At 43.1% G+C, this 144,179-nt stretch overlaps 3 protein-coding genes and 1 pseudogene across 6 annotated transcripts; 3 read left to right on the top strand and 1 right to left on the bottom strand.

Annotated features, from left to right (window-relative positions):
• The first annotated feature begins 26,579 nt into the window (after window positions 1-26,579).
• Window positions 26,580-59,010, top strand: LOC147891750 (uncharacterized). The gene is made up of 3 exons (XM_087388643.1): window positions 26,580-28,823; window positions 32,747-33,786; window positions 58,576-59,010. The coding sequence occupies exons 1-3, from the start codon at window positions 27,171-27,173 to the stop codon at window positions 58,712-58,714; spliced, it is 2,832 nt and encodes a 943-aa protein (XP_087244769.1). The 5' UTR covers window positions 26,580-27,170; the 3' UTR covers window positions 58,715-59,010.
• A 745-nt stretch (window positions 59,011-59,755) lies between these two features.
• On the top strand, window positions 59,756-79,570 carry LOC147891749 (uncharacterized; annotated as a pseudogene).
• Window positions 77,563-104,103, top strand: LOC147891748 (splicing factor U2af small subunit B-like). 4 transcript variants are annotated; one of them, XM_087388067.1, is made up of 7 exons: window positions 77,563-77,876; window positions 78,266-78,495; window positions 80,985-81,325; window positions 96,772-96,858; window positions 97,046-97,127; window positions 103,212-103,280; window positions 103,394-104,103. In XM_087388067.1, the coding sequence occupies exons 3-7, from the start codon at window positions 81,086-81,088 to the stop codon at window positions 103,741-103,743; spliced, it is 828 nt and encodes a 275-aa protein (XP_087244193.1). In that variant the 5' UTR covers window positions 77,563-77,876; window positions 78,266-78,495; window positions 80,985-81,085; the 3' UTR covers window positions 103,744-104,103. The 4 variants fall into 4 exon arrangements, with proteins under 4 accessions (XP_087244193.1, XP_087244192.1, XP_087244189.1 ...); XM_087388066.1 differs by having other exon boundaries at window positions 78,266-78,336; window positions 103,154-103,280; window positions 103,394-104,100; XM_087388063.1 differs by having other exon boundaries at window positions 103,154-103,280; window positions 103,394-104,100.
• An 11,866-nt stretch (window positions 104,104-115,969) lies between these two features.
• Window positions 115,970-121,144, bottom strand: LOC147891747 (pentatricopeptide repeat-containing protein DOT4, chloroplastic-like). The gene is made up of 3 exons (XM_087388817.1): window positions 121,047-121,144; window positions 118,338-118,557; window positions 115,970-118,099 (listed from the first exon to the last, which is right to left on the bottom strand). The coding sequence occupies exons 2-3, from the start codon at window positions 118,421-118,423 to the stop codon at window positions 116,668-116,670; spliced, it is 1,518 nt and encodes a 505-aa protein (XP_087244943.1). The 5' UTR covers window positions 118,424-118,557; window positions 121,047-121,144; the 3' UTR covers window positions 115,970-116,667.
• Window positions 121,145-144,179: the final 23,035 nt, after the last annotated feature.

The raw sequence follows: 144,179 nt of genomic DNA, 5'->3' as shown, positions 1-144,179 counted from the left end.
TTTATGAAGTACATACTTCAAAATCAATAGAATGATGTGGCAATAAACTATGGTGTTCAAGAGAACAACAAGGACATCATGGTCTTGATGAAAATATTATTACAAGTACTACTTAGCTCACTTAGGTCCATAATAAAACAATAATATGTATATTGAGAGAAAAATCTTACTCAATTTTTGTGATTGTAGAGAAAAGATTGCAATATAAATTTTAAAACAAGTAGATTCACATGGTTAACATGTTTTAAGAAGTAGTTTTCATTCACATGGCACATAGCCAGGGTGATAATCGTGCTATTAGCTAGAATTTAAAATTTCAAATCAAGCATGATATAGTAATTTATACCAATCTTTGGTGCTATATTTTAAAATAATAATAATAATGTCGAGTATATTATTATTTTAAAGTAATAATAATGTTTCCTTTTCAATATATGTACAAGACTTTAGTTTCACTTTTTAAAACCCTTTTTTGAAAATCACATGATAAAAACTCCATGTAGTTTAATCAAACCACCGATATCTAATAAAACTATAGGGGCTTACTGAGATTTCAGCTTTCACTTGTGATTATGGGATTTGAATCCTACTTTTTTAAAATAACTAGGGGAAATAAAGAAATGTTATAGAAGCTTACCTTGGATATTGTGATTAACATTTGCTCTTGTTCATTGGGATCTCCAGGAATGGAAACTTGATCGTCAGCCCACCCATCACCCAGAACCCATGTCTGGCTCGTATGAATGTATCCATCGCACTTCAAAAGGGCACACCATGTTTGATAGCTATTATCCTACATTACTCTCATATCCAGTATCATTACCTATATAGATGTTGAACTGAAGCATGGATCTTAAGATACCTTTTAATTAAAGAATATGGTATGTTTTCCACGTAGGTCATGTCTCAATTACATTACACACACCGTATATCCTTGGAATAAGCGTGGTAAATTATCCCCAAAATCCGGTTCATCAACCTATATAATAGAAGTCCGGTTCATGATAATCATCAGCCTACATAATAGAAATCCGTTTCATCATAACGCTTTTGCTTATTTTTGGGCTGATTCCAATAAAGATCGTTAGAGAAAATGCTGACCACCCATCCAACCTCAAACGTAATTGGATATTTTTGGCCTGTTTCTAATGAAAATCGATAGAGAAATTAACGCTCTCCACCCATCCAACCTCAAACGTTGCCTCATTGGAAGATCGTTGGGATTCGCCACCACCCACACTTGCGAAAAGCTAGCGTCGGTCGGATTAGCGAATGGTTTGTTGATGCTTATAGTTACTTGTAAGCCGTTGAATGAGTTCTGATCTGTTGATGAGTAGATAGCATGCTGCACAAGACGACCACTTCTTGGAGGTTTGACTTTGCAACGGATCGTGTAATATGAGGCTAGTCAGCTGAAGGATTTCTGTCTCTTGAATTGTTGTATGATAACAACGAACATTTGTTACGTACCGTGTAATACTTTCCGTCCGATTTAATTGCAAGCTAGGATTTGTAGAACCATGCGTTACGTACCGTGTGATATCTTCCGTCTGATTCAGGAGCCTTACGACCTCCAAATATGCGCCGCTGGGTTTTCCGAATTGAAATATCTTTTAGACCGCGTATTACTGGTATCGTTCCCATTGGACAACCATTCGGAAGATTTGTCTGGAATCGTTGGCGTATTCGACGGGAGCGATTACCGCCGTAAGCACCGGGAAACAGATTTTTCAAAGACGGCGGATAAACCTGAAAGAAAAGCGCGGTTGTAAGAATTGTGTGCACAGATCTCGGAACTCGGCTTCCATATCAAAAGACTGAAAGTATCCCGCACCAAGCTATCGTGTAGTCACCAAGACAAAAATTCGCACAGAGCTATGTGTATTTCAAGCTACAAATAATCAAATCCTCGATAGCGTCAACGTCCAAGTAAGAGATTACCACATCCGTTTGTTTTCTATAAGCTAAGCCTTTCTGATCTTCGATGCGAGTACAATCCACGATCGTGCCGTCCGACAGCTGCATGAGGAATGAATTAGATTTTAGAGTAACGCACGAAGACATGTGAAGAGAGAAATACCAGCCTGGGTGAGTATCGTGTACAGTGTGAGACTCGACGGGAACGTAGTCAAGATGCTCTTGAGTCTTTATGCTGCTCCCCAAAGACGAGCCATGAATACCATGTATGGGCTTCAAGGTTTCCGCAACAGATGCCAAGACCAAGAGCCAAACTCCCACGAATATGTTACACAAAATTTCCAAATGGACTCATTACACTTGCAGGTGAAAAAGGTACATAGATAGAAAGGCTCACAGTGTGATGGTATCCTATATTGATTGAATGATGGAGGAAGCTGCATATCTTTTGCCATGTAAACATGTTGCATTTTTGCGAGCCATCCTTTCTTCCCAAACTTGAACTTCAAGATGTGCCCCTTCCACTCATGCAAGATGTCACCTCTCTTGCTCTTGGGAAGCTTATGTGGACCTTTGGCCAATCCTTTCATCACTATCCAATCATTTAAGATCTAGATGCAAGGGATCCACTCATCCAATGCATTTCTGGTGTTGTGGAAGGCACAAGAGGTCACAGCATTGTGTGGTCTTGTAGCCTTGCTCCTCACCATGCTTGCAGAGGTTGCAACAGCAAGAATGGGACTCCTGCACAAGGCAATGCAGCTCCAATAGAGGCACAAAAGAGGGAGAAGGAGAGTGACAAAGCAACAGCAACAGAGGCATAGGAGAGTGAGAAGGAGAGGGACAGAGCAACTCCAATAGAGGCACAAAAGAGCGAGAAGTAGAGGGACAGAGCAATAGCAATAGAGGCATAGGAGAGAGAGAGGGAGAAGGAGAGGGATAGAGCAGCTCCAATAGAGGCACAGGAGAGGGAGAGGGGAGAGAGAGAGAGAAAGAGAGAGAGAGAGAGAGAGAGAGAGAGAGAGAGGAGCTGCAATAAGCAGACCAGAGCAGGAGGGAGCAAAGAAGGAGGGGGAAGAGGAAAAATGCGTGGGATTTGGTTCAAATGGAGTGATTTGGCAGGCTGGACCAAAATAGTGGGGGGTAGAGGCCCTAGAAAGAGGGAGGGGAGAAGGAAATTTCACCAAAAGGGCCCTACCATCCCATTGAAGGCAGTTTTGGGCTCATGAAGGGGAGGTGCACTTGGTAGGAGGGTTAAACATGGGTTAAGAGGGGGGGGATGATTCAGGTGGTCCCTAGTGTAAGGGGAGCAACCAATAGCGACTCTCTACAGGCCTGCCCACCCTCCACCTCAACATACCATTGCCCCACACCTTCTAACACTCTCATTGATACACCTCAAATCCCTCTCTAATCGCTTGAAATTAGGAAACACTAATCGGAGGCTCTTTTGAGACCCCATTTCTCCCCTAATGCCATTTGCTTTTGATTTCCTAAATGTTTTGTGTTATTTTGAAGGTGAGAGCCACTTTCGATTATCTTATGATTTTGAAAGTAGTATCTTTCATCTTTTGTCAATCAAGTATGCCTATAGACCATCCATTGTATTTGATCTGGAGTAGGATAAAGATTTGATATTGAGCTTTTCATTTATTACTGCTTGGAGGTTCCTCATCCTAAACACTTTCTTGTCATTTTGGGCTGACTTTCTAATCATGTAGGTGTGCTTGATATGCAAAATAAAATGTGGATCTAATGTTTCTTTCTCTGTTATAAGCTTATGTCTTACTTGACTTGCTCCTCATGTATTCATGTACTCATCCTAAACACTTTCTTATCAGTCTGGGCTGACTTGCTAATCATGTAGGTGTGCTTGATATACAAAAGAAAATGTGGATCTAATGTTTCTTTCTCTCTTATAAGCTTACATCTTGCTTGACTTACTCGACATGTATTCAACACTAGCTTCACTTTCACAAGCTGGTCCATCCTATGGAAGAAAAGGACTTGTCGAATATTTTTTGTTGTTAATATGCGAACATGTTTTCTTTCAATGTTTCTTTTCTATTTAGCTTTGATATCATTACTTCTTGGATGCGTTACTTCACATATGTGAAGGCACTTCTCAGATGTTTCCTTATCATGTTCAAGGCACTCATTTGTTTCCAAGCTGAGCTCATATGTTCTCTTTCATCACACTCAGTTGTATCTCCAAGTACATGCAGGTTTGTACAAGTGCCTGGATACAATCCAATGGACTAAATGCACATTGCATACCTATAGGATGAGTACATCTACTTTCTTTTTCATACTCATCTATATTTACGAGTGCATGCAAGGTCTTGCTAGACTAGTGGTTTGTTCCTTCTTTGTCAATTAACTTATTGATGACTTATGTTATGTATTTACTTATTGGTTCACCTTATATCTTCCAGCAAGGCATACTTTTATTTCTCCCTTTTATTCTGCCCTTTATGTGGTAAGGTATACTTATATGTCTTTCACAATGGACACATATGACTGACTTATTGAGTACTTGTTTGGCCATGGCATTTATGGATTACTTATTGCGTACTCGTTTGGACGTGGCAAGGTTCAACATCTTTTAGGTGACAATATTTATGAACACATATGACTAACTACTTGAGTACTCATCTGGATGTGGCATATGGCTAACTACTTGAGTACTCATTTGCATGTGGCACATGGATTAGTACAGAGTCCTCGTTTGGATGTAGTTCACATATTTATCTAGCTTTCATGATGATCATATATGGATTAATTATTGAGTACTCATTTGGACATGGTCATATTGCATACTCATTTGAGTGTGGCAAGATTCAACATCTTTTAGATGAACACATATGTATTACTTACTGAGTACTCATTTGGACTTGATCCATACTTATATGGATTTCACAATGAACACATATGGATTACTTATTGAGTACTCATTTGGATGTGACACATACTTATATGGCTTTCAGGATGAACACATATGGATTACTTATTGAGTACTCTTTTCGACATGGCACCTATGGATTACTTATTGTGTACACTAGCTTGCCTCTTGTCATACATGTGTGGCTTATGCTCGTTGTATTTATGGTTGTTTGGTACTTCTGGCTATCTAGTTGTTCGGTACTTCCAAATGCCCAAGTGTTCGATACTTCCAGATGCCCAAGTGTTCGGTACTTTCGGATGCTCAGATGCTCGTTGTGTTTTTGGATTATTGGTTCTTAATTTGTAGGAGCTTTATGGGCCTTCCTATTGTGTTGCTGTGTCTTTCTTACACTACGCAAGCGACATTTCAGCCCTGGATTTGTGGACATCTCAAATCGCCCCTGCATACACATCTTTGGAGTGGCCAAGCAATTTTCTCATACATTCATACTTGGTACAACAAAAAATGACACTTGAATATTTATTGTGTTCGTATACATCACATGAAACCAATCATTTTAGGTGGATGAATGTGCAAAACATGAAGGCATGATTATAAAGATTTGAGGAGGTTCGACCAAATTGAACTTGGAGATGACAAGCTCTCCTATTCAAATGAAGAGCTCAAACATCGAACTTGAAGATCTCAAGTCTTGATTATGCATCATCACTATATCAAACAAGTTTACATTTCTAGGCAGAGTTGTCTATTTTCCACACATACTTTGCACTATACTATGGAAAAGTGCTTGACTTATGCCTTTGTACTATACACATGTAATTTGCACCGTATCATCCAACTACACTGTATCATTCAAACTAGCCTATGGCCATTGTTTGTATATATATTTTCATGTAGATATATATATAGTGGCTTAGGTTTTTCCCTTTTACTCCCTAAGGGTTTTTTCATCCGTAGCTAGAGGGCCTAGTTTGAGTGGGGGTGTTAGAGCTATATATAGCTCACCCTAACTTAGCTTAGTCCTTAACTATATATATGCCTATGATCTATGAATAGAATCATTTTCTTGGGAGCAACTCTTGTGGTTGTCTCTCTCCTCTTTCTCTTCCTCTCAACACAATTCTTATGTCCACACTACAAGGCATAGGCCATTTTTCGATGAAAATACCGATGCTTTTTACATTAAATTTTTTTTTTTCGCAGGCGCAAACATCGCTATAAAAGTCGCTAAAAGCGTCGGAAAAGAACCGTCACTATAAATTGTCGCTATATAGCAACGATCATAAACGTCGCTATATAGTGACACTGTTAATCGTCACTATATAGTGACACTGGTAAACGTCACTATATAGTGACGATTAACAGAACTAAAAAAAAGGATTAGTGGGGCTAACCAGGGCTTCCTATGGCCCTGTTTAGCCCCTCTAATCCTTTTTTTTTTTTTGTAATTACAAAACAAAGATTTTTTATAACAAAATTTTTCTTGCAAAAAGGGTGATACAAAATCGCTCAAATGAAATGATCGAGCAATAAAAGCATATACATGTCGAACATATACAACATTGTTTATTACAAAATTACCCTTTCGAAAGGGTGATACAAAATTGCTCAAACGAGCAAATATACAAAATGACATAGAGGGCGAAGAAAATGCAAACTGCTACTACCACTACTACTACTACTCATCCGAATCCACTCGTCCTCGTCTTGTTGGCCTGTTCCTTGGTCCTCGTGAGCTGTGCCTTCTCCCTGATCCTCGTTACATGCATCTAATCCTTGGCACTGATGATCGCTCGCCTCCGATGATGGGACGCTTGAGCTTTGACCCTAAGAGTGAACCGTATAAATCGAAAATCAGATTGGAATTTAAAGAATAAATCAATTTAAAAAGTGAGATTACAAGTAGGAGTAGACTTATACCATGCGAGCAGCCACCTTAGCCCAATCAACCGTCGCTCCCATTACCTCTTGCTCAATAAACCACGGCTTTGTTCCTATCCAAAATGCGCATCGCGTCTCTGCATCTATAGGAAGATGACCCATCGCAGCTTGCTGTGGATCCAACTTACAAGAGTTAGAGTTAGCTAAAGTGCATGTAATATGTAGTAAAACAAATAGAACAATACATTAAATGAGAAGAAGTAGACTTACCACGGTTGCCTCGAATGCCAACCGTCCGCCTGCTCCCTATTCTGCTTCTTGAAGAACTTCCAATCAGCTTTGTCTGCCCAGCTGGGTTTAGCCAACCCCTTTGTGATGGAAGTACGCAAGGTTGATCTACGATGCTTCAAGACCAAACCCATGCACTCTCACATATAATCCTCATTAAACTCCCAATTTGACGGATTAGGGTATTTTTGTTTTAATTTATCAATGACCGCTTGCTTCTTTTGGTCATCTTGATACCGCCAATCGGTAGCAATGCTGCTCTGACAATGATGGCTCATCAACCGCCTCATGGTGGCCATCACTGCTTTACCCTTTCTATCTTCTATTATCTCTCCGACAGTTGTGATTTGATAGAAGAGATCCCCTAATGAGTAAGGACTGATGGTAGCAGAGTCAGAAGGAGTGGAGTGAGAAGTAGCAATGGGAGTAGGAGAGGGCAAGGGACCTGACTGATACTATGTCTTCGGACCAAGTGGAGACCTGTAGGAACGTGAGTATGTTGACTCGTCTACATCTCCCAAGTCAGCACAACATAAGCTGCCCTTCCTACTCTTCCTTCCCTTACAAGAGGCATGCACAGATGATGACTCCTCAGTCGAAGGGGCACGAGGGGACGGCTGGGTAGTACGTCCAACCATCGGTGTAGGAGAGGGAATTGCTGAGGTCCTCTGAGATAGCAGAGAGAAGAATCTCGCTGCGTCCTCATCGCTCATCTGCACTACAAACTTATCGGGACTCCCGACAAAGCCATGCGCAGCTGGCAAAGGAGTTCCCCGAGGGGTAGTCGCAGTGCTATGTGGAAGAGGAGTCGGACCAGGGTAGTCATAGTGCTGTAAAGAATAAGGGAGAGAGATAGGAGACTCAAGTTCAACTTTCTTCACAACACACAAAAGAGAGAGGACACAAGGTTGGAGGGTGAAGCCTTTCTTCACTTTTGCACACAACAACAACACAATAGAAGAGGGAAATACCCTATATGTCAAACCCTAGAATACGTGGTTCATATGTGAACCCAAACCAAAAACATACATGGTAGTCTAACTACACCACGAGTACAACTAACATAGGCGGTGACATAAATGATAGTCATCCAGGAGATATATCGGGGGTAGAGCTTGATATCTCAACACTCCCCCTCAAGCTCAAATCCATCTCACGTACACCAAGTAAGCTCCTAAATCTGTGAAGCTTCTCGGTACCCAATGCCTTCGTAAAAATATCAGCCACCTGCTCCTCAGTGCTGACATAGACAAGATCAATCTCACCAGCTAGAACCTTCTCTCTCACAAAGTGATAATGCACCTCAATGTGCTTCGTTCTAGCATGATAAACTGGGTTATTAGCAAGCATGATGCTGCTAATGTTGTCACAATGAATGACAACTGCTGCATGAATTGACTGTCCCATATCTGCAAGTAGCTTCCGTAACCAAGCTACCTCACATGCAGCCATTGCTGCACCCCTGTACTCAGCCTCTGTGCTCGACAAGGCAACTGTTGGCTGCTTCTTGCTGCTCCAACTGATGGCACCACTCCCAAGGGAAAACATAAAACCACTAGTAGATCTCCTGTTTGAGACACTACCAGCCCAGTCAGCATCTGTGTATCCATGTACCTGTAATGCACACCCAGCTTCATAAAACAGTCCATAATGCAATGTGGACTTCACATACCGCAGTATGCGCCTAGCCGCATCCAAATGTGGCTTCCTCGGTGCCTGCATAAACTGACTCACCTGCCCCACAGCATAGCTCAAATCTGGTCTGGTTATAGTCATGTAAATCAAGCTACCTACTATGCACCTGTACATAGTAATATCTTCAAGAAGCTCACCTGTCTCTGCATTGAGCTTCACATTCTGCTCCAATGGAACAGAGATAGGCTTACGGCCTATCATCCCATATTTGGACAGCATGTCCAAACCGTATTGCCTTTGCAACAACCATATCCCACTCGGGGATCTAATAACCTCAATGCCCAAGAAGTAACGCAGCTCTCCCAAATCCTTCATCTCAAATTTCTGCTTCAACAGCAGCTTCACTTCATTAATGTCTGCATCACTATCACCTGTAATAATCAAGTCATCAACATAGATGACTACAAGCACAATCCCTCTGTTTGTCCTTTTCACATAAAGTGAAAAATCTGAATTGGAAATCTGAAATCCAATAGTGACAAGATATTGCCCTATCTTGTCTGACCATGCCCTCGGCGCCTGTTTTAAGCCATACAAGGCTTTGCGCAACCTGCATACAAAATCGGGGTGTGAATTATCCTCATAACCTTCTGGCTGCATCATATAAACCTCTTCCTGCAAATCACCATGCAAGAAGGCATTTTTCACATCCATCTGATGCAAAGACCATCCCTTTGCAGCAGCCATAGCAATTACTGCTCTCACAGTTGCCATCCTTGCAACTGGGCTGAAAGTTTCCTCATAGTCAATTCCATATGTCTGCGCAAAACCTTTGGCAACCAATCTTGCCTTGTACCTGCTAACAGACCCATCAGCATTGTGCTTTACTTTGTAAACCCACTTGCAGCCAATAGCCTTTTTATCATGAGGCAAAGTCATCAAATCCCAAGTGTGGTTTGCATCCAAGGCAGCCATCTCTTCATCCATAGCTGCTTCCCAATTTTTATGCCCTGCTGCATCCTCAAAACATGTGGGCTCTGGCTCCTCTAGAACCTTGACCATATAAGCATAGTGATGTGCTGTATACCCATCATATCTCAGCCTGTCAACTGGATACTTAATACGAGTGGACCTCCGTACAACTGGATCAGTTGCAGGAGTCTTTAAATCATGCCTGCTTTTCCTTGCACCAGGTGTAACAACAGAAGGAATCCCAAGTTCCTCATCAAGGCTCATTTTAGAGCCGCTTGACTCTCCATCAACATGAGAGCTACCAGCAGACACATACACTGGAGCATGGTCTACTTTTTCTTTTCCCTTATGTGATATCTGCACAACACTATCAGGGCTGCCATGTGACAATTCACTAGATCTCAATCTCCCTGTCCATGCATTAGATCCACTAGTAGAGGACTCTCTGGGTCCACTCAAGGCTTGAGATTGCTGCTCTGCATTTATTGCAGCATTCCCATTTCCTGCATCTGCATCTCCTACCATAACAGTTGGTGCATACCAGCTGCTCATTTCATCAAAAACAACATCTCTGCTCACTTGCATTTTGCGAGTGGAAGGGTTATAACAGCGATACCCTTTCTGGTGCAGAGCATATCCAATAAAGATGCATTTTTCTGCCTTTGGATCCAGCTTTGTTCTCTTCTCATCATGAACATGAACATAAGCTATGCAACCAAATACCTTCAAGTGAGAAATATCTGGTTTTTGGCCTGTATACATTTCTTCAGGCGTCATGCCATGGACAGCTGCAGTGGGGGTTCTATTCATAATATAAACAGCAGTTGCTACTGCTTCAGCCCAAAAATAATCAGGCATGTTTTTCTCATTTAGGATCGCCCGTCCTACTTCTGCAATATGCCTGTTCTTCCTTTCTGCAACCCCATTCTGCTGAGGCGTAGACCTGCATGAGTACTTCCTTTGAATTCCCTGTTCTTTCAGATATTCACAAAATTCTTCTAAAAAGTACTCTCCCCCTCCATCAGATCTTAGCACTTTAATATGCACACCTTTCTCTTTTTCAACCATGGCCTTAAAAGCCTTGAAATGGCTGAACACTTCACTTTTGTGCTTCATAAAATAAATCCACACCTTCCTAGTGTAGTCATCAATAAACGTCACATAATAATGGCATCCACCAATAGAAGCAGCTTTGGTTGTCCAAACATCTGAATGGATCACTTCCAAAGGTCTTCTACTCACCTTAGCATTTTTGGGAAATGCATGTTTGGCCTGCTTACCCATTTGGCATGCTTCACATACCTTTTGCATTCCCTCAACTCTGAATTTAGGCAAACCTGCAACAATGTTTTTCGTTTGCATAGATTTCAGCCTTTGTATATTCACGTGCCCAATGCGCTTGTGCCATATCTCAATATCTGCAATGACACCTCTCCCATGCGCAAACATAGCAGCTTTCACCTCAGGCATATCAACATCCAAGGTGAACATTCTGCCATTTTTGTTGCCTTTCGCAACCAAGCGGCACTTATTTTTCAAGTCCTCAACAAAGCATCCATCAGGATTAAATCTAACCTGCAGACCTTGCTCAACCATCTGGCCAACTGAAACCAGGTTCTTAGTGATTTTTGGAACATGAAGTACATCTGCCAAGTACTTCGTTTTGCCATCCTGCATAGCCAATGGCACTTTACCAACCTGCGTAATTGGGTGCACAGTATCATCACCTGTTTCAACATAACCTGGCTTATCCAAATTTCTAACATCATGAAACCACTCACCATGACTGGTCATGTGGTTAGAGGCACCTGAATCAACATACCAAACATCATTACAAGCTGTAGCATCTCCTGACATGGAGTTAACCATATGCTGCATCACAAAAAGGTGCTCATTTCTGTCGTCACCATGCCCACTTGATGATGCATAGTTGCTTTGCTGCAACTTCCCACTTTTGATGTCATTCTGCTTTTTATAGCATGTATTCTCCTTGTGTCCAGGCTTTCCACAATAATAGCATTCTGTGCTGCTATTTACTTGCTGGTTCCTTTGCCATGAACCACGGCCTCTTTGGCTCCCCCTGCCTATAGAACTACCACGTCCTCCTCCATAGGACTGGTTTTCCTGTTGTTGCTGTTGGTTCTGATTTCCTGCACGGCCACCAAAACAGCCTCTTCCTCTACCCCTGCCTCTACCTGTATTCGAGTAGAAAGTAGTCTCTTGAGAAGTTGAGGTGGCTGAACCACCATTCCTTTGCTCTTCACTCAGCAAGAGAGCAATAAGTTCCTGAAAATCAGGAAATGTTTCACGGACTCCAATGGATGTCCGAAACTGTACATAATCTTTCCCAAGACCATTCAAGGTCACGGACACTAAGTCCTCATCATCAACAAGTGCTCCAATGGAGGCAAGAGAATCTGCAAGGCCTTTCACCTTCAAGGAATACTCATTTATATTCAGATTTTTCCTTTGCACATTGTGCAACTCCTGCTTTAGCTGCATTTTTCGTGCTTTGGTATTTGTGCTATACAGCTTCACCAATGTATCCCATGCCTCCTTAGGCATCTCTACATCCTGTATATGTACAATCATAGAATCTGAAATGCTAACAGACAGCCAATACAGGCATTTTCTGGCTTTTTCATGCCATTCTTTAAAGGCCTTCAATTCAGCAGGAGTGGGAGCAGCACCCAAAACTGGTTCTGCAGTTTCACCACTGATGTACTCCCAAACTCCCTTTCCCATAAGGAAGTTTGTCATCCTGAACTTCCATGCTTGGAAGTTATTCTTGTCAAGCTTCTCACTGACAATGGTAGACAGATTCTCAGACATTTTACAAATCACGAATTGCAATAGCAACTTGTAAACACAGCAAATGCCTCACAAGGGCAAATAGCAAAACTTCTGCAAAAAGCCTCACAGGGGCAGATCTGCAACACTAACGAAAGTGGTATTTCACCACACAGTCACTTCCTAGTTACGATTTTGCATCAACAAGCAACAGGCATGAATCTGCAACTCCCAATATCTCTGCACACAGGCATACGATGCAATTTCTGTGGCACCTTTCCACCGACTAGCCGCGCAGTGGTCGCACAGCGAAAAACAGGGCCTTTTTCTGAGTGCCTACGAAGAACTTCCACCTTCAAAACGGGCCTCGAAACGGCCTCTAATCAAAAAAATAAAGTCAGCTGGGGCTTTGCCCTCTCCCGCAGCATATACTGCGCTCTCGCCACACCGCGAAGGGCCTCTCAATCTGAAACAGTGCACTCCTACACTTCTGGCTGTGCTACCTGCAGAGATTTGCTCCCAAACTCGAAATAGGAAAGCAACACTAGTCCTCTTACCAGGACACCACAAACTTGGCTTGCTTTCTTGAGCTCCTTACCACGAACAAGGCTCTGATACCATGTAAAGAATAAGGGAGAGAGATAGGAGACTCAAGTTCAGCTTTCTTCACAACACACAAAAGAGAGAGGACACAAGGTTGGAGGGTGAAGCCTTTCTTCACTTTTGCACACAACAACAACACAATAGAAGAGGGAAATACCCTATATGTCAAACCCTAGAATACGTGGTTCATATGTGAACCCAAACCAAAAACATACGTGGTAGTCTAACTACACCACGAGTACAACTAACATAGGTGGTGACATAAATGATAGTCATCCAGGAGATATATCGGGGGTAGAGCTTGATATCTCAACAAATGCTAGGTCCGAGAGGAGTCAGACCAGGGGTAGTCCTCGGTGTAGTCGCCTGAGAGGAATCAAAGTCCTCTGGAGCATATAGATCGTGAGCTCTCCTCCTGCAAGGCTGTTCGTACTCATCGGATAAGCGACGTGATCCCATGTCTAACATAGACACAAACACGAAAACAAAAAACAAAAAAATAAACATAAGCATAGGCATAGGCAAAGAGGGAGAGAAGAAGAAGAAGAGGAAGAGGAAGAGGAATCTGAAGAAGAGGGAGAGAAGAGGGAAAAGAGAAAGTCGAGGAGAAGAGCAAGAAGAGGGAAAGGAAAGAGGGAAAAAGAGGAAGAAGAGGGAAAAGAGGCAGTGGACGAGAAGAGGAAGAAGAGGGAAAGGAAAGAGAGAAGAAGAGGCAGAGAAGAGGGAAAGATGAGGGAGAGAAGAGGGAAATGAGAAAGTGGAGGAGAAGAGGAAGAAGAGGGAAAGGAAAGAGGAAAAGAAAAGGAAGAAGAGGAAAAAGAGGAAGTGGACGAGAAGAGGAAGAAGAGGGAAAGGAAGAGGAAGAAGAGGGAGAGAAGGAGGACGAAGAGGAAAGAGGAATTTGAAGAAGAGGAAGAGAAGAGGGAAATGAGAAAGAAGAGGGAAAGAAGAGGAAGAAGAGGGAAAAGAGAAAGTGGACAAGAAGAGGAAGAAGAGGGAAAGGAAAGAGAGAAGATGAGGGAGAGAAGAGGAAGAAGAGAGAAAGAAGACGGAAAGGAGAGGGAGAGAAGTGGAAGAAGAGGGAAAAGAGGAATGGACGAGAAGGGGGAAAGAGAGAAGATGAGGGAAAGGAAAGAGGGAAAGGAAAGAGAGAAAGGAAAGAGAGAAGAAGAGGGAGAGAAGAGGGAAAGAAGAGAGAGAGAAGAGGGAGAGAAGAGGGAAATGAGAAAGTGGAGGAAAGAGGAAGAAGAGGGAAAGAAGCGAAAGAAGAGGGAAAAGAGGAAGTGGACGAGAAGAGGAAGAAGAGGGAAAGGAAAGAGGGAAAGGAAGAGGAAGAAGAGGGAGAAGAGGGAGAGAAGGAGGACGAAGAGGAAAGAGGAATCTAAAGAAGAGGGAGAGAAGATGGAAATGAGAAAGAAGAGGGAAAGGAAAGAGAAAAGAAGAGGAAGAAGAGGGAAAAGAGAAAGTGGACGAGAAGAGGAAGAAGAGGGAAAGGAAAGAGGGAAAGAAGAGGAAAATGAGAAAGTGGAGGAGAAGAGGAAAATGAGAAAGAGGGAGAGAAGAGGGAAAAAAGAGGGAGAGAAGATGGAAATGAGAAAGAAAAGGGAGAGAAGAAGAGGGAGAGAAGAGGAAAATGAGAAAGTGAAGGAGAAGAGGAAGAAGAGGGAAAGGAAAGAGGGAAAGAAGAGGAAGAAGAGGGAAAGGAAGAGAAAGAAGAGGGAGAGAAGGAGGATGAAGAGGAAAGAGGAATCTGAAGAAGAGAGAGAGAAGAGGGAAATGAGAAAGAAGAGGGAAAGGAAAGAGGGAAAGAAGAGGAAGAAGAGGGAAAAGAGAAAGTGGATGAGAAGAGGAAGAAGAGGGAAAGAAAAGAGGGTAAGAAAAGAGAGAAGATGAGGGAGAGAAGAGAAAGAAGAGAGAAAGAAAAGGGAAAGGAGAGGGAGAGAAGAGGAAGAAGAGGGAAAAGAGGAAGTGGACGAGAAGGGGGAAAGAGAGAAGATGAGGGAAAGGAAAGAGGGAAAGGAAAGAGAGAAAGGAAAGAGAGAAGAAGAGGGAGAGAAGAGGGAAATGAGAAAGTGAGGAGAAGAGGAAGAAGAGGGAAAGGAAAGACGGAAAGAAGAGGAAGAAGAGGGAAAAGAGGAAGTGGACGAGAAGAGGAAGAAGAGGGAAATAAAGGAAAGAGGGAAAGGAAGAGGAAGAAGAGGGAGAGAAGGAGGACGAAGAGGAAAGAGGAATCTGAAGAAGAGGGAGAGAAGAGGGAAATGAGAAAGAAGAGGGAAAGGAAAGAGGGAAAGAAGAGGAAGAAGAGGGAAAAGAGGAAGTGGACGAGAAGAGAAAGAAGAGGGAAAGGAAAGAGAGAAGATGAGGGAGAGAAGAGGAAGAAGAGGGAAAAGAGGAAGTGGGAGAGAAAAGAGGGGGAAAAGAGGAGAAGAGACAGGAAAAGGAAAAGGAAAAGAGGGAAAAGAGAGATTGGAAAAGCATAAGCATGAGCATAAGAAAAGGAGCAAGAGTCATTAGTATATATCACAGAGTTTCTTGCATCCACAGATCCCGATATGCCGCAAGCTCGGAATAACAAGGATGATGATCGCATCGTTGGCGAGGTTTCCCAAGGAAAAGGGATTGAAAGAAAGATGAGCGAAGAGCAAATGGAAAAATTCAATAAGTTTTGTATCCTCAATAGCCCTGAGATGCAAAAGTGGATTGAGAGATATGAAGTGGCCAAAGCAGAAAGAATAAATGCAACGACGAGATTCAGAGTAATGTACAGGCGATCACAACCATATCCACAGGATCTAGCTCTTCTCCCTACTCACAAGTCACTTGATTGGCTACAACTGGCTCTACATAAAGCCAAACGTGATGGAGAGACAATAAACGAGCGTGAGTGAGAGTTATCATCTGGATGTATGGTGCGTGTAAGTTTCTTACCTCTTGACGTAATTAAGTAATTATTTGTGGCAATATACGCTATAAAATAGACGCATCTTCATTGATGCTCTTTTACAGTATAAAAAGTACAGTGCATTATGGTCATATGGATAACATTTTCACGTGGAATGCATCAATTCAAAGAGAGTCACGTATGATTGTGGAGTCATGGCTAACTTCACACAAGATAGCCGAGCAAGTGCTTCGGATACCAATCTTCTCTCCACACAGTTGGATTATTGTGGAACATACGTGACATTTATGAAGTTGATTTCAGATGATTTAGTATTTTCATTCTTAATGTAAAATGGTTTAGAACTATTTACAATGGTCCCCATGCAACAGTGAGAAAAGATAGTAGCAGTTTCTTTGCAATAGACTCCACCAAACATTGGACCGATGAAAGTGATACTTTTATTCTTCCCGAGCACTGTGACGAGGTGCATACTAATGATTTAATTAATCGAAGCTTTCGTTTTTAAAGATCCATTGATACATGTACTTGAGCATAATTTCATATATATAATTGACAACATTTGGCACCCATCTTTAATATAGCGAAGAAGATGTAGATCATCATATGAGCCAAGAGGAAGATGCGCATAATGACATCGCATGGGAGGAAGATGGAGATCACGATATTGAGGAAGAAGACAACAATCATCAAGAATCACTGCACTTTATTGAAGAAGATGATCAAATACTTTTAGGTGAATGTACGATGCTAGAGTACGATGATAATATAGGAGATCAACTCAGTATAGAGTTGGAGATAGACTTGTTTGACACCTTACACTTGGCTCAAGATGAAATAGTTGATGTAAATGCTCTTAATTGATTTTTTTATCTCAAACTTGGACATGAATATATGAGCTTCAAAGGCTTGATGTACATGCTCTCATATTTTTATTCTCTATGAGATCAAACATGTATGAAAATTTAAAATAATTTGTCATTGGAAAAAACTAACTTTTAAGGCCTATATGGAAAAAAAAACCTCTCTGGAAAACATCGCTTTAAAATAGCATATTAGTGTCGCTATATAGCGACACTTAAAAGTCGCTATATAGCGACACCTAAAAGTCGCTATATAGCGACTTTTACAAAAGTCGCTATATAGCGACGCTTTTCGAAACCCGCTTTTCATACCAACGATTAATGCCACGCGAGCGCTAAACGTTAGTACGTAAACGTCGCAATAGGATCCATGTGTAATAGTGCCATCTCTCTCCTATTTCTCTTCCTCTCGACAAAAATGTTCGAGGTTGAAGGATAAAACTAGAAGAGATGGATATTGTTATACAAGACCACCCTTATTAATCACATAGTAACATTTATCCCAAAAAATATGCTTCATATTTTCATAGCACGTGAGCAAGACAAGCAATTAAGGACGTGCCTTACCAATTTTTCCTAGGACACAATCATAGTTGTGATAGATTTTTATGAAAATTACTTTTTTTGAGAACAAGATGAGATACAAAGAGGCACATTGATATAACAAGCAAGTAGCAATCTTGGTGCATGTCCCCTATCTACCATTTGCCGAGTTCTATGACTAATATCCATCTTCCAATAAACTCTATGGAGCTCAACAAAGTGTAGTGCACATAACATTTCTACATTTTGGATGATAGAGGACATGACACATTATTTGTCTAGCATGCTTTTCTATTACACTAGGATTGGTTTATCAAAGATGCTCCCCAAGTAAAGGAAATACTAAAACAACATTAGGTGTGGTCAAATGGTGCAATCTCTTAATTTAAATAAAAAAGTGGTGGATTCTACTTTGTTGCAAGGTTTAGATCCTTCATTGGTCTAAACATGCTATGGAATTTCTTTGGATCTGCCAGCCATGGAAAGGGGGAACATGATGGATGTGGCGCCATGATTAAGTGATCTATTGATTTACATCACTTAACATGCCCTCAAGATAAGTTTTGCATGATGCCCAAATGTAGAAATATGGCTTGCATATAACCTGTCCATGAGGGCAAAGTAGACATACGATAAATAGAGCCTCAACAACATCTTAATGCACAGAGTGTTCCACAAGGTGAAGATGGATGAAGTAGAGAGGAGAAAGAGATATGACTGTGATAGGATTAAAGAAACACAAAATTTGCACAATATGTGGGGCTTTTCAGACAACACCTTGTCCCAAAGCATGACAACCTTTCTACTTTTATAGTGTATGCATCATGGAAGATTATGAGAAACTCGTGTGAAGACATTGCAACTGTGGAACAATGGAAGCTATTACAAACATATCCTATACATGATGACTATGTCAAAGAGACAGATAGTGGACCGCAATATGGGGGGGAATTCAATGACCTCACTAATACATTTAGAGCTCCATCTAAGGAGAACAAGGAAGATGGACCATACTTAGGGCCTTAGCACATGGATGGGGCTAGCATGGGTTTAGGGTGGGAATATTTTTGTCATCATTACTCCCATCCTACACCAAGTGGTCTAGGATGGATTTAGAATGGGAGTAGCCACTTTTTCTACCATCCTAGACCATGCCCTTTAGACCCTAGCAACCAGAATGGGTTCCCCTTTTTTAGGGATTCAAAAACATGGAAGGATGACATGTGTCCTTGTCCCCACAAGGTCCCCACCTCTTAAACACATGAAATGATGCCATGTGTCCTCTTCCTCCTAAACCCATCCCTAGTTCTTTTTTTGTTAGCACATGGTGGGATGGGAATAGGATAGAAATATACATGGGACCACTTGGGACGACCTTTTCCCATTCCCATCCTATTTCTTCCCATGTGCTAAGCCCCTTATTGTTACAATGTACCAAACCCAAACATAAGGTGATGGAAGCATTTTCTTGGAGATCCCAAGCCCCTTATTGTTACAATGTACCAAACCCAAACATAAGGTGATGGAAGCATTTTCTTGGAGATCCCAGTGAACAAGAAGAGAGACTATTGACGGATTGCTATAATTCAAGCTAGGACAAGCTAGCGCTATAGGATTTGTAGAACCATTTGTTACGTACCGTGTGATAGTTTCCGTCTGATTCAGGAGCCTTGAAACGTCCAATTATGCGCTGGGTTTTGCAAATTGAAATATCATTTAGACCGCATATTACCGGCATCGTTCCCATTGGACAACCATTCGCCTGGAAGCGTTGGCGTGATTGACGGGAGCGATTACCGCCATAAGCACTAAGAAATTGGTGATCTTTCAACAACGGCGGATAAACCTAATAAACAATTAAAGCGTGGTTGTAAGACTCAAGGTATCTTGGACTAAGCTCTCGTGCAGTCCAAGCTATAAATCCTTGACAGTGTCAACGTCTACGTAAGAGATTACCACGCTCGTTTGCTTTCTATGAGCTAAGCTTTTCTGATCTTCAATGCGAGTACAGTCCACGATCGTGCCGTCCGACAGCTGCATGACGAAGAAGTGTGGAAAGAGCATTACCGGCCTGGGTAAGTATCGTGTACAGTGTGAGACTCGACAGGAACGTAGTCAAGATCATGATATTGACTCCTTATACTGTTCCCCAAGGAGGAGGCATGAATAACGTAGATGGGCTTCAAGATATTCGCACCAGACGCCAGGACCAAGAGCAAAACACCCACGAATATCTTCATCAACCTGACAGTATCTCTCCATCTGACGGCAGACGGTATATTCAGTATCTCTCCAGCTGATGGCACACGATATATGTAGGGCGGAGAAGGCCGATCGAACTTCGAAGTCGCATGACGTGGAGGCTTACTCGAGGTGTGGATTTGGAAGGAAGCGGCATTGCTATGATCGATCTAGCTGTCGACAACCGTTTAGATGTCCCAAACCTGTGGCTGTCGACCGCCTCGATGGACCCTTCCTTGGACGGCCAATCCCAGATCTCTGTGATAATTTACAGATTTAAAAGAACAACACAATGGAAAGCATACAATTAAACCAGGACGAGGGGGGATCTCAATGTTCAATTTGCAGACTTATATAATTGATTGGTGCAGTCAAACCAAGACGAGGACCAGAGACACGGAGCTCTGTGCAGAACCGTTCTTGTTACTAGCACTCCAGCCATAGGAGGGAGTTAAACTGCAAAGTGTCTTATATGATTGTGTTCGTTTGCAAATAAAAACGCACCTAGGAGGGTAAAAGTGGCTTATTGTGTTGTCTTCTTGTGTTGGTCAAGACACAAGTTGGAGCCTTGTTGTATGAATGCAATCCCTTGAGTCTGACACAGTGTTCACAGAAAACCTGCAAACTATATACAATGAACCTGCAACATTTTCATTTTCACCCGTAAAAAACATTTTCTCAATTTTATAAAATCTACAAAATTTTAGGCAATTTAGTTATATTTTAGCTTTAAAATCGGCAAATTCTCGGGAAAAACGTTCAAATTTTGACACCCCAAGTTTTGTGATTTGTTGAGAAAAATGTTTTCTATGAACACTCGTCTGGCATGAGCTCTTTTTTTGTATAATACAAATCAAGAACTCTTTCATCTCCTGTCTTGTTTGTGCTAAATTCTCTTTAGTGTTTCATTTTTTAGCTTTTCAATTTGTCTTATGACTCGTGAGATGCCATATTCATGAGCAGCTGGGGCTACTTAGAGATCACTCACACTTGTCTTTGTCCACCATGGACAAATGAGTCCAACTGCCAGGAGCCTCGATAACGCATGGTCTCGAAGTTTTTAATCACCATGTCATCATCTATCATTGACAAAAGTCGCCCTGCTAGCACTTATTCAGCATTCACATTGGCACACAAGGTTTGCCTAGTCAGCGTCTATCATGGCACACCCTCGGCACACATGGAAATGTCACATCATAGTTCCCTGATAGTGAAGTCCAGTCTAGATGCAGATGATATGGGTGCAAACGAATCGCATGCGTAGTTGGTTCTTCATCTCCCCAAAGACAGCAAACAAATGACTAGTTCTATTGTTGCTCCTATTGCTACTGCACCTTCCTCGTCATTTCGCTTTTTGTCTGCATCGCGTCTTCTAGCTGTTAATATACAACAAGACAAAGCAACTATAGACACGTGAAATAGCAGGCGCGTCTATAGGCGCAGATAGAATTAGTAAAAATATGGACGCGTCTATTAGGGCATCCAATGGTGCAGTTATTAACACATCTAGTAGCATGTCTACACTGTGTTTATAAACATGCAGCAGAGAGTAAAATTTTACTGCAGGTTGATAAATGTGCATCATTGCTTTCCAAACATCGCCCATGATTACCAAAGCACATAATTTTAAAAAAATATCAATGCTATGCATGTGTCACACAAGATAATATGCTTTTTGGCAAACACACATATATAAAAATTAAGTGAGGTGAGGAGAATGAGACAATATATAAAATAATTTTGCCAATATCAAATATTGGGCTACGGTCTCATCCTCAATGAGATCAACGCTTGCCAAAGTATCTACTTCAATATCCAAACCAATATGGACTAGATCTACAAATACATTCAGCCCACTACTACTTGTGCTACTGTGCTCATCGAAATCCGCATCACCAATGGTAGGCTTGTCCTTGAATGGGTAACAGCCCGAATATCTCTATCTCCTATCTCATGACCATCCTCCTCTCTTGTGTCACGATCATCATCACCTTCATGGCCATGATCATCCTCCATATGCTCCATATTAGTAAATGTACTATACATCACTTTGGAACATGGCGTATTCAAAGAAAGCCGAGCACGAGTAGCATCCTTGTCATTCTACTGAATCCCAAGCCAAAGGCCAGTCTTTGCATGGTCTTTAGAACAAAGTCCCAGCTAACTCTATCATATTTCTTTTCAAGATCAAGATTAGGCATCATAAATTTTCATTTTTTTTCACTACATATTTGAAAACCAACAACACGTGAGCACATCAACTTGAATGTTTCTTCCTTACACGAAGCGATACTGCTTGGCATGACTTATTCTTCCAAGGATAAATTTAACTCTATTGGGCATTGTTTTTGCTATCACTTTGAAAGCATAGTTAAGCATAGTCAAAGGACACCAATGACTTGGGACCACCCTATTCTCACTCTTTGGGGTTATTTTGACCTCTCTACATTTAACTTGCACGGGAGCTTACCTCTTTGATAGCGATGATTGACAAGGCTTGTCAAGTCGGAGCCACATACCTTCTAGAAATGCTAGAAGAATTCTATTTGAAATCCATCTATATCAGGATCCTTTCGTTCGCCACCATCAGTGATACTGTGTATTTCAATTCTTCCTTTGAGAAGGGTCTCTGAACTTGAATTGCTTCATGTGGAAAAACTGATCTCGAGAGATTAGAGAAGAAGGATGTTATTGCATAACCATGCCGGTTAGCAGCAGTGACTTTGAGGGGTGTGTGAGGGTAGGTTAGCCTGCAAAGATTGGCGGTTCAGTCCTCCAAGCGATTGAGTCTTCAACGGTCTCTTCTCTAACCGTCAGACGGTTCTTGTATGCATGCTATTACTAGCATTCCGACGTTGTTCTTTACAAGGTTGTTGTGAGAGCTCTTGCTCTGGAATACAGAGATCCTCAGTGCTATGCCTCTATTCGAATTCTGTGTATTCCTTTTTCATAGATGTTGCGCATATCGTTTTATCTATGTTTCTCGTAGTGTTTGTGTGCTCATTTAGTTTCACCGCCACGACGTGGGTGTGGGTCAAGACGCTAGGTATTGAGTGCATCTTCATCTCCAATAGCAGTTTCAGCTGCTTCTCGCAATCTCTTCGGTCAAGGAGGGCCATCAAGAGGAGGAGCACCAAACGTTGGAGGCACCATGTTGGCGGGCCAAGTCAAGTATGCCAAGTTTGCGGGGGGGAAATCGGATGACCCAGATGCTCATGTCTGACAGTTTGAGAAGGTGTATGAGGTTACCGCCGCCCTTGGTACCACTCTGACAGGAGGCAGTTTTTGAGTCAACTTTAGTGGGCACGGCTGCACGGTGGCATTGTTATATATAAGAATTGTGGTCGAACTTGGTGTTGATCAGCCATATAGATAAGAGATTCAATGAGTTGCCGATAGTTTAGTAAGCAAATATCTGGCTTTGTGATAGTTTAGCGATAGTCAGATATATAAGAGATTCAACGAGTTGTCGATAGTACCTGTCATTGACTATATGCTTTTTTGTAAGTTTCAAACTCTGTTCCATGGGAGTGGCTAGAATCTTGCAATCTACCATATGAAACTTCTTCAGGAGACTATCCGCATATTTCTATTGGCTCATGAAGGTGATGTTGTCTCTCTAGAATTCAATACCAAGACAATAGTGCATAAGTCCAAGATCTTTCATGTCAAACTCTCCAGAGATAAGTCTTATTCTAGCTTGCTAATGAAGCTATCATTGTTTCGTGTCACAATCAGATCATCTACATACAAAAGTGCAATAGTGAGGTCTTCCCCTTGAACTTTGTAGAAGAGAGTATGATCTACATTGGACTGTTTGTTATGGCCTTCTTTCCTGGTGGAAGGTTGCATAATTCCCAAGTGTTGTTTTTATACAAAGCTTCCATACTTCATTCATAGCAGTTTGCCATTCTAGCTTGACAACTGTGTCTTTGAAGTACACTTGCTCTTTTGTGCCATGATGGTAGTCATAAGAGCATAATTTGTAGTTTGCTTTGCCTTTCGGAGCATATATCAATTTGGCTAGTGGTCTACTTTCTGTGGTAGACCAGAGATGAATCCTCAACATGCATCCCATCTACGAACCAGAAGATAGAACTTCCTATCAATGTTGTTCCACTCCTTGGAAATTACCTCATCAAAATATTTCTAACCCAAAAGAAATATTTAACTTAAAGGGGATTAAACCTTTAGATGTCTCATTGATAGTTTGCTAACTCAAACTTGATTAGTATTGGGAAGTGATCAGAGGAATAGACATCCGTCAACATAGCTCCCTCAACTATTGGCTTTAGCCACCAACCTTGTTCAGCGAAATAGATGTGATCCAATCGAGCTGCTCTCCAAGTCTCATCCGTATGACAATTGTGCCAGGTGAACCTTCTTAAGCCATTAACTATTGAAAGGAGACCCAATTGACCATAGAGCAAACAAGTTGACCAAGCCATTAACCAACTGAAAGGAGACCCAGTTGACCAACAAGTTTTTCCAAGCAATGAGCTCATGTCCCGCCATCTCAAGGCCTTCATGAGATTGGTCAATTGCATCCTCTATTCCAGTCGCCTAGAGATAGTGCATGCTTGCCTTCTAGCTTCTGTTTGAGTTTATGCCACAGTGTAGCCCGTTGAGCACGAGTATTTGGGGCATACACACAAACAACAAAGAACTACTCCATTTGGAATTTCAAGTTAAACAAGAGGAATTCTCCTAGTTCATCGCACCAAGCGTCACAAACACTCAAGTTATGCTTAACCAAAACTGCAATTCCCCTTTATCAGACTATGGGCAGTTAATTAAGGCATGCCTACTTCTTTTAATGATATGTTTAACTACCGATTGCTTCCATTTGGCGCAGATACCTCTCACATTCCATGACATCATAGTTAACTGTAGGACCCCTCCACTACTTTTATTCATAAGAATCCATGAGATCTTGATCCACATCTTCCGCAAATGGTGCGAATATGTTAATAAATGATTTCCCTTTTTGTACTTTTGCCTTGACCAGCTTGAGTGTCTCCCTCTTTTTGCTAACTGAAGTTCTATGCATGCTTGCCACATTATCATTCGCTCTACTCTTCTCTTCCTCGCTCCAACTACCCTCATTTGCTGCTCTCCATCAACCTTCTCTGAATTGTTGTCATCAGGTTTTGGCATTCCCCGTCCCACCTCATGGATAGAACTCGACCCCCCTTGTCTGAGGCGGAGTTACCACTATTTGCCTGCTAAGGCAAAGGATCTTCGTTGATCTTATCACTAGCAGCCTTCATTACCACCTGCAAGGCGGCAACAATGGGAGACTGAGAATCACACCCTTTATCAACTAAGACACCCCGAACCTACTGCATGGCATCATCCACCGAATGCGCAACACTGTTTCTTGCAGGGCAATCCCTCGCAAAGTGTCCACTACACTTGTAATAGTAACATGCATCCACAAAACTTCCAAAATGCATCTCAACGAAGAAAGTCCACCCATTTGTCAAACCAAATCCAGACCCTCAACCGCCTCTTTTCTCTTATACTAGAGTATATATACCCTCAGTGAAGACCCTTTAGTTTGATGTGGGGGACTCTATAGCACCCTTCCTAAAATAGGCATGACCTTCTCAATTTCCCCCAATATTATGGAAAAGTTGAATATATTCATTCTTTCCAATTTAATCTAGTGTACAGTAAGTTTCATGTGTGTGCTCCTAGCTGTGCCCTCTCTCCTCTCTTCTCTCCTACCTTGTCACCTATCCCCCCTCTCCCATCCTAAATCCTCCCCCTTCTCCCATTTCCCCCTCTTTTCTCAATCCCTTTTCTTTCCACAACAAATAAATCTACGCTATTCCTCTCCCTCTCCCTTTCCCTATTTCAACCCCTATCTCCCTTTCCCTCTGTCCCCCTTTTACTCTTTGTCTCACGTTTTCCCGCTTTGTCACACCATTTCCCATTCTCCATCTCCAAGTTTCGGCTTGAAACGACTCCTCCCCTGAGTTTACTACCAAGATCATCTTTATCGAGCCATAAACTAGGAATTGAACCACTCTATGTTTCATCTAGAACGCATGACCTTGGAGCTATCAACTCACCCCTAAGCATCAAAGGTCATAGATGTCGACCTCCATGTCCCATACTACGGAAGCCCATTTACCTTGCTTGCTAGGCACAACCATACCTCTAATAGGAATCATTGTCTATGCATTGATTAGTGTCACTCACACTAAGCCCCCGATGCCAATATATAGACATAGTCCATGGCTATAATTAGCATACAAGCCCCATTCCCTTTTGGACCACCAACTAGCTATAACGATCTATTAGCGAACGATGTAACATTCTTCTACCCTTCAATTATTTACATCCTTAAGAGATAAAATAGCGAAGCTTTTCTAATGGTTTAGAAAATGAAGGCAATGTTTGATGTTTCAAGATGCCTTTGTGAACTCAAACTTTTGCCTTGTTAAATAATGAAAATGTTGAAGCTAAAAATATATGTCAAACGTGAAAATAAAATAGCAATCTAGGAATCTCAATGTCCATATTTGCTTATGAGGATACAGAAGTAGTTTAAATAGTGTCAACGAGTGTCAAATTGTAACTTGTAGCCTTGATCAATCATTCAGACCATCATCTTCCTAAGCATCGTATTGCAGCTAATGGGTTGCTTTCCTGCTAGAAGAATCCAATAAATGGGCTGCTCAAAAAAATTTTATGCATGTTCGAGCGAGTAGGGCATGTTTAAAGGCTCTGCCCATGACACTCTGAGTGTCCCAATTTTTCAAAGAGCCGCAACAATGGGCACTCTTCGGGCGTGGCGACTAGCGGTCTGGGTGAAGACGCTAAGTGAGACTGGGGAGCGAGGTGAGCCCTAATGTTGAGGTTGAGGTTAGTGGGGTAAATTGTAAAGTAATCCCATGGTGAAATTAACTTGGAGTGTTGATGAATCATAATTTTTCCAAAGCTTAAGTGAGCTTGTTCATTATTTCTTCTTTGCTTATCTCTGCAGTTTCTGTTCTAGGTACAATTTCTTCTCTTCCCCATTCTTGTTCTCAGCTCATTCCCTCGCATTTCGCATTTGCAAATGCCAAGATTGTTCCCTTTTCACCTTACCAATTCAGAGCTCTTGCTTCCCATTTTTGCTCCATCGCTCTTCAAAAGAAGAGCCCTGCATTCGTTCACCTTCTCATTGTTGCAAATGCTTCTTTCCGACTGATTTTTCCCGTGCTTTTGCCTCTTACATTCTTTGCGATTGTTTGAATGCCTGCCGTGTTTGATCCAGGACAGTTCCGCCTGCCCTTTTAGAGTCGCAAGATAACGAGCAATGCGTGAATGGATGGGCTCCGTTTCTGGCATTTCCAGATTCCTATGTTTCTCCTTCGGTCTTTTTCCAGTCAAAAATGGCTTCTCTTGCGCGCAATCTAATTCTTCTGATCAGTGCGGCTACATTACTCGATCGTGTGCGTAAAAAAGACGGACATTGCCAGAGAAAAAAAAACTTTGCGTTGCTTTGATAACACAGTAGCAAGAAAAAGCATCGGGGCCTTGATTTGTTAGCCTCGAGAATTGATTTTCTTTAGAACATTACTGTCTGTAGCTCTTGTGAGAGGATCTGGGCGACGCAGCAGGGGAAAGGAATAAAAGAATGTGCATACTTTGTGTGATATCAAGGTGGTCACGGCGCACTGTGAACATGTTACCATGGCTCATCGTTCCCTTCATCATTATATGGGCTCTTTCCCAGCTGCTGCCACCAGGCTTTCGATTGGAAGTGACTTCTCCCAGACTTGCTTGTCTGGGTGTACTTTTGAGTAGCCTGGGGTGGTATGAAGTACTCATGCCCCGGCTCTCTTCTTGGCGAGCACGAAGAAGTGCTCTATTGAGGGAGAGAAAGCGGATTGAGGCACAAGAAGCTGCTAAGTGGCGAAAGGAAGCCACTCGCAGGTGTCGTAACTGCTTAACAGCTTACAAGATTCAGACTCCAGGGGGTGGGCGATTTATGTGCACGTACTGTGGTCATGTTTCAAAAAGGCCAGTTTTAGAAGTGCCAGGAGTATACCCTCAACCGACTGGTTCAGGAATGACAGGGACGTCTTTTGCTGGAGCATATTCTGGTGCTCAACTGGTAAATGGAGCAGCGGTGCAATATTTAAAAAGTGCAGGACAGGGAAGTAGAGAGGTAGGCAGTTGGCTATTTGCATCTGAGAGGGGATGCACCTGGTTGGGTAGTTCATGGCCTTTTGGTGCAGGATGTCTGTATGCTAGGGAAGTTGGGCTGCGTGGAGCTAGGTCCTCATTTGGGGAAAGCACTACTGGAGGGGACAAATGCAATCCAGAGCAGTCTTCCTCAGGATTCCTCCTATTCGTTTTGAGAATATTGTTATTTGTAAGGTGGCTTTGGAGAAAGTTTTTGGTAATAGGGCAGCCAAAGAAAGATGGCTCCGCTGAGGGTTCCAGGGGTTCTCTAAAGAGCGGAGACGATTTGGACTGCTTCCATGGCAGTCGAATTGATAGAGCCCGAAGGAGGGCCAAGGAGAAAAGGCAAATCAGGTTAGAGAAAGAGCTTCTTGAGGCAGAGGAAAGGAAGCAGAGAGAAGAAGTGGCTCGTTTGGTGGAAGAAAGGAGAAGGCAGAGAGAGGAAAAAATGGAAGTAGAAAAGGAGAGTGAAAGGGAAGCGGCTGCAGGGAGGGACAGGGAGATAAGAAGAAACAAGGAAACAGAGAGACGGCGAAAAGTCACAAAACACGCGAAAGACACAACCAAAGAGCCAGAAGATGCTGTGATAAAAAACAAGGCTAGCTTGGATTTTAATGGCACGAATGCTAGTCCAAAGGGGCCTCCAATTAAGGCCGTAGAATTTGGAAGGCCGGTAAGGGTCTCCAGAGGCAGTATGCATGACCGAGCATCAAGATACAGGGGTGCAGCTGATAATTTCTTCAGGTCAGGGTTACAAAACTACATTGGGTTTTCAAAGAAAGGACCTCTGTCAACGTCCAAAATGGGAACAGGGCATATGAATGATGGTTGGAAGGGGAACATGATAGAAGGTTCGCATGCTAGAAGCAAATATACCAAGTCAGCTACACCCGTGGATCAAAGTGGCTTGAATTTAAATGCAAAGTCAGATGGAGTGACCCAGTTGTCAGATTCTGCCTGGAAAACGACTAATGCCTGGTTCAGAAAAAGTGAAGCATTGACAGGGGACAGTCCAACAATGAAGACAGGAACGTTAATTAAAGAGGATGGATTCAATTTGCTTGGAAACAAGGAGATGGTTGTCAAGCCACCACTGCCACCTGTAAGTATTGCCGTCTTTTATTTGAATTAATTGAAGGAAAATCTTTCTACATGGAAACTATCGTTGGTGGTTTTGTTCCTCAACAAAACTTATAATTCAAGCTGCCCACCCCTGCAGTTATCCATGTTCCATTACTATCTACGGCAGTGTTCATGAGTAGTTATACTTCCTTGTTTGCTGTTCAAATTCCCTCCAAATTAGTATGTTTTGCCATAACGAACTCAAGGTGTCATTGGGTGTTCACCTCAGATCATGTTGCATCTTGAGCTCATTTGTCCACCTTGTTCTTTTGAAGGTCACTCTGCTAATACCATAACCTCTCTTACAAGGCCCGGCAAAGCTTGAACCGCCCGGCAAAGCTTGAACCATGTTTTGCCATTCTTTCAGCTGGAGAGCAGGTTTTTTTTTTCCCAGCTGGAGAGCAGTATTGAGATGGATAAGAACTTAAGGCATCGTTGGGTGTTCACCTCACATCATGTTGCATCTTGAGCTCATTTTTTCCACTTGTTCTTTTGATGGTCTCTCCAAGGCTGCATGGCTGCTTGACCTGTATTGTGCCACTCTTTCAGCTAGAGAGCTGTATGAGATGGATGTATGCTTTAATTATGATTTGTTCCAAATGAAGTCTTTGTCGATGTCAACCAAAGTGCCAAGCCCACATCAAGTATTTATGGTATGCATGTATGCATGCATACTCAAAAGGGAGTTTTATGGGCTTTGAAAAGTTATGAGACCAGAGACCATGAGATGCAGCACTTGAAAGCTAGTTGGGAATTGATTTTGCGAAAGGCAGTTCAACATAATAACATGTCATGTGAAGTAAAAGCTGAGTTGAGCTCAAATATCTGATGAGTCCATACTGCTGTGGTCACCTCCCCATCTGTAAACCCCCATATGAGGAGAGCATGGGGGAGGGGGACCTAGGGCATGTGCCCAAAAGAAAAGGTAAGGGAGGGGGCTGCCACATGGGCAGCACATGGGCTGTCATGTGGGCAGCAAAGCAGCCTGGCAGAGATGCTTCAACTTGTCTGTACGGGCTGGAACAGGCCCCGAATAGAGGTGCACAGGTGGTGCTGACATCAGCAAGCGTACGGAGTAGGGAACAAGGCTGTGCAGGCCTGGGACAAGTGGCGCTGACATCAGCAACTGTGCGGAGCAGGGTACAAGGCTGTGCGAGGCTGGATGAGGCCTGTTGGAGCAGCAAAGGAGGCTGCTATGAGGTAGGGACCTGCCTTTATATAGGCTGGGCCCTTACCTTGATTGGAGGGTGAAGGCCCTAGAAGAGTGGGCCAAAAGGCCCCGGTTTGTGAGCCCCAATAGGGCTGGACCGGCCACAGACTGGTTGGTCAGTCTGGTCCGCCAGAATGGGGCAGGCTGGTCGGTTTTTGACAGCCCCCTTGGGGGCCTATAAAAGGAGAGGCCTCAGGCCTCATTTCACATCCAACTATCCAGCAAGAAAAGGAACAGACAGGAGCAGCCAGAAGCCACTCCCTTGGGCCTCACACTGGGGGTGAAGGAGAGTGGAAGGTGTGCTGCAGACTGAGTTCCCTAGATGCTGGACCTTGGCTGTCTTCTAGGGCAGCAAGGCAGCAAGGTGTTGTGATCATTATATCTTCTGGAGCAGCAAACCTGCAGCAGACAGGAGCAGCAGTTAAGGCATTCTTGGACTACTCCCAGGAGGTGAAGAAGGCCTACAGAGAGCTGCAGACTGAGCTAGCAAGGTGCTGCCCACCTGGGCTGATTCACAAGCAGTAAGGTGGAGAAGAACACTCTAGACAGAGAGTCTACATTTGCTCGAGGTGGAGCACACGGGCTCAGAGATCTAGAAGTGCTTGACATTTAGTAGAACCTTTTGGTATTGTATCCTGTCCTACTTTGTGGACGGACGGAAATATAAAGTGTTGCTTCTATATTTGTCTCTGAGCATTGTCTATTTACTGGCTTGCACATCTATGCACATAAGTTAAGAAGTTTGTGATTCCACACCCCACACGCACACTATGTGAGTTTTTGGGCATTACTATCAGTCTTCCGCTGTGCGTACCCTTTGTTGGGTAATTTCTAAGACAGAGCCTAAAGACAGAGCTTAAGAAGCTCCCTTCCATTCCTGTCACATTTCGTGACATGGTAACAGAGCCCATCGGGCTGTGGGAGTGTGAGTTTACACCATGCTTATGCTGAGTGAGCGAGCAGTGGATGCAGTTCATAGATCTGCAGATTTTCCAGCACAGAAGAAGGAGAAGAAGCTTCTAAGGCAAAGAGTGAAGTTCCAAGCTTTTCAAGAATGCAAATGTGTGCAATGCATGCAAAATTTGAATGCCAACTGACCCTCCAATGGGGGAAGAGCACCCGCGTGAGAGTACTTGTTTCTCCTTTCGACCTACATGCAAGTTGGGAGAGAGAGTGCAAGGTGGTAGAGAGAATGCTATGTGAGATTCACAATGAAGGGTGATACCCTATCATTAATGTCCCTTGAGATCACTCAAGTTCCATCTTCCCATTTACACCTACCCTTAGCCTATGAACCAACCTTTTTGTATATTAGTGGCCCTTTTAATTGGCCATATCTTTCTCATTTTGATCCGGTATTGAGTTTAGTTTGTTGGAGCCGATCAAGCAACGTTTAAGGGAGACTTTTGAGGCTCATATTCTTTGGAGATTCGTAAGATAATTATTGATAATTACATGATGTCCAAGTGTTATTTTGTACTGTTTGGCAAGAGATTCTTTATGCTAATGATAAGAGGCAACGATCAGGAATATGTGATTGATGATTTGGGCAAAGGGAAAATAATATGAAGCTAATGTACAAGATCTTCCAAGACATTGAAGAACGACGGTTTGAAAGAAAGGTATGAATGGTAGACTTTTATCTAATTTTGAAGAAAATTTAAGTCAACAAACACAATTAGTTCCAAATGAAAAGAGAAGCAATGCATAAATGTTGTGAGAGTCAATGCAATAAAGCAAAACAAGATGCAAAATACTTGAATCGAAAGCACATACACAATGGTGAAAAAGAGGACAAGAAAAAAATGTGAGTGTGGATTATGCATGCAATTTTGAAGTGAGTTAGAAAGTCATTTCAATGGGAAAAAGCATCAACACTAAAGTATGTTTCTAGTATGCTCAAACATTTTATTGTGGATAAGTGTAAGGAAGTTTTGGCCCCTGCATAAGAGTAAAGCTTATAGTAAATGGTGGTTCAGAATCATTTGATTCCATAGTTTACAGGAATGCCCTTAACAAACTTATTCATTTGATGATTACAAGAACAAAAAATGATAATGTAATAAGTGAGATGAGTAGGTTTTGTTCAGATCCAAAGACATCAGGACATTTTTCAGGAACATAAAAGGTACAAGCTATGGTATGCTTTGTGTTTTAGATCCTACAGGGATACCTTATGGCTATTGTGATTTGGATTGGATAGGAGATGTGGACGATTGGAAGTTCACTGTAGGATTCTGTTTGACACTCGGTTCAGAATTTCATAGAAGACGAGACTGGTTATGTAATGAGTGAGATGAGTAGGTTTTGTTCAGATCCTAAGACAACACAGTGGCAAGTCATTAAGGCACAAGTTATGGTATGCTTTGTGGTTTAGATGCTACAGGGATTCTTTTTATGGTTATTGTGATTTGGATTGCATAGGAGATGTGGATGATCATAGGATTCTGTTTTACATTCGGTTCAGAATGTCATAGAAGAGGAGACTGAAGGATCTCTCAACAGGGGTAATATTGCTTGAATCTGATGGTATGCTGCATTGATAGTTTTGCTTTTACAGCATGGATAATTGTGTGTGTGTGTGTGTGTGTAGGTAGAGATATAGATAGATAGATAGAGAGAGAGAGAGAGACAGAGAGAGACAGAGAGAGAGAGAGAGAGAGAGAGAGACTGATTTTTCGTGGTATTTGCAGGTGGGGTCCACAGCAGTTCAGCCTCCAATAGCACCTCCATCACCTCACATAGATTCTTTGCGTCAACTTTTTTCTAGCCCATCAATTTTTTCGCCCATGGATTTAACTGTGGACTTTCAGAAACAGCATGAACAGAAACTACAAACTACTGACACAAGGAATTCTTTTCTACCTGGGCACTCATCTTTTGATGCATCTAGATGTGTGACTTTTCAGCCTTCAGAATCCTTTTTGCCTCTTTCCATGCCTGCTTCTATGCAAATGTCCTTACCTGCTCAAGATTCTTTGTTTTCTCCTGTGCAATTAACTCCGAGCAGCCCTCATAATAGAATGGGTTTCACTTGCATGGACATACCCCAGGCTTCACTGCCACTGGGACCTGCATCTGACTTATTGATAAGCTCTCCTGCTGAATCAGTGACTTTTGCAGCTACTAGCACTGCATCTAATCCTGTTTCTCCTAGTTCTGTGTCCATCGATCCAACAATAATAGATGCCTTGATAATATCCCCAAATGCGAAGCCAATGAATACTGATGGGATTGACTTGCAGTCAGATAAGGACCATTTACTGCAACAGGACATTCCTTCTATGTTGTTGGAAGATGCCAATGTTGCCATGGATGGTACTTGGGATAGTACACAACTGCATGACATGAAGCTTTTAGAGTCTTCCACCTGGATGTCAAATGATAATTACCTAGTGCAGGAAGCCTTACAGCTACCTTGTCTGAGCACGGTACAACTGCTCTTTGATGCAGAGACCCAGGTGCCACACAGAAAATTTTCACTGCGGGAACAGGCGGTTCCAATGATCAACACAGATGAAGTATCATGTGCAGCACAAGTTTCTAACCAGAAGAGTTTCTGGTCTGATATTTCAGCATTCAATGCAACTATGCGCATTTGGGATGATTCGGACATGCATCAGAAAATGCCACCAGAGTTTGTTGACTGCATCACGCAGGAAATCATGGAAGATCCTGTCATCACAGCTGATGGGCATTCTTATGAGCGGTCTGCCATTGAAAAGTGGCTGAAGTAAGATCATTACATGGTTTGCAGTTTTCTGTTTTTCTAGATTGCAATGAAAGAAAACTTTTGGCTGTGTTCTGAGGTGTCTTTGTTAATTTTCATGTGATGGGCATTGCTGCTTTGTAGATCTGATGGATTTGATGCTTACACTTGCAACCTTGTGAAAATCTCTTTACATTCAGAGACTTTTTGTTTGGTGTGGAATCCCATGGTTCCAGTGAGATTGCACTTGTTTTAGATTCATATAATATGTTTGTAGTCTTCTGTATCTGCTTTTTTTTTTCTGCCTGCATGATTAATTATTGAAACAACCTACTTTAATGGACATGTAAGAGTGCCTTATTCTCTCAGGTTAGCAATCCTATCAATTTTACCTCTCCGTGTTTTATTCGAAAGAAGCAATAAAGATTGTTAACTTTGTTTTGAAGTCTTTATGTTTATGGCCATTGAAAGCGATAAAAAAAGAAGACTTGGGGAGCTTCAAAGCCCACTCTCTTTCTATTCTGGGTTTGTGTGCTCTTGGATTTCAAATTCTTCAATTTAATATATTCTTCTCTCTCATCAGAGAAGATTGCTTGCTGCAGCCAACTCCCATGTAGCCAAAACAGATAGATTGAGATCACACAATGCCATTCCATAAACCAACTCACTCCCTGTGCATCCATGTATGGAAAGACACACAAGATCTAGAGGGAGAATGCTGAGACATACAGCCAAGAAAAGGCATATTGATTTAGAGAACCAAGTACCAAAACTCTCAACATATGTACCAGCACCTACAGCACAATGTCTGTGCAAAGGCACCAAAGCCGGCTCCATTTTCTGTCCCTTCTGAGGCATACTTCTCCTTACTGCCACGTGCCTTCCTGTGGGCTTCAGTAGCTACAAGGGGAGTCCACCTGCTCACCCTCCTTGCTCCACAGTATGGCTCTTCTAATGCACTCTAGATCTGCTTCTCTGTGAGCTCCTGGAAGGTCAAAAGCCTGGCAGACTGGCTGCCTGAACTAGCTAAGAAACTGTTGAAAATGGAAGCGAGAGAATGCGAGGCATCCCACAGACTGGCTGTAAACAAAGGCATCAAAAGCTTCACTGGTATCGTGAATGGACAGCTTAAGTCCCACTTCCATACAAGTAGAGATAGGCTTGAAATTCTGAAATTTGAACCGTTCCAGGAGCTTGCCAATATGCTTTGACTGCAACAGCCCAATACCTCTATCATCCTATATAAACTGGATACCCAAATAGTAGTGAAGCAACCCCAAATCTGACATCTCAAACATTTGCTGTAATTCAGCCTTGAAATCTGCAATTTTTGCAGCACTAGCACCAGTGAGCAGCATGTCATCGACTTGGAAAAAAATGATGAGCAAATCCCCCCCTTCCTGACATAGAGGGTGGTCTCATGTGGACTATTCTGCATTCCTTGGCTGGTCAGAAAGGCATCTATCTTTGCAACCAAGGTCGAGGAGCTTTCAAGCCATACAAGGCCTTTCTCAATTTGCATACTTCGTTGCCAGGTTCCACAAATCTAATGGGCTGAGAAACATAGGCCTCCTCTTGAAGGTCCTCATTCAAGAATGCAGTTTTAATGTCCAGCTGATGGATCTTCCATCCATTAAATTGTTAGAAACATGGTAGAGAGAGAGAGAGAGAGAGAGAGAGAGAGAGAGAAGGTTAGGGTGTGAGGAAATGATGCTCAAATGAAGACATGACAAAGGCTTTCATTCATCCATCAAGTATGACAAGTATGACAAGACAAGTGAAGTACAAGCCTTATGTAGGCTACTCACTCACACTCTAGCACCTAGTGCATATGGGATAAGTCCCATGATGACATGTGGCACTCACACAAGACTCACACATAAACTAGTACTAGATCACCTAGTACTACATACTAACACACTCTTTGACTATGATATCTCCAACACCCCCTTCAGAGCAAAGAGGTGTGAGACCCAACACGCAAGAGTAGATCGATCCCCTCTCGGATCTTGCTTCTTTAGCATCAGCTATACAACTTGGATATGGATGAGGGAGATTCGGTACAAGACCACTTGACAAAGGTCAAGGTGGTGAGGGATCAACTAGCATCAATTGATCAAAAGGTGGGCGGGGCTTTGGAAGCCTGGATCTACATGGATCTGCCACGAAGGGACCTGCAACAGTACGGAGCTTTGGAGCTGTGTGTACAGAGCAGTGGCGTGGGATCAAAGGGCTGGAATAGCATTGAACAGGAGGCGGAACTGCAGGCAGCAGATAAGCAGGCTGGAGGCCCTGCGTGGCAGGCTGTCTAGCAGAGTATATGGGCAGGCTCGGGGCCTGCATCAGGCCTGACAGACGGTGCAGACAGGGACAAAGGCAGCAGCCCAAAAGGGCCTGGCAAAGGCCTTTATATAGGGCTGGTTGGACCAGCCAACCCAGTCGGCCAGGATGAGGCTGGCTGGTCGGTTTATGACAGCCCCTTGGGGGCCTATAAAAGGAGGGCCTCCAGGCCCTCATTCATTATCACTTGGAGCAGCACTTCAGGGAGCAGAAGGAGCAACAGACCAGCCACTTGTGGGCCTCTATCCAGGAGAAGACAAGTGGGCTGTAGAGCCGCAGACCTAGCTCAGGTGCTGCCCACCTAGGCTGGCTTCCGGACAGCAAGGTGGAAGGGATCGGGACAAAGAGGCTACATACGCTCGAGGTGGAGCATGCGGGCTCACTGTTCTAGAGATATCTGGCAGATAGGAGAAGTACCTTGTGGTAAGATCATAGGACAACGCTTTGGTGGGACTTTGGATCTCTCTCTTTTGTATTGTGTCCATAGCTTTGGATGGAAATTTATTCTTTTGATGGTTTCTATATCTGGCTCAATCATTGTCTATTTACTAGTCTGCACATCTATGTGAAGCACATAAGTTTAAGAAGTTTGTGATTCCCCATGACACACATGAGCTCTTGGGCTATTCTATCAGTCTTTTGTTGTGCGTACCCTCTATTGGTCGATTTCTAGGACTGACGAGTAGGCATCGCGGGTGAGGCGTGGTTGAGCGGTGAGGCACGGCTCTACATCGGATTTGCTCACACCTTAGCTCTGCATTGTATTAGCTACGCAATTCGCAGCTTGTTGGCCAAACACCCAATCGCTCAGACAGGTGGTCGTGTGATACCTTGGTTGGTTGCATTTCTCCTGTGTAAGGAGAGGCTTAGATAGCCTACGCACCCCGGGTGTCCCTCAGAACTAAGATGGGTCGGGGAACCAATCGCCGAGAACACACAGCGCCATCGGCATTCCGCCCCTCTCCTTTCAGACGTGTCCATCAGACGCTGAGGCCCAGGTGGAAGAACTCAAGGCCGAGATCAAAAACCTTGAGTCCCAGCTGGAAAAACACGATGCCAAGGTGGAAGCGTTGAAGGTGGACGAGGGTTGCACAACAAAATAGAGCGTTGAGAGTCCAAATGCAACCAGAGATGAGATGACTATGTGGAACCATCCTGGCGGCACGACAGTTGATTTCGTTGTTCGTCGTCAAGGCGCCCAATCTTCACTCAATTGCCAGTCATAGCTCAACTAACAACAAACGCTCATATGTTTGATCTGCCCTCTTCCAACATAAACTTTGAAAAGCCCATGAATTAATCTGCAAATCGAATTAATCTGAGAGTAGCTTTAAGAATCCAATAGCTGTCAACGTTAGGTTTTCTTAGTCGGAGCTGAAGGCAAGGGATCGGATGAAAGATGAAAGCGAGGGAAGCAAAGGCCAGGGTCAGAGCTTTGATACCAATGCAATGAAGGGAGCTAGGTAGGTTGGAGAAGGGGAATAGAATTGACAAGGGAAAGAGAGAGGAAGAGGGAGGTGGAGTGAGAAGTGAGGGAAGGGGAAAGGGAGAGGAGGAGATAGTAGAGAGAGAAGGGTGAGGGAAGAGAAAGATAGAGAGAGATTGGGGAAGAGAGTGTAGGCAGCACGTAGGAGGAGGGAGGTGGGAGTAGATAGGATTAGATGTCACATCAAAAGGTATATTGGCGGAGGCCATGCAATTATCGCCAATTTAAGGAGGGAATGTCACATGTACCCCTGCACGTGGGTGCAAGGTTACAACTAGCTTCATCTCTAAAGTGCAGATAGTTCCTATGATATGATATTTTGTCATATGCCCCCATTGTGATCTTTTTTCTAGGGACAGTCAGGCACAAGCTACGTAGGTTAGTCTCTCAGCCTTAGGCCAAGTCAGAAGTTAAGTCCTTGTTCACTAGTACCTGCTGGAGAACAGTAGGTTAGTGTTTCCATCTTAGGGTTTTAGCTAGGTCTAGGTCTCAGCCTAGGTTAGGAGCCCACAAGGGCCCCCAAAGGGTTGAACCAAGGAGCTCCCATCAAGGGAAAATGGGCTGGGGAAGGGCTGACTTTATATGCTGCCCTATTCCCCTCCTGAGGCAGCAAAGGAGGTGGGGATGTGAGCCCAACCAGCCAGCCCACCAGCCGACTGGCTGGTCAGCTCATTTATGGCTGGTTGGCTCAGCTGCTACCCTCATTTTTTATCCAGCTCCCCAGCATTTCAGCATCAATTCTCCAGCCTGGTGCAGCCCTTCCAAACATCCCCTGCAAGACAGCCCTCAGATCAGCAGTCCCTAAGTGTGATCCAAGAAGGTGTCCACGCAGCACCATAGCCGGCTCGGAGTAGAGGTTTGGGGTTCCTGTTTGAGCATATTTCTTTTACCATTTTCATCTCTTTTTACAGTTCTTTCACAGCTCTCTTTAGCTCCATCTCTCTTAGCTTTCATATAGATCCCTCAAGCTCCATATTCAGATTTTGCAGCTCCGCTGCATGCCTGAGGACAGCACAAGCCTCTTCAATAGCCTTGCACAGTGGTCCACATCTTTCGTGTGGGCAGCGTTGGTCTTGGTTGAGATTGGGTTGCTTCTCAGGCATTCGTGGTCAGCTCTCAGTGTCGAAGGGTCATCTTCAGAGTCGCATCCCGCACTCTCTGAAGGAGTGTCATTTGTATCTTTTGTAGTTCTCCAAGTATAAAGCAAATTCTTCCCTATTTGGAAAAGGGGACTGAAGTGGTGCATATGCATACGCCTCGCACAAAGGTTTAATGAAGGTCATGATGTGCATTACACCATCATTAACGGTTGCATGCTACAATAATACAAACAAGATTGAGTGTCTTGCAAACTCCAAACACAGACTATGTTGTTGCAACAATGCAGTTTTAGGATCACGCGAAGGTGAGCCCCACAAGCTTATGCACCAAGGTGACACACGTCTTGATCTCCTAGGTACGCCACACAGTCGTAGAGAAAGAACACCAAGCAACAACTGTTGTATAGAAGCTCCGAGATCATTAGCTAGGCTCCGGCGAGGACCACCAATCGTCCACTGTCCACACGACTCCCATGAGGTGCCATAGACTGCATGGCTCTACTAGAAACTTGGAGGAAAAAGAGAAGACGCCTTTGGAACCCTTGATCATCATCATCATCATCATCATCAAGTCATCAAGGTGGATGAGACAACGGAAGCATGAAGTCGGTGATAGAGTGCTGTCGACTGCTCGTGGGTGTGGTTCTATGTCGTCTCCTGGTCATAGCTCTGTGCTTAACAAGGGCTACAGTGAGCCTTGTCGGTCAAGCCTCGACCTTGAACAGAGAGGGGATATCCCCAAGTGTAATCTGTGCGTCAACCCTCTGTCTGAGATGAATTGTCGCTGGCTCTGGATCTCGATCATGTCGAGGCCTCGTAGTATGGAGGCCCACATGCTCTGGCTGGAAGAACTCCATGATCGAGCTCTGAGAAGAGTCTACCAAGGAGGAGGTCTACTCCTGTCTTTGTGATCAAAGTAGATGCTCATGGTGCTTGACTGCCTCATGGATGAAAGCCGCCAAGCATCTCTGGTCTGGATAGGAGAGAATTCGGGACAACACCCAGAACTGTCTCTGAAGAGGCAGTAGAAGCGTCCTCGGATCTCATAGTATACTGGGTAGCTGAAAATGAAATGCTCCTCTGACTCAACCTCCCGTATGTCACATAATGTGCATATGTGCCTCTTCTGGGATAGACCATCTGCCCTGCCACTCTTAATATGCGCAATCTATGTGAAGAGACCCAAAACTACTCAATAGAGATCCTCAGTGAGTGGGGTAAGTGGATCTATGTATATCCTAGTGGGTCAGTGAAACCCTCCTCTGTGATATGTAAACAATGATCCCTGTAGAAGCTGAGCTTCATTGGAAGCTCGCTCGGTCCCAACCAGGTCCGCAATGTGTATAGCTATAAAAGATCCTTGCGGATGACTTGGTTGACCTCGTGTGACAGGAGTGGAGAAAATGGTGCATCAATGCTATACTGGAAGGAGGGAATCTATCTATGTGGAGCCCTAGTTGCTCAAACCATCTCTCTATGCATGCATACCAGCATCTCTGGTCACCTATTGCTGATAGCGCCATAGAAGAGGACAATGCTAGCCATGGTAATCTGTTGCGCCCAGAAGTGCAATCCCTGTACCCGTGACCCGGTATAGGTAGGTGATAACTTGAAATACTGCATCCAGTTGTAGTGGGGATGACCCAAACTCAGTCTGAATGTAGTGGGGATGACCCAAACTCAGTCTGAATGATGGTGAGGGATGAACGGCTTACCACAGATCATCCGCGATAGCCTGAGAACCTTTAGCCGCTCCACACGAGCCCACTCTATATCTAACAGATCCGCCCCCAACAAGGGCTTCCGTACATACCCGTTGGATGGACTAAGGAGTCAAACAACAATCCCTTGGTCTGTGGATCCTAAAAGTGTGATTGGAAGCATTGCCTCTCTAATTTGGCCAATGAAGCGTATCCCTTGCTCAAGCAGGCCAGCATTGCGGGTCTCAGTGTGAAGATAGGTCCAAAGAAGACAACCCCAAGGTATGTATATGACAAAACAATCTCAACAAGCGACCTGTCAAACGTGAACTACTCCCGGTGCAAAACGGCTCCAGATATATTGAAGATCACGACCTTGATTTTACCAAGATTGACCTTCAAATCATGGGACTCACAAAAGGACTGTAGTGCACCAAGGTGTCTCTGGAGGCCCTCTGCTGATGAAGACAAAAGGGCCACCTCATCTGCATATAGCAAGATCCGGATCATCATGCCAGGAAGAGAGCATCCATCCCACCCCAGTGTCTGCATAACTATCTCAAGCTCGTTAATGTAGAGGCCAAATAGGGTGGGTGATAAAGAACACCCTTGTTTGACCCCAATAGTGCTTATGATCTCATCTGTCCACCCAGACCTTGACCGGATTCTGCTTGAGACTATATAATTATCCATAATGGTCTTGACAGATGGCCCGCTTGAGGTGGTTTCACATGCTTTCCACATGGGGGGGGCTCCAGTGTTGTTGATTACATCATGGGATCCCCTGTCTTCACATCTCGCATTACAGACTTCACTATAGCACCTCTCCCCCCAGGGGCTGATCATACATACCTTTTCTTTAGCATCTCCACCTCCCTTCGCACAGCACCATCCACCCCACTCAGTGCTTACTCCACCTACCATGATATACGCTTTGATCGGGATCACTCACCTTCTTACTCTCGCCGTCTGTACATACTTCTCGCTTATATTGACTTCATACCCCTTTTAGAGGATCGTGCTGCCCTTGTCACCCGCTCACTACACGAGGTTGCCACTCACGCTTTCTCCCAAACCACCCGCTCCACCTGCCCACCGCCCCCTAGAACCGTACCCTGCAATAGTTGGTACGATGATGAGTGTAAGGCTTTATGCCGTCAACTCAGATTCGAAATCAAAAACAGTCTTCCGAGCGCACCAGATACGCTATGCGAATATCGTAGACTGGTACGGAGGAAGAAACTAGACTTCGTTCGTCAGAACGAGGAGGAGCTACTGAACATTTTGTTTAATAACAACTCTAAGGACTTCTGGCGGAGAATTTTAGAAGGATGGTCCCCTCCACCACTCATTGACACTCAGATCTGGTTTGATTATGCACGCACACGTTATGACATCCCAAATCAGCCAGTCCCTAACCTCTCACACATGCCTCGTCCCACATCCTGCACCCTCTTCATTAGAGGAGGGGTAAAGGATGCCGTAATGAAACTTCATAATGGCCGAGCGAAGGATCATGAGGGGCTATGCACTGAGTTCATTGCATATGGGATTAACCTCCTAGCCCCGATCTTAGCAAAGCTTTTTAATGAAGCTGTTTGTTTGGGATTTCCACACACTTGGACCATTAACACATTTGACACGGTTCCGAGGTTAGCAGACTTGCAGAGTGTCAAGGACTTAGAGCAGTAGGACAGGCCGGATTCTGACGTGATCATGGGACCATGGACCACATTCTCACGCTCAAATGTATCATCGAGGAGGCGAGGTCACAGAAGCAAAGGGTTTATTGTTGCTTTGTAGATTTTCGCAAGGCATTTGACATGGTTCCGAGAGCCCGCCTCATACGGTGCCTACAAGACTTGGGTTATGACCAGGAGATCACTTGGGCTGTCATGGCACTTTATGAGAGAGTTTTAGGCAGAGTTCGGGCAGGATCCGGATGGATAGACGAGATCATGAGCACCATGAGGGTCAAACAAGGGTGTCCTTTGTCGCCTACCTTGTTTGGCCTCTACATTGACGAGCTTGAGACAATCTCTTCTCAAAGACTTCACATCGAGAGCGGCAAAGCCGAGCGACTACCCAGGGAGAGGCGCATATGCACACTCTGTGACATGCAGGAGGTTGAGACAGAGGAGCATTTCATCTTCAGGTGTCCTGTGTACTATGAGATCCGAGGGCGTTTCCACTGGGATAGTTATGGGATTTTGGCATGTTTCTTCTCCTACCCAGACCAACGGTGTTTGGCAGGTTTCATTCATGAGGCACTTAGTATAAAGAAAATACTTGGAGACAAATAAAACAATACTGAAGACAATCAATGGCTGAAGAAGATATATATATCACAAACGGAACTTAGTACAAGTGAAGAGAAGCTCTGGAGGAAACAAACTTCAGTCCTGACAACTGTAGTGGACTTCTGCACTAGCTCCACAAGTTGGAACTGAACCAAATCTGAGACAGCAAACTGATGAAGGGGTTGCTGCAGATTTGGAATAGAAAGAACGGAATATGGAGCGGAAGTTGGAGGTAGATCTGGAGCAGAAGTTGAGGGCAGATCTTGGAGCAGAAGTTGGAGCTGATCTGATGCAGAAAGGAGAGCAGAACTGAAGCAGAAAGGAAGGCTGTTCTGGAGCAGAAAAGAGGGCAGATCTGGAGCTGAAAAGGGGACAGATCTGGAGCAGAAAGGAGGACAGATCTGAGCAGAAAGGAGGGGCAGATCTGGGGCAGAAAAGAGGGCAGATCTGGAGCTGAAAAAGGGGACAGATCTGGAGCAGAAAGGAGGACAGATCTGAGCAGAAAGGAGGGGCAGATCTGGGGCAGAAAAAGGGCAGCAGAGGAGGCAGAAGTTGAGGCAGCAGAGGAGGCAGCTAGGAGGCAGAAGTGGCTCAAGGTGTGCAGGAACCTCTGGAGCTGGAGAAGAGATGATATGTGAATACCTAGCCCCCCCCCCTTTAAATAGGAAGGGGCAGAAAAGTCGGTCAACCAGCAGGTTGACCGACCTGGTCAGATTTGACCGACCAGGTCAATCTGGTCGGCCAGATCTGGTCAGACCAGAAAAAAAACATTTTTTAAATAATTTTTTATTTTGTTTCTCCTCTGCACCGGGGCTTTTGACATTGCTTTGGTTGTGGTTTTTGCCTCCGATTCGAGGTTTCTTTGACAGGATTTGGAGAGGCACCAGTGGTGTTTGTACCTGTTTATCTGGTCCTGGAGAATTGGAGATTGCCTGGCTTAACACCCCCTCTCAATGTCCAATGCAGACAGGAGAAGCAAAGAGGTGTTCCATGAGTGATCTATCATCTTCATCAGCCTTTTTTTTTTTTTTTGGGGGGGGTTTTCATTTAGATGGAGATGCCTACAGAGTAGGTTTTCATCTTCACTAAATGCCCAGATGATGGTACAAAAAAGAAAGACTTGAAGGAGTGCCCTCGCAGGGGATTTGTTCACTTCCTTAAGTACACAAAGAGAAAAAAAAAACTGTTAAAGAGGAGGTAAACCAATCCCCAACCGTGGGCAGAGATGCTCAAGAGTAGGGCGATTAACCGGCTTGGTAAGAATATCAGCATGATTATCGGCAGCTGGAACATATATCAACCGAATAGTACCTAATTCCACTTGCTCGCGAGTAAAATGAAAGTGAACACCGACATGTTTGGTGCGGTTGGAAAAAATGGGATTGCCTGCGAGAGCAATGGCACTTTTGTTGTCGACGTAGAGGATCGTGGGTTCAGTACAGGGAAAGTGCAATTCTGCCAAAAACTGTCGGAGATATATGGCCTCTGTGGTACAATCATACAAGGCCCAGTATTCAGCCTCAGTAGAAGAACCAGCAACAGTCTCTTGTTTACGGCTAGACCAAGAAACAGGTGCCGAGCCAAACGAGAAAATATAGCCGCCATGAGAACGACGATTGTCCGGGTCACCAGCCCAGTCGGAATCAGTGTATCCCTGTAGGGTTAGTCTTGGTCTGAAATGTAAACCATAAGAGTAAGTACCACGAATGAACCGCAAGATACGAATACATGCATGCCAATGAGTGAGCTTTGGTTCATTAAAATACTGACTGAGAATAGAGACGGAGTAAGCAAGATCAAGACGAGTGTGAAGGAGCCAGAGGAGTTTGCCAACAACTTGGCCAGAGGAGTTTGCCAACAACTTGGCGAGAGAGATGTTCATCAAAGGGAGGAGACTCCAAGTCTTTTGAGAGCTTTACGGTGGGATCTAAGGGAGTGGCAGCCAGCTTAGGCTCATGAGGAATGATTTGATCAAGGAGTTGAAGAGCATATTTCTGTTGAGAAACAAAAGTACCACCAGAATGTTGTACAACTTCCATGCCTAAGAAATAGGAGAGCCGACCAAGATCAGTCATTTCAAAAGTGATGCTGAGTTGAGTTTTAATGTACTGAAGTGTAGTGGGAGTGGAGCCTAAAAGTAAAAGATCATCGACATAGAGTAAAATAAAGCAGACCCCCTCTGACGAATGATGGATATATAAATTTGGATCAAAGGGAGTAGAATGAAAACCATTAGTTTTGAGGAAGGTGTCTATCCGGTGGAACCATGATCGAGGTGCTTGTTTGAGACCATAAAGAGCTTTGCGGAGACGGAAAACCTTATTTTCATGGCCAGGAGGAGAAAAACCTGGTGGGGGAGTCACATAGACTTCTTCATCAAGGTAGCCATTGAGAAAGGCACTCTTGACATCCATTTGATAGATAGTCCAGTGGTGATGAGCAGCTAAGGCAAGAAGAAGACGAAAGGAAGTTAACCGAGCAGTAGGGGCAAAGGTTTCCTCATAATCGATACCATGTTTTTGGCGGAATCCTTGCACTACTAAGCGGGCTTTGTATTTGTCCAGGGTGCCATCGGCTTTGAGTTTTGTTCGGAAGATCCACTTGGTTCCGATGACCTTTTTGTGAGTGGGTCGATTGACCAAGATCCAGGTATGATTGCGATCAATACTTTCAAGCTCCTGTTCCATAGCACGATGCCACGCAGGATTTTTAACTGCTTCCTGCCAAGTGGCAGGTTCAGAATGTATGATATAGGCCGTGGTAAAAAAAGAGGCAGTGGCAGTAGAAGAAGTTATTCGAGTAGAGCGGCGAGGACCAGAAGGAGGAAGTTCGACAGGAATAATCCCGGAATCCTTCATAGTTTGACGATACCAGCGTGGCAGTGGGTCGTGAGGAGAAGCAATGGGTGGGGGGAGAGATGTTTCGGGAGGAGAGGAAGGAATTTCGGGTGGAGAATTGTCGGAGGGAACTGGAGTGGAGACGTCATCAGTAGAGAGAATAGAGGAATTTTTAAGCACTGCTCTTTCATCGAAGACCACATCTGGGCGAACCAAAACTTTGTTTGTACGAGGATCAAATAATCGATAAGCTTTGGCTTCTGCCGAGTAGCCAACTAGAAGAAAAAGTTCAGCACGAGGTTCGAGTTTACCGCGAGTATCATTGGGAGTATGAGTGTACGCGCGGCAACCAAAGATTCGAAGATGAGAAATAGAAGGACGATAGCCATAAAAGGCCTCAAAAGGCGTCATGTTCAGGATGGGTTGAGTAGGACAGCGATTAAGGATATAGACAGAAGTATTGACGGCTTCGGGCCAGAGACGTTCAGGCAACTCGGCTGCAAAAAGCATGGAACGGGCCATGTTCATGACAGTACGTTGTCGCCGTTCGACACGAGCATTTTGGGAAGGCGAATTTGGAGATGTAAGATGGTGTTGGATGCCATGCTCTTGAAGGAATTGAGTGAATTCATGGGAAATGAATTCACCACCATTATCACTACGAGCAATCCCAATAGACTTGCCTGTTTGGTTTATAACCAAGCGAGCCCAAGTAACAAAGAAAGAAAAAGTGTCGGATTTCTCTTTCATGAAAAACACCCATTGATAGCGAGAGTAATCATCCACAATTAAGAAGAAATAATGTGAACCATTGAGGGAAGGAACAGGAGATTTGCCACTAATATCGAGATGAATTAGACGCAAAATCTCACTGGCTCGAGAAGTGGAATGAGAAGGAAAAGGAGTGCGGCTTTGTTTACCTAATTGACAGGGATGACAAATATCTTTAGCGCGCGATAATTTAGGTAAGCCATCAACTAGATGATCCCGAGACATTTCATATAAAGAGTCATAGGACAAATGTCCCAGACGATAATGCCATAATCGTTCTGTGACAGTTGGATCTTTTAGGGTAGCATTACCGTAAAGCCGATGAAACTCAGAACCGCAAGGGGAGGGAGTCGCAAGAAATTGATTTATAAAGTACAGACCATTAGGTTGAGCATCACCTCGAGCTAGAAGGAGTCCCGAGGACTCATCTATGATGTCAACATGCGTCTTTGTAAATAGCACTGTGCGACCAAGGAGGCAAAGTTGATGAACAGAAAGAAGATTGACCCCTAATTGGGGCACATAAAACACTTGATCCAATTGAGCAAGTTTGGGACCTTTGTCAGTATCAAAAGTTATTGAACCAACACCATGAATAGTAGCAACAGAGTTATTGCCACAACGAACTCCCCCTGTTGCCGGTTGGCGAGAAATGAAGAGATCAGGATGAGGGGTCATATGATGAGTGGCTCCACTATCCACAATCCAAGAAGATTTAGAGTCACATGAAAGAGTATGAAAAGCTGACCCAGATAAGGAAGAGGAGGAGTCAAGCTCGGTGATATGGATCAAGGCTTGAGAAGTGAAGTCTAGAGAATCTCCGGTGGACCAGTCAGACAGACCTTCAGGAGTTATAAAGGGAGGAGAAGGAGTGAAGTGATTAGTGACATGGCCCTGGGGTCTCCAGAGACCAGTGTTCGAAGGAGGAGGAGGAGGACCACCCCCAGGACGCCAACGAGGTGGCTGAGGAGTCGTGGTAGGGGGCTGTGGAGTCCAACGGGGTGGTTGAGGAGTCGTGGTAGGGAGCTGAGGAGTCCAACGGGGTGGTTGAGGAGTCATGGTGGGAGGCTGAGGAAGAAGGCCTTTGGCTTTGGAGCGACATTCATCGTCAATATGCCCAACTCTCTGGCAATGCTGACAAAACCTATTCTTTTTGGGAAGGGAGTGCCAGGCGGGTTTACTACTAGAGGGGTTAGGAGTAGGAGAGGGCTTTCCGGAGCTAGGTTGATCTTTTGGAATCCTGGAGAGAAGAGCCCCCTCTGAAGCAGGAATGCTATGTTTTTGGTGGACCTGAGAGTAAAGACGAGCATAACGCAAAAGTTGACATTCAAACTCATAAAAAGTAGGAAGAGAAGGTTGAGAAATGATTTGTTGCATAAAACTGAAATACTTGGGCGGAAGTTTATTTAAAAAGAAAGTAACTTGGTCATCCTCGGATTTGGGAGGACCAGTTGTGGCAAATTCAGCAACTAACCGCCGGTAATCGGCTAGTTTAACCTTGAGATCATCGTCAGCAAGAATCTGGAATTGTTGGAGATCATGGTCAAGATTGATACGACGAGTACGATCTCGAGCTGCATAGCGGTCAGTGAGATGTGCCCATCGCTCAGAGGTAAGATCAAAATGCTGTAATTGAGAGTGAAATTCAGGTAAACGACCTTGCATAATTTCAACAATGGCAGTGGCATTACAATGTCGCCACGAACGAACTACCTGAGGAGGATAAACATGAGGATCAGGTGGCGATTCGGTACCTTGAACGAGTTCCCATAGGTCTTGAGAATCAAGCACATGGCGCATAAGATTTGACCATGTGGTATAATTAGACCCGTTAAAACGAGTCATATCAGTGAAAGCATGTTTGGCTGTTGCAGAGACAAGGTGAGGGGAAGAAATAGAATGATAGGGAGAAGCAACCGGTGGAGGCAGAAGAGAATTGGGAATAGTAGCAGAGTGAGAAGAAGGGAGAGGTGGCATCACCGGAGGAATAAAGGAATTTGAAAAAGGTCCTGAGGGGGAGGGATGAATATGAGAGGCGGGATAAGACATGAGAGGTGAAAAAGAGGCAGCGGGAGAGATAGAGGGAAATAAACTATAGGAATCCAGTGGCATGGGAGAAGGAGGAGGATGAGAAACCACTGGAGGAAAGATGGCAGCGGAAGAGATGAGAGGGAAGGGAGGGAGGGAGGGATGTGAACCGAAAGCAAACTCATTGTCAGACGCATTTCTCCCTTCTCGTCTGCGAGTGTTCACATGCATGTATGGATTTGTGTCCTCGTGATTACTTGTTCCTATGCCTTGCATAACAGAAGGAGTTGCACTAAGGGAATAGGGCATCATACCTTGCACTGATTCTTGTGGAATAGGCACTGTCGAATAATCCAATGTTCTCATGCCGGCCTGTCCTCTTTCGTCAGGGGATACTTGTTCTTCGTTGGCACCGAACTTGAGATGTTGCTCAGCTTCTTCTGAGTTGAATAGAGGTCCTTGTTGACGTATTGGAGAGAACCGTGGAGAGGTAGAGGCACGAGGTGTGCGGGTACCTGCTTCAAGTTCCTTCCATTTCTGGAATTCAGCAAATTCTTTAAAGAGTTTGGAGAGGTATTCATCACCTTCAATCCTAGCAGACTCTCTCTCGACATATGTCGAAGGTGATGGTTGAATAGAGGTTGATTCAGGCTGAGATCGCTTCGGAGAAGAGGGAGAAGACATCTTCAGGTGATGATTTATCTTCCAAGCTTTCCAGATCAAGGCTCAGGTGTCGATTGGCACACCTGGCTCTGATACCATATAAAGAAAATACTTGGAGACAAATAAAACAATACTGAAGACAATCAATGGCTGAAGAAGATATATATATCACAAACGGAACTTAGTACAAGTGAAGAGAAGCTCTGGAGGAAACAAACTTCAGTCCTGACAACTGTAGTGGACTTCTGCACTAGCTCCACAAGTTGGAACTGAACCAAATCTGAGACAGCAAACTGATGAAGGGGTTGCTGCAGATTTGGAATAGAAAGAACGGAATCTGGAGCGGAAGTTGGAGGTAGATCTGGAGCAGAAGTTGAGGGCAGATCTTGGAGCAGAAGTTGGAGCTGATCTGATGCAGAAAGGAGAGCAGAACTGAAGCAGAAAGGAAGGCTGTTCTGGAGCAGAAAAGAGGGCAGATCTGGAGCTGAAAAGGGGACAGATCTGGAGCAGAAAGGAGGACAGATCTGAGCAGAAAGGAGGGGCAGATCTGGGGCAGAAAAGAGGGCAGATCTGGAGCTGAAAAAGGGGACAGATCTGGAGCAGAAAGGAGGACAGATCTGAGCAGAAAGGAGGGGCAGATCTGGGGCAGAAAAAGGGCAGCAGAGGAGGCAGCCAGGAGGCAGAAGTTGAGGCAGCAGAGGAGGCAGCCAGGAGGCAGAAGTGGCTCAGGGTGTGCAGGAACCTCTGGAGCTGGAGAAGAGATGATATGTGAATACCTAGCCCCCCCCCCCCTTTAAATAGGAAGGGGCAGAAAAGTCGGTCAACCAGCAGGTTGACCGACCTGGTCAGATTTGACCGACCAGGTCAATCTGGTCGGCCAGATCTGGTCAGACCAGAAAAAAAACATTTTTTAAATAATTTTTTATTTTGTTTCTCCTCTGCACCGGAGCTTTTGACATTGCTTTGGTTGTGGTTTTTGCCTCCGATTCGAGGTTTCTTTGACAGGATTTGGAGAGGCACCAGTGGTGTTTGTACCTGTTTATCTGGTCCTGGAGAATTGGAGATTGCCTGGCTTAACACTTAGACACCATGAGAGGATACTCCAAGCACGGAGACAGGAGCAGACTTCTTCCTCCGCTGATCCCTCTCAGAGCTCTATCACGGAGTTCTTTCAGCTAGACCCGACAGCTCAGACACACAGCTCAACACACATATCACACTTGGGGACATCCCCTCCTTGTTTAGAGTCAGAGCCCGACCAATGGGAGTCATAGTAGCCCTAGTCAGACGTAGAGCTATGACAAGGAGACGTGCTAGGACCGCACCTTTGAGTGGCTGACAACACTCTATTGCCGACTTCATGCCTCCACTGCCTCATCCATCCTGATATCTTGTTGCTGCCGATGATGATGATGATATTGATGACGATGCTGAGACTGATATATAGTCGACCATCGACATGACTATGTTGTACTTAGGACTTAGTACTGCCATTTTTGCATTGGTAGCTCCACTACCACAGCTTGTTGTATCAGGATTTTCACAGTCTCATAGACCCATCGGTCTTCCGAAGACTTTAATAAACTTTCTTTCTTTCTTTCTTTCTTACTCTCTCTTAAAGTGCCATGCCGGCCCAAATGATCTCTTGGTCATACCCCAAATCCTATAGTCACCAGAGGAGGCGGGCTCTCGGAACCGTATTAAAGGCTTTGCGGAAATCCACAAAGAACCAATATACCCTCTGCTTTCGTGCCCTCGACTCCTCGATGATACACCTAAGTGTGAGAATGTGATCCATGGTCCCATGATCGAGTTGAATCCAACCTGTCCAGCTGCTAAGTCCCCGGCGCTGTAGGCCATCTTCTCCATGTTCTAGTGATGCCCTATGGGCCCTGGTATGTGCCTTGTAGGTATAGTTATAGGCACTTAGTGTATTTTGTGCCTTTTATGCCACATAGGACACTTAGTCCTATGTGACACCTAGGACACTTAGTCCTAGGGTCTACCTACAAGTACTATGTACTTTTTCTTTTCATTTTTTAGTCTAGTTGACGTGACGGCTGATATCCTTCGACTCTTGTACCTTGTACTTGCTCTCTCGTTTATCGATCCTACAGTGGTATCAGAGCTTGGCTCGACTTGTCTCCTACCCTCGGATTTGCACCTACTCGCCGTATCTCCATCCGTACAGTCCGTACGATTGTACGAACGCATGTATGCTACCAGCGTCGTACACCTTCCATACAACCGTACACTCTGCATCCATACATCTGCCTCGTACAGTGTACTTCGTACACTACACTCCGTACCTACGTTTCGTACAACCACGTACCAGCTTCGTACCTGCGTTTTGTACAGTGGTACATTCTCCGTACGTTGTACTTGTGCCGTACATCATACATAGTACGTGCTGCGTACGTTGTACGTACACCGTACATTGGACGTGCTCCGTACATCCGTACAAGTGCATTTGTACAGTCCGTATAGAACAACTGTCCGTACAGCTCGTACTTGTTCCAGGATTTCCATACAGTTTTGCATGTGTGAAGTCATATACGGGACTTTAGCAAAATTTGGGGCTTTCAATACCTTTCATCTCCTCTAGTTGCAACTTCTTGCAAGAACACTAGAGTTTTGGGATTTGGTCTGCAATTTCTTGTTTGATTGCAGTACATTTGGGTCAGATTGCAGGATATTGAGTCACATTTGCAGGACATTGGGTTAGATTATAATACATAGAGTCACATTTGCAAAAATCTCAACAAAATTTGGGGCTTTTTAGCATTTGCTCTCTTTTTGGCTTATTTGCCCTCATTTAATTTGGGGCTTTTGCCAGATTTGCTGTTTTTTTGCAGTGAACATTGCATGACATAGTCACATTTGGGTCAAATTTGCATTTTCCCTTTGATTTGGATTGGAAATTTGCAGAACATTTATTTGTAGACATTTGCTGTCATTTTTGGACAGCCAGCTCTTTGCAGTGATAGCCTTGAGGCTTTTGTGTTTTCAGGTCTTTTTTTCAGGATATCCCATTTGCAATGGCTGGCAACAATCATGATCTATTTGGCATTCTTCGTGAAGATGATAAGTTGGATGGCACCAACTATCCGATGTGGTCTTATCTCATGAAACATATTCTTGTTGCAAGGCATTTTTGGAATATTGTTTCTGGGGTTGATTTGAGGCCAGCCAATGCTGTAGAGGGTACCCCTCCTAATGCCTTATCCTCTAGCACCCTTGCTGCTGCTCCCCCAACTCAGGAACAATCAAGATGGGATGCAAGAGATGCAAATGCACATTCCTGTATTGCTTTATCATGCAAGAGAATCATTATTCCACACATCTGGTCTTGCAGGACAGCAAAGGATGCTTGGGACAAATTGGCTTCTCTTTATCAGATTCGCAATGAGGCACGTGTTGCATATTTAAGAAGGCAATTGCAGAAAGTCAGTATGAATGAAGGTGACTCTATGGATGCATACCTGACAAAGGTCAAGGACCTCATGGAACAACTTGCTAATATTGATGAGGTGGTGCCAAATTCTCAGCTTGTCAGTACCACGTTGAATGGATTGCTAGATACATATCAAGGGTTTGCTACAACCCTTCGATTAGTGGCCATGGGTAATCCATACCACTACTCTTTTGATCAGCTAGTAACTTTGCTTTTGCAGGAAGAGCAAAGTCGAGCTAATAGACAAGCTATTATTCCTGATCATGCATTTGCTTGAGAGCAGACAGGAAGAGGCAAGGCTTCCAAGCCTATGGGCAAGCCTAAATTTGCGCCTAACAGTGGCAATTCCTCCAATGCATCTAAAAATAGAGGAGATAAGTCAAAGAAGAAAAGATGCAACTATTGTCGCAAGCCTGGACATGACATTTCAGAATGTAGGAAGCGCATTGCTTCAGAGAAAAAGAAAGCAGTATTGACAGTTAATGCCTCACATGCAATTGAATCCCACGAGCCAGCAGATGCTTCACATGCACATGCTCTCCAGGATGATTGGGCATGGGCTGTCCATTGTTCATTTGATCCCTCCCAAGTTGATGCACTTTTTACTGCTAATGATGCTCAGTCTTGGTATTTTGATAGTGGTGCTTCCAAGCACGTCACCTCTTGTAGACAATTGTTTCATTCCTTAGCTAATGCACCTCGAGGAGGGATTGTCACATGTGCTAATAATGCTTCCTATGCTATAAAAGGAATTGGAGATGTGCAGCTCACATCCATTTCAAGCCATCCTGTCACTTTGACAAATGTTCTTTTTGTGCCTGGAATTGAAGTCAACTTGATTTCAATTTCAGCAATTGCCACTTCAGGTTTCAGAGTGATTTTTGATGGATACAAATGCCTAGTATATGATCTTCGTGATGACAATGCCATAGTCCTCACTGACACTTTGAAAAAGGGGCTTTATCACCTTGATGATCACTCAGCTGCACTCTCTATTGAAGCATTTGCTATTTCAGATTCACAGCTTGCTGAAACTCATCTTTGGCATGAGAGAATGGGTCATCTCAATTATAGAGCTCTTGCCAAGTTACCTTCACAGGACATGGCAAATGATGTACCTCAAACTCACACAGTTTCCAAACGTGTGTGAGGGTTGTCTTTTGGGTAAGATGCATCGGTTTCCTTTTCAAAAGAATTGTCCAAAACTCTCACAAAGGAAATTGCAACTAGTGCACAGTGATGTCTATGGCTCAATGAGGACAAATGCCATTGGGGGGTACAAATATTTCATGACTCTCATTGATGACTTCACAAGATATTGCTGGGTATATGCTTTAAAAGCCAAATCTGAGGTGTTCTCATGCTTTCAGAGGTGGCTGAATATGGTTGAGAATGAATCGGGATGCAAGCTTGTTATCCTCAACACAGATAGGGAGGGAGAGTATATGTCAAAGGAGTTTGATGCATTTTTGTCTTCACGAGGCATTGTTCACTCATGCACTACTCCTTACACTCCTCAGCATAATCCTGTTCTTGAAAGGAAGAAACGGTCCACTATGGAGATGGCCAGATGCATGCTTAAGGCCAAGTCCTTGCCCAATAAATGTTGGCTTGATGCAGTGATGTGTGCTAACTATGTGCTGAATAGATCACCTACAAGAGCATTGAAGACTGTTACACCTTATGAAGCATGGAAAGGCAGGAAGCCTTCACTTTCACACATGAGAGTTTTTGGGTCTCTTGCATATGCTCATGTACCATCTCAGCTAAGACATAAGCTTGATGACAAGGCAATCAAATGCATATTTATTGGTTACAGCGTGGAGAGCAGAGGGTATAGGTTATACCAACCAAATGCCGGGAAGATTATTGTCAGTAGGGATGTAATCTTTGCTGAACATTCGGCTTCTCCTCTTGTGGACTGCAAAGCTAAGCCAGAAGTTGACATGTTTGATGCTTTTGACTCTTGGTTACCTCTGCCTTCCTCAGAAGGGGACTTTGACCAGCAACATGAGCCTCTTGCAGGCCCTCCAACAAGCAATGATCAGCCAGTACCCCATGCTGATTTGCAGGTTTCTCTTCCAGCACAAAATGATCCCACTATTCATGATGCAGTGATTGAAGAATGAGCTGTCAATAGACAGCAAAGGCAAGTTCCCAAATGGCTTCTCGATACATTGAGGGACAGCAAACAAGATCAGCCTTTTGCTGCCCGGACAAGATCAGGGAATAGACAGATGCATGGTCACTTTCTTGAGTTTGCACTCCTTGCTACAGCGTGCAATGAAGAGCCTTTGTGTCATAAAGATGCTTTTGACAGCAAAGAGTGGATGGATGCAATAAAAGCTGAGTTACAATCCATTGCCAAAAATGACACATGGGAATTAGTAGATCTCCCTCCCGGCAAGCATGCCATTGGTACCCGGTGGGTCTACAAATTAAAAAGGAAATCTGATGGCAGTATAGATCGACACAAAGCGCTTGTTGCAAAAGGGTATGCCCAACAATAAGGCATTGACTTTGAAGAGACATTTGCTCCCACATCCAAGATTACTACCATTAGATGTGTCATTGCCATTGCAGCCCATCACCATTGGCAAGTACACTAGCTTGACATCAAGATTGCTTTTCTTCATGGGGATTTGCAGGAAGAAGTTTATGTGACACAACCTCCTGGCTTTGAGGTTGTTAATTCTGAAAACAAGGTATGCCCTTCACTCCCCTCCTAGTGAAGGATGTAGGGCAGGGTATATGTGAGAGGTCAAGAACTAGTTGATTTGGGATATTGTAGAGCGTGCGTGCATAGTTATACCCAATGTGAGTGTCTGTGAGTGGTGAGGGGGACCGCCCCTCTAGAAACCTCCGCCAAAAGTTCTTATTAGAGTTGTTACTAAACAGAATGTTCAATAGTTCCTCCTCATTCTAGCAAACGAAATCCAACTTCTTATTGCGTACCAATTGACGATACTCACGTAGCTTCTCGGGTTCGTTCGGAAGGTTGTTTTTTGTTTCGAATCTAAGTTGACGGCGTAAAGCCTTGCACTCATCATCATACCAACTATTACAAAGTACGGTCCCAGATGGTGGTGGACGGGTTGAGCGAGTGGTGTGAGGGAAAGCATTAAGGGCAGTTTCATGTAGTGAAAGATCACGATCAAAACGTATGTCATGATAGGTGGTGTAGGCGATCTGTGGAGTGGGAGATGCTGTGAAGCGGGGTATAGAGATGCTAAAGAAGAAGTATGCATGATCAGCCCCTAGGGGAGGAGGCCCATGATGTAATTGACAACGCTAGAGCCCCCACCATGTGGAAAGCACGTGAGACCACTTGAAGCGGGCCATCTATCAAAACCATTATAGATAACGAGACATGCATCTTGCCTAGATCTAAAAAGGCTTGTCCATAAGATGTGACCAGGGCTCGTCTGTCAACTGAAATAGGCAGCATACCTACTCCCTCAAGGTCAATGTTTGGCAGTAGAATGGAATCGTCCCTGAAGTCGAGGAGTGCTACCTGATGGGCACCTGTCCTCGCGTTGAAGCCCCCAACGAGGAGGATTTTCCCTCGGCTCGAGAGTTGACAATGGACTAATAAAGAGCTGCATATGGTGATGTCTCAGCCTCCTCTCACATATCTCGAGCAAAGTGAGAGGTCTTGAGAGGGAAGTAGCATACTGGCTGTCCATGTGTCGGATCTAGATCCAAAGAAATCTAGAGTGTGTATCTCTTTGCTCTACTAAGATGGTTCCCAAAAAGGTGTACCTGTAAAGAATTGCTGCTCCTCCTGACCCTCGCACTCCCCGTGTGTCCCTCGTCTCATCTCTGTAACCAGACTTCCATGTGTACTCGTTGACTACTAGTAGTGGGTGCTCTGGACTCTGATGTGTCCCTGTATAAAAGACTATGTGATGACTTGCATAGGATTTCGAGAAGCTCCCTGGTGTTGACCATAAGGTACCATTGCAATTCCAAATGGTACAGGATAGGGTCTCGGAGGTTTGAGTCTAATAAACCCCACCTCCCTATGTGGGAGAGGAGGTGGGTGCCCGACGGGAGCCTGTAAGTAGTCGCCCATCTCGAACCACCGCCCACTTTTCATCCTTGCAGGCCTGATCCCGTTGCTGTAACAGAGTGCGCCTCTCCTCAACCTATAGGGGGGTGAGATCCTCATCCATGGAGATCGATGGCTAATCCCATAAGATTGATCTACGCTGTAAAGCTGAAAGTCGTGCCTGAGCGTCATGGAATCATATGTTAAGGGGCCGCTCTCGGTTGGGGTCTCTCCCCACTTGCCATGTCCTCTCGATCCTGTGCTCAGCTACCCCCAGAGTAGTGGGCACAAATGTAGTCGCATCACTCATCGGTGTAGCCTTAATGCGTGGGATGCCACGGATTCTGGTGTCGAGAGCCTTACTGGCTCTCTGCTGCTGCTCCATGAGAGTAGCCAAAACAGGTGCCTTCGCAAGTTCCCATTTGGTGACATCGACCCATTGTGGGATGCCACGGATTTTGATGTTGAGAACCTCACTCTTTGCTGCTGCTCCATGAGAGTAGCCAAAATGGTTGCCTTCGCAGGTTTCTGTTTGGCCACATCGACCCATCTGGAAGTCTCCTCGATTACAGATTGCATGCTCGCAATCTGTGCCTCAACTACTGGGGTACTCCCTGGGACTGTGTGTATGGCCAACCTCACACACACCACACTGAGAGGGAGAGAAATGAACAAGAGAACTGCAAGTGATCTCTCCAAAAGCCCCTCTACAACTAGGGGAAAAACCTCTGCACAACAGGCTGCTCAAGAGCTGAAGACAACTGCTCAACCACCAATGAGATGACAAATGAGGGCTGGGGGCGGAGGGGGCTATAAATAGCCCCCATCCTGACCCCTGCTGGTAGGTGGGCTGACTGCAGCACCTCTAGGGCCGACTACAGCCCCCAGAGGACCAACCCCCTGCCCTATATGTAGGGCTCCACAAGGCTGAGCTCCTGCTTCAAGCAGGCCGACCTGAGAGCCAGCAGCAGCCCTAGGTGGCCGACCACATGCTGTTCTACAGATGCCTATAAAGCGGCTGGGCCCTCTGCCTATAGGCCGTGACTCAGCAGGCCTCCACTCCGCCTCCATGGTGTGCAGCACAGGACACCTCCAGGGGTGAGGTGCCCTGATCCACAGGGATCTGACCTGCAACCCTAGGTGCCTCCAAGAGTTGCCACACAGCACATAGGCTAACCTAGGGAGCCTGTCCCCTGCCTGGAAATAGTGCGCCTGCACATGGGGCTGACATGTGGGCTTGGAAGGACCTCTCTATGCTCACGGGAGCGGGCACACCCACAACACAGGCCCTCACTCAACCTACCCCAGCCTCACACTGGGCAGGCTCTCTAGAGTGACATCAGGAGATGTTGACCTCCAACAGCTACCTTACTGACTATAAGCAATGTGTTGAAATTGACTTAATAAGCCTTTAAATAATGGACTCTTGTTGAGCTGAAGAGATTAGCCCAACCTTGCCTGAAGAATTTTCTTTTGATATCATGATGTCCTGCCTTCAAATAGTTTTAAAATGTGCTCTAGAGTAAGCTTGGGCTGATTGTTTGACTTGTCGATGATAAATTGGTGCTAATAAACTTAGGATGATGCCAGGAAGCTTATTTTGCAACAGTAAGAAACTCTTCTTTTGATTGTTGTTGAATTGGTCTTTAAGATGACTTGATTGGGTAATTTTTCTTCGAATATGTCTTGGGCTTGACGCTGCTTTCGAAAGTCACAAAGGTTATGTAGAGTCCAGTGGTGACGAACCCACATGGTCATGATCAGACATTTCGATGAAGAGATATAGGCTTTAAAAATGGGCTAATTCTTCTTTAAAGGAATGCCAAGGATCGGAAAAGCTTTTAGAAGGATGCCTAAGATTAGCTCTCCTGTTTAGTGCAAACCTTAGTCGTGGCTGAGTCGAGCTCAGCATGTTGGTCCATCTGTGTGTTATCATAACTAAAGTGGATGTAGTCAAGTGACCTGCAGCTCCCTTTAAGATCTGATTATAGCAGTAGAATGGATATGTTTTTTTATGTGTAAGTTTCCAAGATTGCAAATGAGCATTTTTTTACTGACATGATGTTGTTGTTTGGAATACCAGGTTGCATGATACCAGCCCCAAGACAGGAGAAGTGCTGCCACCACTCCCTAACGGGATTGGTGTGGATAAGACATTGCGTCCAAATCACATTCTCCGTGGTCAGATCATTGAGTACAAGGAAAGGCTTGCAAGGATTTAGGTTTATATGTAAATTTTCACTCTGCCTTGGAATTGATGCAACAAGCATGGATGCATGCACACATGCATATACGTCTTTCCCTGCTCGCAGACAAGAATCTTTGTCTCCCCCCCCCCGCCCGCCCGCCCTCCCTCTTCTCTTTCCCCTTCCAACACCTCCCTATTGTTCTGTGTATGTCTCTTGTTGCTTGGCAAACATACACAGTCACAATCAATTTATGAATGTTTCTCATATTATCTACCAAGATATACGTGCAACTTTTGTTGTTATTTGATTCTTTATGTTCATATCACTGCAAACGTGAGGTCTCACTGCTGTTTTAGGGGCATTTCCCTTGCTCGTTACTCCTGTAACTTGTATATGCTTTGAACACTTTTTCTTTTCCAAAGTTACACTCCATAAAACCAAGTTTATAATCCCCAAGAGCTCGCAAGCTCTAGAAGGGAATCTTAAGGACTTTATTCTCAATCTCTTATTGTTGCATGCTTGTTCACCTTCGCCACGAGTTTTTTCTTTTCGCATGCAATCAGTTATTCTTGTGAAACACAAAGACTGGCACATAAAATTCTCCCATTAATGTCATGGTATTTGAAGGCTTATGCAAAGGTATGAGGGATTTCTCTCTCAAATTGCAATGGATGAAAGTTAGCAACTTGGAAACTTTAAAAACTGGCTAGTCACCTTGAAATTTAGCTGGGGGTGATTAGAGGCCTCCATTTGCCAAAGTCGAGGTGGCGGCTGGCTAACAGTTGCTTAATTATAGTGCCAAAGTGGAAGGAGGCCAAATGCAACTGTCTACAACTGGAAGAAATTAATTGAATGGGATGCTATGGAGTTGAGAGAAACAACCCCTCCCCCCCAAAAAAAAGGAGAAAGGAAAGAGAAGAGAGGGCAGCTGCAGTCGGGGAGCACCAGACGGTGATTGAATGTGCTCTGTGAACACACGTGTATGGCTTGTTCATGAGCTAACTAGCAGAGGAGGGTCGAACATGGTGCTGGTATGCTCAGCTACAGAGATGGTTTGTGGAGCATGAGTTGACAATGGATGCACTCCCACCCTTTCAATACAGTTTGGATTGTCCCAAGTTAGACTTGTCTCGCCATGACCGAAACAAGATCATTAGAGTTGATATTGTCAAGTTGGAGACTGAGAGAACCTGGACTAGACCACATGAGCCCTTAGGGAAGAAGATGGCATACTACCAAAGCCATTTTCTTCATTTATCTCCTGATGAACTTATAGCCAGGCCAGCATACATGGACACACACCTATCTCACGGGCTACATAGTATTATTGGCCAAATTCGAACCTCATCACATCAGTTGAGAATAGAGACGGGGAGATACACCGACACAGCCCCTCAGGATCGGATATGTCAGTTATGCTAGCATGAGGAGACAGAGGAGCATTACGTATGTAGATGCACGGTATATTATGAAATTCGAGGAAGATACCATTGTCTATTCAGAAAAGGATTTGGCCCACTCCGTAGGGTGATGGAGTACGAAGATAAAAAATGCTTGGGTTTGTTTTTATCAGAGCTCAAGCGACATAGAGAGACTTTGTTGGGAGACAGACAGCCGAGACCAGCCCCACTCAGGCAAAGTACACTCAGAGACTTCTTCACTGCCAGTACCTCAGCTAGTTTTATGCCCTCCCTGCCATCAGAAACCCCTGGCGCCACCACCACCTTATCACACATAGGCAGATTGTCACACTCTAGTGGTGTGATTTTGGACCGAGCCATCGCCATATCCAGGTCACGGAGGCCCAGGCTCCCAAGACCCCGTGCCCGGCACCCATATCTTCATCGGATCCGTGCCATCATTGCCAAACACAGGAAACGTGTAGCACCAAGTTATGAGATCCTAGAGCTGCCCATGATTGGGATTTTTGACATAAGAAGAGTGCAACCCTTTTATTGATTAGCTTTCTGCCTATGCTGATCAATTGGTACTTTTAGTAAATACTTGCTTGGTATTTCATTAGTTTTGGGTCACTTGCAGTCCCTCTAACTGTAAGTACCTTTAGTAGCTCTCAGCCTTCAGCTTATTTATTTTGTTGTTCTCTTTGATGAGACAACACTAGCAGATGTATCAACTGTTTTAGTCTCATAGGCCGTTTGGCCTTTTAGAGACGTTAATATATATCTATCTATCCCTCTGTAGGCAATTGGCTTAGCTAGAGTGGCTGTTTATTTGGGTGGCATTGTGCCAGTATTTGTAAGCCGTTGATACTTTTTTCAGCTGTTTTGCATACTTTTATCTGAGGATAAAGGCCAAACAAGCAACTCTGGAACAGCTTTGATAAAGTATCAATGTTACAGTTGGCTTAGATAGAGTGGCTGTTTCTTGGAGTGACATTGTGCCAGTTTGAACAATTTGTTCGACTTCAAAGCAAAGATCACTATTTATAAGCCCTTGATACTTATTTCAGTTGTTTTACAGTTCCTTAGGATAAAGGCCGAACAAGAGACGTTGAAACAGTGTTGATAAAGTATAAATTAACATTTCCCCTAGCATAAAAGTGTGCACTCTTCAACTCGTATAAGGTCACCAAGCACTATTTGTAACCTCGAGTATGTCCCCTGATCGATCGAAAATGATAAACATCAATGGGAGAGTGGCAGCGCACCTTTGGGAACAAATGGTTAGCTGACAACGCAAATTTCCCAGTCTAATTGTTTGGGTACAACCTTCGCGGGTGTACACTCGTGTTTGCTTCAAAGGTGCGCTTGAAAGCACACATTCTTAAGCTCATTCTCAAATGTTTCTTCTACGTATCTCTGTACAAACTTGACATCTTCCTTTGGCCACACTTTTGTGTAATCTACGCAGTGATTTACCCCATGGCTGTCCACACATCTCCACTTCTGTGCACCTCATAAACACGATAATTTTAAGGTGCCTTCAGGATTTGAGGCATCATTCCGATACTGCGATTCAATTCTTTTTCATGGCATGGTGGCACCACCCACGTTTCTTGGGTTGCATGCCAATGTTCACGGAAACCTGTAAACGATATACAATGCATCTTCATTAAATCTCTCAATTTTGTAAAATGTGTAAAATTTTAAGCAATTGAGTTATATTTAAGCTCAAAGATCTGCAAATTCTCAAGAAAAAACCTTCAAAATTTTAACCCCCAAGTTTTGTGGCTTTTTGAGAAAAATGTATTTTTGTGAACACTGCCAAGGGATATCTCGAGTTCTTGAGGCCAATACATGCCCAATCTTACCCGCCCCGATGTTTGCCCAGTGTTAGGGCACGAGGTGGAGGTCTTCAATTGGCAAGGTGTTCAAACACACCTCTTATGCAAGATTGTATTAAAAAGTTAGTATTTAATGCATTGTTGACAATCTTCAAAACTCTACTTGAATTTTGATTGATTAGTAAGTGGATGCCCAAGTTTGGGCACCAACTGTGGCAGCTATATAAGAAATGGAAAGGAGTCTAGTGATGTGTAGAGGGTTTCACCCGCCAACAAGGTTTTAAAAACTTTGATTGGGACACACCAATCACCCATCTTTAGGCATCATAATCTACAAGCATCCTTAAAAATTGATAAGTATTCCAATGCTTGGGCATTCATTATGTTCCTTAAGGTCAACCATAGTTTATAAACAAGTTTTTGATGAATTTTTTGGTCAACTTTATGTCAATCATTTCAAGGCCTAAGAAAGAGTTAAAAAAGTATCAAAAATTCTTTTTAGTAGAGAACTAAACTAGCAATATACTAGCAAATCGTAAATGTATCTTGTAAGACCAATCAATGCATTAGAGTAATTGAAATTGCTTTTAACACGTGGAAGGTATTAGTTTTTGTCTTGAGACATGAGACATTATCCATATGAGCAACTTTTCCTTTGTATCAATTGTAGCAAATTGCTCCTTTCTTCTTCTTAGAATTTGAGAAAATGTTACTAATTTTTTCAGTCCAAATTAACAGATGGCTTAGTTGTGGTGAATGAGTTAACTTTATGAGACAAGGGATTAATTGCGATTGAAGTAGAGCCTCTCCATTTCCCTTTGGTGTAATACCTCTTCTTGTAACTAGTTCTTGCTTGTTTGGAAAATGCCCTAATGGATTGAAAACTATGGAGTTCCAATCAAAGGATCTTTAGTATGCCTCGATCAATGGATCAATTCAGGTTTTAAGTAGAACAAAAATTCCCTTAAGGTTGTGTGTAGTGGCAAATCTAGATAGAAGGAGTTGAGATTGTCTACTACATTCCAGAGGACAAGGTCAACCTAGAGTGGTGTAGATTCACACTTCAAATCCACAATAGAACTTTTGTGCAAGGTTGCCCAACATTACAAATACAAATAATATACTTGAATTTTCTCTTCTTTGGCTTTGAGATCCTACCTTTTCATCTATAAAATACTCTAGCAAGTAATGAGCATATATCATATGTAGTCCTAGGGAAGGAAATCTTGAGAGAATCTCTAAGTTAGAAGTATCTCAATATAGCTTGAAATCCTTTGATAACCTGATAGTATGACCAAGAAACAAACTGTAAGAAAATAATACGTCTGTGCTCAACAGATAACAGGATCTCGTACACAAGAGAGAAAACCAGATAGTGAGAATCATAATTTTAATTACTGTAGAATTGATACAATAGATGGCGCTGCCTCCCGACCGTGCGCTCCTGTGAAAGAAGCTTCGATGGCAAGCTGGAAACGGTAGAGGACGGAGGCTGGATGCTAAGGAATCAGGGTTGATGTAGCCTATGATTAAATGGGCTTCATGGGCTTGCTCTTATATAGCCACCAGTCATAGTCGGTTAGGCTCAATTGGGTGACCGACCCAGTCCGCCCAAAACGATCGACTGGGGGTCGGTCCCGAAATAGGCCACTGACCGTATGATAGAATCGGTGCGCAAAACAGAGCAACTAACCTATGGGTGCCATTCGGCCTAGAGCCATCCGAGATCATCTGAGGCTCCAAACGGGCCCCACAACCCGAGAGTGGGCTGCCTTGGGAAATGCTCCGTCTACCCTCAGTGCGGTCAGTCAAGGGATGCCTTCCTGCACTTGCATGTAGCCTAGTTGGTGGTGTGCCAACTCTATCTGAAGCCGTCCAACCATCAGGCCACACATGGCCCCCATCTAGTGTCCAAACCAGGACCTACCAGATAAGCAAGCTACTCAAATGCCTTCTCCTCATATGGGGGGCTTACAAGTAGAGTTAGCTGGCTCCCGCGTAGTTACACGAGGGTGGAGCATTGATATCTAACACCCCCCCTCAATGTCCACCCGCAAATGAACTTACTTTTTCGGCCGAATGCCAAGTCGATGAAGATGCCTCTCCAGAAAGTCTCTTCCAAGAGCCTTCGTGAAGATGTCCGCACCATTCTCTGTAGTCGGACAGTACACCAAGTCGACCTCTCCATCCATGATGAGCTCGCGTACAAAGTGATATTGAATCTCAATGTGTTTTGTACGAGCGTGGAACACCGGGTTCTTTGCAATCGCCATACAACTTTGATTGTCACATGATAACTATGTAGGCTTGTTTTGCACTGCACCCATGTCCCCCAAAATCCTCCTCAACCACACTGCCTCACAAGAAGCAAAGCATGCAGATTTGTATTCAGCCTCAGTAGAAGAAAGAGCAATTGTGGGTTGCTTCTTGGTGACCCATGACACAACTCCAGATCTAAGTGAGAAACAATTACTTGTCACTGATCTCCTGCTGTCCACGTCTCCACCCGATCCGAGTCACAGAATCCGGTCAAGATGTTGCCCTTGGTATAGGTGATGCCATAATTAAGTGTGCCTTTGATGTATTTCAGCACCCGCATCCTACCCTCCAATGGTTCTCCCAGGGCTTATTGGAAAACCTACTTAGTACACCAGTCACAAAACTGATGTCCGGCCGCGTGTTGCACAAGTAAATCAAACTGCCCACAAGTCTTCTGTACTTCGCTTCGTCCACCAATGGTGATAAATCCGCGTTTGAGAGCTTCGCGTCAACCTTCATAGGGGTACCAACTGTCTTGCACTCAGCCATGCCAAATGCCTTCACTATCTCTCCAGCATACTTCAGTTGTGAAATGAAGATCTGTTTCGGCTCCTGCCAAACTTCAATCCCCAAACAGAAATGCATCAGTCCGAGATCTGTCATTTCAAACTCTCTTCCTAGCAAATGCTTCGTCTGCGAGATCTTCTCTTCATGGTTCCATGTTATGAAAAGGTCGTCCACATAAAGGACCACAATCATACACCTGCCTCCTTCTCTGAAGATATACAAATTTGCATCAAATGGGCTCCTCCTGAACCCGTTTTGCAGAAAGTAGGCATCAATTTGCTGGTACCACGCTCGTGGGGCCTGTTTCAGCCCGTAAAGTGCCTTCTTCAGTTTGCAGACTTTACCTTATGAACCGGGATCTGAAAACCTGGTGGTTGTTCCACGTATACCTCCTCCTTGAGATCTCCATTCGGAAAGGCAGATTTCACATCCATTTGAAACACGGGCCAACTTTCTTGGGCAGCTAAAGCCAAAACACTGCGAATTGTGGTTAGTCGAGCTGTGGAAGCAAAAGTATCTTGATAATCAAAACCATGTACCTGTGCAAATCCTTTTGCCATGAGCCGAGCCTTGTACTTCTCTAACATGTTGTCAGACTTATACTTGGTCTTGTACACCCACTTGGTTCCGATTACCTTGCATTTTGGTGGTCAATCCACAAGGTCCCAAGTGTTGTTCTTCATTATGGAGCCATACTCCGATTGCATAGCCTCCATCCACCTATCATCACTCTATGCCTCTTCAAGACACTTGGGTTCATCAACACGAATCACCTCTGTCATCAAAGCATAGTTGACCAAGTGTTCCTGCGCCCTTCTTTGCTCCTCTAATCTCTTGGACCGGCGGTGTTCGGATGGTTCCTCCTCAATGGCTGGAGGTTCTCTGCCGTCTAAAAGTTGCTTTACCCACTTCGGGAATGGCCATTGCCATTGTGGTTTTGCAAGCTCTTCTTCATCTTCTTTGTCTTGAATCCTCCCAAGCACCATTGGGGGAGTTCGGTCTGCTATTGGTGGCAGTACTGGATGGATATCCTCGTCCTGGTTGTCTAGGAAGGAAGCATCCTCCTCCAATTAATGCGGCTATTCTGAGAAGACCACATCGCAATTTACAATTACCTTCTTGGTAACAGGGTTATAGAGACATGCACAAAACAGTCACATCCAAAAACTCTGAAATGTGTAGCAGAAGGTTTCTTACCAGAAAAGGCTTGTAGTGGAGTCATCCGGTTCACAGCCTTTGTGTAGCTACAATTCAGGATGTAAACTGCCGTGTTACATGCTTCAGCCTAGAAAGTCTTTGGCAAATCTTTCCCTTTCATCATACTCTGGCCCATTTCGCAGATGACGCGCATCTTGCGTTGTGCTACTCCATTTTGCTGTGATGTATGTGGCAGGGGTTTCTGCCTCTTGATTCTGTGACTTTTGCAGTAACTTTCGAATTCATTCGATGTGAACTCTCCACCTCTTTCTGAGCTCAACTTCTTCACCTTCTTCCCCGTTTCTTTCTCAACCATTACATGCCATTCCTTGAACCTACTAAAAGCCTCGTCTTTAGTCTTCAGGAAGTATATCCATATCCTTCTACTGTAGTCATTGATCAACGTCATGAAGTAGTAGGAACCACCCAAAGTTTCTGTCTCCATCTTTCCGCAGAGGTCCGTGTGAACGAGCTCTAGAGGAGCCTTTGCCTTACTGGCCTCTTTAGGAAAGGGATGCCGATGTTGCTTGCCCATCATGCAAGGTTCACATACATCAGGCAAATCTGAAATTTCTGGTAGGTCTGCAATCATTCCACTTTTATGCATCTCCTTCAAAGAACTAAGATTTAGATGACCAAACCTCTCATGCCATAGCTTAGTGTTCTTCACATCCGCTCGAGCACTGAAAGCTGAGAGTTCGTAAATGTTGTTGCGCTGTGTACCTTTACTCATGATCTTCCCTTGAAGATCCACAAGTTGTGTGCCATTCTTATCGAACTAAGATTTAGATGACCAAACCTCTCATGCCATAGCTTAGTGTTCTTCACCTCCGCTCGAGCACTGAAAGCTGAGAGTTCGTAAATGTTGTTGCGCCGTGTACCTTTACCCATGATCTTCCCTTGAAGATCCACAAGTTGTGTGCCATTCTTATCGAAGTGAACTTTGAGGTCCCGATCCGTGATCGCAGAAACGGACAAGAAGTTCCTCTTGATATCTGGCACATAAAGAACATCGGCGGACAACTGTTTTACAACTCCATTTGACTTGAGAGCAATCGTACCTTTTCCTTTTGCTAGACATTTTGCATCATTGCTGACTGCTATATGTACCTTCATGCCAGATTCTCGCTTGTGATGGTGATGCCAATCGTAGTCATCTAATCGCACAGATTCTTCACCCTGGTGATGAACTTCTCTGTCGCTTCACACTCGGATAGTTTCTTGTTCACGAGTTGAGTCTCCAGACTCTGAATCCATGTTTGATTCGTGGTCTTGTACTAATTTTTCAAGACCGTCCTTGCCTCCTCCACTGTGGTGACATGTTGAATTAACGCCATGACGGAATCACTTACACTGCAGACAATAGAACACAGTGCATCTGCATTTCTTCTTGTCCACGTGAGAATCTCATCCGCAGTTGGTACTATCTGTTGTCCTGCATTGGCTAGATCTGATCTCGCAACTGGCCTCACGTCCACCCCAGTAGCAGTGTCCCAAAGCTCATATGTGCTTAGGATGGTCTTCATCTTGAACTTCCAGAGTGGATAGTTAGAGCCGTCCAACTTTCTGCTTTTGCAGAACGGTGGGATTCGCAGCCTTGCGGGCTCGGCCATCTCTCACAATCTGCTCGCAAACAAAAACACACTACCAAATCTTTTTGCTAGAGTTTAAGCTTTGATACCATGTAAGAAAATAATACAACGTCTGTGCTCAACAGATAACATGATCTCGTACGCAAGAGAGAAAACCAGATAATATGGAGAATCAAAAATTTGATTACTGTAGAATTGATACAATAGATAGCGCTGCCTCCCAACCGTGCGCTCTTGAAAGAAGCTTCGATGGCAAGTTGGAAACAGTAGAGGACGGAGGCTGGATGCTAAGGAATCAGGGTTGCTGTAGCCAGTGATTAAATGGGCTTCACGGGCTTACTCTTATATAGCCACTAGTCGTAGTCAGTTAGGCTCAATTGGGTGACTGACCCAGTCCGCCCAAAACGGTCGATTGGGGGTCAGTTCTGAAATAGGTCACCGACCATACGATAGAACCGGTGCGCAAAACAGAGCAACTAACCTACGGACTCCGTTCGGCCCAAAGCCATCCGAGATCATTTGAGGCTCCAAACGGGCCCCGCAACCCAAGAGTGGGCTGCCCCGGGAAATGCTCCGTCTACCCTCAGTGCAGTCAATCAAGGGATGCCTTCCTGCACTTGCATGTAGCCTAGTTGGCAGTGTGCCAACTCTATTTGAATCCGTCCAGCCATCAGGCTACACATGGCCCCCATCTGGTGTCCAAAACCAGGACCTACCGGATAACTGAGCTACTCAAATGCCTTCTCCTCATATGGGGGGCTTACAAGTAGAGTTAGCTGGTTCTCGCATAGTTACATGAGAGTGGAGCATTGATATCTAACACAAACAAGTATCCACATTGAAAGGTGCAAGAAGATTTGAATCACCCAAAATTAATCCAATTTCTTGGACTCTTGCTCAAAGGAATGGATATGATTGATCTTACTAGATGGACTAGGATAAATTGTAAAGTCCACTATAATTTTGTGCTTAATTTCTTATGACAAACAAAGAAACTATGTCAAGCTATGTTGTTACTACTAGTAGAGCTAGGGAGAACCATTTAAGCAAGATTGCTAGATGAAGGAGGATCTTGAGCAAGGTAAAGGTAACCTTGAGCAAGTTTTTTGTCACAATTTGGGGCTTACCTTCAATATGTGACAAGGCTACACCTCAATAAAACTCTCTGAAGAATTAGCTAGAATAGAAAGTTTTTCAATAGCTAGTGCCAATCATTAAAGCAAAGTTGCATCAATAATAGTTTATTTGAATCTAATTTTTTAATAAGGTCTTGGGAAACAATCATTTGGATAGTTTGATGGAAGCTATCAATTTTAAATATACTGATCAAAACCCGCAACCTATTGAGGGAGTTGGTAATGGGTAGAAAATATCCCAATTAGCTTGCATTGAGGGTCACACAAGGCTTCTTAATAAGGACCTATAATATGCTCACAAGCTTGTGAGTGTGTGATTCTTACTACAGGAAACCATACTAAACCAATTAACATAATTGTCAAGGCTAATTCATTATCGAGTCATTCTATACCCTTAAGTGCAAAAAGATTCATAGTTATAGCAAGTCTTTTGAAATCTAAAGCAACCCCAAACAAACTAAACAATTTAGGTAACAAAATATTATTAAATTATAGCCAAAATAAGCAAAATAATCTAATGAAAGTATGTAAAAATTAGAAGTAACCTTCTATTTCTTAAGATATTTCAAAAAGATTATGATATATCCAAAAAGCTTAATAAGAATTAATAGCCTTTCCTTCTTTTTCAAGAAATATCAGACATTGTATTGTACCCCTTATTATTCAATCAAGTTCCTAAATATAGAGAGTTGAATGCATGCATTTTGAAAAAAACCTATATTTAGAGATCATATCATATATTTAGGCAATTTGAAAAAGTCTGGATGCACTTGAGTTTAAGAATAAAAAGTAACACCATTGGATTACAAACACAGGTCCATATTTCTTGCTTATGTTTGTTGTCAAAGTCATATTTTACAAATCCTTCTTAATATATAATCTTTAGTTTTCTCCCAACACAAGTAACCCTCCATGCAATGAGAAGGTTGAAGTGGAGCTATTGAAGCTGATTTATTTGGATTTCGTCATGGCTACTTGCTAAGGAGGAAACTTTCGCATGTGCAATACTTAACTTTGATGCCCCTGTCTCTTAAGTTAGCCCTTGATCTAATGTCTTATCTTAGTTTACCTACTTTTAGTCAATCGATTCTCAGGTTTGGTATCATAATTAATGGTTTAATCTGTTTCTTGGTATAATTAATAGTGTGTTTTCTTAACTCCATATTCCATTAGTTACTTTTCTAAAATGGATTAGGTTTGAGATGCCTATTGACATGGCATTATAGTCTATAGACCATACCCATGGTTGTTTATTCAATTTGTAGAGGCTAGGGATAGAGTTCTCACTCTCTATAATTTGTTCTAAATGGAGTAAGTTACTCTTACTATTTATTCCAAAGAAAAAGGTTCATTCTTATTAAAATTTTGTAAAACAAAAACTAGCATATGATAATTGGTAAATAAGGATTTTATAAAAAGGGAAAAGTGATGGACTAGTCTTAAATTCTTCAATAGATTATAACCAATCCAATTCCTTCCCATCACTAATCTATTGGCATATTTTAACTTTGAGGTGCTTAAAGCCAACTTCTTAAAGGATTAACCAAATAATAATTAATTAAATTATTAAATGCCAAGCAAGCCTAGAGCTTGCTTTCACTAAGTGTACCAATCACTTGAAAAGTCTGTTTAAATAGTATACCCTTTCTCTCATAAGCTTAGTTTAACAAACTATAAAATAAAACAATAAGGAGTGCATGATAATAAGGAGATAGTGAGTGGCATCAATACAATAGTGACAACAATACAAGTTATCGGGTTTGCGTGTGTGTGTGTGTGTGTGTGTGTGTGTGTGTGTGTGTGTGTAATCCCACCTTTTCACAAAAAGGTTCCTTTCTTTTCCTAAGGTTGGGTGGGTCAATAGTCCCTCTAACCATAGGAAGAGATCTATTGCTGTTAGAGTATCAAGGCTACATAGTATAGAATATGTAAAGAACTTACATATCTATTTGCAAATCTTATAAATATTGATCTTCACTCACAATAACATTTTTCTCAAGAAACCGTAAGATAATATTTTTACTATACCGCTAAGAAAAACCCTTTTTATTAAATTTCATCATGAGGGTAAAAACTTTGGTAAAGGCTTCAAGATTTTGTTGTAAACATATAATATTAGCATCACTAAAGATAGAATGACCTTTGATGCAAATGACTTGGGTCTATTAGCATTTGCATGAATATATTAACCTCATAGTTTTAATGTACTAGTCTTGGTGAGTTCATTATGGTGATTAATAAATTCAAAAATGCCCACTCATGACCCACCTTCTACTACTCTTGCAAAAGTGTTTTTAATTTCTTAAAATTATAAATTAATAAAGCCAAGATATATTTTCTTGGTCATCAAAGTGTGATTGATTCATGAGTATATGTGCATTTGGGACATGAATTAACTATATATCATCCATGTATCTATAAGCATTGCAAAAAACTGACACTTCTTAGATTCTCTCAAGCTTTTTAATAAACTACAATTCAACCCAAAAATAAAAAATTAGATTAAGTAAGTGGACATGCAAGTCCATTGGAATATCCAATACGTGTTTAAATAAAGAGTTGGCTAATGTAACATACATATTCATTAAATGCACATGTAGTAAGTACATATGGAGTTGGATTTAATATAGAGGAATTCCTAGGAGTTGTCTAATCTAACATACATATTCATTAAATGCTCGATTTTTCAATGAAGTCAAGGCCTAGAGAAAGAGTGAAAAATTCCCACAAGGCTTTCTAGTTGAAACAAGAGGGAATATAATATTTGTTTCACTTCTTAATATGTAAGCTTTCATTTTGGTTCTCCCAACTCAAGTAAACCTCTATGTCATGAGGAGGTTGAAATGGAGTTGTTGAAGTTGCATCTATCATGACTTCTTCATGGGTACTTGCTGAGGAGGACCTTTAAACTAGACTACTTCCATTCTAGTTGAAGCCCTCGTCTTAACTCACCCCTTGCTTGACTTGATTTCTTACCTTAGACTTATAGATCCTACTTTCAACCAATTGATTCTTATAGATCCTACTTTCAACCAATTGATTCTTAGGTATGGGATCTTAATGATTGGTTTCATGTGTTCCTAGTTTAGTTAATGGGAGATTAATGGTGTATCAAGTTCTTTTAACCCCTTATGCCATTATTTGCTTTGCAAAAATGAATTGAATTTGATGTGTCTATTTTGTCAATTTCCACACAACTTTGACATCAAACATTAGCAAGAAATGTAACCTCATTTTGTCATCTGATGGTGTTACTTTTATTAGTCAATTGCACCCCTTGTAAAAAGAATTTAAGTTTTTAATTTTTGAAGCATTGCTCTCAGATATAAAGACACAAATCTTTCTGCTAGAAATAGCAATTATAACTATGCACATATTAGTTTAGATAATTTAAACACTAAAATACTTGCCATTTATCTTTTTTGCTTACCTAATGTCACTAGACTGCTATGGACATGGAAAACAATTGTAGATTGGCATTGAAGCCTATCTACTCTCATAATAACATTAAAGATTGTCTACCCCCACATTATCTTTGTGACTACCTTCAACAATTTTGGAATGGGTGATGTCAATTTTGGAAAACATAAAAATGTTGCTACTATTATACTACATAAAATTTTCAATTTGTCTTCTTCTTTCTCCTTGCATGATAAATGTTGTCAAATTTCCTAATATATGATATGATCTCTAAATTTATATTTTTTGTCAAAATGAATGGATTTGTCACACTTTATTTAGGAAATTGATGAATAATGAGAGGTACATTAAAATGTCTAATATTTCTTGGAAAGAAAGGAAGGCTATTAATCCTTATCAAGCCTTTTGTATATGCAATCATTTTTTAGAACACCTTAACAAATGGAAGGTTTCTTCTAATGTTTGCATATTTTCATTGGATAGGTGAGGTACAATTTAATATTATTTATGACCTAGAATGTTTATTCTATTTTTAGTGGCTTTGGATTTGAAGAGCCTTTCTATGACTATGAATCATTTTAACTTGATGGTATAAAATGACTTGATCATGAATAAGCCTTGGTATTTATGGGAATTAGTTTAGTATAGTTTTTGTAAGCAAGAAAGAGTCACACTCAGAAGCTTGTGAGGATTTCAGATATCCTTATCACATAGGCTTGTGTGGCTCTTTTTGTAGGCTAAATCATAGAACCTTGAACTAAAAGAATTGGGTATTTTGAATTGTTAATGGTTCCATAAATGGCTTGCCACGTTGTGCTCACTAGGTTTATGGTAGCTTCCATAAGACTATCCAAGTGATTGATTCCAAAGGACTTACTAAAAATCCAAACTCGAATAAGCTACTATTGATGCAACTTTCAATGTGGATATTTGGGTGTTTCTTGGAAATTTTATCAAATTGTCCAAGGAATTAAGCAGGTAGCATCTTCTCAAGCAGGAAAGCACCAAGCTATTAGTAATGGTATGAAAGAAAAGCTACCCATATAATACTCGCATATGAAAAAGATTTATGATGTTCCATGTTCATCACTAGCTCAATAACAATACCCTTCCACATGGTATAGTTTAAGGGGAATAAGAGGGTTGGAAAGTATCATGTGTAGCATGTAAGAGTAATCAAAACAAGCATTATCTCTTTTCAAAATGATAGTGCAAGAAAGGGAGAGGATGAACATAAAACCTCTTCTTCAACAAACCGCAAAACAAATAGTTTTGTTGATAGAGCTAAACGTGACACGTTTATCCTTAGGGTTTAGGGTTTAGGCCCGTCACAAGAAGCTTTATAAATCTAACTATAGTCCATCTAGTATTTAAAGATAAAAGCAATACATCTTGGAGGGTCAAAAATAGTGAAGTAATCACAAGCTATAAATAAAAACAAAGGGAATGATAGATCTTGAAGTTCATTGGCAGTTGATCAAGGAAGAAGCTCATGTAAACTTATACATATAAGCGTTCAATCAACAATAGATACTATTAATGCTAAATCAATCAACAATTGATGTGTATAAGTGCTTAATCAATAATCGATATGTGTAAGTGTCCAAATGGAAAGGCAACAAAAGTGGCCTGTTTTCCTCTTGGTAGACTACCAAAATTGCCCAATGTTGAATATTGCACAATACATGGCAAAAACTATAAGCTCAGTAGTGCACATTTTTATAAAATGGGATTTAGTAACCACAATAAATCAAAATAAGAGGATTACAAAAGCATGAACGTGAGCCTAGCAATCTTGTAACTTACCAAGCCAGAATTTGAAACAAAACACAAGTGCTATGAGCCACAAGATCAACTCTGTAGAGGAATGCAAGACATACATTATGTGCCCATTTTAGGGCCATATATACCCTAACTATTATCCTTAATATAAAATGCTCAATATCCCATTCCAAATCAAAATTCTCATTCTTATTAAAAAACTATAAAAAGCATAGACTAAACGTATGTTAATTTGAAAATAAGGACTTCATTAAAAGGAAGCAGTTATAGACTAGTCTGAAATTCTTCAATGGACAACATCCCTTCCAATATCTACCACCTCTTATTTATTGGCACCATTTTAAGTTCTAGTAGAAAGGTCAATCAAAGACCTAGGGCTTGATAAACTATCAAATGTTAAGCAAACATGGATCTTGTTTTCACTAAGTGTACTAATTAGTGAAACAGTCTATTTAAAAATTATATAATTCTTCTCATAATCTTAATTTCATGCAATGTTAAATAAAGCAATAAGGGATTCGTTTACCTATGCACAAGAATAAGGTGAGTGAGTGAGTGGTAAAAAGAACATAATGGAAATAGTCCAAGTGATAGATATGCAAGTCTGTATGCATGTGTGTGCACACGTGTTCACACACATTTGTTTAAAGGTGTTTGAGATTTCACTCTTGCAACAAGTAGCATTTTCTTCAAAAGTTTCTTTTTAATTAAGTTTCAATTAACAAGATGTACAAGGCTAAATATAGAGTTCAATCTAGATAATGGCTTCAACACACATTACAGATTCTATTGCAAATTAGGGATATACTATCTACGTCCATCCAATACACAAAACATCTTTGAACTACATAGTGTACATGGCTATAAACAAGTTTCATAAGTCTTAATTGCTTGTTATCATAAGTCAACTTTCAAGTGTAAGACTAGGAGATAGATAAAATAAATAGGTAGACTATATAAAAAAAAGAAAATTGGTAATGATATCAAAGAGATTAGATGGTGGTGGCCATATGTTGTAATGCAAACTTGCCATTATTGCTTTGGATTGAGGTTCTTTTTGACTAATTTGAAAATGTTGTGTTGCTACTAGGGTCCATAACTATGCTTTCACACGAGGTGCATATATTAAGTCAGTCTTATATTTTCAGAACAAAAAAAAAATTACGTTAGAAAGTTATGCAAAGACCAAATGATATACACATTAAACCTTCCAATGTTGCATGAGTCCCACTCATTTGGGGCTCATATGCATTAAATCTCCCAACCTTTATTGCACATGAAAGACCAAATCACATTACATTAAATGTCCTCCCAACCTTGCACAATTCCCACTTAAGGATTGAGCCTTCATTGCTCCACCCATACTCCTCATACAATGTCCTTTTGATTGATGCTATCGGTGAAGGCATTAGAGTTATGCTAGGATTGAGGCAATGCTTCTTTATTGGACACTCCTAGCATGTCGTGGTGGGATGTTTTCAAACATAGACCAACTCACCATTTTTATTGTGGAAGGAATTGACCACTTGCCTACTTTGAATTTTGGGCTAAATGTGGGTAGAAGGTTTCGCAACATGGGTCACACGTATGAAATATGGTTGAAGCACAATACCATCCAAGCAATGCCTATAATGCAAACATGAAACCACGTATACAAAGACAATAGGATGCATATATTTGCCAAGGAAGGTAGTAGATACATGTATTATCTGATCCCAAACAATAAAGAATAGCTTAAAATTATGTGGTGTGTCAATGTGCCTATCCACGCCATGCCATAGCACTATATATCCAAAGGTAGAGGAGTAAATGCAAGCATGTTCAAGATGGTGATGACAATGTTGTGTTTAGCATGGATAAGAAAGCCTACATGACAATAGATTTGTTCCTACATTGACTACGATAGTTTTAGAGCAATTGCCCCTTTGCTATCCCCCATTGAAAGGCATGTATTGATCATGAATGGATGACTAAGAGGGAAATAGGGCTAGTAGTGTGGGAATGGCCATAAGAGCTCTCAATAAATTCCTTACTAAAGAAAAAATTAGTGCTGGTTTGATAGAGACTGGCATTTTGCCTCTCAATTGCAGTGTACGACTCTCATTTTATTAGCCTCATGTAATAACCATGGAGTATGTGGAGAGTGACATTGATGGAAGTATAGTTGATCAAGCCCATGATGCAAGACATGGAGAAATGATGCACACTGACATGGATGGCATTGACAATCAAATTTGTGTCGTCTAATCAAATCATTAGAAGAATATGGTGTAGTTCTAAACTCTCAATAATCATACAAGAGTCTCATAGTAGGTGTGTAGGCATAGTGGTTGTTAAGGGCACAACAACGAAGATGATATTGTAATTTGAGAATCAAAGGTGCATCTAGGTTGCATATGCACGGGCATTTTGTGTAGTATAGCCAAATAATGCATAGGCATTGGAGTCACCACATGCGGGGACACATGATTGCATGCACAAGCATTTTGTGTAGTACATTGAAACCATGCAAGACCAACACACAAATCGAGAGTTTCTACTTCTGAAAGGGTGTGAGGTCTTGCCCTCACCTTGTGTTGTGGCATCTGCTCAAAGTGCAAGTAATGTTTAGACTAATGGCTAAATCCAAACTTTTGTCAACCAGGAGAGGGCATATGTATGCCCAAAGGCCAAATGGAGTTAGGTAAAGGAGGATATGTGAAGACAAGACAAGGATGAGTAACAGAGTGCACGAGGTTGTATGTGATGGCTCGATAAAGATGAGTAACACGGGGCATGAGGGTGTGCAAAGCGCAAAGTGTTAGTAGGCTTCTAGAACTTAGCCTTCTTACATGCGGATGAGTCACAGCTGCTCTAATCCCAAGGACAATGTTTGTATTGCAAAATAGCCTCTATGTTCGGAGATGTAACTAGTGCCCTTTTTTGCCTACTATATAGAGGGCATTTCCACGATTGAGAAAACCAGAACATAATTTGTAGGTTAACCTATTTAGAGTTGTTCTTAGACAAATATCCAACTCACTTGTAGTGGATGTACTAAATGAAAGCGCCTCCGCTAACATTGCAGATTTGCTCAATGTTAAGCATAAAGATAGGGAGAGAGTGCTTGTCGGCCTCTTGCAATTAGCTAGCTTTGCTGGGACATTTTGAGATCTCAAAATGGGCTTGAGGATTTGGTTCCACGTGGTGCAACCTGGAGGTATGCTCTCTCAGAATCACACCAGGAGAATCTTTGACACAAGGAAACACTGATGCCTATCAGTGCAGCATGGTGAATGGCTCATCACGGATGTTGTGTGTGTGCAATCAAATTCCTTCACCATGTGGTATTTTTGTATTAAAATTGAGAGTGCTAGTAGCGCCCCAAGACGGGGTGATCGAGATAGAGCCCTGAGAGCAGCTACCCGCGCTCTCCCCAATGTTGGATGCCCAGCATTTGGATGCTCTATTGGTTGGAGATTGTGATTAATGATGGCATGGCAATGATGTTGCAGGTTCTTTCAGCCAACCGTAAGACAATCAAGGTCTATGGACCAATCAAGCAACTGGGCTAGGCTAGCACAGCTTAAAACGGGGGCTGTTGGGCTAGCATTGCAGTACTAGAAAAATAAGAATATGTGGCAGTCCACAAATCGTGGGGATGTGCAATCTAGCTGCTAGTAAGGCTCTCCACGAATGCTTAAGTGGGGCTTGAACTTTGCATACAAATGGAGACATGTTAGGGCTTACTTGCGTGCCTATTTTTTCCCGAGCTACTTATATCCCAAAAGTTTTTGCCGAATGGCCAGCCTAAAGAGTTTTCGCATTTTAAGTCGTGCTGTTCTTGGCGGGACGTCTGTCAATCAACAACAGCCCTAAAGAGCTTGGAGTGGCGTCTTCTTCATCATTCAACACAAATTCTCCACGAGCATTGCAGCAGGAGCAGCAGGAAGAACAACGGCAGCACCACCACCTCCAGTCCCTTCTTCCTCTGCCCCAGCACGAACCAGTCTCATCAAGTATTCCCCCTTTTTTGAAGAGCTTTCAGCTCTCTTGTTTTTAGGGTTTCGCGATCGCCTCAAAATCTGTACAACATCCGTTCCCGATCTGTGGCCCTCATGGTGCTACTCTCTTTTGTTCTCCATTTGACGCTCCCCTTGATGGCGATGCGCCTGTGACTTACCACGTGTTTAGTTTTGCATGCTTAAATGCCTTACAATAGCTTTCGAGTTCTTGATCCCGGTCATTCCTTACCTTCCAGTAACTCTTATACCGTAGCGCGATGAACAACGATCTATGTGCTTTGTAGTGTGTGCTGACATGAAATGAAAGAAGGCACGTCAGTCTTGCAAAAGATTTTCAGTTCAGGCGTCCTAGAACACAGCTGACTAATGGCATCACGTGGCAGGGCACATTGTTTCACATTGTTGGGGGAGAAGAGCTCATAATTTAACCATTGCTCCGCTTACAACCTCAGCTGTACGCAATTGAATTGCGACTCCCTTTTTTTGCCCAGCAATTTTTCAAAATAACAAATATAGTGTGATTTTAAACCGGATTTTCCTTGCCGCTGGAGTATCTGGCCATCGTTTGGCTCACATGGAGCAGGCCTGCAAGTTTTTTCTGATGTGGCCTCAGGTTCGAATGAAAGTTCCTCCGTTATATTTGAAGCAGAGTTATGGGAAACGGGGAAACGGAAACGGAAATGTTTCGGGATTTTTGAGAGGGGGTGAAATGGGAAAATGCCACGTCATCAAGGGGGTTTACAAAAGGGGGTTTAGAGTAATGCATACACACATTTAGAAGTTTCCGGTCTGAAACGGCGTTGTCTGAGTGGCATTTTAGAATGCCAAATGTATCTCAATCTTTTGCGCCACCACTTTGCCGTGCGAGTCATTCGCCAAAGCTGATTGAGCTTGTGAGAAGCTCATGGCGGAGATAAAAGGACTTTGTATAATGAAGAAACAATAATACGTGAGTCGTAAAGGTTTCAAGAACGACCCTGGAGAGGTAATAATCCAATCATCAAGACGTTCTTGAAGCTCCAATGGTGGAATGGGCTGAAAAGGTTGAAGCATAGCTGTAATCTTTTGCCCAATGGATTTGTAATGCATACCAAGGTCAAATTTTGCAGCAGCCAATGGAGAAGAAAGAGGAAACCCATCATCTTGGATGACATCTGCCACTGAGTGGATGCCTTTTAAACTGAGGTTTGAAACGTTTCAGACCCCCAGAAACGGCGTTTCAGATGCCGTTTCAGCGTTTCGGATCGCCGTTTCAGCTTGCGTTTCGGGTTTCGGGGCTGTTTTGCGTTTCGGGGGGTCTGGCACGGGGGAAACGCCATTTCGGGCCTTTGTTTCGGCGTTTCAGCGTAACTATGATTTGAAGCCATTTCACTTTCGTGTTTGTATTATGGGATGACCAATATGTCCAACTTGCTCGTGGTAATGGTTCAGCTGACGAATTAGACGAGGTGATTGTGAATCAAATGGGCAGTAAATTGGTTTCTCCAGTTGGTTGGTTCTCTTTGCACCTGAACATTTTGGTTTCATTGAATGTATTGCTGATTTATATTATAAGTAATATTCGAGCTACTCTTGCTCAACGCAATGGTTCAGCCCGCGAATCAGACGAGGTGATTGTGAATCAAATGGGCTCAGGCGGGTACATTAAAGTTAAATTTTACAATATCGAGCCATTTGCAGTAAATTGATTTCTCTTGTTGGTTGGTTCTCTTTTCAGCTGAACATTTTGGTTTCAATGAATGCTTGTTAAAAGTATCTGCTGCTGATTTATACTATAAGTAATATTGTTGGGACTCTGAATTATTTGTATTCCTCCAATACTTCAAAGAATCAGAAGCTTAAAGAGAGAGAGAAGATATTCAACAAAGCAAAGTCCATGATGCCCTAATACCAAGGCTGAAGCAGTTTGTACTGTCTATAGGCTAATAATGTCCAATCGTTCAAGGAAATATTTGAACCCAAAACCTTATTTTTCCCACGCGTGAGCCCTACCACCAAGCTACAAAGAAATATTATATGCCCTTTCCTTATAATAGTATTATAAATCCTCCCTCATCCCCCTCCCCCTATGCCTAACACATCCCTCCCTCTTTAATGCTCCTTCCTTCTTTAATTCGACCTCTCCCCTCCCCCCGAGAGACCACATCAACTAATTAATTAATAGGGTTTTCACCGACTAGGGGGGCCCTATTGGCAATGCCTCGCAAGCAATAAATGGCAGGAGCTTTTGCATATTACAGGAATTTTATTGCTTGGAATGATCGTATGCAAGTGAGAGGCTGCGATTATTTGCATAGAGCATGGTGGCTTATAAGCAGACACAACGGCTGTGGTTTGGAAGTCGGTTATTGAAGAGATCATGAGTTTCCTTGCTTACCATATTTCTTCTTGCCCTTATGATTCTCATGATTTTTTATGGGGATTTTTTCTTCTGATTGCCTAGTTTCTGCAAATTGATTTCATTGCGTTGATACAATGGGATACAATGGTTAATGTTTGCAGAACGTTAGATTTTTCATGTCTTCCTTCACAAGCGTGCATAAAATGTCATATTGGATTTGCAGGTGCACAGAGTTCACCCTTCTGCACCCTCCCCCTTTTACTTTGCTTTTGGACTACTTGGTGGTTCTTCCTAGTTTGGTGTGAGGGATTGCATGAATAAGCACACCTCCCATCAAGAAGCACATGCTTTTGTTTTTATTTTTTGGCCACAACTCTCAAAAGCTCAAACATGTGATTTTTAAACTCTCTGAAAAACATGATAGTTTCCCATGAGTAGTAAGCTTTTCAGCCAAGTGTATTTCATTTATTTAGTGTTTGGATGTTCTAGTTCTTTGGTTCTTATTTGTTTGATATGGATAGATTAAGAGCCCTTTTGTAGGGTATTTGGCCACTAATGGACATACACATAAGGCAGTTTTGCAAAACTTGGAAGTTTTGGGGCATAGTTGAGATATCTGTAGCTGTTATGCGTGTGATGAGAAAACTGGTTGAAGGCTCATAGATGGGAAACACACAAAAGCCTTTAGGTGTATCTCTCATCAGTAATTAGAGAACTTTTATTAGTTCAACTTGTTTATGACTCTTTGTTCGTATCTGCAGATTTGCTCCAGCGGTGGGGTGAACTAGTACTTTGCTACAGGAGTGCCAGTATCTTTGTTGGACTTTTAGAGAAGAGCTGGAGGAATATTTCAAACTGAGTGATGGCAGAGCATTTGGCCTCAATTTTTGGGACCGAGAAGGATCGTGTTAACTGTCCATTTTATTTCAAGATTGGTGCTTGTAGGCATGGGGATAGATGCTCTCGTTTGCACAACAGGCCCTCCATCAGTCCAACGATCTTGTTGTCTAATATGTATCAGAGACCTGACATGATGACTCCTGGAATGGTGGACCCACAGGGGCAGAATGTTGATCCTCGCAAAGTCCAGGAGCATTTTGAGGTATTCATTTCCCTTTGCTTGGACCTTGGTGCAGTGTGATGGTGCCTTCATTTATGCAGGAAGCATGATAACATCTGATAGTGAGTGTGCTATTTTAACTGTCTGAACATTGCAAAGCTAGAGTGGAACGAAGTGCTGTATGCTGTCCTGTGCTTTTATTCGCCTTTTTTGAACAGGGTCCATTTCCTCTCGCATAGATTCAGGAAATGTAACGATGAAAGTCTGTTGGATCATAAACATATTACAATATGATAGGCCATGTATGTGGTTCTACATACATTTGTGATTTGTCTGCAGTTTTCAAGCTCTTTTTGATTAACATTCAAGTTTTCAGTGGGCTGCTGGAAGCTTTGATATGACCAATAGTGAAGGAGGCTACTTATCTTATTGTCCCTGGTCCCCTGCAGAAGGTTTCATTCTTTGGGAATTAATAGTGCTAAACTTGCAAAATTAAAGTATGAACAAGTACAGTTTTGATAATTTAAAATGAGAGTTTGTTCTGTTTTAATAGCTCTTCACACATCTAGAAATGTGTCTGTGCTGGATCAACTTATTTTCTGGACAACGAAAGGACTGCTGTTGGAATGCATGGCAAGTTTACTCATCAGTTATTTTTGAAGTTCCAATCTCAGGCAGTTTTTAGTTATCTTTTCATGCAATTATTTTAAGGCACCAAGAGGCAACTTAACTAATAGCACAAATAACAAAGAGGACAAGTGAAAGAAAGTCAAGAAAAATGATGACTAACTTGACTTCTTGTGCAAATGAAACAAATATTTTAGACAAAGTTGCGGTGTAGAGAAAATGAGCTTTTGGTATGAATGTTTGTCACGTGTTTTTGTTGACACAGAGAGAGAGAGAGAGAGGTGTATTGATGTCTTCAAGAGACCTCGCGGGTAAATGTGAGAGAGAGAGAGAGAGAGAGAGAGAGAGAGAGGTATTGACGTCTTCAAGAGACCTCGCGGGTAAATGAGACAAGATACAAGATATATGTAACCCATACAAGCTACTGTGGGCTGAAGCAAAGGGCTCACTAAAGCCTTGTTGGAAATGTCACCTCCCCATCTGTCAGCCCCCATATGAGGAGAGCATGGGGGAGGGAGACCTAGGGCATGTGCCCAAAGAAAAGGTAAGGGGGCAGAGGCAGGGCAGTCCAGCATGACAGGTCGGCCACATGGAGGCCTGGTGGAGCAGCAAAGGAGGCTGCTATGAGGCAGGGACCTGCCTTTATATAGGGATGGGACCTTGCCTTGATTGGAGGGCCAAGGCCCTAGAAGGATGGGCCAAAAAGGCCCCGGTTTGTGAGCTCTTGTAGGGCTGGACCAGCCACAGTCTGGTCGGCCAGAATGGGCAGGCTGGTTGGTTTTTGCTAGCCCCCTGGGGGCCTATAAAAGGAGGGTCTCCAGGCCCTCATTTCACTCTCATTGAGAAGCAAGGCTAACTTCTCAAAAAGGAGGTCAGATTAGATCACTTAGGGTAGAGGGTGCTGGCTTTGCCTCCATACATAGTGCCAGCTCTTCAAGATGCTCTTGGGAAGGAGTAGCAATGCTAAATTTAGAGAGACAAATACAATCAGATATGGTGGTAGAAGGTAGAAATCTTAGGGCATGTTAGAGGGAAAAATCCACATGCAAGGCACATGGCTCTAGCGTCCAATTCAAAAATCAAATCCCCCTATCCTCCTCTTGCCATGAATTAGCCTCCCCTACCCATCACAATATATAATCATATATTTATGTGATATATGCATGTGTAAAGGTATGGTTGTTTAATTCAAAAAATGGGTTGCCTCCAGACATAGTGCCAGCTCTTCAAGATGTTCTTGGGAAGGAGTAGCAATGCTTTAGAGAGAGACAAATACAATCAGATATGCTGGTAGGAGGTACAAGTTATTGGTGCAGTTATACCTACCACTCCAGAGCAAAAGAGATGGGATTCACGTGATGCTTTAGCTTTGCCATGTATTTCTCTTTCAATGAAAAGATTCATCATTCCGCATATCCGGTCGTGTAAGACCTCAAAGGCAGCATGGGATATTTTGGAGAGCATGTATGCAGCATCGGAATGATGCCAGGGTGTCTTTTTTGAAAAGAGAATTGTCTCATACACATATGGAAAAGGGTGACTCCATGTCAGTGCACCTCACAAAGCTACAGGATTTACGAGAGCAATTGCTGAATATTGATGAGATCATTCCTGATTCAGAGATGATTACCACTACTCTGAATTCTCTTCTTGAGTCTTATCTCAGCTTTCATACCTCGCTGAATTTGTCATTGAGGGGGGGTGCAAATCCTCTCAATTTTCACGAGTTGATAGGACTTCTGTTGCAGGAAGAGCAGACCAGGAAAAACATGGCTTCACGAGCAGGTGAACATGCCATGCTTTCAAAATTCAAGCCTAAAGTAAAGGGACAAGCAAAGACATCACCAAATCAGCCTTCCAGTGGTTCAGGACAGCCTTCTCAAAAGGCTAAGGGTGATGCAGGTAAGCCCAAGAAGAAGGGAATATGTCATTATTGCAAAAAGCCAGGTCACTACATTGGAGAATGCAAGAAGAGGCTTGCAAAAGAAAAGAAAAACAGCTCCGGTATGGTTGTTTCAGATTCATCTCCTCATGCATCTGACAATGAGCAAGCTACAACCAACTTTGTGGAGCTTGACTATGCCTTCTTGTCTTGCAGTTCAGACTCTCAGTTGGCTGCTCCGAATAGTACATCCACTTGTCTCTTCAGGAAGTTAAAGCTACCAATCAAGTCCTAGAGGCTAGATTGAGGGTTGTAGATAGGACACTTTAGTCTCCATCTATGCTCCTATTGGAACCAAAGTAGAAATCTTACTTGGCACTCCACTAATGAAATAGAGGGTAAGACTGTGGTACTAGGTGATTTTAACATGGTGGAAGACAAGAAAGGCAGGTGGCAAGGCAAAGGATCAATAATTGGAGGAGCAGGAGGACCAAGAGGACCTGTGTGCTGCAGACCAAGCTTGACAGAGGCTGCCTACCTAGGCTGACATGCAGGGCAGCAAGGTTGAGAAAATCGTTCTTGACGGAAAGTCTACAAACGCTCGAGGTGGAGCACGTGGGCTTGGAGGGTCTCAAAGGTTCTTGATTCTTCTGAACAGCTCTCTATCCAAAAACTTGTAGGGAGGGGAAAGAAAAGGATGCAAATTCCCAAAGTCTACAAACGCTCGAGGTGGAGCACGCGGGCTTGAGTCTAGAGATAGCCAGCAGGTAGGAGGAGTACCTTGTGGTAAGATCAGAGGACCACACCATTGGTGGAACTCTGGATCTATCTCTTTTGTATTGTGTCCATAGCTTTGGACGGAAATATATTTATTTGGTGGTTTCTCTATCTGGCTCGTTCATTGTCTATTGATGAGTCTGCACATCTATTCTATGCACATAAGTTTAAGAAATTTGTGATTCCACACCCCACACCACACTATGTGAGCTCCTGGGCAATTCTATCAGTCTTCCGCTATGCGTATCCTCTGTTGGGTCATTTGTAACAGGCCCTTGCTGAGTGCTAAGTGCTAAGAATGCAAAAAACTGGTACAACTAGTACAAAACATAGTAGGAAAATGAGAGAGAAAGAAAGAAAGAAAGTTTATTAAAGTCTTCGGAAGACCGATGGGTCTATGAGACAGTGAAAAACATGGTACAATTGAGTTGTGGTGGTGGAGCTACTAAACGAGCATCCATACCAATGCAGAATGTAGAAAATGCAAAATGGTAAGTATAACATAGTCATATTGGTGGTCGACTATATATCAATCTCATAATCATCATTGTCATCATCATCATCATCAGGACATCAGGGTGGATGAGGCAATGGAGGCATGAAATCGACGATAGAGTGCTGTCGGCCACTCACATGTGCGGCCTTGGCTTGTCTCCTGGTCATAGCTCTGTGTCTAACAAGGGCTACCGTGACCCCTGTCAGTCGGGCTCCGACTCTAAACAGGGAGGGGATGTCCCCAAGTATGCTCTGCGTGTCAACCCTCTGTCTGAGCTGTCGAGTCACTGGCTTCGGGCCATGGTCATGTGGAGGCCTCGTCTCGTGGGGGTTCATGTGATATGGCTGAAAAAACTCCGTGATAGAGCCTTGGGAGGGATCAGCCAAGGAAAAAGTCTGCTCCTGCGTCCGTGCTCAAAGTATCCTCTCGCAGTGTCTGAGTACCTCATGAATGAAACGTGCCAAACATTGCTGGTCTGGATAGGAGAGGAATCGGGCCAAAATCCCATAGCTATCTCTGAAGAGGCAGTAGAAACGCCCTTAGATCTTATTGTAAATAGGACACCTGAAGATGAAGTGCTCCTCTGTCTCAACCTCCTGCATGTCACATAATGTGCATATGCGCCTCTCTATGGGGAGTCGCTCTGCTTTGCCGTTCTCGATACGAAGTCTATGTAAAGAGACCTGGAGCTGCCCAATAGAGATCCTCAGTGAGTGGGATAAGTAAATCTGCGTGTATCCTGGGGAGTCAATGAAACCCTCCTGTGTGATATGTAAGCAATGATCTCTGTAGAAACTAAACTTCACAGGGAGTTCACTCGGTCCCAACCAGGCCCGAAATGCATAGTACTAGGGAACGGGAACGTTGCAGAAATTCAGGTGTCGGAATGGGAACGTTCTGGGAAGGGGGAATGGGAACCGAAACGCCACGTCATACACGATATGGCTTAAACTATGTTAGAAAATGAAAGAAACTAACATTTGGGTTTGGAAAAGACAACCCCAAGATAGGTGTAAGATGAAACTATCTCGACAGGTGACCCAGCAAATGTGAACGGCTCTTGGCGCATGACGGCTTGAGATGTATCGAAGATCATAACCTTGGTTTTACCTAGGTTGACCTTCAAATCATGAGACTCACAGAAGGACTGTAGTGCGTCAAGGTGTCTTTGGGGCTCCTCTGTTGAGGAAGACAAAAGAGCCACGTCATCTGTGCAAAGCAATATTTGGATCTGCGTTCCCGCAAGAGAGCAACCAGCTCCCCTGTGTCTGCATCACTGTCTCAAGCTCGTTAATGTAGAGACCAAACGAGAGAGAGAGAGAGAGAGAAAGAAAAGAAAGAAAGAAATTTAATTAGAGTCTTCGGAAGACCGATGGGTCTATGAGACTGAAAGAAAGCTTGATACAAATCACAGTAAGGGTGGAGCTACTAAAACGAGCATCATCACCCGTGCTGAATCCTAAGTCTGATCATACATAATTAAATACATCTGGGTATGACAATGAAAAGAAAAAAGACTGGAGCGGAGCGGAATCCTCCGTATGTCATGTTGCCCTAGCTGGTGCATAGCCGGTGATAGAATGCTGGCGTCCGTCAAGGGGTCCCGTGGTCTCGGTCTCCTGGAGGAGGCTCGACGTAAGACCAGAGCTACCGTGACTCCTGTGGGGTGTATCCCGGGTCTAAACAACATAGCCCAACTAATGTGGTCAGCCCTGTTTTACCCCCTTGTACTGAGGAAAGAGTACATTAAACCTTGAGGTGACATCGACCTTCTCATAAAGGCGAGCTGCTTTTGTGCTATAGCTTATGGGCACCTTGATATCCTCCGTACATGCCCAATGCCCATAAACTTTTACGTTGTACTATATCAAAAGCCTTTTAAAAATCCACAAAACAACCCTTGCCAGTGAGATGACTTTCCTCCATAAGCACTCGAATGGTGACAAGAATCAGTATTGCTATGCCATGGTCTGGAACCTGCTTGTCCTCGTGCTCTCTTTCCTGTCGTCTCTGCCCATTTGGTGAGTTTCTGTTCTAAAATGGTGCTGAAGAGTTGTGCCATGGAAGAGCCAACCATTATGGTCCTATAGTTTGTAAGCTGGTTTCTGTCCTCCCCTTCAGATGGGCTGCACCCAGGTTTCTTGCCATTCCCCGAGGGAAACCATCTAGTATGGTCTGATTGAGCAAATTACATATCCATTCCAGCTGACCATTTCGTACGAAGACTTTGTATAAATGGATGCTCAAGTATGTGTGGGTGTGTGGATTTGTATGTGTGAGAGCATATTTTTATACTATGGTCTACACCCACTGTTGGGCGCTGACGACGTTAGTGGGGATGTCATAGTAGCTAGTCCCTGCTATGCATGATGGAGTTTATGGTTTTCAACCTTGTGAGTGACTATCATGAGATTGAAACTGCACTATGTTGTGTTTTTAGAGGATGAGTTTGGGAATGTTCCTGGATTCATCTAGGTATATCAGCACTTCAGGACTAATGGAGTGTATCTGCAGCCTTCCCATTGGCGAGCCTTTTCATTCCCTGTTCCATACTTACCTGGCCGCCTTGCATTCAATATCAAACCTTGGGAGAGGTTCTCTTCCTCTTGCATGGCTTGCTTGTCTTAAAGCATTCAATGGCACTATCAGGAATGACATTTCATAGCTTAAACCATTTTTCCTCTACTGATCCATGCATGCTTGCCCGCGGAGTCTATCATCAAATGCCTCAGCATATTGGGATGCCTTATCCCTATCTGGCCTCAAGTTAGGCATCCTTGCAAATAACCTCCTGGCCTCTTTCTTCATCACAATGTGCATAATACTTAAATGTGAAGAGGTTTGTGGTCGGAGTCTAGCATGAGAGAGTCAATCTTGAAAGACATAATCCGTGAAAGAGCACTTTCATGAACAAGGGCATATGGGTGGTGCGAACAATCCACAGGAGAGATTGGCCATGTGGTGTGACGTCTGCACCACTGTGAGCTGACATTCTAATTTCTATCCCACCCAATTTTTGATGCATTGCCCTCGTCTATCCATAAAGGATTAGAATCAACAATGCTGCTGATGCCTATTTGCGTGCTCCCAATATGAGCATGGAGACCATCACATCCCTGTGATTACAAAAATTTGCAATGTCGGCACAAAGGTCTGCATAGGGGTCTGATCGATCTAGGGAGAATGTGTTATAGTAAAAAGAGTCATGATGTGGGATGCAGCATCTAGCAACATAAAGATCCCCACAAGACTGTTGAACGGAATACACATCATAACCTTCAAGGTCCTGAATGCGACATGCATCATGCTCCCAAGTGCTAGAAATAAGGCATAAATTTCTTTGCCTATGTAGTGTAAACCCGCCCCTTTGCACCACTGATAATCTTTACAGGTTGAGAAAACAATACCAGCCTTGAATTTGGTCGCATAGACCACGTCTTCCTATGGTGTTCCTTGTTTTGTTATTGATTTGGTTCTTGCAAGCCTTATACAAATTTCTTCTCTCTTTTGGCGTGCGATCCTCATTTATATAGTAGGGGGTACCTTGCAGGTACACTTGGCTAGAATCTAATATGATAGCACGTTTTTGTTCCTCAAGCATAGTGCATACAATAGCTGTGCCCTTTCCATCCTCCAATTTTTTCCCAAGCCCACGGGCTCCGTAAATTGCCCACGTAGAGTTGTATGGATTTTTTGCAATCTACACATTTGTTGATTATTTTTTGGCATTGGTTTTCGCACACATACATCAACCTTGTACAGTCTCTTGGCTATGCCCGACACGCTGTTGGCATCATTCTACTACAGGCTATATTTGTATGTATGTAAGTATGTACATGCACATGTCTTCATTGCCTTATCTTGCAAGAGGCTCATTATTTACCATATTCAGTCTTGCAGGACAGCAAAGGCAGATTGGCCAATCTTTACTTCATTCGAATGAGGCTAGGGTTGCCTTTTTCCACAAGGAGTTGGATAATGTCAAGATGGTAAAAGGAGACTATGCTTAGTGGCCTCAGAGCTTTATTATGATGTTGACATGGGTAATACCAAGCACCATACCTTCGGTTAGCTTGTCACCTTGCTCTTGCAAGATGAGCAAAGTTTTTCAAATACGGCTACCTCCATCAATGCAGACCAAGCCTTTGCAATGGATCACAAAGGCAAAGGAAAGGGGACAAAAATTTCAGCAAGCCCAAATCTACTCCTAAACCTCATCTTCTTCTATCTAGATGATGGCAAGAAGAAAAAGGGATTCAACTATTGTAGGAAGCCCAGGCATGACGCCTCCGAGTGTTGGATGTGCATTGCTTTGTGAAAAAAGAAGCAGTAGTAAGGACTTATAGTTACAAATGCTTCTGCTGCTCATGAGCACAGCCATGAGGCTGCAAATATGGCTCAGGATGAGTGGGCTTTTGTTGTCACATGTCACTACGATCTGTCGAAGCATGATGCAGATTTATCAATTTCAGATGCTACATCCGATTGGTATTTTGATAGCGGTTCTTTCAAACACATACCTCTTGCAGAAAGTTATTTCAGTCCTTGGCTGATGCACCTAAGAGGGGCATTGTCACATGTGCCAATATTGCATCTTATCTCGTGAGAGGAATTGGTCAAGTTGAAGTCACTGAAGACGCGGGAGATATAGTCACTCTTTTGGAAGTTCTGTATGTTTCAGGGATAAAGAAAAAAATCCTATATATTAGCTATTTCTGCCAATGGCTTTTGAGTCATTTTGATGGTTATCATTGTGCCCTGTATGATTACTGGCATGATAACAGCATAGTTCTTACTGGAACACTTTCCTGAGGGCTGTATCATCTAGATGCTTATGACAAAGGGACTGTTACAGAAGCAAATGCAGCAGCTGAATCTGTCATTTTTGATACACATCTATGGCATGAGAGATTGGGACATCTCAACCATCAAAGTTTGGTCAACATGCATTCTAAGGACATGGTATGGGACGGTTGGTGCATCCAGGAAGTTGCACTTAGTACCTAGTGATGTATGCAGACAATGCGGACAAGTCCTCTTGGCGGGTACCCTTACTTTGTTACCTTTGTGAATGACTTTACTAGATAACCAGAGGGCTGCTTGTGGGGCAAAACGCACAAGTTCTCCTTTCCCAAGGATGAGACTGTTGGTGCATCCAGGAAGTTGCACTTAGTACATAGTGATGTCTTGGTGGGTACCCTTATTTTTGTCACCTTTGTGAATGACTTTACTAGATAACCAGCGAGCTGTTGGTTGCCTTATCTATTTATGTCACACCAGGCCTGATCTACAATTGCAGTTTCTTAGTTAAGTAGGTTCATGCACAAGCCCAATACACAGCATTGGCAAGCAATGAAACTTGTCTTCCGATACTTGAAGGCACACAGCATTTGGGACTGTTTCTGTGCTGATAAGTCTTCACTGGTTATGCATGCTTTTTTATGGACAGTGCTAGTGTTATGATTATGACACACGTGTCTTACAGTGGCAACTATTTCACTTCATGCATTTCTTGGTTCAACAAGAAGCAGCCTACAGTTGCTACTTCTAGTTGTGAGGCTGAGTGAAGGGGAACCTTTATTGCTTGGAGTGTGTCTGGCTACGTAAGCTACTTGCAGACCTTGAGGTTGCCAGACCTCATCTACTACCATCTACTGTGGCCGTTGCACACAATCTTGTCTTTCATGTGCGTACCAAGCACGCAGAGGTTCACTCTCATTGTGATCGAGAGTGACTGTCATCAAGAGATATACAGTTCTGCTAGAGGATAATTTGGCAGATCTCTTGACGAACGCTCTACTGCGACACAAGCTTTTACAGTTTTCGGGAAGCTTTACACTTGGTACATTTTCGTTATGTGATTTTGCTTTCCTTTACTATCGTAGGTGGCGATATTTATCTCGGATGGACATGTACAACCATGATTTAGTTTCTAGGTATCCTTGAGATGTATCCAAGGATACTTAAGCCATACCATGGAGGGGTTTGCTCCCACTTTATCCCTGGTATGGCCTTGTAGGCTAGTTATGACATTTAGTCTACTTGGGACACCTAGTGGTTACTCCTAGTTGGTTCACTTAGGATACTTGGTCCTCAGTTGGTTGGGTCATATATGGGCTACAATTGTACTTCCATTTGCAAGTATACTCCATTGCATTCTCAGCTTGTTGTCTTCCATTTCATTGCATCCAACACGTACTCCTCTGGTTTGTCTCTGATCTTTGTCCTAAGCATTTTTTTGTCTCTCCATCTTGACATGACCACGATCGCTTTGCAATACGGACCTGCACACAAGCACAAACAACCGCTCATAGAACCACAAAGAGAGGCGCATGCATGCTCACCACCCAACCATGATGCTCAGGTCTAGGACCCGTAGAATCCGAGCATCTTCCTGAGCCATAGGTTGGGCTGTTGGCACGAACATCTACATCCAACCCAACCTCCTGGTGTCCCATACCACCAGAAGGCGCCCATAGGGCCTTATGACTGCGCTGGGATCAGGGCTATGCTAGAAAATAGGTGCGCGTCCGGACTTCGCAACACGATCCAAGATTTAAACTAGCAAGGAAGAGATAGACTTGCTCTGGCTTGCGTGAATGAAAATTGAATCCCTAGGCATGTTATATAGGCTCTAGCCCAATGCTGCTAGAAATAGCAAGAATCCGAACTCGTCTGTTGCTTGGCAACCCCGTGCTCAACTTAATTAGACACCAGCTGAATTGGAAAGGATACCAGAAGCCAAGAATGCAAGGTCGGCAATCTATAACGAGGGGAGGACACTTAAAGAGTTCAAACCAAACCTATGGTTACTACATCAAAGACGTCTTTGTGTAAACATTGGAAGTAGTAATATTTACATTAGGATTATAATCGATAATGCTTTAGGCATTATGAGGTTTGATTTTGGTTTTCCATGTACATTTATTGGTCTCATAGATGTTTTGGTCTCTTGCAGATGCTAATAAATTTCAATCTCTCTCTCTCTCTCTCTCTGTGTCTCTCTAGCTATATATCAAGAAGGGAGGAGAAAAAATAATTTTGTAGACTACTATTATGTGGTATTGATTTCAAAATACCAAGCACAAGTGCTAGAAGTGATGAAAGAACAACCAAAGTAGTGGAAAAATCCCAACCCAAAAAATGAATTACGATTTAGGAACAAGTGTCCAAGTCTAATGTGTGAGATCTAAGAAGGTGTTGAAAGTGTCATTGACCCACGTGTGAGCCCCCATATTAGGACAAGGGGTCAGGGCATTGTGGGAAGGAGACTTACCTGGACGCTTTAATTGCACACAGGAGGATTGCGCATAGCTGGAACAACCGCGATGACACGTGACTGCCTGTGTGGCATAGGGAAGGAGAATATTGCAAGCAGCTAGAGGAGATTGAAGAATATGGCACTATTGTACCACACTCACTAATATGCCAGAGATAAGTCTGGTGGAAATTGAAGCATCCCTCTTGGAAGAGGAAAGAAAGATCAAACAAAGAAGTGATTACAAAGAAGGGGTATATTTGGCCAAAAGCAATTTCAAGGGAAAGAGCAAAATGAAGTGTAAATTTTGTGGCAAACCTGGACACTTTGAAAAGGAATGTTATGCAAAGAAGAGATGTTTAGCCAATCTCGTTGAAGAAGCAGAGACTGAAGAAGAAGAGAGAACAACCAGGTAGCAAGGAAACGTTGGAATTTGAAAAATTGCTCTTGTTCATGCACGAGGATTGTAGACAAGAGGAGGCACTTAGACGTGACTAGATGGTCCAAGCCGAGAAGTAGCACCGACTTGATCGGAAAGCCATGTTGCTTCAACACAAACAGATGTTGGCCACTCTGGAGGCTAGCATGAGCGTAGCTTACCCACCGGGTTCGACATCAACTAAGGTTACTGTTCAAGCTAGCATGAGCGCAGCTTTTCCATCGGGCTCGAATCAGCTAAGTTTCCCCACTCATCTTGTCCATGCCGAACTTCACGAAATATAACGGTAAGTGCGGCCACTCAGCTATTTTGCAATTTGTTCACCAGTTTGCCGCTGACTTTTTGTTAGCACGTATTCAGAACGAACAAGACAAAGTCCACCTAGTCGCCCCTCACCTGACCCGCCCCTCATCTGACCGATGAGGCGGTTACTTGGTGGTAGCATTAGTCCAGTAGTTATATTGATATGATAACTCATGTCACGAGTTTCAAGTGGGATATGTTTGTATCCAACCTCAAAGCTCGGTTTCTACCACCTTAGTACTTGTTGAATCTAGAAGACGAGTTTTCTTGTCTAGCCCAGAACGGTCAGTTGTTGCTAACCTACAGTAATAAGGTTATTACCTTGGCCCATCAATTAGGCGTATTCAAGACCAATAAGCTGAAGTAGTTCATTAGGGGGTTGGACTCCAATATTTGCTTCCTTGTCCCATAGCTAAAGGGCAACGGTTTGTTGTCCTATTTTACATGGGTAGTTCAGAAGACGCAATATCCTCCCAGCTTGCCAAGAAAATGGGGTGTACTTTAGTGCCTCATGAGCTTGCGGTGGACGGTTTCACACCCGGGCTACACATAAGGCATAAAATTTTATTTCATAGTTTAGAATGCCTCTTTTTAGCGGAATTTCATCTATTAGGATGCGTCATGATACTGGGGATCCAATGGTTTGAGGATACACCTGTGATTGATTGGCGATATGATTCCTTCACAATTGTCGAAGGACTATCCGAGCGGACCATCATTCGCGGGGACATAAGTATTCCTTGTATTCCTCGGATTTCCCACATCCAAGTTGCCCGAAGTGTTCGCAAAGGTTAGTATACATACTGGTGTATGTCTGTTGCCATCTGAATTCAGTGCAGCAGTTCCTCCTTTGGGGAAGACCATGGGCGATCTAATCCAGGAGTTTCAGGATATCATACTATGAGACGATCTATCACCATAGCTTTCGCCTCACAAACCCGAGAACTATCGAATTAAATTAGTCCCAAACTCTACCCCTCCCAGTAAGTTTCCCTATTGGTTATCTAAGTCTATCAAGGCAGAGTTAGAACAACAGTTTGTAGCTCCAATTTTATTTGTTTAGAAAAAGGATAAGTCGGCCCGACTATGCGTCAACTACAAGGCACTCAATAAGATTACAATCAGCAATAGATTTTCAATGTCCCACATATAATATATCTTAGAACGCTTAAACGGTAGATTCAATTGCGATTTATTCCAAAAGGGTAGTATCTGCTGTGATTTGATCCAGAACTGCTAGATTGGATTGCGGGCAGCCTATCAGAGCTCCTAGTTGTTGTGATTTTCTTACCAAGGGTGGTTTTGTTGTGCCTGGAGTCGATTTTAGTGGTATCAGAGCATAGTTTTTCCGCAAAATATTTTTCGAAGATAGACCTTAAGAATGGTTATCATCAGGTCCGAATATTCGACATTGACATCCCTAAGCCAGCGTTTAGGACAAAGCAAGCTCATTATGAATTCGTAGTCATGCCATTCAATAAGATGATGTCACGGGTGCTCATTGAGCATATAGGAGTGTGCCTGTTTATCTTTGTAGATGATATCTTGATCTTCTCAGCCATAGTGGAGCAACACTTAAGGGATGTGCCGAAAGGTCTCCAGATTTTGTGCGACAATCAGTTATATCTAAATGCCCAAAAGAGTGAGTTCAGACTGATGGAAATCCAATATCTCGATTATATCATCAGCGCAGCCGGCATTCGCTTGGATTCCGAAAAGGTTCAGGCAATCACAAGCTGGGTAGTTCAGGAGATCCGATTTTTTGTAGGGATTTACTAGGCCTACAGCTCTCACGAGTCACATGCTCTGATTCTTTACCACTTCAGCACCCTTAATAGATTTATTAAAAGGGGTTAAGACACGCCAGTAAAAGATTTTTGTCACCGGCGCAGCTTTGCAGGCCTTTCATGATTTATAGCATTGGCCACTATAGCTCTTGTTATGAAAATAGTATCTTGGAATGATCCATTCCCAGCCATCAACGACGCAAGTAATGTAGCCATAGGGGTAGTTTTATTGCAAGAAGAAAGACTCGTGGCATACTACAGGAGAAAGCTCAATGATGTAAAAAAGAATTACTCGGTCTATGAAAGAGAATTTCTCGACGTGATCCATGCATTGAAGCACTGGAAGCCTTTCCTTTGTGGATGGACCTTCTCAGTCAAAACAAATCATCAAGCTTTAAAGTGGCTTTAGATAATACTCAACTCCCAGTGGAGCCATCGGCAATCGTGATGGAGTCAAATATTTCAACAATTCAGGGGTATGATTGAATATGTCCCTCGAAAGCATAACCCTGTCATCGATGCTCTAAGAAAGAAAGCCTCCATTCGGACAATAGAAAGGGCCACTATGCTAGAGATTCAAGGGAAAGACCTTGGTTCTATGAAAACACAGTATGCGGAGTCAGTAGAATTCGGCACCCAATTACAAGTTTACTATGACTCTGGCTCTTGGCCATTATTCAAGTCAACATGGATGGTTATTCTACAAGCATAGACTTTGTGCAGGCTTTACTCCATGATGCCCATGAAGCCCTCACAGGTGGCCATAGAGACATTAATAGTACATTGGATAAACTAGAGCGCTATTTTTATTGGCAAAAAATGCGGAAGGATGTGTATAGCTATATGCAGAGATGCCAAATCTGCCAAAAAGTAAAAGTGTCCCATTAGAAGGCGACATGATTGCTTCAGCCCGTATCGTTCTTGGAAGGTCCTTTTCAGGACATCACGATGGATTTTGTGGGTCCCCTTCCAATATTTGCAGGTACGTGAAACACTCAATGTCTAATCATTGTTGATCGTTTTAGCAAAATTTTTATGCTTATTCCGTGCAGTAGATGGCCAGCGCAGAAGACGTAGCCCGCTTATTTATCACGTATTGGTACCCAGTTGGAGGATAAACACGGACCATTACCACGGACAGGGATTCCAAGTTCACCTTGCATCTCTGGAGGGCTCTGTTCAAAACTTTGGCACCAAACTACAGATGTCTAGTGCGCAGACTGATCGGCAATCAAGTGTATATAATCAATTGGCATTTGATGTATGAAAATCTTATTGTCATGATGCGCAATCAATGTGGGAGCAGTATCTTCCGCTCGTACGGGCCATACTGAACGATACATATTAATCGAGCATTGGTCGTACACTGTGTGAGGCAACTTTTGACAGGAGGTTCTCTTCATTTCTCACCAAGATGAATCCCCGTCTCTCGAAGCCAATAAAACTACAGAATCTATGGCAGAGATTACAGAGTCAGTTGAAATTTAGGAAGGTATATAATGAATAACTCCTTTCAAGTTGTTTGATTGAAGCTGTATATCAGCCCAGCACTGATGTCAGAGATGAGTAGCAATCCAAAGTGATCAATGATGTAGAAGTTATAGAGCAAATGGAAGCATGGGTCAAGACGCCGCATCTGCGAATTCTACACGAAGTTTCAAGATCAAGGGACCCATGAGGCGGTTTGGTTAGATGAAAGTTTCTTCTAGGAGTTCCCACAGATATTGGCAGACCACTTGGAGGGGTTCATATTTTCTATAGTAAACCAGAACTGCTAGGGTTAGTTTTGAATGCCTATGTGACATCCTTTATGTTCTCCTAATTACTCTGCAGTGCTTTCTATGTCCTGATCACTTTTTGTGATAGCACGGTCAGTAAAATTATATCACTAATAGATAGGGCCAAACGTGTTGATGCAGGATTTTTACGAAGATCTTTTTGAGGAGTTGGGCAAATTTGGGCAGTTAGAAAGCTTGAATGTATGCGACAACCTGGCAGATCACATGGTGAGATACAGAAATGGAAGCATGTGTTTGAGCTCTTTTTAAAATTTTACAGTTCTTGTGTTATTAGAAGCTAGGCTCAAATCTGCTTGTCACAAGGAGTGGTATTTTGTTACTGGACTAGTTTTTCCTCCTCAATGTGTTGTTTTTGGTCCTTGGAACTTGAATTACTTTTTATTTTGAAATGAAGGTTGGAAATGTGTATGTGCAATTCCGTAAGGAAGAACAGGCAGCAGCTGCTTTGCAGGCAATGACAGGGCGTTTCTATGCAGGTCTCTCTAGCTGTTCTGTACCTGCTGCTGGAATTCTGTTGGTGCTCTATCGTTGATTTAAACAAGTCTAGAAGTAAAATCACAGGATGCTGTAGTATATGTGATTAAGGGATTTGGAAATTGAGGACAAGCCTTATAGTCTAAAGGATACTCATGTTTTAAGTGTTTCCCCTTACAGAAGGGTGGTATACAAGGATCCCCAAGTTAATCCCCCTCTTTTCTTGTCTTCCTACTTGTCCTTCTCTGTCTACTTCCTCATTGGTGTTCTCTCCTTTGTAAAGTGAAAAAGGAGAGGAAGGGGGGTGGATTCTTATTATCTACAGCAAGCTGCCAGCTTAGAACTCCCTGTCCTTTTGTTTTCATAGGGGAGGGAAAGGGCCCTGCCTCTGAGGAGACACAGAAGGATCAGGACAACTTACAAGGAAGGGAGGCTGGGAATTGTACAGCATAATATCAAAATGCTAGTGTAGAACTTAAACTTGTCTTTCCAAGATTTCTTGAGTTTGTTTTGTAGCATTTGTTTCTGATTTATTGCAATCCCGTTGGGGGAGTGGGAAGAGAGAATAGAAGACAATATTGAGTCCAAATACAGCTGAGTTTGCCTAGCCTTCTCTTCTATCCCTCTTTTATAGCCATGTTTTCTGCTTTATGACAGAGATAATCAGGGATTAAATTCAGATAGAAAATTACAAAATATGTACTGCAATCAGAGGGAACTGGCTGCTGTCGGACTGGGACGCGCAAGGCTGTCGGACTGGGACGCGTAAGGCACTTGAATTGGACAAGGCAAGAAACAGTTTCAATGAATGTATGAAGGATGTCTTTTGTATATGGTGGACACCTTTTATAGACCACATGATGTATTTTCCCAGGTTACTTACAAGTGAATTCCAAAGTCAAACCCCCTTTAACCATCATAATATTTTTTAGCATATTATGATGGAGTCTATGATTTAAGCTGAATGAATACTCCCCCACACATTTCCTCTAGACTAAGTCTCTTAAAGCTTTACTTTAGACCCAATCCAATTTATAGAAGTTACAAACATGTCATTCGATATTTTTCCTAAAAACAAATCTTCCTACATGAGAGACTTGCTAGAAATGACCAAACGGAGAGTACCCCCAGCGGAAGACTGATAGATAGCCCAGGAATCTACACAAAGTGTTGAACTGTGGAATCCAAAACTTCTTTACTTTGTGTACTCAACATACATATGTGCAAGCCAGCAAACCAGCAAATAGACAATGCTCCACATGAGATATAGAACCAAAAAAATATATTTCTGTCCACCGAAAGGACACAATACAAAAGGAGTCCAGATTCCCATCCAATCGTGGTCCTGCTACCTCTGTGGAACTTCTAGATCCCTAAGCCTGTGTGCTCCTCAATGAGCTTCGGTAGACTTTGGTCACCTGTGCCAACAAACACACCTCCAACCTATCCTCCCGAACAGCTACCTGGGAGGCAGCGAATGCCTAGAAGACTGACCTCCTTGCTGCCCTGATGTGCAGCCAATGGTGAGGCCCAAGGTTCTCCTGACTCCCGGTGTCCTTGCTGTCCTGGAAGACATCCAAGGTTCCTGATACTAGTGGACTCTTTGTCTGTTGCTGATTGCCACCTCCCTTGTCCCAAATCTGGTCCCTAAGGAAGGCTTGCTGCAGCTCCAATCTGCTCCTTGAATGGATCCCTGGTGAGTATCTTGATCCTTGTACCTTGCTGTCCTGGAAGACAGCCAAGGGTGCAGCCCTTCCTTGAGCTCTGTCTGCAGTACCCAGCTCCCTCTTGGTTCTCCTGGATGTAGGCCCAAATGCTGCTGGTCTGCTTCTCCAGTCTGCTCCTTGAAGGCTGCCACAATGGATGAGCTATGAGCCTTTGTGGCTCCCTTTTTATAGGCCCTGAAGGCCTCCAAGCAGGCCGACCCAACAGTCCTAAAATGGCGGACTATGCTGGTCTGTCCAGCTGACTATGCCCCATCCCCCTGGTCTGCGGAAACTGACCTGATTGGCTGGCTTGGACCAGCCCAACCAGTCCCCTTTGCAGCCGTCTGGCCATGTGGCCTGCAGCCAGTGGTCCAGGCCCACACCAGCCCCTTCCTGCAGGCCCTAGACCTGCTTCACATAGGCGGCTACATGCTCCTGCAGTTCAGCCGTTGTTCAGGCCATGTCCAAGCTCCAAGACTCCTGCTCCAGTTCCGTACATGCCCTGTAGACACCACTGTGTACTTTCCCTGCTTCACATAGGCGGCTACCTGCTCCTGCAGTTCCGCCCTTGTTCAGGCCATGTCCAAGCTCCAAGACTCCTGCTCCAGCTCCATACATGCCCTGTAGACACCACTCTGTACTTTCCCTGCAAGGTCCCCACATGCTGATGTGGCTTTCCAGCTGTTGCATATGCCGTGCTGACACGTGGCAGCTGCAGACTGTCCTTGGCCCCTAGAGAGCTCCAGATCTGCCAGGTATTGCCCTGATTGTGCTGCCCACATGGCAGCCCATGTGCTCCATGTGGCAGCCCCATGTTCCCTCTTTTTCTTGCTTGTATGCTGCCCATGTGGCAGCCATAACCCTAAGTCTACCTCCGCCATGCTGTCCTCATATGGGGGCTTACAGATGGGGAGGTGACTTATCCAACAAGGTTGTGACATGCTGTTGGCAAATTACTATTGGCATACATGTGTATAATGTACATGCTCAAGCCTTTGTAGCTTCTTGCGGCTTGATTTGTGGAATTAGCATGGTGTTACATGAGTCTGATCAATAAGATGGCATCATTGCTAATCCTCTTGTAATCCCAATTGTGTCTTGACATGCTGTTCTCAATCACACTCGTATAGCAGCTTTATGTGTTTAGAAGATTTGTTTAAATTGTGTACTTGGTGTAACTTAAACTTGCTTCGTTGAGCTCGACTTCCATGTTTGGCTTGTGATCACATGATATGTTTCGAATGAGGACATAAAAGAAGTCTTCCACCTGCGTCGGCCTTAAATGGAATCTGCAGAGCATCTCTCTAAACAATGTTCGTGAGCCCTGCATGAATGCTGGAAAGTTGATACCTACTTTTGTCTCTGTTGAACCAAGAGGACTCTTGAAACATAGCATGTTCAAGGGCATCTATGAAAGCTCTGTTACCTTATGTACCATGTGCAGTGTAAGACCGAAGCATGTTATGAGAGAATTAGACACCATACCATCGAAAATGGTTCCCAAAGCTCTCGAAGCAGAATGCCGCTTTTTCATTTGTATTTGCATGCCTTTAGGAGATTGGATTGCCAACTCAAAGGAATTGCTTTGGTCATCCACCGTTGGGTGCTGATGATATTGGGCCCACTCCAAGAGCCCCTAGCAAGAGTAGAGCAAGAATTTACATCGGAGACCACTGACCTAGAATTAGACTTATGGTGAACAAAGAAGACAACATGTTTTGAAAGCTTGCTCCTCCTTTTATATTGAAACTATAAGTCTTATTGGAGGAAAGTACCCATGATTGAAAAAGGCTTGAAAGACATTTCGAAGTTGAACTCATTTATCTCACTAGCCCTTTTTTGATGAAAATGTTGATCTTTTTTACACTAAAAAGTTTTTTTTTGACGGGCGCAAAGGTTGGTATTTACATCACTATTAGCGTCGAAAAAGAACGGTCGCGATATTAGTGTCGCTATATAGCGACACTGGTAAACATTACTATATAGCAACATTGGTAAACGTCACTATATAGTGACACTGGTAAATGTCGCTATATAGCGACGATTAACAGAAGCTTAAAAAAAAAATTAGTGGGGCTAAACAGGGCCACATCAAGCCCTGTTTTGCCCCACTAATGTTTTTTTTTAGTAATTACAGAAGAATGTTTTTTGTTACAAACTTTTCCTTTTGAAAACGGTGATACAAAATTGCTCAAATGAGCTGAGCGACATAAGCATATACATGTCGAAGATATACAACATTGTTTGTTATAAAATTACCCTTTCAAAAAGGGTGATACAAAATCACTCAAACGAGCTGACATATAGAAGCATATACATGGCGAAGTATATGCAAACTACTACTAATATTACAACTACTACTACTGCTCATTTGAATTGTCATCCTCGTCCTCGTCGCGCTGGTTTGAGATCCCTAGCCCATCATGGCTTGCTTTCTAGCCTGATTTCCAGGCTTCTTTGAAGGCAGTTTAGAAGCAGAGAACTCCAGAATTTAATTATGTCTGTTTTGATACGAAATTGAAGATTTCCCCAATCATAATACATAAGTGGATTCAATTGGGAAGTAGCAGAGTATAGAATAGAGAAATCGCAAGATTGTGAAGATCAGCTGGAATTATGGAAATCTGTCAATTGCGCCTGGCAGAAAGACATTTTGCTCCAAAAATAGGGCCAATCAAATCTGATAGAAGAAATGCTTTGCGCACCCCTTCCAGCAGCTATTGGGACTCAGCTGGTGGTGTCAAAACTGGATTTGAAGCAGATTAGGAACTGCCTAGCAGCCTAAAGACAAAGTACTAACTATGAAGCCAAATAAAAAGCCACTAAACTAACCCCTTTGTTACAGACCAATGGCTCTGCTTTAATGAAGGAAGAGTAGTTGCGGTAGTACTAAAGAAAGGCAACCTTTAATGCCCATTAACAATTTATACGTTAGGGCTAGGGTAAAACAAACTAACAGAATACTTAACACTAACTTCAATTTCAAAAAGTCGTGTTGACCATATACACAAAAAAAAACATCTGATTGGATTAGCAAGAAAAAATACCAACTCCCATAGACCCTTAGCAAGGCCAAAAATTCGCACTTCGTAAGATTAGGTACATTCGAGGGTATATTTTCTTATCAAGAGCATAGCGTTTGTACTGTGATAATGTTGAGCAGTGAGCTTTCTCTGAATCTCCATTTGTCTTTCCAATTTATGCTGAAATTTCTCAAACTCAACGGGGACGTAAGATTCATGTTTAGTTTCCCTTTTAAGAGAGGGCAAGATGAAAAAGCATCCCTTTCAAAAAGATCCGATGTGTTTCCTTTTGGGCGGCTTTGTGTGTGGATTCTGATGCTACTTGTAGTGTCCAAGGTGTAGATGATGGCACTAGCACATTTCTAGTGGATCCAGTATCGCAGGATATATTTGTGTCCCAATCACAGATACAAAGGTCCACCTTTAGCAGAAACATGAGGAATGTCTCGTAGAAGAAGAATCGGAGTGGGGACACACGTGTATGTATGTATACACACACATATCCATCAGGCAGACAGACACACAGATACACAGAGACACACATTCACACATGGACTCCCCCACACATATTCACATGAATGCATGTATGAATATGAATATGAAAGGATCTGCATCCTAATCTTGTCACTAGGTATACTGTAGCATTTATTGGAATGTTCTCCTGCAGTTCACAAGCGCACAGTTTATTGATGATTCAAGGTGGAAATATGTGGACAACGTTAGGCAATTGAGAGAAACCCACGATGAAACTTTCAAAATGCCAAGGCACCCAAGTCATGCACATTGGTCTCACATCCATAGTGGTTCTGGCCTAGATCCTCTTCATGGTACTCTCAGATGATATCATATGTGGCCATTTGAAAGATGATGTTAACTGAGTACATCACATTTTATCAGCTGCTTGATTTTATTCTATTGGAATTTTGCAAGGGCAGTCTGCAAAACTTCTATATAATTGGACGGAACAACCAAAGAAAACGTGGCTGCAGGTCCTTCAAAGAAAAGTACAATGCTGGAACAAAGACGGCTGAGTCTCGTCATAGGATGTAGAGAATGTAGAGTGAAAGGAGTACCTTTGATGTGGTTGCTGTCTGCACGATCTTTGCAAGTGGACTGCACATGCCTTTTGTGTCCTTGATATTGATTTGGCAGCAGAGTGGAGTTTTTGATCTATTTGTACATTTTTCTTGGAATCACTATCACTTGAAAAGGCACTCTTCTTGAAGGCAGAAGTGTTTAAGCGTTGAAATACTAGGCAAATGACTGAATTTCTTAAAATAGTACTTGTTGGTTGATCAGGCCGCCCAATCATAGTGGACTTTTCCCCTGTGACTGATTTCCGCGAAGCAACTTGCAGGCAGTATGAAGAGAATACCTGCAATAGAGGTGGATATTGCAACTTTATGCATCTCAAGAAGACTAGCAGGTATATTTTGCACTAATATATCTTGGTATTTTGGTTTTGACCACCTTTAAATGGATGTGTCTATGCATTACTTGTATCATAGACGTTTGATATGGGTGTGGGTGTAAAAATAGGGAACTTCGGAGAAAGTTATTTGGAAGGTACAAAAGGCATGGGAGGAGCCGCAGCCGTAGTCACAGTATCAGTCGCAGCCGCAGCCCGAGCCACAGCCGTGCTAGAAGCATCAGTCCACCGAGAGGTCAGGACAGGAGGGCAAGGCATAGAGAAAATCGAGGCTTTGGGGGAAGGGGTTTTGGCAGATGGTATGATGAACGGGATGATAGGAGGTTTATGGATAGGAGACAAAGGGGTCCAGGGAGCCCCCGAGGACATAGGAGGGAGCGTAGCAGGAGTCCAAGCCCTGGAGGTCATTGGAAAAGAAGTCCTGTACGTGAGAGTAGTGCAGAAAGAAGAGCAAAGATAGAGCAATGGAATCGGGAGCGCGAGCAACAGCAAGCAGGGGCTTCTGGGAGTCATTCTGGCCAGAATGGAGGTAGCTGGCATTCCCCTGAACCAGAATGAACATGCCTTCTGGGTAATTTTGCATTCAGCTCCAAATATATTGAGCTTGAGGGTATTAAAGACTCTTAACTTATACATGATTCAATGCTCTGTTTGCAAAATGCTACCTTTGCCTTTTTCTTATTGGTACCTTGTTTTGAAGGCGAACGCACTCGTTAAAAATAAAACTCCAATATAATCAAATTCATAGCGTATGTTCAGAGGGGCTGTGATTTTTTTTTTTCCAGAAAGGGTTTGTGAGATTATGGAAAGAGGTAATTAGGATTTTGTTTTTGGGGCTTGGCCTCCTACCTGTGATATGCAGTCTTGGTTTATGCTGTCTACCTTCGGCTCCTCTAGTCAACCAATTTTTTTTTGCAACGAACTTGTATCTGGATTCTGGGAATGCCCTTTCCTAGGGGGAGTTTGCAATTATCTTTAGAGCTTTCTACAGGTGTATGAAGCCCTTGTTCACAACTCTGCCCTTACAATGGAGAATGTTAAATGCACATAGCAATGCTGATTACATGCCTGAGCAATTTAGCAGAGGTTTCGTTGATGATTTGTGTAGGTTAGATGTTATTACCATCTTTTCGAAAAAGAAAGAAAGAGGGAGGGGCTCAGGGTGGAGGTGCTGAGAGGGAGGGACAGAGAGCTCTATGTGAGAAAAATTGATAATGCAACTGTAAGCATCGATAGGAGCATAATGGACAATGATGTCCTTTTTTGAGTGACAAGGATTTGCCTGTATTTGAAATAGAAATAAAAGAAGAAAGCTGGATTCAAAGTTCTGTTAATGTCTCCAGAGAAATGGCAAGTTTTATTTCAGCTGGACATTCATAAGCTTTGATTGTCTTTTTTGTGAACTAAGATGCAATAAGTTTCTTTTGAATCAATCTCGGTGAGATATATATTTTTAATGGATTTGGTTTGTGAGCAAGCTCATTCTATGGAGTCCTAAAATTTGTCCTCTTTTTTTTTTTCTTTTTATATATATATATTTTTTGGGGGGTTGGGGTGACTTTTGAGTCTTAGTCAGCTTTAGCTATGTATTTCTTAGGATCTTGTGCCTGAGCTAAAATGGATGATGTGAAGGTAGTAATGCTCTTGAGCTCAATGTAAGGCATTCCGTTGTGACTTTCATAAACACAACCTTTTCAACGTAGGTGCAAGATTCTCTCTTGGACCCATAAAAGCCTTGGGATGCTATTTTTAATTTACAGTTATGCAGTCTAGTAACTACTACCATTTTCCAAAAAGAAAATCAACAATGATAGGTGATGCCAATTGTATCAAGTGAGCTTAAATATGCATTTGTGTTGAGGTCTCTCTCTCTCTCTCTCTCTCTCTCTCTCTCTCTCTCTCTTTGAGCCCACCTTGCCTCCCCCTTAGCCCACCTTGCCTCCCCCCAGCCCACCTCACCTCTCCATCAGCACACCCTGCCTCTGATTCCACTTCAGTAGACCTGCCTTTCAAGATGTGACTCCCTGCTGCAGCTTGCGACTGCTCTTGTACCTTGGAAGCTCCAACAATTCTAGCAACTAGCTCCCCAAAATCGCACCACTTACAGCTTCCTTCAGCTTCGAATCACTACAAGGCTTGCAGCCAAATTTGCGCCATTTTCTTGAATGGGATGCTACTACAGGGTTGCTCTATTGTGTGCTGTTGGTTCTTGGCTACCTCAACCAGCGACAAGATTTGCTGTAAGTCATCACACTCAAGTTCGTCTTCCAGTGTTAAGAAGCTGCTGCAAATTGTGGCACTGTAGCTCTAGTTTCAGCCCCATCTGCTTCAACATTGGAGCTCTAACATCTGTCCAATGCTTGCTCCGGAATCGCCCCATTGACAGCTTCAACCAGCTCTCCAAACCTGCAGGTTTTCTTGCAGAACTTGATCAAGGGATAGGTTCCAAAAACACCCTACAGATGGACCTTGGGCTTGTTCGATTTTTGGTGCTTCTTACTGCCTCTGGACTAGTTTGGACTATTGTTGGGGGCCCCTTCAATCCGCCACATCTAGTGGTTGCAGCCTGTCATTACCAGCCCCTTTCCTTTAGAACAAAGGGTTGTGTGTCCTCCCTCCATGAAACTCAGCAAAGGGGGGTTTCAGCAAATGAGATAATCTGCAAAAGGAAGAAACAGGAGAGAGAGAGAGAGAGATGACAAAAGGGGACAAAGCTGAAGAAAAGGGAAGAGAAGGCCAAGGAGGAGCAGCAGCAATAAAAACAACTCAAGATCGAAGATACGAACAAACATAGTAATTGTAGTGGACTACAGATTGAGAGCACTGCTGAACAGAATGCAAGCACTACTACCTCGATCCAAGCAGCTTGGACCTCGATGTTAGCTGCTACATCATCATTATCATCGTCACCGACATCCATTATACTGTTTTTGGAGGTGACAACACTCCATCTCTAGATGTCACATATTTGGCAGTGCCATCATTGGAGTTAGCATCATCACCATCATTGATGTCGACATCAGTATGTCCCCTTAGCCCAACTTTCATTTCACCACTTTATGCCTCAATCCAGCATTACTGTCACCCCTTCCCGTTAGCCATTTGCCTTCCCCTCATTTGGGCTCACCACATCCACAATCCAGATGTCCGTCCACCACTCTCAATCCCAGATACCCATGTCCCTACCCTCTATCACTAAGTCCCCATTCAGGCCCTACCCATACCCCGTCGCCTTAGGCCATACCCATGCTTCGTTGCCTCAAGCTCACATGATTCCATTTGATAAATGTTATCAGCTTGTCATAGAGCTCCATTGCCACCATGCACGAGAGACGGAATAATATCACCTCCTCTGCAGCCTCGGTCGAGATATTACAGTTTCGTAAGGAGGTGAAAGCAGTAGCGACAACTTCGGGCAGTCGGCCTGCAATAGAGACTCAAGACTGCCACCATGCAGTCGCCTATTCAAGAGACTTACAGATGGTGGATGTTGCGCAACACGCGCTTGTAAAGGCCATCGTTTTAGCCATCATTTTAGAGCAGTAGTAGAGAGCCAATAAGGCTCTCAATATCAAGTCCGAGGGATTGCCCACATGCTTGTGCTTCATGACTTTGTATAGGGCGGGACCCGAATCGAGAGCAGCCTCATTATGAATTTGAGGGATGCTCAAGCTTGCCTTGCAGCAGTGCATCGACAATCTCCTAGAGAGCTAGTTGGATGAGGCCCTACACCTTGGCAGGTAGAGAAGCGTACCCTCGTACAATAGTGGAAGATCACCCGCGAGGGACAATGGGCAGTAGTCCAAGAAAGATCACCTAGAGATCTACCTAGATGAGGAAATTACATACAACAGCGGGACATCGTCTGCAAGGAGAAAAAGTGGGCAATAGTCCAAGAGGGATTGCTCTTGTTATGCCCTTGATGCTCTTATTATCCATGAGGATCTACTACAGCTACACAAATTTCGGACCTGGTTGGGCCGGAGTGATCTTCCAGTGAAGCTTATCACAACGGAGGGTTTTATTGATCCACCAGGATACATGCAGATTCACCTACCCCTTACTGAGGATCTCTCTTGGGTAGTTTTGAGTCTCTTCACACAGACTTCGTATTGAGAGCGGCAGGGCGGAGCGGTTACCCAGGGAGAGGCGCATATGCACACACTATGACATGCAGGAGGTTGAGATAGAGGAGCATTTCATCTTCAGATGTCCTGTCTACTATGAGACATGAGGGCGTTTCTACTGCCTCTTCAGAGATAGTTATGGAGTTTTGGCCCGTTTCCTCTCCTACCCATACGAGCAATGTTTGGTTGCTTTCATTCATGAGGTGCTCAGACACCGCGATAGGATACTCCGAGCACGGGGACAGGGGTAGACCTCCTCGACTGATACTTCTCAGAGCTCTATCACGGAGTTCTTTCAGCCAGATCACATAGACCCCCACGAGGCGAGGCCTCGACATGATCGTGACCCGGAGCTTGTGACGCGATAGCTTAGACAGAGGGTTGACTCACAGATCATACTTGGGGACATCCCCTCCTTGTTTAGAATCGGAGCCCGATCGACGGGCGTCATAGTGGCCGTGGTCGGACGTAGAGCTACGACCAGGAGATGTATTAAGGTTGCACCCTTGGGGGGGCGACAACGCTCTATTGCTGACCTCATGTCTCCTCTTCCACGCTTCCTCTGAAGCTCATCTTCTATAGAGACCCTTGTTTGTGAATTTTAGTAGAGGGCTTAATTGACCAACCAAGGTGCACGTGGATCCATCTCCCCCACTCCTTGAGGATTTCAATCAGGCAATTTCGCGTTTCATCACACTGATGGGATGAGGGCACCTAGCGAGCTTCCTCTGAAGCTCATCTTCTACAGAGACCCTTGTTTGTGAATTTCAGTACAGGGCTTAATTGACCAACCACGGTGCACGTGGATCCATCTCGCCCACTTCGATCAGGCAATTTCGCGTTTCATCACACTGACGAGATGAGGGCATACCCAAGGAGGGTCGCATCTACACTTTTATGTTATCAACAGGAGACCGAGTTAGATGAGATTTTGCTTTTAGATGTCCTATATACTATGAGATCCAAGGTCGCTATCATTGTCTATTCAGGGATGCTTTCGGACCCATATCTAGTTTCTTATCCTACCCAGATCAGAGATGCTTAGCGGCTTTCTTCCATGAGGCCGTTCGACACATGGAGCATTTAGTCAGGACACATAGTTGAGATTAGGGTGTACTACTAGATTCCACTCAAAGCATAATCACTGAGTATTTTAGATGTGAATGTAAAAGATAATAATGGAATCAAGTTGATACAAAGGAACAAGAAGTAGGTCAAACAAGGAGAGGAAACAATCTCATCGATTGAAATAGGTTCAAAGAGTAAGTAAAAAAAAGAACTATTCGATTTTGGATATGTATTAGATAGGATAGAATGGAAAGGACTAATGGATGAGAAAATGAGTGCATTATACAATAAGAATACAACGCCAATACAAGGGATTTGTGTGACTTCCTAGCATAAAGCTCAGACTTGCAGCTCATGGTCTTAACAATGATATGGAGAAGATATTAATGGGACCATCTATATCAATTCAATAATGTACCCCATTAGACTTTTGATATAATAAATAAGTTGCATCGTCGGTGTTAACATAAATAGTTCACCAATTCTTCCTCTTTCTAAACATTTTGACAAAATATTGAATAGATCTGTTCAAAACGCTCAACATGAGAGACTGGGTCTCCTCCCCCTAAGAACTTGGTGATTAACTTTGAGATCATGATGGGTTTACTTCTAGAAGAATTTTGGTCTCTACTCGTAAATGTTGGAGGCATGGCACCCCTTCTTAGCGTTTCCACTAGGATCCTCATTCCCTCATCTCAGTAAGTATTGTTTGTAGAGTAGGTGGAGCTTGAGGATATGGTGACCTTGCTCTATACATTGGTTGTCTCAATGGAGGGTTCCATGTATTTGGTTACTGTACAAATGTAGGATCTGAGGATCCTAACCTGCTAGGCATTTACATTGTGACTTGAGGTTGATTTGGCCTAACGGGTTGGCCTAACGATCCTCTGGGGAGTGGCATGTTCATCCCAAACATAGGCCTAAATGGGGTGGTTGTTGAGTATGGTAGACCTCCCATGTTTTGTGGTTAAGAAGGAAATGAAGGGTTTATGTAGGGGGTTGTGGACCTTCTGGACCACTCCTTTGTCCACTGTTGTGGCATTTGAAACTCTTGGGGGGCCCTAAGGACAAATACACCCCTATATGACTGGCCTTCATCAAAGGATGGATATGGTGGTAGTTCATTGTTGCCAGTAGATATGATGGGATTTGCTTCCCTAAATATTGCTTCTAACACCGATTGTTAGGCTGACACATGAGGTTCCACTGGCACCCCATTCTCTCTAGCAAATGGGTTTAGCATGCCTATTGGTTCTGTTAGTCCAAGGCTATCCATAAAATTGGATAAGGTCTCCCTTAATCTAGCTGCTATAGATGGGGTAGGACATTGGGAAGTGCTTGGAGTCACTAAGGCTCTAACATTGGCGGGTTCTCCCATGTCTCTATCCAAGCTCATGGACTCTTTTGAGCTAATATGGTATCATTGTGGTGGTCCGTGTAAGGCGTAAGAACTATTTTCTGAGCTTGCTGACCCTAAGGATGTAGAACTAAGTGTGTAGGTTAACAAGAGGGTATTTGAGGCAATATCCTTAGGCTCAAGATCAGCTCTTAGGACTCTTCTTGATCTTAGGTGTTTGTATTAATCAACACAATTGAGGCCCCAATTCTAAGGTGATCCTGCTTCAATGTGGGGTCAAGGGGTGGTAGCCCCTTGTGGCTTCCCTGCCAACTGCCAATTTTTGGTCACTGCGTTAATGCTGATGTAGCGACTGGCTAACGCAGTGATTGGTAAAGCAATGAGACTGATAAAGCAGTGACTCGAGTACTGCGATGATTGGCTAACATGACTTGTTTACGCAGCGACTTGAGTAATGCAATGACTCAATTAAAGCAATAACTACTACATTATTATAGCAATGACTTGAGGAGCTGCTGCATTCTTATAGTAGTGACTTAAGGACCCCTTGTGCTATTATAAAAGTGACTTGAGGACCCACTGTGCTATTATAGCAATGACATGAGGACCCCCTGCGCTATTATAGGAATGACTGGACTCCGCTGCGTTAAGCTTAACGCTTCGATACACAGACGCATAGTTTCACCGACTGGTTTTTGGGGATTCCCTTGATTTTCAAAGTTTTGCCTCAATATTTTTGTGTAGGGGGTGCTACACTACCCGATCTACCTAGTCAAATGCAAAAAACATTTAAAAAAATAACTTTTGTAGAACAAATGGAGTATTTTGCAATAGTGACAGTTTTTTCCTTTCAAACCACTTCTAAAATCACTCCTAACCATATTGGGCCCATTTGGCTCCAAGGCGGCACACTCATAACTCTATAAACTTACCACCATTCATTAAATGACTTTGCCAACTAACATAGTTAACATGAATGTTGCTAAAGATGAAGGTGTAGAGGGGGCTGTTAGTGAACAGGAAAGGTCCTTTAAGAGAAGATCTCACTTTTTCCAGTATCATATTTCAAGATTCCAGTATCACATTGATGGGTAGTGACTGAGAATTAATGGCTCCTTGCTGAAAATGGACACGAATGCATTGCTCCAACAAGATGGACGAAGGTTAGACATAAAAAATGCCTATGAGGAGCAATGCCAAATTGTAGCTTCATATCATCAATAAGCGCGAGACGCACAGGCTGCACTTCAACATATCCAAGAAGGAGGCCACATCATTAGGGAAGATTTGGGGCCAAAAAGGGGCCTTTAGATTAGGACCTTTAGAGTAGGTCTAACGATTGCAGTGACTTGGCACGTGTGATATTTAAAACCCACCCCACTTGCATGGTGGCCAACCTTGGGCCATTAGATCAAGGCTAGATGTAATGGAGCTGGTGGACTGCAGCAAAAGTAGGTGCTATAGCATGAACACATACATGGTGGATGTGGAATGCACATGTGGACATGTTTCATGGAGTTTGACAATGGACTACCCACATGGCAGTGCCAACGGCTAGCATATGGTGCTGTCCACCGAACCATTGGATGAGATGCATCCAATGGTCCAACATTGGTCTTCTATCTGCGAGCCATGTGTGCCATTAGATCTACACCCACATGGTCTAGCAAGCCATCATCGCAACAACTACTAGACATTGGATTGACTTTGTATCCAATGGACTACATTAGGTGCTAATTGTGCATCGTAGGATGATTAAGGCCCTCCAAATGGCCTTTGCATTTGTCAACACGTATTAATTCCCTTTCTCCAACGTGAGAATCTATCCTTACCATAAGCTATTCACCCACAATTAAGGAATTAATCAAATTGCTGATCTCTCCCTTATGAGCCTCTTTTTGATGCCCAATCTCCCCTAGTGTCGTAACCTTGATCCAAATTTTGTGGGCCTAGCTGTCTGAAAACCCTCTACCATTTTTGGTGCCCATTACTTTTGCGAATGATGGATCTTTATGTCCTATATGTGAAGATTGTTTTGATACGGTGATTGGTTATTATGCGCTCCCATGTCACCGTTAGTTTCACCTAGTGTGCCTTGTAAATACTTTGAAGGTTAGAAGTGCATGTGCAACGTGTAATGCTCTTGTGGCCTAAAGCTTGTATGATACTCTTGGCATCGGAGCAACATTTTCATTTGATCCTAGGTTGCGCAAATTGTAACATGTTGGCACTTCTATCTAAGCTAGTTAAGCCATTACATATGGACATATATTGTAATGATTTACAATAGTTTTGTTAATGGATTTTTTTTGTTCATTTGAGATGCTGCGAGAAGTTATAATAAATTCCCATGTTGTATTTGCAAAATTTTAACTTGTATTGTGTTATTTCTATAATTGAGTTTTGAGTTATCTCTATCCATGTTACTCGATCAATGACATTGGTTCTAGATAAACTACAACGCATTTGACATGATTAACATCCCTTGAACATGTTTCACCTTAATTGAATCCCCTAAGAGTTTGGCCTTCCAACTAACTGGTTCCTCAACATGATTTGCACTATCTTCCATACTTTTCTAGCATTTGGGCAAGCAATAAAAAGATGAAATATGTCCTACTTGCAACCCAAGCGTATTCTACCATTTCTACCCCCTTCCCAATGGACTCCCCTTTGCTATTATTCCAGATAGCCTTCTAGAGAATGAGCCATAACAAGGTAAACATTTTTTAAAGGATGGCTTTATTCGAGACTCAAATGAATATTTTCTTCCAATTCAACTTGCAATTAGCTACATTCCACTTGGCATTGAGAACTTTGAATATTTCCTTAATGTCATTAGTGGAAACAAATGTGAGGATCCTACCCATATAAATTCTTTATTGTAGATCAAAATTGAACCCGCTCTCCATTGAGTATTGCCATTCTAGAGTCCCAATTTGCCCATAGCTAAGTCAACATCCTGATTTGAGAGCCTAAATCCTCTTCTTATTTCCAGCCATGACTTCCAGATATTTTCTTTGAGCTACAGCTGACTTCAACATTGTAGCCCTTTTGTAACTAGTAACCTAGCCGTGCACACACCTTTGTCATTGAGTGGATATTCCTCAAATTATAGAGAGGCAGCTATGGATAGGAGCTTTATTCTAAAAATGTTTTTGGTTATAATATAAATCTTACAACCATTCCTACAAGAAAAAAACCCTTTGAGTTAAAAACAAACTTATGACATTCGTACAAATTAATGAGAGCTAATAAATAAAGGGATAAAAACAAACTCGTAAATAATGTCCATACACATTCTTTGTGTCTTTTTCTTTTTCTTGAATAAAAATAAACTCATAAATAATGTGAGTGGTTATGTTTCTAAGAGCATAAATAGATGAGTTGTTGGCTTGAAGAGGTGGTGTACATATACACCTTCTTGGTGTAAAAATATACCCTTTAAGTATTGAAAAAAAATCATACAATGTTATGTGTGTCAAATAATTCCACCTTTGATATTTAGTATCAATGTTGTTCACATGAAATTCTATTGTAGGTCTCATGTTCTTTATTGGTAGTGGCTTGTCACACCCGATAGAGACTCTCTTGACTTTATGACAATAGGGTTTAAGGTTTAGGATTTAGGATAGAGTCTAAGATTTAGGGTTTAGGATTAGGCTTTAAGATAAATTAGGATTTAGGTTTTAGGATTTAAGATATAAATTTTAAGGTTTAGGATTTAAGATCTATGATTGGTTTGAAAATGATTATTTTCTTGATGTGATACAAAGTTTAAGTATCTCGAGGGTTAAGGATTGTAAGCTAGAGATTTTATTTCCCCAAGTTGCTAATCTATTTTTCCTAAAATAAGTATTTACCGTAATAGAGGGTTCCAATATAGTGGTGTATGGGAATAATGAAGTGATAGCCTTTGGACAAACAGACTTAATCTTATAAACATGTGTCATTTTCAACGCGTGGTGAGAGAAGAGGTGTAGTGATAATCACCATATAATTCGTCTTTAAGTACAATTAAAATACCCATATAGAGACTTTGAAACATTGGGTGACTTGTTGCAATGTGATATTTTTGATGTGCACACACCTCTCTCTTTTGGCTCGAGATGAAATCATTCCAAAGACATACTTTCATGATATCAAGAAAACTTATTTTGCAAGGGATGATTCAAGATCATTCCATTGAATTACAATCAAGGGTAAGTCCTCGTACAAACCCTTATAGGATGAGTTGAATTGAGAGAGCATGTTCACAAACATACTTGAGAACTACTCAAGAGAATGCAGGATGATACATTTAGAGTTGATGATTGGCTAGATGTACTTAAGGCAGTATAAATTTTTAGCTTAAATCTAGATATCAACAAGTAAAAATAAAGTTAGTTTGATATGCATATGACAATTTTTAGGACTTCAAACTCATCATTATGAACTCCTAGTGATGTTTTGTGGATTCACTAATGCTCCTGTTACTTTTGTAGAAAGATGAGGAACTCGAAATATTAGCTCAAACTTCTCGTGGTATTCTTTGAATATATCCGAAGAATGAAGATAAGCATCTACAAAAAGTGATGGATCTTCTTAGGGAATAGTTTCTCCATAAGAAGAAAAGTGAACTTCAAAGAAGAGATTCAAGAGTCAAAATTGATCCCAAAAGACCAAGACAATTGATCAGTCTTCGAATATGTATGTATTGCGAACATTCTTGGCACGTGCAGCCATTACTAACGATTCATCTAGAATTTTGCCAAGACATCATCTCATTCACAAGTGCTCAAGAGGCATTCCATTTATGAGTGGAGAGCGACACATCAGAGAGAATTCAATGAGCTTAAGTGAGCTTTAACTATTGCAACAGTACTGACATTACCTAACGTCAAGAATAGTCACTTTATACTGGTACTGTAGGAAGCATATTAAAGGCATCCGATAGCTTATCAGAGTCAAAAATTGCAAGATGTGTTGTTGAAATAGAACATTTATGAGAAGGAATTGATGGCTGTAGTACATGCTCTTAGGCTGGGGATGCATTATCTTTACGGTACAGGATTCGAAGGTAAGACTGGCAGAGTATTAAACATTTGTTCTACCAACCAATTGTTTCCTCTCGTCAGATCAAGTGGGCAGAGTATCTTCAATCATTCGGATAGCCAATAATTGCATATCAGCCAGGAAGGAAAATTTAGTAGCTGACGCATTCACTAGGCCCAAATCTCATCGAGCTGTCATGAGTGAACTACACTACAGAGGGCACAGGAATTCGAGGGACCATTAAAAATGTGGAGAGCCATTTTCAACGATCTAACAGGGATGTCACTAGTTTCTTCTAACAGTGCATCATATGCCAAAAGGTAAAGAGTGACTTGGTTTGAAGCCCTGGACTTTTACAACCCTTATCCATACCTTCAAAAAGGTGGCAAACAAACAATGGGTTTTGTGTCCAAATTCCCTAAGAGTGGCTCGTTGACAAAACACTCACCATCATTGACCGCCTTAGTACACAGCTTACGTTTTCCATGTAAGAATGATATATCAGCTTGAAACAGACAAACCCTTCATTCCACATATCTTTAGACTTAATGGGCTACCTATATCCATTTCTTCTGATAATGATTCTAAATTTCTGAGTCATTTTCAGACAGCCCTACTTAAGAACCTTGGTAATAAGGTTCAGTTTTCCACAGCTTTTCATCCTAAAACAAGTGTCAAATTGAAGCAGCTAATTAAGCCATAGTAGCATGCTTAGGGCCTTTGTGCATGATCAGCCTAAGCTATGGTCCCAATGTCTACCTTTATTAGATTTGCGGGTCAAACTCTTCCTGTACCAACCACAGACTTTGGGGACAGGGTGCCGTCACACGTACTAGAACAGGTTCAGATAAATATTGAGCAACCTCAAAGACAATGTAAGAAGGCTGCAGATAAGAAAAGAAGACTTCTGAAGGAGACTGGTTTGTTAAAGGTTGACAAATGATGTATCAAGTTGGTACAAGGGCATTCCAGATATGTGAAGCTAGTGGTCAAGTACTATGGTCCATTCCAGGTCAAAGAAGTGCTGCATATAGCAGAGAAGCAAGTTACTTATCAGCTACAGTTGCTTGCTACATGGAGAATGGATGACACCTTCCGGAATATTACAGCACTACATTGCACTGTCCTAGTGCAAAGATATCATATATGGACCAAGTGGTACAAGGAACCTACCCTTATCCACTCCCTGTATAAACACTTCTTATTCTCATTTTCAATGCAGTGTCCAGCTAGCCAAAGTATGTGCACTCCTCTCTCTCTCTTTCTCCATTTTCTGACCATAGTATCAGAGTTGGTGAGGAAAGCCCGTGGTGTGATAATGAAGGCATGACCCCTGCATGTCAAGTCATTTTCCCTGCCATGTTCGAGCCTTCTCGACTATGAAGACAATTGCAGGAGCACCTAAATTGTGCTATTGCAGTGTGGTACGCTGTTCCATTGAAGGTCTAAGCTACACTGCTACCTTAAGCAAGGCTATGGGCTTGGCACTATGTATGGTAGTGTTGCATGCCATGCTAGAGCTGCATCTAGAGCATGGGCTTGACAGTCCATTTATATCGCATGTGGACAAGGTCGTACTAAGGTGCCTTTGAGTCTTGTCATGGCCCTTGAGATGCTCTAAACCTTAAACAAAGCCAGGTTGTTGCTCAGGGGCTGTGTGATGAGTAGCCATCCCTTGAAGATGCTGCACCACAAGCACACCAAAATGATGCCTTTTTGGAAGCCCAACACATAAGTACAGATATAAAGTGTTTAGAGCTCCATGAGGTTTTCCATCCTTTAAAATACGCTCTCTTGGTCATATCACTCCACAGTGATCATCCCAGCCTCCACCAATGGCATACATGTTCGATAGCAACACATAAGCTGCATCATTCCGTGGTTCCAAGTCAATAATGCATTTTGCAGCATGCTTGGCCACTTCAATGTCATTGTGTATTCTGCAAGCACCAAGCAAAGCCCTCCACATAATAACAGTAGGTTTGGGTGGTACTCTTTCAATGAATTCTATGGCATCAATTAGGTGCCCTGCCCGACCAAGCAGGTCAACCATGCAAGAACAATGCTCCTCTCTGGCTGTGATACCAAAGTCTTTCCTCATAAGAATAAAAACAAGACAGCCCTGATCCACTAGTCCTGCATGACTGCATGCAGAAAGCATACCAACAAAGGTTATGTGGTCCAGTTTCACACCTTTGTGTCGCATTTGGTCGCCAAGTTCAAGAGCATGGCTGCCCAGTCCATGCTGGGAATATCCAGCAATCATTGCATTCCATGAAACATCATCTCGTTCCAACATTTTGTCAAATACTTGGTATGCATCTTCAATGCATCCACATTTGGCAAACATGTCAATCAGTGCATTCTCCATATCAATGCTGGGCTTGACCACAGTTCTTATTATCAAAGAATAAACTTCTCGTCCTTGTTCCAGGCTTCCTAAGCTCGCACATGCATTGAGGACGCACAAAAAGGTGATATCATTTGGTGTCATACCTTTTTGTACCATCACTTGAAACATCCCCAGACCCTCTTCAGCATTTCCAGACTTAGAATACCCAACAATCATTGTATTCCAGGAAACCACATCTTGTTGAGGCATGCTCTTAAAGACTCTGCATGCATCCTCTATGCTTCCACATTTGGCATACATGTCAATAAGGGAATTCCCCAAGAAAATATTTAGTTCAAAGCAAGTTTTCAGGACGTGAGCATAAACCCTTTCTCCCTCTTCCAAACTTCCCAAGACAGCAAAGGCACTGATGATACTCCCCAGAGTGAGCATATCTGGCGTTAAACCTTCTCTTCTCAACTGCTGAAAGAGCCCAATAGCCTCCGTTGAAAGCCCATGCTTTGCATATCCAGCGATCATCACATTCCATGAGATCAGACTGCGTTCATGCATTTGGTTAAAAACATGCCTCGCATCCTCCATACTCCCACATTTGGCATACATATCAACCAGTGTAGTGGCTACAAAAAGGTTTGGACCAGATCCCCACATCACAATGTGGGTGTGGATTAACTTTCCCTCTAATAAGGATTTCTGATTGATACACCCTTGTAAGAGACGGACGTACGTGTAGGAATTTGCAAGAAGGCCACGCTGGTCCATCATATCCAAAATATGAAGCGGATTCTCTTTCTCGTGCTTACAAGATGTCCCATTATCCCTTTCAATGCAAAGGTTATACACACGTCTGTCATTAGATCCTCTGTGACCATGATGCCTGAAAAAATGTATCCTATCAATCTTTCCGATGTCAAAAGCACATTCGAACATCACAACTTAAAATTGCTGATTTCTAATTTAAGGCTCACATAACTCAAAAGATCCATCGTCCTGCAAGAAGGTTAAGCAACATTAACGCTGCGGTACTGGTAAGTGTGTAGCGCCGCACATGTGCCAAATCTCCTAGATAACATTAGTTCAGGCAAGGTACCATCAGCCGTCGCAATCCCAAGTACCTGCATTGTGCTGCTAGGCGTGAATTGCTGATTAAAACCCTGTAAGCTCTACGAGTGTGCAGTTGAGCAACGATCGCTTCAATCATGGATCCCCAAGGTGACCAAGCTCCAGGCCGAAAACACCATCAACGAGCCACGCCAATTCGGCCTCAAGTAGAATTTTCCAAGTGCAAACATAGAGACAACCCGAACTTCAAAAATAGACAATACTCAGACACAACTGAAGAACGGAACTCAGAAAACATAGTGCCCGTCGGTAATATGAAAAAACTGAATACAAGAACCTCCGGCCGTCAAAGGACCGTGGCTGAGGTGTATCAGAAAGATGATTCCATGTAGAAAAACAATAGAAAAGATAGCAGCAGGGGGAGCGAAACGCAGTCCTCCGTGTAGCTCGATGATGACGAAGATGATGAAGAGCTGGAGCTGCCCTAGAGGTAGGAGAGGATGGCAGCAGATGAAGAGGAGAAATGTGAAAGCTTGTCAGGCAGTAGTCAGGAGCAAATTTGGAGCAGCAGCTGGAGGTCCAGAGCTAGATCTGAAGGAGAGAAATAGAGAGACAGAGGAGTTGGGGCAGAACTGCAGTCGAGGAGTAGATCCGGAGAAAGAGGGGCAGATCTGATGCAGGAGGAGCACATCTGGAGCAGAGGAGAGCACATCTGGAGCAGAGGAGAGCACATCTGGAGCAGGAGGGGCCGCAGCAAAGGATGGAGGAGGTGAGGAGCAACTGCACGTCCTGTCTCAAGAGAGTGGAGGGGGTAGGTAGAATTTTATAGGCCTGACCTTAGGAGGTCCGCCAGCTCTGGTCGGTAGGCTTGCCAGCTGGTCGGTGGGCCTGCCAACTGGTTGGCCTGCTGGTTGGCCAATTCTGGTCGGCCAGATCTAGTCGGCCAGTTCTGGCCTTTCTGGCCACTAGTTTGGCCCTGCTGGCTGACCTTTTGGCTGGCCTGCAAGCTGGTATGTTTGCCCCAGAAATTGGGGATTGTAGTTTGCTTAACACCCCCTCTCAATTGCCAATTTGGAGGGGCAGACATTGTGTGCTTGGAGCTTCGTGTAGAGATGTCGACGGTGGCTATCCCTGCGAAATGCCCATGAAATGTAATGCAAAAAAATGTCGACAAGAGGAGTGCCCTTGCAAGGGAATTGTTCACATCCTCAAGTGCCTGAGTTACACGTATGATCAGCAGAAATAAGAACACTGTGAAGCTCGAGAGAATAAGCCACCCCCTCTCACCGCCGAAAGGTGGAGGGAAAAGCAAAGGTAAAGAACAAATATGTCGTAGCAGCACTGATAATCCAGAGATGGTGGGATTCCGCCAAAGGAAGAGGTCGTAGATGAACAGTGAGCCAGTGTGTGCCCGATCTTGGACCTCGGGAGAGAGGAGTCTATCCCCGCCTCCATGCATGTAGAAGATTCGAACAGAAACATCAAGACACATCTGAACAGAAAGGGTCCTGCTTAGGGAGAACTTGTAGATCCTGGAAGTCTATGCCGATGGAGATCTGGTAGAGGTGAAGGATCATGACCTCCTTGTTCGAAGGAATGGGGAGTGTCAAGCCTGAAACCGAAAAAGGAGGGAGGGATGGGAGTAGAAGATGGAGATTAGAATGGGAGGGAGGGATGGGAGTAAAAGATGGAGGTTAGAAAGGGAGGGAGGGATGGGAGTAGAAGATGGAGTTCTCTCCCGTAGTGCGCAGCGGAATGAAGAGGAAACTGATGTGTTCATAGGAGTGATGCTCCCCGTACCCATGGCCTCCTTGAAGAAACAGGATCTTTAGATCACCAGAGATCTGGGGTCTTTAGATCACCATGGCTCTGATACCATATAGAGAAACGATAGGGTTTGCAGTGGAGTGATAAAAAATAGACAATACTCAGACACAACTGAAGAACGGAACTCAGAAAACATAGTGGTTGTCGGTAATATGAAAAAACTGAATACAAGAACCTCAAGCCGTCATGTCTCAAGGACTGTGGCTGAGGTGAATCAGAAAGATGATTCCATGTAGAAAAACAATAGAAAAGATAGTAGCAGAGGGAGCGAAACGCAGTCCTCCATGTAGCTCGATGATGACGAAGATGATGAAGAGCTGGAGCTACCCTAGAGGTAGGAGAGGATGGCAGCAGATGAAAAGGAGAAATGTGGAAGCTTGTCAGGCAGCAGTCAGGAGCAGATCTGGAGCAGCAGCTTGAGGTCCAGGGCTAGATCTGAAGGAGAGAAATAGAGAGATAGAGGAGTTGGGGTAGAACTGGAGCAGAGGAGTAGATCTGGAGGAGGAGGGGCAGATCTAGTGCATGAGGAGCAGATCTGGAGCAGAGGAGAGCAGATATGGAGCAGGAGGGGCAGATCTGGTGTAGGAGGAGCAGATCTAGAGCAGAGGAGCAGATTTGGAGCAGGAGGGGCTACAGCAAAGGATGGAGGAGGTGAGGAGCAGCTGCAGGTCCTGTCTCAAGAGAGTGAAGGGGGTAGGTAGACTTTTATAGGCCTGACCTTAGGAGGTCGCCCAGCTCTGGTCGGTGGGCCTGCCAGCTGGTCGGTGGGCCTGCCAACTGGTTGGCCTGCTGGTCGGCCAGTTCTGGTCGGCCAGATTTGGTCGGCCAGTTCTGGCCTTCCTGGCCACTAGTTTGGCCCTGCTGGCTGACCTTTTGGCTGGCCTGCAAGCTCGTATGTTTGCCCCAGAAATTGGGGATTGTAGTTTGCTTAACACAGTCCTTGTGTGCTCAAATATGTAGAGTCTGCCTGAAAGTGTACCGGAGATTGTAATCCGTCAAGACGGCTACCTGTCGGAAGCTATCGACATTAGGGTAAATGGTTGCCAGAAGGTGATCTGAAGTTATCGGAGTTATGGGCACATGATGAAATAGAGATGCAAGCTCCTCAAAATCCCATGTGCCAACTTTTCATTCGCTTGCCTTATGCTGGGTCAGGCAGCAATACACCTTCTGGTAGCTTTCCGATAGTCTTTTTGTAGCCACGTCAGCTTGAAGCTGCCGCATGGCGGCTGAAAACTAGATCAGCCGCCTAGCGTGAGGGTGCATTTACACCATCCGAATGCCCAACTTGCAACACGGGCGTTCCACGATCTCATTGGTGCCCATTGGAAGGGAAGGGTGTTCGGCACTCCCAGTCACCCTCAACAACACCAGTCAGAGGCCCATGTGATTCCTTGATAGCCCATAACCGAATTGCATCATGAGCTACTGTCTTGGTAGTGTGAAAACCACACATCGGCAAACTTGCCCGTCAAAGTCCCTTAGGCAGGTTTCACAAGTGTCCACGAACATCATGATGGATGCATTACATGCTACTCAATACCTTTCACAAGTGAGCGGACGAGAGACCACAAATTTTGCTAACACTCGTGGACTAGTAAAGCCAGACTCTCGCCCGACACTAAAATCTCGCCTAATTGGATGTCGAGAGACTGAGTGCCAATGGGAGAAACTCAGATCCTTAAGGCCCGAACCCGTTCCTTAAGGCCCAAACCCTTGGTGAATGAAAGAATGTGCCCCTTTACACTATTCAGAGTCTCATGCATATAGGTCCCCCCAATTTGAAAAGAATTTAAAAATATAAAAATTTAGTGGACAAGGGAGGAGGGTCAAGGAGGTAGGGAAAGGGAGGAGGGGGGGAAACTGGAGAGGGTAAAGAGGAGAGTGGACAAGAGAGGAGTTGACATCTCTCTTATTAAAGAGAGTAATACTTTAAACCTTTTCATTTTATATTTTTTCGTAGCCTACGGAAAAGACCCTATGAGTGGACAAAGAGTGTCTTGAGTTTAAGTCCCCTCTTTGCATGAAATTTTGAAGGTCTCTCTTTCACCTTAGCTTACTTGGGCTATCTCCATCTTTTCACTTAAGAAATCAATTGAATTTCTCCATTGAAAAATAAAGCCCTTTTCAATTAAGTTCCTCCTTGGACCAAGTTGTATGTATAGAGTTGTATGTATAGATTGGAAATAGAATAGATAGATGGGATAGATGAGCAAAGTAATGGAGGAATTAGGTGAGAGCTGTTTATGTGGAGTGAACAGATATAACATTTAGGGCAAGCCAAAAATAAGTCTTAGTTTGAATGCACGCCCAATCCTCTATAGTTTGGCTGGTAAGGTTAATAAACTTGCAAGCATCAGCAAAAAATAAGTCTTAGTTTGAATGGACACCCAATCCTCTATAGCTTGGCTAGCAAGGCTAACAAACTTTCAAGCATCATCTCCACAAGCTCTAGGAGACCTTACTCCTACAAGACAATCTGCTAGCAACCAAAAGAACCCTAGTATTGGATTTGTCATTTTGCAAATGAGCCGTGCTGAGCATTCGTGTCAAACTTTTGGTCCCACAAGACTATGCCTTCCCTTTTGTGTCTTATCAATATATTAAGTTTGTCACGATTAATGCTAATCTTTCACTTTCACTAATCATGGATGTTGAGGTACTCGAAATGCATTATTAGTTAAAGATGAATTTCCAAGGGAGCATTACATTTTTAACAGCTTGCTAAATGCGCTACTTCATGCGTGTCGATGATGGATTAGATGCTTTATATAAGACTAAATTTGTTCATAATGTTACATTGTTATTTTAACATTAATGCAAAACATTGTGCTTCTAATAAACAATTTTCCCAAACATGCAAAAGTTTATTATGTGATTGAATAACTTGGTATGTGGTGGTAGCTAAAAATGTTATTTCCTATATAGAGAGAGTAGTTGATTATTCGAAGCTATTCAACGTTGGTTAGTGAGGTACAAAGTCAATATGTGTCATTTGTTTACAAACTTCCTTAGATTTTATGCTCACCATGTGTAGTTACACACTACAAGATAAGAGTTACATAAACAATTTGCAAAAATCTCATTGTTCGCTTCTAGTTTTTTGCACTCTTCAGCTACCTGAATGTTGCCTCTTTATGATGGTGTTGCTACAACTTCTTCTTTCGCCAGTTTTGGTAACTATTCACAATTTCCCATTTGTGGGATCCCTAGAAGTATTCTAGTGAAATGAAGGTATTTTCATTCTAAGGATCTTCGAAGTGAGAGTGAAAGCACTATCGCTCAAGGCTTGCAAGTGCAGCTTGCTAGGATAATAGTGCTAAGACAGGTTGTTAACAAGGGTAATGTGACATAGTGATATGCTTACTAAATTTTTTCATTTGTAAGCTATTATATGGAAGTATTGATTAACTACACTAACCAATTTTGTTGTTCCATTCTATTACATGGAATTTATAACTTTTGATTTTCTATCTTGTAGTACAACGCATTGTCCTTTATAGAAATTTGCCAATATGTTTATGTAAAACATTAGAAAGGGTTTCAAAGGTGAAAACGCATTATCATTTCACAGCTCCTTGGTATAAAAACATATCATACTATTTGTTACATATAAAAAGGAGAACCGACCTATACCAGGGATCTATTGGCTTTGTCTCTCTTGGCCTGCTAGTGGAGTTCTTTGCTAAAAGCTCTAGCATGGGGCCTGGTTATTACGTTGAGGGACACCAAAGACACTTCGCCCATACTTAGCAAATTAATACCGGTCTTAGGATTTGCGGCCATTCTAGGGCTCTTAGGGCATTGGACAATCTTTGTAGAGATGATCAACGCCACAGTCAGAGGGTAACGGTGCACCCAAATTGGTGGTAATTACTGTTGGCATGGGTCGGTCATCTTTGTAGGGGCAATCCTTTAGAAAGTGAGGTCCTTGGCATTTATAGTAGGCCACAATTGATTGGTTGGTGTCTTATATGGACACTCACTAGCTCGTCGATGGGGACCTTTGCATGTATAGAATTGAATATGTGGTCTACGAGTCAAGGTGTTCATACCCGTAGTCTTTTCCAAATTTGGGCCATTTGATAGACCGGGATATACTGTTCGTATAGCATTATATAGTGACTTAATCATCAATATAGTGGGTATTGGGGAAGATCGCACAGCTTCTGGTATAGTCAATGTTGGAGGGCCTTGCGGCTCCTTTGGCACTTTGGTATGCTAGTGAATGGGTTTACCATGTCACGGTAAGACCACCCAAACCTCTTCATTATGTTGGAAATAGATTCTCTAAGTCATGAGGCTATGGAAGGAAAACTCTCCATTATGTTGGAAATAGATTCTCTAAGCCATGAGGCCGTGGAAGGAGTGAGGAATGGGATCACATTGAACTAGAATTGGGAGGAAAAAGGCCCTAAGGCAAACAAGAGGCGGATAAGATGTTATTAGAAGCGCTATCTTCCGGTTTGGGTTCACATGGCCAGTGCCCTTTCGGACCTCAAGTGCAGTAGGTGAGTCTCGGTGAGAGGACACTTGGCTAGCTACCCCAATTAGGTCAATCAATTCATAATGCCAGTCAACTGGCTAACCCAGTGTATGCTGGGTTAATAGCTCAACACGCTGCATTATAATGCAACATGCATTGAGTTATGTCTTATGTAGCATATTACTATTTTTAGCACTTTTGAGACCCTGATGGAATTTTCAATGCTCCTAGCCTAGTTCAGAGGTTACTTGGATTCATTAGCCCCTCAAAGGAGATGGCTACTTTTATGAGTTTTACTTGGTTCATTCAATCCACAATTTTACCCCTTTATCAACTTTTGAAGTTTCGTTTCAATGATTCTGGGTGATTGGTGGAGATTCGGAGCATAAGGGATCACTCAATGATAAAATGAGACAATGCAGTTCAATTTTCACCCTTGCATTGCTAACCTAGTGTGCACTAGATTAATGCAGCATGCATTGGGATAATAACACAACGTATGTTGGGTTACCAAATCTACGTGCACAAGGTTAAGATTTGACCCCTATTTTGGATCATATTTGGTGCATTGATTATGCTAGGTGGCAGATCTTGTCAGGTGTTAGGTTGTCAGTGGATGTCAAAGTGTTAGTGGTGGCTAACTAGCATGATTAATGGCTATCCCAGCATGGTCAAAGGCTAATGAAGTGTGCCAGATAAGCTAACTTGCAGCACTGAGTTATATTGTAGCATACGTTGGGTTAGGATTAAACCATCTTATCTCTCCCAAACTTTGTAGCTGACAAAAATGTCAAAAATTTGAGAGCTTTTGTGGCTTCTATGCATTGTTTGGAGTGCTTGGGGATTACTTCTCTACCTACTCTACCTACTAACAAGCATGAAGCAACAATAAAGAACAAAAAACAAGAAAGCATAGAGCCAAATAGAGTGTTTTCTTCAAAAAAGGAGCTACTTGTCATTCCCAAGACCTTGATACACACACCCAATCATCAGATATTAACTTTTTCTAAAAAATGGGACTACCTACAAGGTTAAGCAATGATTCCCTCTACCATTTCCTAGATTTCTACACCTTCAAACCTCAAAAAGTATAAAAAACTAACTCAAATTGACTACCTACCTTTCTTCTCTGCCCCTTTCCTCTCTTTCTTAGATCATTCCTCTCTCAAACGACCAAAACCTAGCACTTTTCACCTAGCTACTAAGTGGTGGGCAATGGGAGATAATGGAAGAAGCATGTGCAAGCAAAGGCATAACTTGAACTCCCCAATAGCATTGCCAAAAATGTCTAGTCCGATGTGCAACTCATGTGTTGTGGGGATCTTGAAGGAGGAATGTTGTTGGAGCTTCCTACTCCATGCTACTCTTCTTTGGAGCAATGCAAGCATGTATGGTCCATGAGTGTCTCACAATATGGCTCCTGGAGTTGTTGCAATGTGAATCCTCATGAGAAGAAAGGAGAGGGGAGAGGGAAGATGGAAGAGGGAGAGGGAGAAAAAGAGGGAGAGGGAGTGGGAAGCAAGAAGCAAGAGAGGGGGATGAGAGGCATTCACAAAGGCAAGAACAAGAAGAACACAAATAACACTCTTGAAAGAAGAGGGAGCTTGTACTAAAAAAACTTGCGTACAAGAACTGAAGACCAAAGTTTGAATTTTGGCATTTTATACAAGTCACCTTTTGAAGGGAGGGCCAACCCTATTCTCTCACTCCTCTTCCTGCCATTCTTCTATCTTGTTCTTAGTATTACATTCCTCTTGGGCTGCTATGGCTCCACATCGATTCTTGGAGAGTGTTTTGAACTTCCTCTACTTTTATACATGCTTACTATGAGGCTCATTGAGAGATGCCCCTCATTTACAAGCAGAATTATGCTACTAGTCAACATTCCCTTATATTATGGATTGAATGTTTATTCCTTGGACTGCTCTTTCTATTGATGCTAAAAGAGGTTTAATATTCACTTATGTTATGCATTGAATTTTTATTTCTTGGACTAGTCTTAGATTGATGCACAGAAATGGTTAACACACCAACTGCCTTTTTGAGTATGTGTATTAAAGGGTAGTTGCATCTGTTTTGTTTTTCTATCTTGTCTTTTCAAAACTTGTTGCATGAGTCCTTGTGCTTTTATCTTTATTTGGAAAAAGTTCCATTTGTCTCGAACACTTTGAAATACATCAATCTCCACTAACTATATTTGCTTATATAGTCTTGTATATTTCTCTTTGTTTAAAGAACTCATAATCTTTGTTGATAAAATTTATTATCTTTGTTATTATCCATTGAAATTCCATGGAATTTCATTATCTTTGTTATTTAACATTGATATTTCTCATGGTGTGGTCCATGGAATTTCAATGTTGAATCATTTATGCTTTTCTAGAAAGGTTTTACTCGGTTCGAGGAATTTTGGCTTCTCATTACTATATCAAGAATGCTCCATGTCTTCAAAGCTACATTTAACACACTATTCAAAATTTTTGGACTTTCTCTCCTGGTTTGGACTTTTTTTTGGAGCATATCTTCTCCACTCAACTTCACTTAGTGAGCTCAAAAATTGGGTTTTTTAGAGCACTAAATGTGTCACTTTATATAAATATGGCCTTACTAAGCTAAAAAGTCAAGTGGTGACCTCTAATTTTTAAAAAAATGGCTTAGTGAAGCTATAATTCCCAAACTCGTGCATGGTGCCCCCATCCAATAACTATAATAATAATAATAGTAGTATTCTAACTCTAGTTCAATTTTAACACTATGAAGTGAAAATATGACACCATATGAAAAGAGTTTGTTGAATTCAACATATAAGTGGTGTATAGATACACCATTTTTTTGAAAAAAAAGAGTTTGTTGAATTCAATATATAAGTGGTGTATAGATACACCCTTTTTTTGAAAAACAAACCATATAATAAATTATCTTATTGGTGGTGTATAGATACACCATTTGTATAGAAAAAAGCATACAAAACATTATCTTATGCATCTGAATCTCGTTCAGAGTCATCAGATTCATGTAATGTATTTGCGCTTAATGGGTCAAGTCTTGCCAAATGATGTTTAATATGGACACAACTTGGATCAGGGATTGTGATACATTTTTCAACATTGTATCCATGCTTCTTTTTAAAACTTCGTGTCCTCGATTTCCAGCAATGAATAATGCTACTGACTTCCACCTCTATAAATCTCTCATTATTTGGAACCCATTCACGTTTCTTTTGCAAGCATCCCTCATAGAGTTGTTTTATTGTATATCTTCTCGGGAGATTTTTCAATGGCTTTGGTTCATACCATAAAGCTGTAAATGTTATAGTTGTTCCCTTGTCATCCCTTTCTATATTAGAAACCTTTGCAACCCAAATTGGGCCACCTTGGTCATATAAATCTGAACCTGGATCAGATGCCCAAACTGCAACAAATAGACCCTCTTTAATCTCATTAGATGGTATAAACTCTGGTAAGGGTTTGTCTCCCTTCCTGCCACAATATTTTTGAGATAAAAGGCATTCCTCTGCTTCCTCCATATCTACTAACATATTTATATCCAAAGGAAAACTTGGTGACCTAGCTTGTTCTGACCAAAAGGATTCACAGTATTCAATGCTCATTAAGTTTTCTTGTCTTTCTATAGATTGGATAAGTGCTTCAGTTGATTTAATTATCTCCAAATTCTTAGTTGATTGCTTAGGATATTTCTGCATCATACTTTGAAGATGTTTAATGAAGGCTTTCAAGCCTTTCATTTCATCTATGTCAAGTGATTTGTTTTTTGCAAGAACAAATCTAGTTTCCTCCAATGGAATTATTCGTTGTAATAAAGCATATGACTCACTCCATAAATGATCTCCATCTATTGAGTGGTGCTTCCATTGCATCACTGGAATATTGTTATGCATGTGAAACCGAAAGTAGAGTGTGGATTTGTGTCCTATTAGGGCATCATCTCCTGTTTGTAAATGTGGCTCTATGAATGCTCTCCAATCTACCATCCTCTCTAAGATGGCCACTTCGATTCTTCCTTGCGAGAACCTCCAATTTTTTTCCCAATTCGAAATAGCATATCCTCCATTGTCAAAACATCCATTGCCTTCAACTCACCAGAGATAACACTGAAGATTTGATCTATGTCTTCATGTGTATGGCCGACAAGAAGAAAGCCAACTTCCACTTCTTCAAATATTTTCAAACCAACCAGCATAGATCATAAAGCAAATATATATTTATTCTTGGATTGATGTAACAACTTGGTTACTATCATGGTCATGCAAACTATCAATCCATACATCACAAAAGATTCGGTATCCATGTACTAATACTCCACACAAGTGTGTTTTTAGTCCACGTTTGCCCTCCAATGCCGATGGGATACGTCTATATCATGGCAAAGTGGTTGTATTCTGGTCCATGCCATCAATGGTGATGCACATGGACTTATCGACATGTGAAATAGCTTCCTCTCTCCAAGAAGCATACAACTTTCAAGCATCCTGCACATGACGTAAATGGATTGATTGCCATTTAATATATCTTCCTCGCTGCTGCTCACATTTACTATGTTCAATGGCATTTTTTAATTCATCACATGTCTTACATTTTGACATCCTTTGCTTTGATGGTATCTTGACATGGCAAAAATCTCTACGCCAAATTTTGTACAAGGTTGATCGTGAAATCATGCTCTCGTCTTTGTCTTGTAAAGTTTTATTGACAGTTTCTAGGATGACCTTCTTTGTCATTCCCAAAGGAAGATGCTGTTGGCATTCGACACGTCCATCTAGCATTGTTTGTTGAAGATGAGGCTACGGTAATGCATGGTCTTCGAGAACTTGCTTTAATGTTGCGATTGCATTTATAGTGCTTCCATGGCATTTAAGCTTGTAGGTATTTCCATGAATTGTATGAACCACTTTTTCTTTCACCTCTACCCAGATGGTCCAGTATGTGCCATGTGATAGTCCAGTTAACCATTGATATCCTCGATTGCAAATGGGTCTCCCATTAACCATGGGTTTCAATCTAGGTTTACAGTGTCTTGTGCTCAAATCTGGATTAGTGCCTTGATGAAGAATTTTTGGAGAGATTTATGATTAAATTTTGTTTTCAAGTTGTTGCATACGCAATAGGTAGGGTTTGAGTGGTTTTGAGGTTGAGAGAGAAATTTGTAATAGATTGGTTTTTTTTTGTTGAGGAGTTTTTTGGAGAGATTTATGATTAAATTTTGTTTTGAAGTTGTTGCGTACGCAATAGGTAGGGAGGTTTGAGTGGTTTTGAGGTTGAGAGAGAAACTTGTAATAGATTTTTTTTTTTGAAAAATTATTGCGTGCCCAATAAGCTAGGAGAGAAATGTCTGAAAATAGGTTGTGAGAGTTTAAGGTAAAGAGAAAAATTTGTGGGAAAAAAGATTTAATGCAAAAATGGTTTTTTAAAGTTGTTGCATACACACAAGTTTTTGAGAAAAGAATCGGATTTGAAAAAAATTCAAATTTACAAAAACTTGATTCTTAGAAGTTCTTGCGTACACAATAGGTTAGAAATGAACCCACCTCTTGCAACATTTTGAAAATTTTTTAGAATCCTGCAATAGATTGATGAGAGGAGAGAAGCGTGGAGTGTAAAAGAATGATCTTTGAATGAAAGAGAGAATGAAGAATGTTCTACTTATAGCGAACCTAAAAGAACTAAAAAAACCTTAAAAACTAAAAAAAGCTGACGACCTAAAAGCTACCCATCTCCTATAAAACTCTACTTATCCTCAGTCTCTCTCACAACTTTCCTGGAGCTCCACCACCTCTCCACCCAGGTACTCCCTCCCTCCCTCTCATCCCTTCCCTCCTGCTTCCCATCCCCTCTCCTCCCGCTTCCTCTCTCCCCTCCCTTCCCCTCTCCTCCCTCCCGTCCCTTGCCCTCCCCTCCCCCTCCCTTCCCCTCTCCTCCCCCTTCTTCTCCCCTTCTTCTCCCGCTTCCTCTCTCCCCCTACCTTCCCCTCTCCTCCCGCTTCTCCCCTCCCTCCTCCCGCTTCCTCTCCTCCTCTCCCCCTCCCTTCCCCTCTCCTCCCCCTTCTCCTTCCCCTCTCCTCCCTGCTCTCCCTTCCCTTCCCTGCCTCCCCCTCCCCCTCCGCCTCCTCGCCGGCCCCTCCCTTCCCCTCCTCTCCCTCCCCGTTCCCCTCCCCGCTGGCCCCTCCCTCTCCCTCCCCCTCCTCTCCCTCCCCCTCCCCGCCGGCCCCTCCCTCCCCTTCCCCGCTGTCCCTCCCCGCCGGCCCCTCCCTCCCCGCCGTCCCTCCCTTCCCTTCCCCGCCATCCCTCCCTTCCCCTCCCCCTCCCCCTCCCCCTCCCCACCGGCCCCTCCCTTCCCTGCCTCCGCCTCCCCTCCCCGTCGCAGGTGGGTGGGAGGGAGGGAGGGGAGGGGGCCGACGCGAGGGGGAGGGGGGGAAGGGGGAGGGGAGGGGGCCAACGGGAGGGCGGGGAAGGGGGAGGGGAGGCGGGGAGGGTGCGGGAAAGGGGGAGGGGGAGGGGAGGCAGGGAAGGGGGAGGGGAGGCGCGGGGAAGAGGGAGGGGGAGGGGAGGCGGGAAAGGGGGAGGGGAGGCGCGGGGGCACAGGGAGAGGAGGGAGGGGGGTTAACGCCCCCCCACTTGTTGCGCACGCAACAGGTGGGGTGGGGGGGGGAAATTTCCCCCGCTCCCCGTTGGCCCCTCCCTCCCCTTCCCCGTCGTCGCTCCCTTCCCTTCCCCGCCGTCCCTCCCTTCCCCTCCCCCTCTCCCTCCCCACCGGCCCCTCCCTTCCCCGCCTCCCCCTCCACCTCCCCTCCCCGTTGCAGGCGGGAGGGAGGGGGCTGACATGAGGGGGAGGCGAGGAAGGGGGAGGGGAGGCGGGGAGGGCACGGGGAAGGGGGAGGGGGAGGGGAGGCGGGGAAGGGGGAGGGGAGGCACGGGGAAGGGGGAGGGGGAGGGGAGGCGGGGAAGGGGGAGGGGAGGCAGGAGGGCGCGGGGAGAGGAGGGAGGGGGGGTTAACCCCTCCCTGTTGCGCATGCAACAGGTGGGTGGGGGGGAAAAATATATACCCCCCCACCCCACCTATTGCGTGCGCAACAGGTGGGGTGGGGAGGGTATTATATACCCCCCACCCACCTGTTGTGTGCACAACAGGTGGGGTGGGGGGCGAGGCGGGGAAGGGGGAGGGGAGGCGGGAGGGCGGGGGGATGAGAGGAGGGAGGGGAAGGGTTAAAACCCCCCTGTTGTGCACGCAACAGGTGGGGGTAAACCCCCTCTCCCTCCTCTCCTCCTGTGCTCTCGCTCCCTCCTCGCCCTCCCTTCCCTGCCTCCCCTCTCCCTTCCCCGATCGTTAACCCCCCTCCCTCCTCTCCTCCCGCCCTCCCATCACCCCCTCCCCCTTCCCCACCTCCCCTCCCGTCGGCCCCCTCCCTTCCCCCCTCCGCTCCCTTTCCCTCTCCTCCCGCATCCCCCCCCCCTTCTCCCTCTTTTTTAAGGCGGGGAGCGGTAAGGAGGACGGGAGGGGAGGGAGGAGGGAGAGGAGAGGGCAGTCGGGAGGGAGAAGGCAGGCGAGGAGGCGAGAGGGAGAAGGAGAGGAGGTAGGCGGGGAGGCGGGAGGGAGGAGGGAGAGGAGGCAGGCAAGGAGGTGAGAGGGCGAGGAGGGCGCAAACGGGAGGGGGAGGCGGGAGGGAGGGGAGGGGGTCGAGGGGAGGGCGCAGACGGGAGGAGGACGCAAAGAAAGAGGAAGGAAGAGGCAGACGGGAGGAGACAAAGAAAGAGGAAGGAAGAGGCGGGATGGGGGAGGCGGGAAGAGAGGAGGGGGTTAACCCCCAACCTATTACGCACGCAACAGGTTGGGGGTTAATCCCTCCCCTACCCTAAGCCCCCAAAGGGCTTTAAATTTTTATTTTATTTTTAAAGACAAAAAAATTAAATTAATTTAATTTAAAGAAGAAAAAAAAAGACAAAAAAATTAATTAACTTAATTTATTTAAAAAAAATTTAAAAAGTTAAAATAAATAAAACTTAAAAAATTTTAAAAAAATTAAATTAAAATTTAGATATAAAAATAAATTAATTAATTAAAATAAAATAATTAAAAAAAGATGAAAAAAATAAATTAATTTATTTTATTTTAAAAATTAAAAATAAATAAAACTTAAAATAATATTTAATTAGAAATTTATTTAATATTTTGAGTTTGAAAATCATTGTAATTCTCATTTTTTATTTTTGATCGTTTTTCAAAAAACTATGGCTTCCAGTTTTGGTTCCAAGGTGTCTTTCAAATACCTTGAACATGCTTGGTATTTTATGGAGCGCAAATCAAAGTATTTTTTGGTGATCACTGTAGAGAATGTGTGAAGCGTGAAATATTCTCCAGAGGCAGTAAGAAATGGTGGCATGGTCTCAAACATCAACATTAAAGAAAACAATTTGATAGAAGTTATGTGCAAAGGAAAGAATGACGAGGTGGTTTACAAGTTACGAGTTACGCACAAGCACTTCTCAAAGCCCTTACTAGATTTAATTGAGAGATCCCAAGAATTACTTAGTACCTTAGAAGCATTGAAGAAAGTATGGGTAGCAGTAAGTGCAGCAGTAAGTACGCCATCTATAACATGTAACCCTCAAGTTGTACCGCCAATATCTGTGGCGATAACTACGGTAACTCCAGTAAGAGTAACTACAATATCTGCGGCAGTAACTACAGTATCTCCAACTATACCTACACCATCGACTGCTATAACTACAGGAACAAGAAGGAGTGATCGTGGAGCAGATTCAAGTTCTACAGCTATTCCCAGAAAGAGAGCAAAAATAGCTCCTACTCCACATGTAGATCATTCAAGTGCAGGTTATTTAAAACCAGGCGAAAAATTGGATAGCGATGAACAGGAGGATCCGCAAGAAGAAGATACAAGTCTCAAAGACTTTTCTATAAGTGTGGCAGACTTACATCCTCTAGAGGATGAGGGGTACATTTGGGGATTTTCACAATTCAGCATGGCCACAGTGCTTATTGATCGTGCTTCATTGTTCACAAATCAAAGAAAGCTAGATAAGACATTTGCATGCAAATTGTATGAAGATACGAGGAAAACAAGAACTCCAGTTGCCACTAATATCACTCTTTGTCCTATGGCGTTTAAGAGACTTCAAGAAGATGATCCTTCATTGCCTGATGTCACATTTCAAAAGCGCATGGACTTTCTTGATGCTTTTGAGAACTTTAGAAGGAGTGACTTTCTTCGTGGAGAGGCTTTGTACCAAAGCCGATATGGGATTGACATCGAGAAGAGATACATGTTGGCAAAGAATAGATTCTTGGAAAGATGCAGGTTTGAGCCCATTGATGGGCAACACTTTTGTGAAGCTTGCAGGATCGCCCTTGATGAGGGAAGTAAAGGAAACTTGCCACAGATTGAGTGGATGAAAAAGTTTCAACGGGTCATTTGTCATATATTCATATTTAACAATGACTCGAAATACATTCTAGAATCAAAAAGGCTGAATTCTACTACATTTAGGTTGAAAAAAAGCTCTTCTCTTTCTAAGATCTTGATAAAGGCAAGGGAGTTATGGATGGGCTGTGAAAAGCCACAAACAGTGAAGGGCAGGAGACCTACATCTGAGTACATGGCAAAGAGGACTCGGTTCTATAGATGCTTGAAAGGTGTTGTAAGCAATACGCAAGAATACCAAGTAATAAGGTTGAGGCAAAGGATTTGAACACCACCGTTGCAAGATACATGGATGTTACTTGCATTGTCTTCCGCGAGGACTCAGTGTTTCAAAGCATGGTGGATGTTTGCCAAGCATATGAAACAGGGAAGATATCCTTTGAGACACCAGAGCATACTGCAACTCAGAGGAAAGAAATAAAGAAACCGATGTCTATTGTTTGGTGGAGAGCATTAAGGTTTGTTCCAGATGCAATAACAGAAGAAGTATGCAAGAAGATCCTAAGTGGTGACTGCTTCTTTGGAAAGAAGAGCAAGCATAGCAACTTGGGAAGTGGTCACCCGAATGATTTAAAGTGAGGTGGCTCTCTCGGCACTATTATTTTTATTGAAATCTGATGATGAGTTAGCTGGCAAGTCAATTGATGTGGATAAGAAGAAAGCACTTAGCCTAGGTCAACTCCTTGATAAGACATGGGCTAGAAAGTGGTTGGCTTCAATGGATGCAGATGCCACACCAACAAAGGATCTAAGAGCTAAAATGCCAAATGTTGTTGAGACAGAATATATGGACATCAAGAAAAAGGCCTTGCAGTCCACTGCCCAAGGTAGAGCAATTGGTGGTTTAGATGATGGTTCTCCATTCAGCTTCTCCTGTGATATCCTGTTATCAGAGAATGATACAAAATTTGTACACATCAATGGCACTGATATAGAGCATTTCATAACAATGAGCGGTCATGCTTGGGAGAAGCGATGTGTATTTTTCATAGATGAATTGCAAGACCTTGCAGGGTCACGGATAGTTGAACTTGTGCGGTTTATCATGGAAGGTCCTATGGCAGATAAGAAAAGGTCAACGTTGGTCCTGTTCGTGACAAAATCACAAAGGGATGCCTTGTATGCGAGTTTGACATCTGCATTTGGGTATTTACTTTCAAAAGTATACCATGGTATAGTCCTACGCAATCATATGACTGTCTTGGAAGGCACTGCCATTCAAGTCTTACAGCCTTTCTTGATGTGCTTCTTATCCAAGGGTGGTGGCAATCTAATCAAAATTCCTTTAAAGACTCTCGAGCTTCATTACTTTGAGGACAATAAGGTTAATCTTGATGCAGCAATGGTGGATGAATCCCACTGATCATTGCCATAACCTCATCATGCCGATCGTCGCCATTAAAGAACCTCGCCGACTGTTGCCATCCACCTATCATGCCGACCCTCACCACCATCAAAGAATATCACTGATCGTTGCTAGGGGGCCTTCGAGCGACTCAGTTTAGGTCTCTCGCCCTTGAGTTCATGGGAGTAGTCTAGAACACGGGGACTTGCTGATCCTCTTGCAAGAGGTAGTGACTTAGGGTGCCACTTCCTTCCTCGTAGGGGTAGTAGTCAAGGGGTTCGTGATCTGGATCCGTTTCCTCCCAGTCATTGGGCACTTCCTCTGGGAAGGGGAGTGGAGAAGGGGAGGAGGAGGAGAAGAAGAAAAAGAAGGGAAGAGAAGAAGAGAACATGGCATTCACGAAAGGCACTATGAGGGAACAAGGGACAACTCCAAATAGAAGGAGCGGAGCTTGTATTCCAATGTGTGCAACCAATAAAGTCAGTAATTTGGCCTTTTAACATGCCACCTTTTGAAGGAAGGGTCAACCTTAATCTCTTTATACCACAAAGGCTTTGCAAATTTTTTCAAATCGCTCCACGTGGGAGACCGGGTCTCCTTCTCCAAGGAATTTGGTCATTAACTTGGAGATAGCTATGGGTCGGCTCCTCGAGTGATTTGCAATCCCTACAGAAAACACTAGGGTGGGTGGAGGTAATGTGGCCCCTCTTCCTAGTGCATTCACCAAGATGTGCATTGCCTCATTAGTTAACACTATTTGAGCAGTTGGTGGTGGCGGTGCCACTGTGGGCCTGACGGGATGCAGGGTTGGCGTTAAGCTTGGCCATGATGGTGGTATCCATGTAGTTACTGGCACTGACATTGGAATGGATGCGCTAAGGCCTGCATTCATCAATGCAATAGGTATGGATGGAAACATACGTACTCCCGGAGGGGGTGGGTCATGGGGCATGGGCACGATGGTTCCATGCAATGGGCGATAAGGTAGAATCTATGGAGCCCCATAGTTGACAAAAGTTGGTGGCACATGAGCTATTGGGTCTTCATAAGGTGCTCCTCCTTGGAAGCCTCTCGCATCCCCTCGTCTAGGGTTATGCCCTTGGAATTCCCTCATCCATGGATCTTCATCATCCATGCGTTCCCATTAGGGATGTCTTGCAAAGGAGGAGGTACCTGGGTCTGTGAAGGTGGTTTCCATCCCAGTTTGCATTTTGGGGGCTGGATGTTGCTGACCTTCCCTTCCTGCAAACATGTTGGTGAAGGGGTTCTCCATGTCTGCCAACTCTGTTTGGCCTAAACGTTCGAACATGTTGGAGAACACACCTCTTAGCCTGGATGCTACCAAAGGTGCAGGAGAGTTGGGAGAGGCCACACTAGTGAATGGGGCTTTGGAAGCACTTGGACCCGAGGGGTCTTGCATTACCTCGTCCAAGCTCTCCGTCTTGTCGGAGCTAGATAGATCTTCCTGTTGGGGGCCTATTACCGAGTGGGAGCTAGGAATTGAGCTCTCGGATCCCTAGCTAGGGTGAAAGGTGGGCTGAGCGTAGCTCAAAGCACTATCTTTTGGCACGGGATCCTTGGACAAAATTCTCTCGGACCTCAAGTGGACGTATGAGACCTCTAACTAGGCACACTTAGACAGAACTGTAGTTGTGGAATTTTTTAATTCCTGGACTATTGCAGAGGTATCCCGATGGTCGTAGGGATAGCTCTATGGCGACGGTCGTAGGGAGAGCTCTATGGCGATGGTCGTAGGGATAGGTTATCGCACCGAGCGGCGGAATACTAGTAAAGCAACGGGCGGTGGGATAGGCATAATGCACCGATCAGCAGAATACCAGTAGAACAGTGGGCGGTGGGATAGGAGTAACGTGACAAGTGGCAGGATAGGAGTAATGCAACGGGCGGTGGGATAGGCATAACACATTGGTAGGCGGAATAGATCGTGCCACGTGTTCAATGGGATAAGATGCAGATGGTATCCCCACGGATGTAGGGATAAGATTAAGACAACAGTCGGAGGGATAATGGGGTCAACGGAATAATTATGGCAATGGGCGTGGGGATGAGCTTACTATGCCGGTTGGCAAGATAACGTTTTAGCAATGGTCACGGGGATAACGCTATGGCCACGGGTCAATGGCTCTTAGGTGGGTGAGATAATTAACTCTGACACGCATTTAATCAAGGGGACAGGTTAGGCCGTGGCTAGAAGTAAGGTTGGCAGGATACGGTTATGGCGTCGGTCCACGGGATAGCTCTAACACATCAACCCGTGGGGATAGGAAAACACTACGTCACCGATTGGTTTTTGGTGATTTTTGGATGATTTTGAGTTTTTGTTCTAGTTTTTCTATGCTTAGGGGGGTGCTACACTACCTATTCTACCTACTCAATGAAAAAAACTTGAAAGAAAAACAACTTTTGCAAGCCAAAATGCAAGATTTCTTGAGGGGTATGTTTTACCACACAAAACCACTTTGAAATCCAGCAAGAATCATCATTTTTGGTTGTTTTTGTGTGTTTAGACATCATACACTCCTTATCAATCTTACAAACTAAGTTCCTACCAACTCAAAACACTAAAAAACATTAAAAACAAGCTTCAAATGATAAAAAAGACTCTCCAAGAGAAAATGACAGCTTTCCTAACTTTTCCGTCCAAAACTCTCACTTCTTCCTTCTTCACCCTTTCCTCTCCTACAACTCCACTAACAAAGCTCCAAGTTAAGCTTGAAGCCTTGTGAAATGGGTAGATACCAGAAGAAGACTAGTGCAATGATGTAAAAGTATACCTCCATTCCTCCGTAGTGGTGCCAAAAATGTATGGTCTCGACGGTGACTCACGTGTCATGGGGATGTTGAAGGGATGCCGATGGAGCCTCCACTCCAAGCTACTCCTTGTGAGAGCAATGCAAGGCATGAGCCATCCACATGTGTCACTCAAGCAGCCTCTGGATTGTTGCAATGTGTTTCCACAAGAGAAAGAGGGAAGGGGAGAGGGGAGAAGAGAGGGGAGGAGGGAGGGAGAAGGAGAAGGGAAGAGAAGAGTGAAGGGGGATGGAGTGGCAAACGCAAGGGCACTACAATGGAAACAAGGGAGCACCCAAAACACTCTTGGAAGAGAAGAGGGAGCTTGTATTCAAACTTGTGCAAATAATAATGAAGACCAAAGTCAACCATTTGGCCTTTTATACAAGTCACCTTTTAGCACTCTCCCTCTCTTTCCAATAAAGGGCTCTTGGGCCCGAAGCTGATCAGCTTGTCCTTGAAGCAAAAGTGGTGGTGATTAGCCAAGCAACGCCTAGGTTAGTTAGGAGAAACCTCAACTTAACTAGTGTAAGAACTAAATTTATTCATGCCCAATCAATATACAGTAAGAATTGGCTTGTTTTGAAACTAAGGTGGATTGTATAGTCAAGTTTCTACCCTAAGCAAGCATAAGTTCTATATATTGAATGGGAATTCTCTCAGTAGCATATATCATCCATTTTGCAAGCAATTGTACGACTTAAGAGGAAGTAAAAGAGAGACATTAAAGGGCGAGTTATGATAGAATTACGTTTTGATTTCTCAAGATAGTAGTAAGTCCTCTACCATGATTGATTCAAGAGATCACAAGAGCTTGAGTAGTAGGCAATCAAGGAAATCTAGTATAAGGAGTCCTCAGGTACATGAAGGCTTGCATGAAGCAACAATGAAGGCCAAGATTCAAGAGCTAGAGGAGTTAAAGAAGGATCCCCAATTTCAGAATGCATTTGAAATAGGACATGTGAATTGTCTAAGCATGTGTCTACCTCTTCTAAAAAAGAGATAACCTAAAGACGCTCCACTAGCCCATCATGTTCTCTGATTGGGTTCACACCAGAGAAATAGAAGAAGAAGCGAGCAGCCTTCCAAAACCAAAGTCAAGAAGTTTACTAAAGAAGGTAAATCCATCCAGTTTATTACTTATGATAGAGCTTCTAGACATAAAGATAAAGCATTGAAACTCATACGGCATTTGATGTAGCCTTTGGAACTGAGAAATTTAAGGAATCATCAAAGTTAAGGATGGTAAGTTTGCATCTCACAGGCATGGCCAGTGCTTGGTGTACAACATATCTTGTGGTTGGAACTGCTCCTAAGAAATGGAAGTATTTCAAGAAGTTATTTTATGGGAAGCTCCTTTTGATGTAGTTTCTTTATAAAGTTCAAATTGCTAGGGAGAGTTTACCCATGGAGCTAGGGAGATAATAAAGTATGGAGCAAAGACTACCACCTAAGGTATGAGATTTTGTGAGCATTTTGCCTAATCCCAAGATTTAGGATCATGCAATTGGCATCAGTAGTATCCTCATGCATATGCAAGACATTGCCATCCTTCGAGAAAGTAAAAGGAGGTGGATCATAAAAGATAAATCTTGTATCAACTCAAATTGAAAGAAGGGAGCTAAGGGGAACACAAAATCCCTACAAAGGGAAGATTAATTTCACGCGAGAGTAGTTGGAGATCTTCTGTAAGAAAGGTAAGTGTTTTTATCGAAGAAAAATGGGTGTATGGCTGCACAATGCCCCAAAAATCCCACTATATTTAGGGACAAAAAAAGCCACAAGAGGCACCAAATACTTTGGTATGAGGTGTAATTGATGTACTAGGGAGAGTGGCCAATCTAGAGGGTAGAGAGAATTTTCTATCTTGGGGAAAAGTAATCTAAATTAGAATGTTTTGATACTGTTTGATGTAGGAGCTACATGTTATTTTATTTCAAGGACCTAGCCTAGATTAAAACAAAAGAGTTGGTAAGAGCACTTAATGTTAAGCATATATTTTGAGGAGATTCTATTCCAGTCACACCCCTCATTGGAAAGCTCAGGATTCACATCCATTATTAGGTTGATCATAAGAAGATTTCTACATCTCTCCATAAAAGTGTCATCCCTAGCTTCATAGAAAAGGTGTACAACTTTTGATGCTCGAGAGGACCCTTGTATTTACTCATAGAAACAAGGAGCACCAAATTATTGCCAAAAGAAAAGGAGAGATGACTTTTGGCATTGTAAGGATATGTACTTTTAGGGATTGGAATACCTTGAGAAGCATAAATCCAACAAGTTGAGTGGGTACAAGGATCATGATATTGTAGAAATTGATCACGAATGTTTTCACACACGATCATAGAGTTGCACTAAGAATGAACAATGGGAATTTATGTATGCACCAATATAAAGTTTTACACTTTATTTTTCTCTCTCGATTCCTTGTGAATTTGTTTCTACTCACGAAGTTCATTTCCTTACAGATCGTGGCCTCACTGTCACTCACTACAAGCATTGCAAGTACACGTGACACCTTATTCAATGATTTGTTTTGTGTCTAATTTGCACATTAGCATGCAAGTGCCAAGCTCAACATGGTTGACCATGTTGAGTTAAGCTTGGCACTTTCATGCGAATGTTGAGAAGGTAATGTCTAGAGTTAATGTTCCATCTACATGGTTGACCATGTTGAGCTTGGCACTTGCATGCTAATGTTGAGAAGGTAGTGTCAAGAATTAATTATCCATCTACAATTATGGATGCATGCTCAGTATGTAAAGGAAAATATGTAACGACAATGTAGGAAGTTAAGGTTTCATTGCGAACAACCGAGGCAATTTTTGGAGTTAACCGCCCAATCACAACCATGGAAGAATGCTCAAAACGTAAAGGAGAAAACATAATGTCACCATAGGTGTAACGAATTCTTCAATTGCAAAATCATTAAAGTCTTCTATTTTTGCATATATGATCTTTATTAGAGATAAAGAAAGTGATGCAAAAAAATTGAATTGAGTTTGTTGACATAGAAAATTTTAGTTTTTGGAGTCTTTCAAGGATTGCTTCTTATATACTATTCTAGGAGAGTTACTGCTAGGTGAGTGTCCACAGAATCACACCATCGAGCTTGTACTCAGGAGTGAACCTCCATCTAGCATGAGTGCATCTCAGAGAGAAGATATTATGACTTTGTTCACCTGTGCTGTTGGTCATTTTGCATGTGTGTGGACTATAGACTCTTAATAAAATCATGATAAAAAATTGTTACCCCATTCTCTCCACAGATGATGTGCTAGATAACTTGGAGGGAGCCTCAATATTTAACAAGATAGATCTAGAAAGTGGGTATCACGAAATATGAATAACACCCATATGACATACACAAAATAACTTTTCAGACTACTTTTGGATTTTATGAATATTTGGTAATGCCCTTTGGTCTTAAAAAATGATCTAGCCACTTTCAATGAGATGATGGATCAGATTTTTAGAGCCCATCGGCATTTCACAAGTACATTCTTCGATGATATGGTTGTGTCCTAAAATTTGGAAGAAGAATATAGAAAACACTTAGCCATAGCCTCTCAAAAGTTACATAATGACAAGCTCAATATCAATGGAAAAAAGAGTCGATTCTTCCTCGACAAAATCCATTATCTAGGGCATGTAACTTCCAAAGAGGATGTGCAAATGGATCTTGCCAAAGTGAAAGCCATCCAAGAATGGCCTAAAATCAAAATAGTACATGAAGTAGAAAGTTTCTTGGGTCTTTGTTAGATTATTATCAGAGATTTATCTGACAATTTGCAAACATTGCTGCCCCACTCTATGATTTAACCAAGAAACATGATGTCTTCAGATGGGGAGAGTGATAGAGCACACCTTTTAGCATGCTCAAAGAAAAGTTGACAATGGAACCGATTCTTGTTATTACAGATCTACACAGATCCATTGAGGTAGATTGTGATGCCTGCGGAGAATGTGCTGGTGTTGTTTTATAGTAGGAAGGTCATATGGTGTGAAGATAGTGGGAGAGAGGGAAGGAGTCTCACTTGCGGCTTTCTCACATGCACAATGGGGGAATACACACAAAGGTGGAGGCTGAAAACAGTTTTTCTCTTCTTAGTTGTGAAAGCCAAAAGAACTCAAGTATAAAGAAATAGAAGAACCCTATATGTGGGTCTCAAACCAAACTCAACTAACTAAGGTGGCTTACTAACTGAGCCACAAACTAGAGTAGATAAGGATAGCTGTCATCCAGCTATTACATCCAGCTATTATTTGTGGGTGGTGTACCAACCGCATCTCCAGCTAACAAGTCGGTGACATAAATACATAACGGTCACCCTGGCATATCGCGAGTGGAGCTCGATATCTCAACACTCCCTCTCGAGCTCAATCCCAATTCTTGCACACCAAGCAAGTCTCTGAACTTGCGCAGCTTCTCTGCGTCCAATGCTTTCGTGAATATGTCAGCTACCTGATCCTCTGTGCTGACATAAACTAGATCGATAAGACCTAGTAAAACCTTCTCCCGCACATAGTGATAATGCACCTCAATGTGCTTTGTTCTAGCATGAAAGACTGGGTTCTTTGCCAAGTGTATACTGCTCATGTTGTCACAATAAATGACAACTGGCCCATCTGTAGACTGATGCATATCATAAAGTAGCTTATGCAACCAAGCTACCTCACATGCATCCATTGCTGCACCCCTGTACTCAGCCTCTGTGCTCGACAAGGCAACTGTAGGCTGTTTCTTGCTGCTCCAAGTGACTGCAGCACTCCCAAAAGAGAACACATATCCACTGGTAGATCGTCTATCAGAAATGCTACCAGCCCAATCAGCATCAGTGTATCCATGCAACTGTATCTGAACCCCAGCCTCATAAAATAGTCCATACTGCAATGTGGACTTCACATACCTGAGTATGCGTCTAGCCGCATCCAAATGCGGTTTCCTTGGAGCCTGCATAAACTGACTTACCAATCCAACAGCATAGCTTAAATCTGGCCTGGTAATAGTCATATAAATCAAACTTCCTACTATGGGTCTGTACATAGTAGGGTCTTCCAGAAGCTCACCTGCATCTGTGCTCAGCTTCACATTCTGCTCCAAAGGAACTGAAATAGGCTTACAGCCTGTCATCCCATATTTGCACAGCATGTCCAATCCATACTGCCTCTATAAGAGCTATATCCCACTTGGTGATCTAATCACCTCAATGCCCAAGAAATAACATAGCTCTCCCAAATCCTTCATCTCAAACTTCTGCCTCAATAGCTTTTTCACATGAAGGATATCTTCATCACTATCACCTGTGATGATCAAATCATCAACATAAATGACAAGCAGCATAATCCCTTTCTCTGTTTTTCTCACATAGAGTGAGAAATCTGCCTTGGAAATCTGAAAGCCAATAGTGACAAGATACTAACCTATCTTGTCAGACCATGCTCTAGGTGCTTGCTTCAAGCCATACAAGGCTTTCTTCAACCTGCAAACAAACTCAGGATGAATAGCATGAACATAACCTGCTGGCTGCTCCATAAAGACCTCTTCTTGCAAATCACCATGCAAGAAGGCATTCTTTACATCCATCTGATGTAAAGACCATCCCTTTGATGCAGCCATAGCAATGGCTGCTCTTACGGTTGCCATCCTTGCAACCGGACTGAAAGTTTCTTCATAATCAATGCCATATGTCTGTGCATACCCCTTGACAACTAATCTTGCCTTGTATCTATTCACAGAACCATCTGTATTGTGCTTGATCTTATAAACCCACTTACAGCTAATTGCATTCTTGTCTTTAGGCAAAGGCACCAATTCCCATGTAGCATTTGCTTCCAAGGCATCCATTTCTTCATCCATGGCTTTCTCCCATTTTTCATTTCCCATGGCTTGCTCAAAAGAAGTGGGTTTTGGTTCCTGTATCACTTTGACCATATAGGCATAGTGAATGGCTGTAAATCCATCATATT

This window comes from Dipteris shenzhenensis, chromosome 17, assembly GCF_047967505.1.
Source record: "Dipteris shenzhenensis isolate YYH24624 ecotype China chromosome 17, Dip_SZ_1.0, whole genome shotgun sequence".
In the NCBI taxonomy this organism is placed as follows: Eukaryota; Viridiplantae; Streptophyta; class Polypodiopsida; order Gleicheniales; family Dipteridaceae; genus Dipteris; species Dipteris shenzhenensis.
This window is presented reverse-complemented; position numbering and strand designations above follow the sequence as displayed.

What these genes read in the sequence shown, in the direction of transcription:
- LOC147891748 (XM_087388065.1), top strand. Translation starts at nt 81,086, where the DNA reads ATGGCAGAGCATTTGGCCTCAATTTTTGGGACCGAGAAGGATCGTGTT. An exon ending in AAGTCCAGGAGCATTTTGAG is followed by an intron (nt 81,326 to 96,771) that starts GTATTCATTTCC and finishes GTGTTGATGCAG; the next exon opens with GATTTTTACGAAGATCTTTT. An exon ending in ACAACCTGGCAGATCACATG is followed by an intron (nt 96,859 to 97,045) that starts GTGAGATACAGA and finishes TTTGAAATGAAG; the next exon opens with GTTGGAAATGTGTATGTGCA.
- LOC147891750 (XM_087388643.1), top strand. Translation starts at nt 27,171, where the DNA reads ATGTGCATACTTTGTGTGATATCAAGGTGGTCACGGCGCACTGTGAAC. An exon ending in TCAAGCCACCACTGCCACCT is followed by an intron (nt 28,824 to 32,746) that starts GTAAGTATTGCC and finishes TGGTATTTGCAG; the next exon opens with GTGGGGTCCACAGCAGTTCA. An exon ending in GCCATTGAAAAGTGGCTGAA is followed by an intron (nt 33,787 to 58,575) that starts GTAAGATCATTA and finishes TTGGAATACCAG; the next exon opens with GTTGCATGATACCAGCCCCA.
- LOC147891747 (XM_087388817.1), bottom strand. Translation starts at nt 118,423, where the DNA reads ATGATTGAAGCGATCGTTGCTCAACTGCACACTCGTAGAGCTTACAGG. An exon ending in CGCCTAGCAGCACAATGCAG is followed by an intron (nt 118,100 to 118,337) that starts GTACTTGGGATT and finishes ACATTTTTTCAG; the next exon opens with GCATCATGGTCACAGAGGAT.